Raw genomic sequence first — 143,834 nt, 5'->3', positions numbered from 1 at the left:
CAGATGGTTCTGCAGATTTACATCTAATGTCAACATTAAGTGCCAGTGTGAGAGATTTAATATGCCAGCATTATGCATCAGAAAAAAATAAGGATGTGGAAGTTGTGGAGGTGAACCTGTCATATAGCACTCCTGACCTTCATGCCAGAGGGGGGTGGGTTGCGCAGCCATATGAAGATACTGAAGAAATTAATTAAAATTTGTTTGTACTCAATATTCAGATATGCTGTCATTTAATAAAACCAAGGGTTCACAGAATCAACCAATATCTAACCACAACAAGATTTAGTAGACACAGTAGAATGCATTAACACTGCACTTACACTAAACAGCCAAAAGAAATGGTATGGGGCTTGGCCCCCTACTTCCAGTGAAGGGAAATCTTAATGTTTCAGTATACCAAAACATCTCGGACAATGGTATGCCTCCAACTTTGTGGCAACAGTTCGGTCCTTTTCTGCTCCAACATGACTGATGGGCCCCAGTGCACAAAGCAAAGTCCATAAAGACATAGCTGGATGAGTTTGGCGTGGAAGAAGCCCTGACTTCAACCCCATCAAACACCTCTGGGATTAACTGGAACAGAGACTGCTAGCCAGGCCTTTTGGTCCAACATTAGTGCGTGACCTCACTGTTGCTCTATTGCATGAATGGGCAAAAATAAACACTCCAAAATCTTGTGGAAAGCCTTCACAGAAGAGTGGAAGCTGTTATAGCTGCAATGCTGCATGTATTTAGAATGCAATGTCATTAAAGTCCCTGATGGTGTGATGGTCAGATGCTCCAATCCTTTTGTCTAAATAGTGTATTTACAAAATAAAAATCACCTTTATTTTGCTAGGGAAAAAAGAGGCCTTGTGAACAGGACTACAATCTCAGTTTGGCGTTGGGCGGTGTGATTCTCAGGAATGCTTGGCTGTGGTGTTAGTTACATCATAAAACAAGGAATCCACTGTGAGGGATTTAACACTCTGATGGCCTAATACTCATCCTGAGGAACATGCAGCAAGAGGTACAGATGAATCAATCAACACAACATCTGCACTCTAATCTGCAGAGTCCCCCCTGCACTGGGAAAAGCTCCCATTAGCACACATACCGCTGGATACAAGAAGACACGTGTAAACACACTCATACACACACGCTAATGCACACACACATAGGCTTCATTCACTTGCATTGAAGTAATATGATCATTGGCTGCTTTTGGCAGTAACCTTGATCTGCGAACCACCATCTCAATGAAAGACCCGAGCCACTCTATCAGGTTGAGGGACAGAGGAAAACCCTGATAGCAAAGTAGATTTCTGATGGAGAAACCTGATTATTCGGAAATGCCTGAGCTTAACTAGGATTCCTTAAGCACCTTCTTGTATTGAAGCCAAAATAATTCAACCCAAACTGTGACTCTAACTGAGAATAACTGCACTGAGCATTGTCAGCAGCTGACAAATAGACATGCAACGGCTTCATACAGTCGTGAAGACATACAACTAATTTACAACTTAAATATGCTAGTACTTGTTCAGCATAGGTTATAGAGAGGATAATGTACAGTTTTACCAAGTAATCATAAACTGGATCTGTATGGCAATCGGACAATTGTAGAGGATGGAAAAATACATTATGTGATGTCTTTCTTAGGTCTGTCTCACAGTAATTTAGTTTATTAATTACACATCAGCATTGTGACAAATTCCTTCTCTATAATCTGATGTTACCTTGGATGTCAATTTCTTTGATCGGATGGCTGAATTGCAACATTTTTTTGCAGTTATTTACTTTGAATACATTCATAAGACGGTTACCGGTAAATAAAACAGTATGCCAAACTGACCGTGATTACACGATCTACCAGTTCCTTAATGTGTTTCAGCTCACTGAGTATAAAGGTCACCTTTTCTTTTTCATGCTAGCGTGCTCATGCGAATCATGTGATATTATTTCTCCCTCCAGATTTCCAGGCAGAAGTTCTGAATCTTCCAAGAACCGCCAACCTGCTGAAACCACTGAGGCAATTAGAGCGTCATTTCTGGAAATAAATACACCCTGAACCTTCTTTCAGAGTGAGAAGTCGGTACTTTGTGGCTTCAGCCTCAGTCCTAAGATTATGTAACTGACTCAGGATGTTGCTCCACGTCAACTTAACACTGCAGCTAATGTGGGCACATGAGAGCTGCTTTGTCAGTATTGATTATGGCATTGTCCAGGGAAAGGGAAGCACAAACTTAAGGGGGACTGCATCCATCTTCACCAGTGCCTGATGAGACCTGAGGGAGGTAGAGCTGAACCATGAAGACAAATGGAGGGATGGACCAGGGGCTACAATAGCTCCAGACAGCCCCTCTGGATATTGTGTATATGGGTCAGAAATATATCTGCACAGCCATGTGCCAGATTTAGCAGATTCCTCTTATTGTTTTCATCAAGACAGAAGGATGAGACACCGTCATATGAGGCTTGCTAGAAAGCAAGGCCCTCTGTTAGGCTCCAGCAAAGTCCTTTGAAAGTCAGAGAAGAGCCTCTCTATAGGAGGAAATGATGTTACACTCTATTGTTCAAGGACGCGGGGGGTTTACTGCTCCTCTATAACTGGTTGGACATATTTCTGTAAGCTTTCTGTAGGGACCACATTAACACAAGATGACTACCATGTCTAATTATTGTCTCAGTAGCCCATTGTGAGCAAGCTAATGAGCCTGTATGAACACAAAGCTCAATTATACAGTACACACAATAATACAGGGGGATGGGTTTTGGGGGTAGAGTTTGGGTCAGGGTAACAGTTGGCAAGGAAAGACAACCTCCAGGCATAATGAGTTTGCTCAAACCAGTAATGATAACATTTCAGTAGAAATGAGGACCTAAATTATCAATTGTAATGGGGCCCTAAAAGCAACACTTTTCTACAGATAATTGGAAAGGTCATAGAACCAGTCTGGAAAAACATTACAGAGAATCTGCTCCTCTTTTTGTGCAATAATGAGGCACTTCTTCCCTGGCAGTGACTTTGGCTGAGGTTTTGTCTCCTGGCAGTATTTGTCATTTATGTGTAATATTACATAATCACAACAGTTCATATGATAAAAAATGCAAAAGCCTATTAGAAAAGAAAAAGATTTGGAGTTAAAATCTGGTACATGTTCAAAAACAACGGAGGCAACCAGAATAGGACCGGCTTCACGTCTCCTTTCCTTCCTGCCTTATGAAACAATCTGTTTTCAAGAATTTCATAACATCATCAGGATCTTTGACTACTGTCATCGCAAGAATCCACGGCATTTCAAAAGACCTTGATTATGTACCCACAGGAGGTGGATTAGACACCAGTAAACTTTAAGAGAATGATACATTTTCCAACCTGTTGCGTTCCCTTGTTATTGAATAGAGCTCTGAATCGACCTCCTCTTTTATCTTCCCTCTAACATGACAACGTTGTCACCACTCCCTTGTCTTTTAATAAAACATGACTCCCCAGTGGAGACCTTGGCAGTCCAGTCCACCATTGTCCAGCTCACATCTGGGTTATAAAAATACACTTTTTACGTCAAGGTTTTCTTGTATGGACCATTAGCTCTAAGCAGGATTCTTTGCAGGCAAAACTGACTCACTAGTAATAAGAAAAGTAAGATTTACCTAAAATCGAGCAATGTTACCCTGTGATCTCTGTAGTTCCAGCTAAAAATGAGTCTAATTTCATATGTGGTTTGAATCATCTTATTTTCTTTGCACTATAATTCCAAATGTTTTGATCCACACCCCTCAGAAGCACAAATGAAGTTCATATATGCCCTTTCAAAGGGAAGTGCAGTGGAACCAGTCAAGATTGACAATCCCATGGCAACATACCCATTTTCACAAACAAATCCCACATGATGCAGACTTATGCAGGCATGATACTGGTTGTTTGGGTTATAAAATATCAGAAATAAAACAGAAAAGCTGGAACTAGAGAATGTTTGAATGTTTGTTTTTGTGCTTTAATAGACATCTTTGGTCTGTGTGCTTGTAGCCAAAACTGGCACATAAATTCTCATAAAACATTCAGATTTTGTGCAGATTAAACAAATGAGTTACAGTGTGTTTATTGGTGAGCTTTAGAGGTGCTGGCAGGTGTTTGTTACCCACCAGCTGGCTATTTCCTCCTGTTTCCAGTCTTTGTGCTAAGCTAACTGGCTGCTGGCTATAGCTTCACATTTAGATAGATAGATAAATAGATACTTTATTGATCCCGAGGGAAATTCAAGAAACATGCAGACATGAGAGTTCTCTCATCTAACTCTCTGCAAGAAAGAAAATAAGCGTATCTCCAAAAATGTCAAACTAAAATCAATCTGCTGTTTGATTGTTAATTGTTTGAGCTCTTATGAGCGACCACTGAACAACCTTAAGTTCAATCATAACAGACCTCTGGTTCTGGATACTGTACTGTTCTCTTGTATATACATCAGAGCTAAACCCAAGATGTATGCCACACCTTGTATAAACTATGCTCTGGAATATATAGATTTATTGAGCTTCAGGATGTAATATGTAAAATCCCTAACACCTCACTGAGGTGCATCTTGGTATTCAAAGTTAAACTCCTCTAAGTACTTTTCCAAGACCTTGCTGACCATAGCACTTTCTTCAGTAATCAAATGTGTTTTTGTCCAGACGTGTGAGAGGTCTGTACAATATCGTGGTGGCTTCATCTCACTGCTGTGATGTTTTTGAGGTGGCATCATAGGGATGATCTTGTCCTCTTTGCTCACAGTCTGCATCTGTTCACCACTCACTCTTTTCTCCCCAGCAGACTAGTTCTACGAAACGAGCTTAGCATCCAGACAGAAGATAGAGACAAGCTAACTATATCACAAGGGCTAAATTTAAATGCATCTCTGAGTGGAGGGGTGATGCTCTCTGGCTGCATCCTGCACAGAGTGCCCCAGTGACTCAGATCTCATGTGGCTACTGCGTGATGTGGCAATGAAAGAAAAGCTCATTAATTTCCTCCAGCAGACGCAATTGCCAAACAAAGCCTCACTTGTGTCAGGTGGAGTGAAATATACTGAAATATTTACTCAGTTGCCTGTTTCTTAGGCATACTTAGCTGAAACTATAAGTTTAACACCACAGATGCTAAATAAATGCTTAATAATTTTGATTGAGCTGTATGGTCATTTTGGAGGCTGCATTTTGTGGTGTGGAGTTGATCTGCATTGCATTACACTGACAGGTGTTTCTATTCTTTCTATTTCTAATATATTTTTTAAAAGATATAAAACACATCTTGGATATGATTTAAAGCAACCCTTTCTCAGAAACCACTGCTGATTTGCCAGTGACTTTAAAGTTCAACTCACTGTCATAAATCACTGTATGTCTGAAATGGTTCTCTGAAATCTGATATGGACATTTTTAGGTGAGAGCTTCCAAGAAAATGACATCTGATACCTTAATTAATCTCAGACGTGCATAATGTAGCACGAAATCTTGCTGAGATACTAAAGTGTGAATTTACATGTTGCAATGCATAGAAAATTTTGAAAATTAATGATTAACTGAGCAAAAAACAATGAAATAAAAAAAAAAATGATGGAGACTTTCCCACGTTTTTTATGTACGCAGCTGTAGCCTCAGAGGATATTCTGCCGCACTGACCAACATGACTGCTGATTTACAACTAACTCTCCTGTGAATATCAGTACTCATGAAGCACTCCTAAAAAAAACAGTGAAACACATTCTGAGAAACTGTGACTGATAACTGCAGTTTTGAATAAACTAAATCAGCCATAAGGTTACTGTTTGTTACTGTCGCTGAGCTGATTACACTAACGAGCTCCCTCTCCCTGCTTATGTCTCTGTCCCAGTCCCAAAATCTGATATGACTTCCATGACTCGGTTACTGAAGATAATCCACACATCTTGTTGTGAGAAGTTTCATGTAGGTTCTATGTTCTTCCTTACAAGCCGCATCACAGCACAGAAGGAAACGTGGATCTACTCATAGACAAGAGGCTTGTGTTCCTGACAGGGTGGGACACAAACCTTAATGGCCTCCTCCTTCCCTTAAGCCAGTGCTTCTCAAATAGTGGGGCGCGCCCCCCTGGGGGGGCGCGGTGCGATGCCAGGGGGGGCGCGTGTGACCCTGGGGAACATGCTTTTTTTGCCGTACTAGAATAAAGTGTAATTGCACATCCACTACAGTAGTTGGCAGTGGCGCTCTCATTGTCAGAGTGTGCGCAGGGAGTATTAGCTCTATGGTGTAGCGGCTTTTTTGCACCGAGCAGGCGATATGAAGTGCAGTAAACGAACACTTAAGAGACAACATGAAGACATTTTTAACAGGGATGAGAAGAAAGGCGGAGAGAGACGAAGATAATGAGACAAAAGTAACTCGAGGAAATATGATGAAGCATATGTAGCGCTTGGCTTCACTGTGACAGCAGTGGGAGACGACAGACCGGAGTGTTTACTGTCTAAAAATGCTGGCAGCGGACAGCATGAAGCCAAATAAATGAAGGCGTCACTTGAAGACATTACATCCCAATCATGCTGATAAGCCGCTGGAGTTTTTTCAGCCAAAACGTGCCGAATATTGCCAACAATCATCCCGCTTTGTGAATACTACTTCAGTAAACCAGCGAGCACTGTTAGCATCCTATTATTACATATTATTAAATATTATTACATATTATTATTACTATTATTTATAGTCGCGGCGGAGAGTGGGGGGGGGGGGGGGCGCGAATTGTTTTCTACTTGCTGGGGGGGGGGGCGCAACAGAAAATAATTGAGAAGCACTGCCTTAAGCCAACAACTGTAGATGACCCTGCCTAACTGTGTCATGATTTCTGGGGTGAACTGTCCCTTTAAGATTGTGTGATTGAAACATGTGGCTCCAACCAGACTTCTCCTCAGCTTCAAATATTTCAAAGCGACTTTAGGTCAAGCAAGGGTAAGGTGTGTTATCTAATCATCCAGTGTAATAAAGCTGATTCTTCTTAATGCAAATATCCTCTTCATCCACACACACATGTAGACCCAGAATACTGTGATACTGTCCAATTTTAGTGGAAAACATGATGTGTGTGCATCAACATGCAGTCACCGTAGTTTATCTTATTTTAATCTTATTTTCAGTTTTGCAATAGATTCACAGGCTTAATACCTGCTGTGAGACCATCTGGCCAAAGATTAACATAATTTCCTCCCATTCACACTGGAATGCTTGGAACAAAAACCTGTTTTTGCCTGTTGCACAACTTTTAAACTCAAAAGAATCAAAGTTTGCTAGTTGGTCTTCCAGAGAGAAGGGGGACTGAGACACAATGGTATTTCAATTGTTGCCTCTCTCATCAGATACCACAGAGGGTCTTTAACAAAGAACCAATCATCTTGTTGCTTCCAAATCAATTCAATCTTTACTTAATCTGATGATGTTCTGAGTTCTGACTTAGCTGACAGTTACGCTGGATTAAAGCACCTTCCAAAGTTTTACAGAAAGTAAGTAAAACAAAAAATAATTAATAACAATTTTTTTTAAAAAAAAGAATTTTTTGTCGATTTTCTGGACCAAAGGCACTTTGTTGGTTCTCACTGATCATCACAGACAAATTTTGCTATGATTAATAGTGAAATCAATTCACATGAACACATTAGAAACAAATATTGGTGTTGATGAAGAGGTGCTTGAGTTCATCAGACTTGGCTGAGGGGCTGCTGATATTCTTCATTTTAGTCCAGTTATCCAGGCTAAGTAAAGCGTGCAGAGTAAGTTTCTCCAGTTGCTCTCTGGTTCTTGAACAGCTTCCTCCTTTGAAGCAACACTGGTGTTACATAAAGCATGGAGTTTTTGATGACTTATTTTATCTTTGTAATATTAAATCTTTACAAATGAAATTCCATTTTTGCTATTTGAAGGGAGTAAAGTACCAAAGATGGTCCCGTTGGGTACTGGTACTGGTACCAATATCGATTCAAAAGTGATCTCAACCCTCAGTTTATTAGAGGCTTGCACTAGAGGAATGCAGTTTTACCTCACATCTCCCAAATGTTAATATGAATCAGCATTATGATTCACCAAAAACATGATTCTCTGTCAAAGCCTCCCTTGAGGAATTTTAAAAATGTCTTATCTTTCACAGTAAAACATAACATCTTGCTCATTCGCATCAATAAGAATAACTGAATCCAAAAAGGGCAAAGTGAGACATCCTGACTCATTAAGTACATTTTTTTTGGGCTGACCTGTCATGTGATAGGTCAGATGTCACAGTGTTTATCTTTAACTATAATGTGGTCACAGAAAAAAAAAAAAAGCAGTTACCTGCCCTGAAGCTTTTTATTAATATGACACACGTAGGCCCTGCGATTGACTGGCGACCAGTCCAGGGTGTACCCTGCCTCTCGCCCGTAGTCAGCTGGGATAGGCTCCCCCGCAACCCTGACGGATAAGCGGTATAGAAAATGGATGGATGGATGACACACGTAATGGTGTCTGCAGTCAAAGGCCACAGAGAAGAGAAAGTCCACTTTTCATCAGTTTGAAAGACTGCGTGGATCGTTTCAGGGGCTCATTATCTCAACTCGTGCTGCTGGATGTGCGGCGGTAAAGCTGGGGGTGTAAATGGAAAAATCTAGAAAAATGGAGCAGCCACAAGCAAGTTGCCAAACTATTAATTGTGTGTCTTCGACTGGCTAATGTGCATCATTTACTATGCAGAAGAGTCGCCCTGCCCCTGCTGACCCTGTGCACTGCAATCAGTGAACAGCTAGTTGATCATTTGTCTTATTTTCACTTTTGTATATTTACTGTTGCTCTTTAATAAAGTAAAAGTGTTTCTTACCAATTTACACCATTAATCTTTGGAATAACTGGTAGAATACTTGATTAGTAAAACAACGGATAGCTGCAGCCGTAGAAGACTGAATTCAGCAGTTTTGACTTTGTTTTCTCTTTTGGGATGTATTACATATTTGTTTGTTTTTATTCAAATTAAGTTCTGTCAGTGCCACTAATACATGCTGGAGGAAAGCATGAGGCAGACTAATACAGTGTGCCCCCAGTGTAAATGTTACATCATCAGAAGGATCTGTTTTACCATGAACTGTGCTAATAAATGGAAGTTCGGCCCACATCTGAAGTCAGTTCCGAGAAGTTGGATACTGTGAAATTTCATATGTGAGTGTGCCATGTTGTGAGGGTATGTTGACTGTGTTGAAGCGTGTGCTGCGGGCCAATAGACTGGCTCCCACATGATGTCACCTTTTCCACTGAGAGGACTTTATCACTGAGGTCAGTACAGAATATTATGCATGTTATTTTCCATGCCAGCTGTCTTTTTCTCACAGATGTTGCAAAATCTTGTCACCGGCAAGACAAATATTCATAAAAACGCAAAAAGATATTCACTCAAGTGCTCTCGAAGGTAACTGCCTCAAGATGCATGATGGACTGTGGTGATACTTTTCATTGTGAAAATCACTCAACTGTGTGACTTTTTAACAGTGCTGAGACAAGTGGCAGCAGTAAGTGACAGGTGCAGCAGAGAAATCAGTGGTGCAAAAACCTTATGTTGCTAATAAACACAACAGTACTGTGTATCATACTGATTTCCACTTTAATCTTCATAATTAGTCTAATTACTCAGTCAAGAGATATTTTCATCAAAAACCAATATGTTTTGTTGTTTGTTTTGATGTTTTGATACTGATACCAATAATTGCTTATCGGACAGACCGATAACTGATATTTAAAACCAATATACATTTGCATAATAGCTTATTTCTACAAAATACGTATCAACTGTTATGAACAAATATGATGTATTATTATAGATTAAGCTACTCAGCAGTATCCTTCCATCTGAAAATGGGATTCTCTTCTTCCTCATATGTGGCAGGGCAGCCTTCAGTGGGACTACCCAGAATTCAGAGGGACGGCTTTGGCTCAGGAGGTAGGCATGATTATCATTTTTGATCCCTGGCTCATCCGGTCTGCAAGTGTCCTCGAGCAAGACATGGAAGCCCAAATTGCTCCCAATGCTGCGCCATTGGTTTATAAATGGGTCGGAATGGTTATATCCTGGCTCCTGATGGATGGCAGCCTCTGCCAACAATGTGCAAATGGGTGAATGCGGCAGTAGTCTAAAAGTGCTTTGACTGGTCATTACGACTAGAAGAGCTCTATGTAACTACAGTCTATTTAATTCACTTTTACTTGTGAAGTGTAACTGATCAGATAGTGTTGTGGGAAGGACATTTTTGAGCCAATACTGGTAACACCCTGGTCCTGGAACGGAGCTCCTCAAAGGTGGGGAATTAACACAGATAAGATAAGAGCATTTATCTTACCAATAAACGATGAGACCAACAAAATAAAATGTGGGTTTTTCATTAAGGTTGAATGGATCCTCGACAATTAAACCATCCAGATGTTTGGATGGTTGATTCATTGCGGAGGGCTTTTGTTAAAGAGCTGCATTTGACCTCTGCACACATAACACAAAAGCCTTAGAAATAAAAATGTTAAAAATGCCATTTCTTCAAGATTTTTGTTTTTGAGTACAACTACACCCTGCAAATTCAAAGACACATCAAAAATACTAACTAAAAAGTTCTAACTCACATGAACTCACATTTGAATTTTGCCTTCTTGACACCTCTAAAAGAAGAGAACTTCACTCAACTTCTCTTCCACCTCAGCAGTTATCTGCATCTTATGGCAGAACGCCAAATAGCACTTTTATCATTTAGGAGCTAAATTTCCTTGAGGCTAACATGCACATGACTTACTGGTGTGTGAAATCATCTTCGCTCAAAATAACCTCGCAGGCTTCTTGGTGGGCTAAATTGAAACTGCTAGATCCTCCTGTATCAGGGCTTCAATCCACTTGAGTTATTTCCACCTTAATAAGGTTCATCCTGCGGTTGCAGCTCTCTTCGGAGGGCGGACAGGTAGCCTGGCTCTGACTGATAGAACTTCTTAATGACTGCAGGGTGAGTTCACTTTCATGTTATTATCCCCTCTCAAGTGGGCAAGAGATTTTAGAAGTCACAAGATTTTCAAGAAGTCATAAGGTGATGGGTGCTCTTAATATGGAGATGTTACATCAAACAGCTTTGTGTGCATGTGACCATACAATACAAGAAGTCTTGGGAAAAGTTATAAAGTTATATTTTTAAGGCTCAGTTGTCAAAATTTGTATAAACAGACTGAGGTAGACAGAAAAAAAATAAAGCCAGAAAATCACAGACCCTGAATTTGAATTTGATGTTCGAAACTGAAAGCTCATTTTGATTGATTTTTTGATTCAGAATCAAAATGCTGGCATCCAGTTAAAAGTTCGTGGTCGACAACTTGCTACGATTAAGCAGGAGAGAGCATCTGGATTACGTCTTTTCCATAAATCCTTTTTTTTTGTTTTGCTTTAGACTGTATAGATCATACAGGTAAATGTAGGGAAAAACATCTTAACTGCAGATTATTCTTGACTATTTTCCTGACCCTGGCCTCGTGCTCACAGAGCAGATGCACCAAGCAGATGATGCTGATGTCTAAGCTGCTTCCAACCTATTTTCCTCTCAGCTGTCTCATTTACTCCCTCCATGTCATTATCACCATTAGTAGACTACCTGTCATGTGAAAATGCCATCATCTGCATCGAACCAGATCACTCTATGGCAACATGCAGCGTCTAAAGGTCAGCTAATGCCGTTTCCTGCGCTGATGGAATGCGATGTCACCACGTAATGTACGAGAGAGATGTCAGGGTAAAGATTTGATGTCCTACATCTGGCACTTTATCAGATGAATGAATCGATTAAGTGTGCTAAAATAAAAACATCACATGAACGTGAAACAGACGGAATACGCGACTGAACTGTGGGAAAACTATTCATAGCTTGTAACAGTGGGTAATTAGAAGATGATGAAGAGCAGCGTTGGCATGGCCCCATTCTGCCTTGTGTTCATTAGTGTGTACATATATGGCAACAGTGATTAAGAGGATGAATATATTTTACAGTGCAACACAGTCTAGCTGCTTCACAGTCCACTATGTGTACAATGTAAACAACCAGCTCTCTGTGTAGTTATACATCCATCCATGTGTGTGTGTGTGTGTGAGCATGCGCAACCAGCTGTGACTGTTCGTGCTATTTCATAACTATGGACGGTCTCAAAGTCCTTGAACAAGAACAAGTTCTAAACCTGCCAAAGGCTAAACAATGAGAGGATGGATGTCTCAGAGTGGGGGAAACTAGCTCTGGCCTCTTTAGCGAAGGCTGTTTTGTTTTTTCTTCTAATGTGCAGGGTGACCTTGTCTGAAATTCTGCAGAAGCTGATCACTACCACCACCATCCAGATCTCACCGTCCGGTCAATGTGAGCCTGTTGAGAGCACCTGTATTGATCCAGAGTGGAAGCCTCATTCAGTCCTTCCTCAAAGTTGAATGGAGGCCAATGGAGCAATTTGTCATAGAAATGGATAAAAGTAGACTCTTATTTTAAAGGCATGAGAGACTGCAATGTAAAAGGAACAAATGAATTAGTCCTGCTTCAAATCATGACTTCAAGTGATTTCATGGTTTTATTAACACATAATTGTAGTAAAGTGGTATGTATTGATAGAAGCTGATAATTCTTTTTCACGTGAGCACTATTTGCCTCCTTATATTTCCACGCTTCCTTTAAAAGCAGTTGTCACAGACTTCTGGCGTTTGCAGCAGCCAGTAGCATTAATGCTGAATGTGTCCAACTAGCTGACTCTGATTATGTTAAAAGTATTTGGTGAACACGACCAGAGCGGAACTGACGACAGGAATACGCAGTGATGCCAAGTGGTTTTCTTATCGGGTTTGGCTTCTGGCAAAGGCATCCAAAGAACTAAGGAAATAAAGAGGAAATAAAGAAAGAACAGACTGATGAGGCACAGATAAAAAAATATTATTATAAAATGAATTAAATGCCCGCGACCCTGATGGCTAAGCGGTATAGAAAATGGATGGATGGATAGACTAATTGTTTCAGCCTGAGTGGTGAAGAGACATTATTATAGGTCAGTGGAATGGAGCTTATGCCCATTTGCATTTCAAATATATGGTACTGCCACAGTGACCTTTATAACCTTAAGGAGAATTATCACTCCCTGGAATCAAAGGGTCACACTGCATGGCTCCAGGAGATGAGCAGGAGGAAATAATCATCACTGGAAGAGCCCTGTTCGGAAATAATTTCAGAAGATTTCAATCTCAGTCAGTATTTCAGTCAGCCAGCTCATGTGGGGAAAAAAGAGTCTGTAAAGACTTCATATTTGGCTTCAAGATATCAGAGCTCATCATTTCCTGCTATATTTGGACATTAAGAACATAAAATAACCCTCACAGAACTGCATCAGATAAAGAGCCTGACACCAGCTGTTAGACAGAATCAGCTGCTCCAGCAGCTGCCCCAAGAATATACTGCCAGTTTGTATGTATTTCGATATTAAAAATATTAAAGTGAACTGCGACATAAAAGTATTGGTTTTCGATTCAAATGTTTCTCAAATGCTTAGCTGTGAGAAAATGTGATTGATGACATATGTAGTCAACAAGTGCATGTGGAGTGCCAATGAGAACTGAGACCAAAACGTAAAGCTCATGAATAGCACTGCAGTGTGTGTTTAGTACAGCCTTACAGTAGCGACAGCACAGAAGCGAACCTGAGGACGACTGTATAAACCGTATCACTGTGAAAGCTGTGTTAGCAGTCGTGGCCTGTGCCGCATCACAAATTTAACTCTCAGCAGTCATCCATTTTCCATACCACTTGTCCATGCAGGGTTGCACAGAGGCTGGAGTCTATCCCAGCTGACAACTGACAACAAGCTGACTGCACTCCGGACTGGTCTCCAGCCCAGACCCGGACTCGAGCAAGGGGACTCACTCATCATGTCCCATCACTGGTACAATACTAACTCGCCCTCTCCCCCGGAGCCCTTGTGCTCCATCTTTTCTCAGCACTTCTGGAGCATGCTGCTGGATCCAGAATCTCCTACCCTGCCCTCCTGAGCCCTGGTACCACTGCTGGATCCTGAGCCCTCTATGGCCCTGCCTATTGCACTGATAGTGCTACTGGATCCAGAACCCTCTCCATGGCCCTGCCCGGATCCTGCTGCTCCTGCTCTGCACTGTTCTCTCTATCCTCCCTGTCTCTCTTCTCTCCCCCCTGCTCCCTCCCAGGCAGTCACAGCAGAAAGCCGTCTACACTGAGTCTGGTTCTGCTTGAGGTTTCTGCCTGTTAAAAGGAGGTTTTTCCTCGCCACGGTCGCCAAATACTTGCTCAGTGTGGGGTTTTGCCCTGGGACCCGTTTCTCTCTGATTCCCTTCTTTTTGTTAACTGTGTTGTTTACACACCTGTAAAGTGTCTTGAGATAACTGTGTTATGAATTGGCACTTTAAATAAATTGAACTTATTGAACTGAATTAAACCCCCAAACCCTCTCGTTGTGAGGTGTAAGTGCTAACCACTGTGCCGCCCGCTCAAGTGCTTTGGAACATACTTCTCAAAAGTATTTCATAATTGTAAATCTTATTTTAACTTATTAGTTTCAGACAATGCAGATTTATCAGTAGAAGAAATTTTGTTCAGAGGTCATAATTTTGGTTAAACAAATGCTGGAAAATAAGTGTAAAGTAAAATAGGACCTCACTGTATAGTCACTTTATTTCTTTTTATTGTTTGATATTGATTTGCTACTCGATTCATTGTTGTATTGATCTGAAATGTACCTTCACCCGTCATCCTCTTCCCATTTTAACGCCCACTACGTGCTAATTTGTTGACGTATTGAACGTGAGAATGAAAACCAATAAAGTCGTGAAGGTCAAAGAGCTTTTTATGCATGAAATTATCCTATTTTTCGAACAACAGACAGAGAGCACTGAGGATATTGGTGTGAACTGTTGTCCTACTCACGTGTGATTTTCGTTCTGTGAATGAGGAAGATATGTAGGCCACAGGAGGGAGGGGAGGAGGATGTGAATGATGGATGAATAGATGGGATGAGGCCTTGAAAGTGGCACTCCGTATACAGAAATACACTTCTATCAGCTTCTATTGTTGATGTAGTGAGCAACATACACACACAGATGTTCAAATTAGAAAAAATAATGGCTTTTCTCTTGTTCCTCTTTTCTGTTTAGTTTGATATTTTGGTGTGTTTATCTGTGTCCTACAAACCCACCAGAAGGGATTACAGAGTAAATTAAAATCGTGAAGATGTTCCTACTTTTGGTAATGATAAACAAGTGCTACCCACTCAACACATCCCAGCCACGTCCTTGTACACTTTGGCTGACGCACAAAGCCTTCCTGCCACAAATCCTATCGAACACGTGCTTAACATAAAACAGTGCTTTGGTTAAGTTTAGGCACAAAAACACAAACCAATTCAAAAGAGTGCTTTGTGTGCTTGTTTTCCTTTGGAAGTACATTAAAGCCTGGTGGACATCCAGCGACATGAATGAGACTGGTTCAGCCAACACAAAGGCACAGGCATCACCTGTTCAAATGGTCAAATGTAAAAAAAATAATTTCTGTCTTGGCTAGTTTGTTTGCCAGTTTCTTCCCATCATTCCTCACATGAATTTCTCTTTAGATTTATAATATAAAAATAAATTCAATAATGTAGTCAAAAGTCCTGTCTGTGTTGTAGCTAAACGTGTTTCTTTGAAGAATTGGGGCAATACACCATACATTAGATTTCTGGGAAGATACTACAGAAAGTAAAGTGTTAACATGCATCACTTGCCCACACTGACCTACATCTGCCGTGACTCATGACATTCATCAACCTGATGGAAAAATGATTGCTGAAACGTCTGGGCAAAAAAATATGTGTCACCGTTGTTACTTATCTTACTAAATCACATGATGTCTGTGATGGCAGGTGTCAACTTGATAACCTTAGAAAGTTAATTCCTCATCTTTGCCGATCCCCAACAGGAAATAAGAAGATTTTTACATATATAGATGACACACATAGATTTTACATACATAGATCTTTCTACATAGATACAGGATTACTGTTAGAAAAGCTAATATGTTATGGTATAAAAAGTTGTGTGATTCTTGTTGCATTTTGTGATTATTTCCCAGCATCTTCAGTTCAGTGATTATGTTGAGGCAGGGATGCCGACCTGATGGAAACCCTCACTGATTCAATTGGTCCTTTTTGTGCCATAAATTCAATAACACTTAACCTCCGGGGGGGTGACATTCATTCTCCTCAACACCCACGCCAAGGCCAAGCAATAGTGAGAAAAAACCACTGTGCTGCTAATTGGGGTAACCTGACTTTAATTCAGCAGATGTGGTGGCTGACCCTGACCCAAGGGTGACCTGTGTGCTGACGTCTGTCTTCTGTCTCAGATGTTTGACCACAGTCACACAGTCAAAAATACTGTATGACACACAAGCCTCATACATAAGCACAAAAATCATTGAAGAATGTGTCCCAAGCAGGCTGCGAGTATTTCAAAACAGTTTCTATTGTGAGTGTATTGATTTTCCGTTTTGAATTCACATGCATGTTGTAACATTTTGACTTTAAAACAGACATAGCGAATAAAGAAAGTCTCAGTCTAAGCCTAACTAAGCATTAAAACTCCTCCAAAACACCCGAACAGAAAAATTAGAAAACTTATAGAAAAGTAGTCGCCTGCCATTTTATTTTAAATTCCCACAAACTTTGTATGCACCGAAAAAGCCTAACTAGGAAAAGTCAACTACCAGACTTTAAAAACACATATTAATACTGTATTCTGAAGGATTCACTCTATTGGATGTTCACTCTTTAGGATTTAAAAAATAAAAAAAAGATTTTATGAGTCATCCTCCGTGTACGGAAATTCCAGCATGTACTGCTGACCCTCTCTGCAGATGTTTCCTCTCTCTGTTGTTGTTGTTCTCCCTCAGCACCCTGAGGTCTCTCCCACTCAGCCTGTGGGCAGCTAACACATTAGTTATCGCTCTTTAAAAGGAACACAGGTGGTTCTAACTAAGATTGTGTTTCCCAAATCTGTATTCCACAACATGGTATATCAGCCATTCTCTCCAAACTGGTACAGGAAGTTACTGTCCCAACACCGGCTGTGTGGTTTCCTGAAATATAAGTGGCACTTTTACTGTTTTACCATGCAGGAAGTTATATTTTAAAAACAGAAAGGAGGCAGGCTGCTCACCTGCCAAAGCAGACAAACCCATCAGCTTTTGGTTGCCTACAGTGCTGCCCTGTGTCTGCTGGTTGCAAGCAGTAGAAAGTAGAATGTAATAGAGGTGCAAATCAGTATTTTCCCAAACAAATAAAAAAGCGTTGGTTGTTTTCTGACTTGTGTCCGAAGGTCAAAGCCATCAGTGTTCACAAGCCTCTTTTGCTTTTGTTGGTCCTATTTCAATGTGATTCATCACAGCAGTGTTAAAAATCTTTTCAGCGCTGTTAATTAATTGTAAATTATGTTTCACATTATTGTGAGAAGTTACTTCGGCAAACAGGAAAACCCTTCATCTCCTCGTCTTCCTCCCGCAGAGGACAGATCTGGAGGCACCTATCATGTGATGTGTGTGCCTGTGTGCACATGTACAATATAAGAACGTGTGCATGTGTGTGTGTGTGTGTGTTCCCATGGAGAGGACATGTTGCCCTTTTCTTGCTCACCTTTCTCTTATTCTTAAATATCACGTGCATGGAGCACGCAGAGGGAACGCGGTCTCGTGACAAACTGGGCTGTGGCATTAAGGAGCTGAATTTAAACCACCAACCCACACCTGTCTCTGTGGAGGTAAATATACGGCAGCTCGGGTATTTATAGGACTTATGAATGATTTTCTCATGTATGTCTAAAGCTAGCGTACCCTGATTGTGTATGACTAACGAGGTGCTCTGATTTCTGTCCAGAACAGAAACGGGGACGCACAAAGTGATTCCACCACCGCATGAAAGTCTGCAGTTTATAAATGTAGATGAGGGGATTTTCTCCAATCACATGCTCTTGGTTATTGAAAAAGCTGTTCTGTTTCAGACCAAATACAACCATTTGAAAACTGGCATTTAATCTGCTCAGATATTCTTCATAAATGCAAGTGTTTTTACAGCATAACCTAAATGCTCTGACATCAAATGACTGCATTGTGGGTTCAAATGTTTGCTGTTTAACCAACACATTTTGCACTTTTCACTCTCAACCCAAAAAGAAGACGTAAAAAAGGTAATATTAGAGTCTTCAGTGAGAGCAGTTCAAACACGCGTCTGACTTTCTGTCAACTTGAAACTCTCTCATTATTGCTGTATGCAACACTTAATCACAAAATAACTCCTGGAACTGAATATCACAGACTGATACTGTATAAAATACTGCGGATGACTTTTATACTTTGAGTTTATCTCTTCAATCCAGATCAAAAAATCTTTATCTTGACAGAAAATTACTTTACAGGGTTAGGTGTTTTTGGTGTGTGTGTGTGTGTGTGTGTGCTTTGTTTCTTACTGCCTTCTGAGAGGTGCCGGGCACAGCAGGATGTTCTTGGACACGTTTTTGGACACAGCAGGAAGTGAACGGATCAATAAAGAGATTTCTGGGCTGTCGGACACGTGCACGAACCTCTTAGAATTTCAAAATTCCTGGAAAAGCTCTAGAAGAAGCTTAATCTCGAAGGCAACTAAACGCACTTGTTTAGGACTGAGGAAAGATCTTAAAATAAAAATATCAATGCTGGCTGCTTCTATGAGATGAGACACAGAAGATTCTGTTCATTTCTGCTTGCGATTCTGTTTTCTATTGAAAAGCTGTCAGTCTGTGCGGATGTGTGATGTGTGCTTCTGTACAGAATAACAGCTTCAGCTTGAGGCGGCGGGAACCAAAAGCGGTGAAAACTTTATGGATAATGTCCCCGTTTCTTTAATAGTTTCCGTAGCGTGCCTTAGCAGATCCAACCCAGATGCTCCAACGGGCTTCTTTTTCTTTTAAACAGATTTTCTGATTTGAGCCAGTCAAAAATGTGTTTCTCTTCTTGCTTCTACGGTTGACTGTTTGACCCTCACAGTGTTGAATGATGTATGCGCACAGTTTGACACTATAAGGCTGTTTTGCATTTATTCTAAAAGAGTGAGTTTTCTCTGTGCCTACTGAAAAGAGTCTTGTTTTCAAGAGGAATAGTTCCAAATGAGTCCAATATTCAACAGACACAAGTGTGATATGTACACTTGAGCCGCCTTCCAAACTGCAGACTTTTTCATTTTACCAATAGCACATACGACACTTGCTCTTGCAAAATGCACATCACTTGGGACACACTGCTTTGTCATGATGTTGTGTCTTGAACTTTCATCCTCTTTCTCATACATTCTTCACAGTCTGTATTCATGAACTAATTAAACACACCAGTCCCAAAAATATTTCAATTGTCACTGTCATCTGTCATAGGCAGCTTCTGTCATGTGTCACTGAGCTGTCATCTGTGTGTGTGTGTGTGTGTGTGTGTGCTCAGACGATGTGAAGTTATCTTCCTCTGTGCAGGACTGTGGCTCAGAACAGCCAGAAAATGTGACTGGATGCAGTAGGCCATCCTGGTATTTTTGCCATGCTGTATTTGGCATTGTACATTGTATAAATACTTTACTGGGACACAGACATTACTGCTAAATAGTGCACTAAATACTGTTGAGGTCTCCAGCGTACATACACTCAGAATTGACTTTACAATTAATTCAGAGAGATCTTGTGTCCAGCAGGAGAACTTGTTTAATGAACAATAATTGTATATTCATATATTCTGGAATTTTTAAGTACGTGACTTAATGAGAATTTTAATGTTGTAATTAGATGTTTCTGCAAAAATTGTGTTTGGCAGAATGAATTTTTTTGTGTTTCTGAAGGGGATCTTTAATGATACTGAAGTGAAAGGGATGAAAACTACACTGAAATGTATTTGGTAACATTTTTGGAGGATTATGGTGTGTTTCATGTAAAATGTACTTTAGAGAATCTATAGCCAAGGTGAGACATCTGTTAAACACACCCTCAAACATTTAAGTCCTATTATGTCGTCAGTGAAAGAATACATCACCAATACAGCAACAGTCAAGAGGTCAAGTCAAAGAAATATTGACTTGTTTCAAGAGACAAGAGAGAAGTTAGGCATAAATGTCAATTCGGTATTCTTTTTTTGACTGAAATAAAACTTTTATTGTGGAAATCTTAAAGTTTGGACATTTTAAACATTTTAGACATTTTGGACAACGCTATACCTCCAAACCCGCAGCTCCACACCAAAGTCCATGCACTTAACCGTAACTTCAGAAACAGATTAATGGGGTCACATGTACACGGCGCTCTTGTCAGTTTGGCATTAATAAAAGCCATAAAGATAAACTGTAAATAATAAATAAACTTTTTGAAATTTGTCACCTCAACTCATCTCAAGTCTCCATTGGTTTGCTGCTCTTCTTTCATGAGAGACGACTGTGAGAAAGGTGTGTGTGTGTGTGTGTGTGTGTGTGGCTGTGTGCATGTGTATTATGTAACCATGGTATTAAACAGGACATGGCTTCAGGCTACATTGTTGCAACCCCTGATGAAGGCACACTGAGACTAACCAGCACATTGTGCTCCTCTCCATGCTCTTCCAGTGGACAGTTGTGACAGTTTGCATTAGGCAGAGGCATGTTCATGCAGACACAGTGTCACCTGCACCCCCAGGGGCGGAAGTCACTGAAAGTTTAGAGATGTGCCTTGTTTACAGTTTAAGTTCTTCAGCCAACTGTGAAAAACTTTCTTCACAGCTGTTATTATATATGTGTATTCTGACCTGCAAAGGTGCAAAGAGACCATATCAGTTAATAAGTTAATCTAATAGGCCTTTTTTATGGACAACATTTTAACATGCCACATTTGGGAAGGCAAAGGTGTAAATAATAACATTAATGACTGCCGATTTAGCAGAGCTGTTCATCTTTAAATTTTATCTAACTACTTTACTATATTAATTCACTGTTATTAAAAAAAAAAATAAAAAGATTAAGACTTTGCAATACTGTGTGTGTACATTGTACGACCACTCCTCTGGCCTCCATTTTGAATAAATATGAACATGATGAAAAAGAAACGTGACTACCTGTCTGTGTTGGTCCTGCTCCCATATGCTCTCTATGTGTGTGTGTGTGTGTGTGTGTGCACATTCAGCAGAGTGATTGCATCCTGCCAAATCGAGTGTCGCCTTCAGTTTTTGACATTAAAAATTGCATTGACTGTAAAGAGGACATCCTGATAAGTCAATCTGCTGGTGGCAGCAGCTTGACGTTTGCAACCATTAAAAAAAATCCACCGAAAGTGTGACATTTTCCGTATTCGCCACACAGATGTTTCTAGGCTTTAAGAATGACCAAGTGGACGAATTATCTTGATTTATGTTGCAGTTTTTACTGCACAGACGTCTGTGACTTCCTACAGAGCCTTGGCTATTTCCTCTCTGTGTTTACATTGTTTATCTCTTGGTTTCAGTTTCATGCAGCAGTGAGTTTGGATTTAAGGTCACCAAACTGTTGAACCCAATGCAGAGAGTCGACCACACTCAAAATGAAAAAACACTGAGTTTAGTCAAAGTGGTGAACAAATGAGATATGGATTGTGACATTTCTTATTGTCCTACTGACAATCAAAATAGAGCTTTGCTGTATCCTCGTGAACTGTAGCCGTTTCATCTCTGTGTTACCAAGGACTCACATCAAAAGCCCAGATAATTTTGAAGCCACAAAACACGAATGAAGAGAAGATTAGATGTTTTTGTTTTTTTTTTCTCCTCTCCGTGTCCGTGTGAAATTGTCTGGTGGTTTTGCTCAGACGATAACTTGCAAAGATCAGATCAAGGCTCCGATCAGTCTGGTGGCAGTTTGGTAGAGTTAATTTGATCACAAAATATTCCCCGTCAGTGCAGGTCCTCCAATTGTAGGCAAACTTATGTAATTTGAGCCAAGGAAAACTGATTAGATTTGGATTTTCAGTGATTAATTGTCACCTTATATTTGCTGTGGTTTTGTTCATTTCTTTTGCTGGTTTAAAATCTTGAATTGAATCTCGGCTGCACGAATCAGAAATGTGTCCTTCTGTCTTACAGCCTTGTATGTATTTGGCATGCGTTTATTTCTTCGCAGTAAATTTACATGCAGAAAACTACAAGCACTGCAGACAGCCATCTGAATTGTTCAGGAGTGTCGGTGAGGCATTTTGAAACTTTTATGTCTCACAGCAAAGCAGAGCCATTTAATTCTTTATCTGATGCTACGCATAAATATTTCATTGATACTGTACCCACTTCCTCCAAAATGCAGCTGTTCCACCATTTGGTTCCTGACCCGCTGAGGCTCCTCAGGTGAAATGTGAAGCAAACTGATTTCAACAGATTGCATCAGACACAACCAGTGTGCGTGAGAGTGGATTTGTATGTGCAGGTACAGTACCGGTGGGTCTTCCAGGGATGTTTCACATTTAAAGACTGGAAGATCGTATTTTATATACCATTTTATTCCGCTGGAACAACCATGTGATATGTTTATGTCTTGTCTTTGGCAACATGGAGCTGCTCAAACAAAAATGAGATCTGTTTCTTCATCTCTTTAACATGATAACCCTGACAATCTACTGTTTTATTTTTAGCCACAAAACTGACATGTAGGCCTACCCTATAAAGGCTGTCAAGCAAATTTATTTCTTTTCATATAAACGGGCATGTATCTGTTTCTCTGTTTGTGTATGTTGTGAAGTGCCTGTCAACACATACAGTGCACCAAAGAGGTTAAATCTTTTTACTAAACAAGGCCTCCAACTTTTGGATCTAATCCTGGAGTGACTCCCTCCCTGGGGCAACATAACAGCTGCTCACTGCTCATCATGCCAGGGAAAAAACAGGTTGAGTTCTGGCTGTAAATGGGCCCCTGCTTGTCAGACACGAAGAGATATGGGCGATAAAACCTCCCTGGATGGGGGATTAAGAAAGCCTCGTTACTGTAGCTGCCTGTTTCGCACCGTGCTTACCTGGAATATGAGCTTTTGCCCTGAACGGCTCAGAGGACAGAGCAGCAGAGCATTCATTAGTGTGAGTAGCCTTTATAATATGACCCCTCTCTCACAGCGTGGAAGACTCAGGGTCACATTATACTCCAAACAAAATCAAACATAATGTGTATTCAGGCTGTTGCACTCCTATCACTGTGGCTCCTTATTTGAGCAAACACTCACTCCCCTGCAGACTTGAAGGAGGCATCTTGCTTCCTTTCCAAGGATAGCAGCTATAGTCAGCTTGGTTTCAGTTACAACAGGACGGTGACCCAAATTAGTGGAGAAAACAGATCAAAATATTTTCTCAGTGTCTCAATCTTATCGTTCAAGTTAGTTGAACACAATGACTTTTTTGTGACTCAGTGGTAGCCTCTGCTATTCACTACGCCAGTGCTTCTCAATTATTTTCTGTTGCGCCCCCCCCAGCAAGTAGAAAACAATTCGCGCCCCCGTAATAAAAATATGTAATAATATTTAATAATATGTAATAATAGGATGCTAACAATTCTCGCTGGTTTACTGAAGTAGCATTCACAAAGCGGGATGATTGTTGGCAATATTCGGCACGTTTTGGCTGAAAAATCTCCAGCGGCTTATCAGCATGATTGGGATGTAATGTCTTCAAGTGGCGCCTTAATTTATTTGGCTTCATGCTGTCCGCTGCCAACATTTTTAGACAGTAAACACACCGGTCTTTCGTCTCCCACTGTAGTCACAGTGAAGCCAAGCGCTACATATGCTTCGTCATATTTCCTCGTCTTAGCTTTCGGGTGAGTTACTTTTGTCTCATTATCTTCGTCTCTCTCCGCCTTTCTTCTCATCCCTGTTAAAAATTTCTTCATGTTAAGGGTTCGCTTACTGCACTTCATATCGCCTGCTCGGTGCAAAAAAGCCGCTACACCATAGAGCTAATACTCCCTGCGCACACTCTGACAATGAGAGCGCCACTGCCAACTACTGTAGTGGATGTGCAATTACACTTTATTCTAGTACGGCAAAAAAAGCATGTTCCCCAGGGTCACACGCGCCCCCCCTGGCATCGCACCCACCCCATCGCCCCACTATTTGAGAAGCACTGCACTACGCTGTGGTCTGTTGGGGACCGGCAGCACGGACTGGGACAGGAAGAGACTGAATAAGCTCGTCAGGAGCCAGTTCTGTCCTGGGCTGCCCACTGGACTCCGTGGAGGAGCTGGAGAGGAGGACGTTTTGCTTTTTGCACTCTTCTTCTGTTCTTGTGAGCTGCCATGACAAATGAATTTCCCCACTGCAGGATCAATAAAGTTCATCTTATTCTTATTCTTATTCTTACAATGCCTTAATTTGGATTTATTTCTGAACCTTTTTGATTATTAGCCTCAATGCAAAGTCTTACAGTAATACTGAACTTGATTTAGATCAGTCCAATGTGAACATGTCAAGTTAATACGCCAGAGGAGTAAAAGATGTAATCACAGCCGCTGGTGTTTTACATCTGTTTTAATCATTTTAACTGGATATTTTATTTAATTTCCCTCGGAATCAATAAAGTATTAATCTATCTATCTATCTATCTAAATCATAGGGAACAATCAAGGAGTTGTTGGTTTAAAGGCTTCGTCTTTGTGCTCATTGCAAAAACACGCACAAGACAAATCAGTCACTGAAAGGTTTTGACGTCCTCACAGAGATGACACCAGCTCCCGTTGCGCAATTCTCATATGGCTCATCTTCACCTCTAAGTGACAACAGCTCATTACAAGGCCTGAGGACAAATAACAGCGAAGCACCATTAAATCTCTCCTCAAACAAATTACTGCCCGTCTATAAAAGCCCAATGATGGAGAAAATCTGTGTTGTTTTCACCTGCTGTTACATAATCACAGTTGTAGCGCTGAACGGACACTGGCACGGAGGCCACTTAATGCCTTGCTTTGAAGATTTCTGTGTCCAGTTTAGACAACAAAAGATTTTATTTCCAAGAAACTAAAAAGCAATAAAACTAAAGATGCCATGAAGACATTGTTAGAAAAAACTAAACGGGTACTTCAATTTGACTACAAATAAATTTGTATGTTGAATTTTCCTCTACAGCAAGCACGTTGAGTAAAACATTTGCTGATTTAACTGAACTACTGTCACCCAAATAAGGTCAGCTTCAGTCCCCAAAATACCAGTTTACATCCTACAATATTTTGGTCCTTCCTCATTTCTTCAAGGGCCTGTTTGAGGGTCGGTAGATGTTGGTTTAGAGCAGGTTTGGGGAAAACCCTATATACGCTGTGTTTGTGTGTTTGCAGCTGTGTACCATAAGGAACTGAGAGGGCTAATACAAAAAAGTTACTAAATTACCAGAATGAGTAATACCAAAAGATACCAAATAAATTAATAACTGATCAACAGTAAGGCTATAGTTCACTTGCAAAGCGTCACATGAATTCACTAGAACTCATATGAAGAGCTACAGCGTCGAAGAGGATACCATAGATGTGTACTGTGACCCTTATAGACACAGACAGAGTTTGAGATGGAGGGAAGGTCTTAAAGGCTCAGGATGATGATCCCGCAGAGTTCAGTTCAGGTGTTTGAGGCACCGGTTCACAGCCTTCATGTGCAGTTTGTGGTTCATTCAGTTGTTAATAGTAGTGGAGTGTTTGAACAATAAGCAGTGCAACAGCAACGTTTCTGTCCCCTGTCATCTCCAAGATACTTATCTGAGTGTGTGTTGGACTGTTAAAAACCTTTTTATTACCCAACAGATTTCTGTGAAATTGCCCTCATCTGGGATCAGGAGGACGATCGCGACATTTTTGTTCTGTTTTGTTCCACCGGCTCTTACTCATTTGGCAGATACAAGAACTGCATGCGTCCCTTCTTTAATTGGTTTCCCAAAAGTGGTCCCTGAATCATGGCATTTGTGGTACAGCAGAATCATAACCGCTTGACAAAAAAAAAGAAAACTTCATTATCGCTGCAAATCGTTTAATAACTTTTCTTCTCCCCTGTGAAAATACTTACTTAATATGCTGTCTCTTCTTTCGGAAATATTTTAGATGAGAACATTTGTTGTACATGTTGTCAGCGGCATTCAAAACTGAACCAGGTCATTGTTAGGCCACTAAATCAAAAATGAGGTGCAAATGTCTAATTAAAATCCAAACAGAATTAATGTTTTGAAATATATATTTTCAAGTATAAATGTTTATTTAACGGTTTAATGAAAAAGCAGTTATGATCAAATGTGACTTGCCAAATATATGACATGAAGTTGAGTAAATCAGTTATGTGTTTAACGGATCTGTGACTCAGGGAATTACGTCACATCTAATTTTGGTCACCAATGCCCAATGACACATAAGAAGAGAAGAAGAATTACAGTAAAAGACATGCACTGGTCCTGAAAATAGGCCCAAACTCCTCCCTCACTTCTTGAAAACCTACAGCATACAGAAACAAACAAAGAGACTGTGTCAGCAGCCGAACACAACGGAAGTCAAACAAAGGTCACAGTCAGGGCAGAGGATGAGCTGCTGATGCGAGGTTACAAGAACAAGGGATAAGTTGATCAAAGGTTACAGAGAACAAAGATCTGAAGACAGCACACTCCACAGACAAACAGTAAATGAATGTACAGAGTCACAGAGCAGCACTCTGTCTTTGATTTGAGTGTGATTGTCACAATAATCTTTGGAAAAAAATACCAAAAAAACAACAAAATAACAGATGTGGTATTTTGAAATTCTGTTCCTGTATTTGCCAACTGCTGTCGTGTGATACCTAGTTTACTCTTCATCCTAGAATTAACATGTACTGACAGGAAGCCCAGCAGACATTACACATCGTTTTCACTCGAAAATCATTACGTGCCTTCCAGTGAGAAAGCGAGCTGGAATTCACAGGAGGGACCTAACTTACAACCACAAGTCAGTGACTCTGGGTGAGCGAAATATTTCACATTCAGTCTTAGCAATTGCCACACACTCACCTGTGTTGTGTATCGGCCTCTACGTGACCCATTTTACAGAAACCGTGCTGTCAAAGACTAATAAGCAAACACGCAGCACCCTGCAAGTCAGCTGGCACAGGATCAAGGTGGTCACACTGATTACCTGCACCAAAGGCTTCCTTACGCTCAGCAGAACGTCCTGGTAGCCAGCAGGAGGCGAACACTGAAAACTAACAAGTGAAAACCTGCTTATAACTTTTACAGCAACTGCAGAGTATAAGTATTATGCACCAGTCTGACTGCAATGTGATTATGAATTTAGTAACACAGATCTCAGACTTGTCATATTCTGTATTTTTCTTATCATCAACAAACCCAAAGAAAAGATCACAACTGGCAGCACTAACAAGATACTCTGTTGCCCAAGCATGAAGTATCGTTTTCCTCTGTGCCATAGAGCCTTACTGTTGTACATAAAGAGGTACAGTCTTATCAGTGAGCCACACTGGTGCTTTGGGCAACATGTCGCATCATTATGAACATGAGCGCTGTAGTTTATTTTGCTTTAATCAAACGTGACCTGGCCTGCTGTTGTAAACACAGTCCACATCCTGCTTGAGTCCGGGGTTCAACAGGGACTCATTGTATCCTCCCAAAGAAGGTTAATCCAGCCAGAACAACAAGCTGTATCAGTGATGGTAATGCTGTCGGTGTCAGCCATCTGTATTCACATTCAGTACAGTATGTGCACAGCAGCAGGCATGCGTGAGTACAAGCTTTAACAATACCATCATTGTGGTGTGTATATACTGCATGTTGTGTTCTGTATTGATTGTGTCTCTTGCTGTAGTGTTAACTGCACTTCCTTTAGACTCTGGCACACCTTTGAAGGCCTAGAATAAAGAAAAAAGTTTTGAAAACTGCTGTCAAGTCAACCATTACCTAATCCAGTGTTATCCAAGGTACATTTTACTGTAAGCCTTTATATCCACCTGTCTTACATCCTTATGGCTGAATATAATGGTGACCTAGCGAGACAAAATGTCTGGAAAAGGCCACCGAACCCCAATCTGCTAGCTGACTCGTGGATATACTGATAGCAGTATCAGTTCTTAAAATATGCTTTTAAATAGGGAAGTGGAAGAGAGATTATCTCTTTCCCAGACAGCATTTTTTAGTCTAACATGTCATGTTTCAAAGCATCAGAAAACATCCAGACCATTTCCGAGAGCACTTGGGTTCTAACATTTCTGAAGGTTTATTCCTGGAGTTGTGGTTTAGACTAGGTCAGTACCACTGTGATTATCCTTCAATCTTAGTCCTCTACTTAAACCTGGCTGCCGGTAAAAATACCTTTTGTAAACTCTGCACACGCTACATAGAGACACACCCCTCACTTACCGTAGGCACGCATTTCCAAAGAGTAGGTCCTCGGTAAAACAAGTCAGTTTCTGTGAAGGCCAGCACTAATGGCAGCAGCAGAAAGATGCCAGAATGACACAGGCATGATATAATCTGGCAGTGGCAAAGACAGATCAGAGTGACTGGAAGGCTGCCAGCTGAGTCGTTCAGAGAGAATATGGCTGGAGACGGGACAACACCTGCTGTGGTCTCCTTGTGACTTTATGTGACTGTGAGTGTGTGAATTGCGGAGGAGAGCAGATTTACAAAAGACAGTAAGTCAAGGTGAGCACGCAATCGAGTCAAATGTTAAAATGCCGTTAACAAGTAAAATAGACCTCATTTCACAGCTTCAAACTTTCCATAATAGGGTCAACGAAAAAGATACTGAGTCAGCTGGATAGCATCACAATGCGCAGTATCCTGAAACATCAATGGCCCTTTGTGTTGAATTTGATCAAAAAGAGCGATATTTTATCTCCCCACTTTAAACAAAGCTCTGGGGTTCACGACCAGGTTGTTGTCTTCAGTGGCCGCTCTGATTTAAACACCTCTGGAGGACTTTTTTCCGGAGTCACCGAGGACACGAGCCAGGCGTACATAAGAGTTAGGGTCTGCTTTCTTTCTTCTCACACTGTGCTGCATCCTGAGGCCAGGCAGTGGCTGGAAATAGCACAGACATGCAGGCCAAGTTGGAGCAGAGTGCTGCTCATGTCGTCTCCTGTAAGACTTCCTCCAGTCGTGCCGCTAATCAGCAGAGACAGAGGAGGATGCCGGACAGGAGCCAGACACAGATCAGGCTCTGCTGGGTGGGGCAGGTGACAGGAGCGTGTGCATGTGTGCAAGTATGTGGGTGTGTATCTGGGTGTGGATGCATGACTACCTGTATGCAAATGTGCACAGGTAGCTTTGAACGTGTGCGTACTTGTAGACAGGCGACAAGGGCGCAGCAAACTGGATTCTTTCATCTTTCACATATCTTTAGCCAGAGGTGAAAAGTAAACAAGTGCATTTACTCAATTGCTGTTCTTAAGTACAATTTGTTGGTGTTTGTACTTTTGCTGAGTATTTCCATTTTCTTTTACTTCATGCTTTTACTCCATGACAATTCAAAGGCAAATATTGGACTTTTTACTCTACTACACTTACATTTATTTGAAAATTTATATTTTTATCTACCTTGAGCATTTAAGAATTCAAAATGCAGTCAACAAATTATGATGCAATACTCCATTAAATACTCACATTTTCTTCATGTTCCTTTAATCATTTCAGTGTATTTCTTAATACGTGTGCGGAGGGATATTTAAGATAAAACCTACAGAGCTGATTAACTATATAAATTTACCATCTTCAACATTAAACTGATGGACACATCAAGGTTTCAATAATTATAATCCAATAATATAATGTACATTATTCTCACATATATGTCATTCTGCATGATGGGAAGACCATGTGAAGGCTCTCAGTTAAGTCATGGTTATCCATGTAGAACTGAGTCAGGGCAAACTGACTTGGTCATAGATGACATTTCACCTTTCCGCCAAGTGACTTCTTCAACATATGCTAATCTTATAAAATGACATGTATTACTAAAGATTTAACCAAACCTTTTGCCTCTTGACTGCTTACCCCTAACGTGTGTATGAGTTATTATTATGAGTTATGTGTACAGTTAATGATGTGATTCCCCACTAAACTTCTCAGATTTTCTTTTTTCCTGCGCCATTATACCTTTTGAATCACTCGAGTGGGCTGCATTAGTATTATCATGCTAATAATATAATATATGATAATGTATACATCACAGGGGATAACTTTCTTGATATTTGCCAGTACAACTAGCTGATAATACTTATATATGAAGTGATATGAAGTGATCGTGTCGTAGCAACCCACAAACATAAGCAGCACCTACACTTTGCACTTTGCCTCTGGTGCTCATTGATTGAAATGCGCGTTCAAATAAGACATGACAGCATTAGCAAAGCAATCAAACTGATCAGCAAGAGAGAAAGTTCACTTTAGTTTCACTTCCCTTTTTAACAGCTGCAGCCACTCGCTACAATAATCCACATAGTTTTCACATAAACACAAACCATCCATCCACAGCCAATTACGGTGCAGAGCGAAGACAACCGAATCTTTCTCTGAACTCCTTTCTCCTCCAAACAAAGAAGTGTGAAGGCGCTCATCTTATACCCTCTGTATTGGTCTTCATTTCATTTCACCAGATGATTGAACTGTGTGCTCTGCATTCTTTCTTGAAGTTTTGCCCAAGGAGAAATACTTGCTGCAGGATCATATTCTCGTTCTGTGGCAGTTCAACACTTACTGGAGACATCAGATTCTGTTGTCCGTGTGTTTACTCTGCGGCACATGATATCAGAAATATTTTAATCAGATTGCCCAAGACTCTTGAGATCGAAGAAGGACCACAACAAGAGAGTCATTGAAGCTAAGATTCTGTTAGCATTAAATACTTTTTTTTTTGACTGATGAACTAAATGAGCTAAATGATAAATTGGATCCCAACAGGCTGGCAGATTTGTAGCACAAAGGCGTACATGTGTGTGTATGTGGGTGTCACAATACACATTCCTATCGCTATGTCACTGATCTACAGCTGGAGGTAATGCACAGCAATGTGCCAGCAAAGGCAGAGAAGATGAAGCAACTGTAGAACACACTGGTGAAAACAAAGCAGAATTTACTTACTACAAACGTGCATAACTGGGCGATAAAATCTGTCTCTCTCGTTTGACACGAGGCCTGTAAGACTTCCTTACTTAATTTGTGCTGCTTCATTTCCTGCCTCAGCCAACACTCAGATTTGTACTAAACTTGATAGATTCTGCCATTTCAGCACTGTGTTTTTTCAGTATTACTGCTTAGCCCAGGCTAGCATGGAGGGCTCAGGGCATCGTTTGTCCATTTGTTTGCCTGCATGTCAAACATGATAACAGAACTGGAGCGTATTCCACTGCAGCACTCTTTGTGTATCACTGTGGATAAGACTGTCAGCTAAGTGATTAAAAGTGAAAAGGGGAGGTCAGTGTTTGGAGTTTCTTTGTGCTTCCCCTATTGGCTGCCGTCCAGGATTCTTAACTCTATTTTTTTCGTTTGTGTAAATATTTTCAGAGGTGTTCCTTGTAATCATCCTGAAAATCAGTTCATTATCTTGCCAGAGCCATTGTCTTGTCTTGTTGACTCTACCAAGTCTGCGTAGCACAATGTGCAAGTGGAAGTTCACTTTTTAAATTTCCGAAGAGTATGGCGCCACCTCTAGCTGACACTGCACTCCTGAGTGTGTGCGAGGTCAGCTGATCCCATCAAAGAGGGAGAGAGGTCAACGCATACATATACACACACACACACACACACACACACACCAACACAAATGCAAGTGTGATGAATGAACCAGGGCAAAGAGTGATGCAGAAAGATAGAGATGGCAGATGACAGGGTGCAGGAAGTTAAAAACACACATACAGACCAACACTCGCTGAACACACACATAGTGGAACCCTCCGTCTTGTTTCCTGTTTACAGACTTGTGATGCTATTTTGGTCCTCTGGATGTATGAAGCGAGGCCTTCAACTTTAACAATAGAGCACGGGTGTAAAGTTGAGAGAGCTCCTGTTTGGGCTGACAACACACGTAAGAGACAAACATAACAGTCAGTTCTTATTCATTTCCTGTTTGTTAGTTAAAGTGAATCATTGTCATTAAATTTGTCCCCATTGTTGGCTCAACATTTTTGGGAAATACACTTATTTGTTTTCTTGCACATAGGCTCAATGAGTAGGCTGATACCACTTTCTTGTCTGTAAAGTAAATATGAAGCTACAGCCAGCAGCCTGTTAGCTTAGCTTAGAACAAAGACTGGAAGAAAGGGGGAAACTGCTTGCCAGGCTCTGTGCAGAGGTTTCTGTTTTGTCTCTGTTGACAGGACTCCAGGATGTTACTTTGCCTTGTCACGAAACAGACTAGATGTTTCCTCCTGTTTCCAATCTTTATGCTAAGCTAGGCTAAGCTAAAAACCTGCCATTCGTTTCTATTTGCCCCCAACTGCCGCAAACTGAGACATTTTTGAAGAATACAAAATCTACTGAATCCTCATGTCAGGCCTGACTGGGTTTAATTGTTTTTTATCTCTTTTGTTGTGACAGATGTTGAAAAAAGAAGGAAAGGAAAATGTCCTCGCTTTATATTTGGAGGCAGGGTTAAAGGTGACGTGGGAGGTTGAAGAGCGCAGGTCATTGAATCAAGGAAAATATCTCACTGTCTCACAACGGTCTGTTCTGGCCCCATTGCTTTCCGCCATGACGCCTGCTCATCTATCCCACTTCCTGTGTGTGTAAGCTGGACGCCGTGTGTGTGAGTGTGTTGTTTGAGGGGGGGTATGTTTGACCATTTTTATCTAAATCTTTATGTGTTTGTGAACACTTCTCTCTATCTCTGCCCCTTTGTCCTGCATCTGTTTTTAATGTCTCTGTTTGTCTCACACACACACACACACACACACACACACACACACACACAGCACACACATACATCCATTCCAGCTGATAAATCACAGCTTTGTGAATGTGTCAGCTCAGACCCGGGAGGATGCAGTGTGCGAACATTTCTACTGCATAAACAGAAGAACTGAGAGGACAAACATCCAGGGCTAAGAGACACACGCACACCCATCCACTCTCTCTCTCCCTCTCACACACACACACACACACACACACACACACACACAAACTAACCTGCTATCAGCTACTGAAGGTGTAGAATACAAAACTATGACATAATTCCATATGTAAGAAGATGGCAGAGTAATTTAACAGTTTACATAATTCTATGCACTGAAATCCTCTTTTAAATTTCATTTCACATGACAAAACATTAGATTGTTGTGTTTCCTACAACCTACAAACTGGCTCGGAGCCATTATCACATGTGTGTCTCTTACCTTATACAACCTTGTTGTGAGATTGCTACAACCTTATGCTGATGCTCTCTCAACCATGAACCCTGATCTTCTCTCATGTGAAAGTATGCAGGTTGTTGCTTTAACAAAGTAACGTTACCAAATAAAGAAGTAAGACACTGAGCGAGACACCAAACCCCAAATTCTTCTCAGTGGGTGGTAGCTCATTTATTATGCTTTGGCTGTGTGGTAGTGAAAGACCAGGATCTGTAGTGTGTGCAGCAATGAACAGGGATTATGGGAGAGTCAGTGCATGTTGGTTTCCCATGTGTAACATGTTTATTTGGGGAGGTAAACATGAAGAAGAAGCAGGCAGATAAAACACAGAGGGGATCACCCCTCACGCCCCCACAGTCTTTACTAAGCTCTTCACACCACAACCCCCACCGCCTCTCTCTTTTCCCACACAGCAGCCAAAAAGGCAGAAGCTCAGCGACAGGCTGCTTCAGATATCCTGTGTGGGTTATCTATTTTTAACCACATACTTGTGTATTGGGTAGAGTGTCTTCCAGTATGTTTCGGAGCCCTGAGCTCTGGCTCTTGCAACACACATGTTGTAAACCCATGTTTCTCATCCAGCTGCAGAGATAAGAGAGCTTCTGTCACTCAGGCAGACAGGCAGCTTCTGCAGAACAACAATGAGCCCTGCTGAAGACTCATGTGACACATGCAAAGCAAACATGCACATTCTCACACACATTACCCCCCCTACCACACTCCTGTAAGCATGTGTGTGTTCATGTGTACATATTCTTGTGTCTCCACAGAAGTACACACAGTTATCAAGGTACATGTAAGACTACTGTTAGTATATTTAGATGGAAGCGATGGAAGCTGCTGATATTTAGTTCAATCTGATCAGTCCAAATAATAAGAAAAAAGATCTTGATGATGAATGTTACTTTTGGTGGAAAATCATTTAAATTTAACTCAGTTCCTTTTTGTTCAACAACACAAGCTAACAGTTAAGAAATGCTTCATGTGAGTGTAATCAAAGTACAGACTGGCACACAGGTGCTAATAATACAGACAAACACATGCCTGTCTACACAGGGAAATGCAAACGAAGCAGACACACACTGTATCTTTGTCACTTCATCCTTCAGAAGCAAAAGTGTTTATTAAATGTGCAATAAGCGACACCAAAGCGGCGACAGCAGCGACAGCTTTCATTCTCAGGGGAGGACAACCTCGTAGCTGAGCTGATTCTCATCCCACCAAGTTATTGCGATTGCTGCGGCTGTTTTTAATTGTGTTAATGCATATGCAGCACTTGACAGAGGTAGACTTTTCTGACCTACTGTCACCTTCTTCATCTCATTCATCTCTGACCGTCCTTCATCTGCTCCTCTCTCTCAGTCTTTCAGGTTGCACGGAGGGAGAAAGGTGGAGGCAACAAAATATTTGCCAAGCAAGTAAAATTATGAGCAGAGTTTCAGGACATTCCTTAAAAACCTAATCAAAGTCATGCTGTTTGTGTTAGTAGGATGTGCTTCAGCAGGCAGATTTGCCGTGAGCGCTTGTGATCTTACATGCCAAACCACTGCAGATGTTCTCATTTGAAAAAGCCACAACAGTAAAGTACCACTATGGTGGAGTTTCCAAGGGTAATAATCTACAGTACAATCTGTTTCTCCTGTCTGATGAACCACAACCCTTTTCATCTAAATGCCAGTGTTGCTAACATAGTTTTTCATGCAAAATGTCGTCAAATGTCACTTTCAAAGTTGCGTTTTTTTTTTTCCAATTTACTTGTTAATTATATTTATCAGCCATGCCATTGGAACTGACTCGAGAAGAAACGGAAATAATGATTTCGTGAAATCCTCTGAGCTCTGTAATGTACAGATTATATAGGCAGAGGATTATACAAACCCATTTCATCCATTAGATTTGAAAGCCATTTATCCAGTGTGCCCATAACAAAGGAAACCACCGATTACCACAACGACACGTTGGACAGACTCACGTGTCTCTTTAACTGAAGAGATTTCACTTTCCTCCCATTTTTCTCCACAGAACAATCACAGGGCACATCACATGTGCAGCAGCAGCAGCAGCATCATCGGTGCTGGTCAGGATCCTCTAAACCAGGATTTGTCAGATTGTTGGTTACTGGCCAAGACTGATGATCACTTCAGAATACCGTACGTCAAATTTGTAATATGTACTCAGACAGCAGCAGGTAAATGCCATGACGGCAGAATGAAAACAAAGCAAAACATGGTGTTTGAACTAAATATAACTTGGAAGCTAAGCTCAAAATACGTGGATCACAACATTTGACACTGATGACCAACTGCAGACACTAGTAGATATGTGTAACAGTGATTAGTCCATTGCTTGTTGCTTCCAGGGTTGGTTAATGACAACTTTATGCAGAATTCAAACAGACACCTAGACAACCTTGTCCTAATCTTTTCTGTCCACCTTCTGTGACAGGAGGTGGCAGCTTAAATAAATGTATTGCACATCTTTGACCTCCACATATAGTTATACACTGTAAACACCAGCGATATGAATGCATGTGTAATAGCTACATTTAATTAGATTTTCTGCATGATTTTGTGGCTTCTTGTTTTCACTGTCTCTGCTCATACTTATGATCCGTCATCATTATTTTTATGAATGTGTGTGAATAAATGATGTCACTCAGCGACAGGGCAAAGGTACTCACTCACTGATTTCTGTAATACATGTTGATGAATGGAAAGTTATGAGCATTTACCGAACAACAGAATCAGATCTAAAGCCCCTCCAGGCTCCACCACACTCTTTCTCCCCACTTCTTTCATTCATTTTTTTTTTCTTCTTTCATCTCTCTTTCTCTCAGGCAACTGGACAAATTCCAAAGTCTTCAGAGAGGTCAGATATGAGCAGCGCTGCATTCCTGGCTGCTCTGCTGTATCGACATGGACAGTCTGGAAAGGCTGGCGGAGGCACGTGACTCTTCTGGTGACAGATGGGAACAAGACCGAAAGGAATCCACCTCTGCCCCCATTTCCTCCACCCCCAGCCTCACCTCGCCTTACTGGGGGATTTCAGTTTCTCATGCTCTCAGTTTCTTATGCCCCCCTTAATACCTGGTCCAGGCACAGTTTAACCATGTTGTTATGTCCTAAGCTGTGAATAGAAACAGTTGCACTGCAGGACATTTTAAGCCTTATACACGTTAAAGAGATGCTACAGAGTAAAATAAATCCCTACCTGGGTTCAAACCTGGGATGTTCTGTGTCAAGGTCTCCATATTGACCACCAAGTCTGTGCGTTGTTGATATTTTTAAATATTACAGAGAAAAATGGCACAAGACATTTTCTGTATTTTAAAAAAATATTTAACCAAATCCAAAATATTTCCCTTTAAAAAATGATTTTAGATAGGTAGTTTTTTGGCAATTTGAACTTTTGAATTTGTAGAGAGAAAAAAAAATACGACCCAACAGTCAAGTTTTTGTGGTTTTACGAGTTAATGTGAGTTGTTTATCAGTTTAGTTTGTGCTAGATTGTTTTGACAAAGCAAACTCATAGACACAAACACACACACCCATCCACCCTCTCTCTCTCTCTCACACACACACACACACACAAAGTCCTTTCACCTTTGGGTTGTGAACTATGCACGCACACAAAGTACAATCCCATTTAATCACAAGAATCCTGACTGGGAGCATTCCTGTCGCACAGAGTTAGTACCATTTGCTTATTAGAGCAAACAATGGTATCTGTCAATTTCATTTTCATAAGCTGAAAGATTACAGAGAGCTGTGCTTATCCTCTGTATCCAGTCCAGCGCACTGCAATTCCTCCGCTTTCCCACGACTGTGAGTTTAGCAGCGTGTATGTGAGTTTAGCAAACTGATCGTCAGATGGATTCAAACCCTGCTGATCTTTCCCATCAAGCAGAGCTGGACATGTTTTACTGACTGCTACATAAACTGTTTCTCTACACATTCAGCGGAAGTGGTTCTCTGTAGGGATGCACCAGTACTGAGTGTCGATCTGATACTGTGCTCGTGTGAGCGTACTTGTACTCATAATACTACTCAGATACAACCACACCCAACATCGTTTATAGCAGCACAATGGTGACCTTGAGCTGAGCTGGAGCTCTTTCGGCACTCTTTTGGCACAAACATTTTCAGAAAAGCAATGATGACAAAAGTCGAGCAGACAGCAAACTATACTCAGCCAAGTCGTCAAGACTCCAGCATTATAAAATTATATAAAGATGGAAAACATGAGAACTCCCCAAAAGTTAAGTCAAAACATCTTGTTCAGCCCCTGAGGGCTGGCTCCAGTACAGGTCATAAACCCAACTGCCCCGCCTCTCACCCCATGGTATCAGAGGGGACACAGACCGAACTAAAAAATCAGAGTACATGTCAAATAAATGTTTTGTTTCTGTAATTTTAGGCAGTTCTTATCAAGCTGATGTACGTAAGCGTAAGTGTCATTTTTCTAACTTTGTTTTTAATTAGTTATTTGATGTTATGAAAAGATGTTCTCCCTGTGCCTGCGTGGGTTTTCTCCGGGTTCTCCGGCTTCCTCCCACAATACCAAAAACATGCACATTAGGTTAATTGGCTACTCTAAATTGCCCCTAGGTGTGACTGTGAGGGTGTGTGGTTGTTTGTCTTTGTGTGTCAGCCCTGCGATTGACTGGCGACCAGTCCAGGGTGTACCCCGCCTCTCGCTCGTAGTCAGCTGGGATAGGCTCCAGCTCCCCCGCGACCCTGACGGATAAGCGGTATAGAAAATGGATGGATGGATGTTATGAAAAGGTCTTATGATTGACAGCTGTGCACTGCTTGTGATTGGCTCATTTGGGTGTATCAGTCTGGCTCCATGGCTGACCGTTCCTTGGAGCTGACAGCAGGAGTTGACTGATAATTTAGTGTTTTACTAATTGCTATGGGCAAGTACCCAAATAAATGTACTTATACATGCATCCTTAATTCTACACACATTAACATAAAGCCACAGAGTAGGATTTTTGTGGTTGCTTCAAGTTGCTTTCCTGATGCACTTTTCTCTCTTAGCTGGCTACTGCTACTAGTGATATAAGCAGCCTCACTTGCACTAAGTATTGCATACAAACATGTACACACAAATGTTAAAAATATCCTAAAGTGCACACAAACTCACAAAATATTCTATGCACACGCATCAGCCATCAGTGTTTGAAATATCTGTTTGTAGTATAAAGTACTGTGTATGAGTGGATGGATTACTGCTGTTGGTTTGTTTTGGTAAAAATCCTGTACATGCACACAGCAGAAAGGTATTTCTGCTGTGTGTGGTGTTCCAATGTATGTGCATGAAAAGGATGTTCTCAACTTGTTGATGCGATGTGTCAGATTCTTTGTTTGTGTTTGTGTGTGTGTGTGTGTGTGTGTGTGTGTGTGTGTGTGTTTCCAGGTGGAGGAAAGAGGGGGGAGTTTGCAGCAAGGAACCGGAGAACGGAGTGAAGGAAACGGGAAGGAAATGACGAAGGCTTGCTCTCTCAAAACTGCCACTCTCCCTTTGTTGTCCTGTACGGAAACTTAGACACACACACACACACACACACACACACACACACACACCGAGTCTGTTGTTGTTGTGACTGTGATGAAAACTCTGGTACACAGGATCTGAGACACAGAATGGAAACCAGTGAACGTGGAGAGTAGAGTGAGAGAAAGACAGGGAATAAATAAGTCATAGAGAAATAAATAATGACACAAGAAGAACAATGTGGACAGACAACGAAGGGAGAAAGACAAACCTGACTTAATTGCACAGGAAAAGTGAAATGCCAACAGTTTGACACTTACACAACACAATCTTATTTTAAGCAGAAACCCCAAGCTGATAACAGCTGACTCCCTCCCATTTTTCAAACGGCTTTCTTTGCTCTTTTGAGTGGGAGCAGGTAAATCATGCTCAAATAAAATGATTATTGCACATTTGTCAGCTGAGCAGTTGCCAAATAAGGACAGCAGGAGTGGAGCGCGGTCACGAAAAGCACTGCTGCCGCCACACCACGACAGGCCCTCGGAGACGTTTCCTATTGTTTGTTTTAACCAGCACGGTATGCCAGATCGGCAGCGTTAGAGGCTGACATCTAAATTACAGAAAAGCTACACTGAGTCAAAAATATTTCTCTTTGACCTCAATGTTCAGGCATTCAGGGACAAAGATGATTCATCCACAGAGACCAACCCAAAAACAAGAAAGGACTGTCAAAGGAAGGTCAGAGGTCACAGCAAGAATGTCACTGGCATGTTTGTTATCACATATTTTCACACAAATACACGGTGTGTATGTGTGTGTGAGCGCACTCTCTCTCTCTCACACACACACACACACTTTTGATGTTTTGAGAAAATTTGTGTTTTTTGTTTCTTCTGCTCAACAATGTTTTTTTTTTATTTGGTTTTTCTCAGCCTTCAGAATAAGTTTTCTTTGTTCCTATTACATAAAGAAAAACAGTTCCCTTAATGTAACTACCAGGGTTTTGATTGAGCTCATAAATAGAAATTGGCACACCGTGAGAGAGAGATTCCCAATGATAAGTGCTGAGTTTGCTTTATATTCTGTCCAAACCTGTTAGTCTAAGCACACAGTGTAAGGTAGTCTTTTATGTTCTTGGCAGCAGCAACGTGGGAAGAAAAATGTTGTAGTTGGCATGATACACAATAACCATCTACACTAAAATCAAGATTTAGTTTTTTTTGGAGAAAAATTAAAGAAAAAACATAAAATGTAAGTTAATCAGCGATTACAATAATCAAAGACCATAGCATATGCTGCCACTTTAAGGTTCATCTCCAGGTAAGCCTGGCGACAGAGTGGGCATGGCAACAGCCAAGGTCGCTGTGCATTTCCTAGACAGTGTGTGGCTCATGAGACCTGATGACATGCTAATTCCATGGCAACAGCGTCGTGGGGGGGAGGTGAGATTACAGTCTGGCAGTGGAAGTCCAGCAAGGTTGCTCTGTAGTTTCCTTGAGCTCATGGCTTGTGTTTTAAGAGGCTTTAAGGGGCTTGGAAGAGATGACCTGCCATCTGGCTAAATCCCGAAGAGCCAGTCACAAATGGTAGGGAAAATGTTGACAGCCATGATGTGGTGTGATGCAGAGGAGGGCTGCTGGTGACTGAAAACCCAGTTTCGGTCACCTAAGTATAAGATTGTGAAGGGATGATGTAAGAAGATTTAAAGATATTTGCTTATCTAAAAACGTTTTAATCTGAAATATGTCTGATATGTTCCTTTCCATTTGACTCACTGTAAATGCTGTTTTAAAATGAAAAAACTATGATCATAATTCAAGTGATTTAATCTGAAATTCAAAAGCATTATCCAGTATGAAAGTTCACAATTTGGTATACAGTTAACATTACTCATTGTTAAAAGTGTTGGATGATATTTAAAAAATGTCCATTATCAAGCTTGTTTTCGATTATAATCAAACTATTTTGCAACGGAAATTCCGTTTTTGTCAGGATAACAAGTAAATGCTGTAAATTAACGCAGCTTAGTTTGTATGTTTCCTAACAACAGATTTGTTTTCCTACAATATTTCACTGTTGCAATACAAAACTTGCGTGTAGAAACTACACCTCTATCAAACTGTAAAAGATTGTTGTCTAAGTTTAACAGGTATTAAGACTTGAGTCACTTGAAACATGAGATAGAGATTACAAACAAAATACGGCATATAAATGTTATTTCCAAAGACAGTGTTCTTCAGCAAAACAGTACTATACTGTTACATTTTGTTTTTGTTTTTCTAGATATATATATATATCACTTGTTGAGTATAAATACATATTAAGCAGGAACAGTCCACTGGAGATGTTACAATGTTGCATCATCTGTTTTCTGTGATCTAGTCTTGGTTGTGGGTGTTTACAGTTTCACACACCCTGTCTGTCAAGAACAGTACAATCCTGCAGGGAAGGAACATGCTGGCACACAGCCGTCACCCTACCAGTCTGCTCAGGTCTATCAAAGACCTACACGGTTCACAAACAGTTTTACTTTGACTTCCTGAAGCTGTTCAAGCTCTTTTGTGTTTAAAATACAAATAAAATTCAATATAAATACATGCTGTCAGTCAGTCATTCAGACAAGTCGACTGAGTGAGCTCCTTCAGTGACTCGAAGAGATTGATGACTGGATATTTTTTAAGTGAGAGTAGGGATGTGACACTCTGACATCAGCATGTAACACCAACTTTAGAGACTATACTACAGTAAAGTACAGTGTAAACACAATCAGCTGAGATTTTCTATGTGCTCTTTGTAGTGTGATTCCAAGGAGTGGCAAAACGACTGAAAAACATTGTTGGGATATCTGAGAACAAAAAACTTTCTTGCCTGCTTGGAACAGGGATGCTCAGCACTGAATGCTTCTTTGCTCTATTCACAAGGTTCATTTTCACGTTCAGTTTTGAAACTAATGTCAGACAATCAGGAATTTGGAAAGTGCCCCTGAGCAAAGCACGCAGCCCACAGTGGCGACGCACCGTGGCCAGCAAAAGATGACTGCCGATAAGTGACAAAAAAGACTCCAGAGTGCTGCTGAAAAGAGTTTTTTTCCCATTCCCTCATTGATATAAATGAGCTGAACAAAATATTAGAAACATTGTTCAGTATAAAGCAATACTGTTTATTTCAGACTACGGCCTCCAAAATGACCATAAAAACAGTTTCAACAAAAACATTACAACCTCCATGATTTATGGCAAGGCTGTTATTTTTAGCTTGGTGTACCTGATAAACATAGATAATATGTAACTGACAACTTGCCTACCTGACACACTGAACAGTCATGAAGTGCTAAAATTCTTATTTGTTATTGCATGTAGACACAAAAAAGTGTACAAATCATTCAAAAATTTTGTTGAGCGCCCTTCAGTGCGGGATATATTTTTGTTAAACACGGTTTCATCCCACCCTGTCTTATACTGCTGCTTTGTCACTCCCTCCTCAGCGTCTCATCCAGATGCAGGAAGACCACCAAAGTTGAAACACATTGTAATCCAGAGTGGCTGACAGTCCGAGCTTTTGTGCATCCTTTGTGTCATTTGTGCACCTGTTAAATCCTCTTCACTTTTCCCTCCTACTTCTGGCCCATTATGGATCATTGCTGAGCTGTATTTGGGTCAGCCTTTCTTAATGTTTTGTTGTCGAGAGACTGCATGATCTGGTGCTGCTAAAATGCACCTAACATGGACCACCATACTGAAACTGTATGCTATGTAGTATATGAAGGTCCTTGTGTAGCAGCACTCAGACACCATCATGTCATTTCCTTTATGACACTGTTATCTTGTAATCCAGGCCTCTCTAAAAGTTTCACAAGGCCAAACCACTAACATGTGCAAATGGGTGGAAAAACTGCATTCTCAGTTCTCAGTTCAAAGGTGACTGTACGCGGCCGACCTTGCCTGTTGATTAACTTTCAGCCTGACTGTCAATTGGACATCTGTTTATGGATGTCAACTGACATGCTGGCAAAATGCTAATGAGTGATTCACCCACCTGGCAACAGCAGAAACCCTGCGGCATCATGCTTGTACACAATGCCCTGCACAGAATTGATCTAAATAACAGTGGTGAGGACATGTCTATCGGTGACAAGGCCTGACTGTTACAGGTCGTGTGGCCAATGGAAAATTGAAGTTTGATTTGTCGAATCAATGCCTCTGAGCTGTAGGTGTCCGTGTCTCTGACTATATATGTCACTCTGTGCAAAACTAGAGGGCCTTCTCTGATGGCATTTAAGAACAATCTATGCTAATCTCAAAACGCAAATACCCTCAGCACAAAGTGCAGCTCAGAGCTTTGGCTATAAAATACCATGTGTTGAGATTACAGCCATTCATAACATCTCAGTGTAAAGCAGATAAACCCAACAATGGAATTTTTATAGTAGATTTACCCTTCACACTTTCTGTTTTTTCTCAGATCTGGAGATCCACTAGCACTAGTTCCCCCAAGTTTTTATTGTCAGCAGATAAAAGCACCCATACAAATACTCATTCATACACACATGCACACACAGAAACATGTGCATCCTATGGGACAAGCCTAAGACCTGAGGTGATGGGCATTGCATCTGTTTCCTGTCTGTATCTGAAACAGGAAAATTGCGCATGTGGATTTCACCATAGTTTCCTCATATTTGAACAAAAAAGTAGGCCACAGAATCTAGTGCTAACAAAGGTGCTCAAAACCTGCTCTCACTTTGCTCTTGCCTGCCTGGACAGTAAAAGCAAAGTAAAGGTTCAGGTAAAGGTTCAGGTGTATTGCGAGTCTCCCCCTGCACAACAACCTGGTGACAGGTGTCTCATTAAAAACACTGACACTGACTAAAAGGCCTCACAAATCCCATTCTGGACTTTGCATTCTACTCAGACAGCAGGTCTGTCCGAGGGTCACCCTGTGATTTTCTCCCTCTCCTCTGTTATTATTCCATTTCCTCCCCATGAACGGAAAGACCGAAATAACCTTGCTGAAATCTATGGCCCTCCAGGGGCAGAGCTTTTGTGTTGGAACAAGTGGAAAACAAGAGCAGCGGTGGCTGAATGGGACACTGTGAGTTCTAGAGTTTCACGGCCTCATGGGGCTCGGCCCATAGACACAGACACAGCTCATTACACGCTGCAGACTGTATAGAGACAGCAACTGAAAAGTGTCGTGTGAGACACTCAGCATGTATGATTCACAGGGGGAAATTGTAGGCTGGACTCTTGTCTGAAGCTGAATGATGGCTGAGTGCACAATGATGAAATATTCTGTGAGTATCTGCAACTGTATGTGAGGTGAAGTGAGGAAGGACAGGTTATGGTCTCTATGCTGAGGGACACTAACCCTGAATCCCATTCATCCTTTTCTGTCACTGTCATCATTTTTTTGCTCCTTCTCCGTCTATGAGGCTATCGAGACGATGCTCTCACTTGGCCCACCATTTTTGTGCAGTACACTGACAGTACCTGAAGGATGAATCTTGACTTGACTTTGGCAAACCCCTGATAGTTTTCAGTGAAATGTCTCAACTATTGGTTGGATTGCTGTGAAATTTGATCTGGACATCCATGTCCTCTTTCGCATAAATTATAAAAACTTTTTCTGATCTCGAAAGTTTTATTTGTCCAACATGTTAAACATTCTCTTGTTTTCTCTGGGAGTTTATTTTTTCATTCTGGTTATTTCCTTTAGATTACATAACCCACCTTGTCAGCAACTAGTGCATAAAATCCTTGACCTCTGTCTGAATGTTTTGCAGACACAGCTGCTTTTAATGGATGTACTTTCTCAATAATTAATGAAAGCGTGTCTGTCTCTGCCTGTTGCTGTTTCTGTTCTCCACAGAAGCCGGAGCAGCACCTTGGAGGACTCAGCACATGTTGTGAAGTTTCATAGGACAGCTGAGCATGAAAATGTACTTGCAAGCATGGACACACACGCTCACATCGATGCACAACTCCTGGAGGACAGCTGTCAGATTCAAACTAATGAGAGTGGAGTCTGACGCTGTCTCTGTCTCTGTCTCTGTCTCTCTCATTCACAGCATCGTGTTAAAGTCAGAGGTGGACTGACATTCTCTCATAATAGAACAGAAGTCAAGCATCCTTTTCAGCATTATAATGTCTAAGAAAAAGTTTTTATATTAGTGCATATTGGATAAAATGCATCCCTATCTGTGACAGGCCAGTAAAATTTAATAATATCAACCAGCTGGGGTGCACCTTTAATTCTATGTTGTGAGTCAAATGGCCTTCAGCAGTGGTTGCTGTAGTTGAAGAGCATGGTAATTACACACCCTCATGCTATAAATAGTAGTGTTGCATCAGTCTGCTCCTCACCTGCCCTAAGATCTCAGGTACTGGCTACCTAAAGCATCTAATGATGCTTATGATCTGAGGGCATGCTGGGACATGTTGCTCTCTGCTACTATTCCTGGAGATTCGTTCAAATGTTTCCACAGCCGAGGGAAGGTCACCAGCCCTCTGTGCTCTGATTCAACCCTCTGACATCTTAGTGGTCCTGCTGGTGTAATCAGATCCATGCACAGTATCTAACAACTCTGGTGCTTTCCCGGCTGCCCTCGTGCATTATAGACAAACAGATTATCTAGCGTGGTTCAAAGTGAAGCTGCGCGTCTGTCTGGCGCTGCTGATGATCTGGTACAGTGATGGCCCACAGCGACGTTTCGCTAGCAGTTAATTAGGAAGCTCTCCTGATTCTGTGTCGGACCAGGCGGCGACTGCCAGATTAATTTACTGGTTTGGGGTGGCTGAGCGAACTTGTGAGTGTACCATTCATTCATTTTGATGATATCTCTGGGCATCACTGCAGAGAGCAATAAGTGGCAAGTACCAAGAGTACTTTGTTTATTGAATCCCGCAGTGCACTTCTATAGAGCGCTTCTGGATTACATGTTTAGTAACAGCATAAAAGAGGGATAAGCATTAAAAACCGACAGCAACACGCTTTTCTTTTGTGCCTTACAGACAACCTCCTTGTTGAATGTGTAGCCCTTTTCACCGTGACTCACACATCCCTGACAGTAGGTAAAGCAAAAGCCTGTTCGTTCGATGGAAAAGCGAACATGATGTGAATATCATAATAAAATCCTCTCTTTTTTAAAATCTTTCTTATCAGCCAAGAACTCTGCGCTCTCCCTTGGCAACTTGAAACGTGTCCTGCAACCACTTGCTGTCAGCAAACACTTTCAAACCTTTTATTGTGCGAGTGGACCTGCTGCATGTGTGGCTGATACCCGGGTATCCTTAGAAGACTGTTGCTTTTAAAAAGGTGGGACACAAGAGAGATATTTCTCCCTGACCTGTGAGAATGTAGGTCAGGGAGAAATATCCTAATATAGATGCAGCTGTAGGAAGCGGGAGCAGCAGATAAATGGCATGTTGCTCTGTCTTTACATTTATGTGATAGGAGCACTGCCCGTCCACTAATTACATCAGGCTGCGCACGTGCTGATGATGTCATGCTGTCTTTGCAGCGTGAGGTTGGTTTCTGCGAGCAACAGACAGCGCATCACACCACATGAGGGAAGAGGAACTGATGTGGGTTTCAGTGCTGTGTTGCTATTTCAACTCACATGCATGATTACCACTTGACGAGCCAGAAACACAACAACGACGGTCTCGATTTAGTGTGTGCGCGTGTGCCTCCTGAAAGCACATCAATTCATAATGAGTCACAAACCGCTGGCTGAAATACATTAAGCCTCTGTCTTTGGATCTCATTCTAAATCCCTGGTGGGGGTGTTTTTGTTTTCAGAGAACACCTCAGCATGACCAAAGGGATTGTGCCAGCTGGTGAAACTTCATATGTTCAGATAACAATCCACATATCCACCTCCTCTGAGTAGCATCAGGTCTGTTTTCTCCCTCCTGTATGTCTCATCCAGCCCTGTTAGTGTGCAGCACCAGAGCTGGCGGTGTTAGTGAGAACATGCCTGACTCTGGAGCAGCATCCCTGCATGCTGTGTGGACTTTAGGGCGAGGCCCTGGCAGACAGAGACATAACACTAATGGCTTACATACGTCAATACATCAATATCTGTGTGCGCCAGATGATACTGTTATATCTGTCTGTGTGAAATGACTGCAGAGTACAGAGTGGCATGTGCGTAGGCCTGTCAGTCTGTGTGAGAAAAGCGACAGTGACAGGCCTTCCCGTTTTAGAGCAGCGGGAGGAGTGGTGTCACTGCTGCTAAGTTACATCCATCTCTGACGGCGAGTCACATGTGATCTTGTTGCCACTGTAGGTATCAGATATTAAACCTGATGCGCGCTGGCTTTTAAGGGAAGGAAGTAATCTAATCTTTTATCGGTGTCATTTCCTTTTTTTTTTTTTATTTTAGCAAAGTCAGACTGCCACATGACATGCTAATGCAGTCACACTGATTAGAGTAAGTAGGGCAAATGCAGTACCTGCCGACTCCAATGTACATAACATAGAACTTTACAGGGTACAGATCTACAGTACTTGTTTCAACACTTAACAGCTTCTCTAAGGTTTCTCGCCACAGGAGGACAGATATCAAATAAAAAACTGTCACAGTGCTGAAAGACCTGGGGCGCTCTGCTTGCCCTGTCATTATAGGAACCACGTGATGTTTTAGCTGCTTGCGTTGGCTTGTGGTGACGTCCTCCTGTGTGGCCTGGCTTCCCCGAGGCCGGCAAAAAATGAATGGGGCTTCAGTACCTTAACTCAATCACTTCTGCAGACTGTTCCCTGAAACCAGTCTAATATATGAAGAAGGGTTAAGGTCCAGCCAGGACTACATGAAACTACATAAGTGAGAAATGTTGTGTCTTTCTGTTTCTTGTCTCTGTGTGACTTTTCGTCAGCAGTGCAAATCTGAGCTCAATTTGAACTCTCAAAGTAAATCCCCACTCATATAAAAGACCATGATAAGAAAACTTGGCCTATTTGTTTTATACGCATTTACACATAAACTTTGACGGCTTTATGTCGTTTTCATTTTTTTTATTGATAAGTCTATGAGGTTCACATAACAAACCACATTTTTTTATTCTTTAAAAAATAACATATTTATACTTTAAACATTTTACTTTACATCTTAGTACATAACAGTGTTTTTCTTTTGCACAGCAAAGATATGACATTTATGTTTCAGACAACATACCACCAAACATTGTGTACATGTAGACAATGTAATACTTGAATGAATTGTACAACAGTGCAAAATAAAATAAATGAACAGGCTGTTACAAAAGCGCCCTGGCAGGGAAATTAAGGATGCCTGTTTAGACTCACTGAATCACTTAGGAAACCAAACAAAACCTGCTTTAGAAAAAATATCATGTTCTTTTTTTGGATCTTGAGAAATTTCAAGAATTTTCAACAGAGAATTAAAAAAAACCGTTAAAGTAAACAAGCTTGAGGCTGCAACAGAATCCTCTTAAATAAAAGTGATGGAATTAGTGCCGTGCGTCTTAAGGATTTTGTCGGTTCAACCAGTCATCTCTCCAATGGGCATGCACTTGTTTTTTCATTTGTTTTCCTGTTTACACAATCTTAAAGTATCGTTCAGTAGCCTAATTGTGTGTCCATGTGCGTTAACTGCCCCAAAACCTTAGAGGATCTTTTCTGGATCATAGTCGTGGAGGCACAGATTAGACAAACGAATCTCCAACAACAAGGAACAACCGACAGAGGAAATGTTTCTTGTGGAGACAACAAAACAATGCGTCAGAGGCGACCAGAAATGCCTGAAATTACTCAGGCAATTTCCTGCACCTTTACCTCCTCAAACCCATTAGTGAGCTGAGGGGGCTCCTGGTTGCTCTCTATGGAGGATTCACTCCCCGTGCTCTCGCCAGAGAGAAGTCTGGTGACTCTGAGATCGGATTTCAGTGTCTGCACGTCGTTCCCAATGCTCATCTCCCCCAAGTCATTAATAATCTGAGTCAACTCCTGTTTGCCGTTGGCAACACAATCATCGTCCGTGTCCAGAATGTCCTCACACTCAAAGTGCATCGCCTTCTCCTCCTCCTCCTCCCCGACCAAGTCCTCTGTGATAGAGCCAAGCTTGGGCGCGCTCCGGCTGCGCTCCACTGGGGGTTTGTAGTAACACTGTCCGTTCAGCAGCTTCCTGAGGGGGACCAGCGGTATGGTTTGTTCCCCTATGAGCTGCTGCTGCTGGTGCCTGGCATCGTCCCTCCGCTTCAGTCTTTTGAACTCAGCCAATGCCGTGGCCGAGGTTTGGTACAGCAGCAGCGCCATGGCTTTTGCCTTCTCCGGCTTGGACACCAGCACCGCGTGACAGCGCAGCATCACGGCCTTGTGCTTCATTTCGTGCCTGTAAATCCAGGCGAAAACCTTGGGTAGCCTCGGGTCCGCGACGCAGTAGGTTATCCGGTGCAGCAAGTATAAGTGTCCCGGCCTCCTGGCCTTGTCGTCCACATGCACCATCCGGATGCCCTGTGAGCTGATGGTCAGCCTCATCTTGGTGCCGTTCTTGCCCATTTCGCTTTTGCCCCAAATCTTGCTCACCGCCACGTCCGTGCAGCCGTCCCCTTTAGACTGGATGGTGGTGGCATTCCCCAGGTACAGCACCGTATACGTGGGGTCCTCGCTGGTGATCTTCACCTTTTTCCTCTTTGACTTGAACATGCTGCCCACCCTGTTGAGTGCGCTCTCGGGGCAGGACTTGGCGAAGGAGGTGAGCGCAGAATAGTTGAGACTCACCGCATAGCCCTTCTGCTTCGACTGCTTGTCTTCCTCAATCAGGTCGAACTTATTCTTCTTCCAAGGCAGCATTTTATTGCTGTTTCCAGTCAACAGCAACAAAGTCTACTGAGAGAGAAAAGGAAAAAAAAACTTTGTATTACTACTAACGTTAAGTTCTAGAACTGTTTGCTGCCCTGTCAGGTCATTTATGTGCTGCTCTATGAGAACTAAACTCAAAGGGACCGTACTTCATCTGTTCATCCTCCAAAGTCCACTTAGCCATTGTGGTGTCCCGACTCCTTCTTAGTGTAGGGGTGAGTAAAGTCTGCTCTGCTGAGTGTCGCGCTTCAAGGACTATATACAGGAACAGACCATTTGAAAGTGACTGTAGGGGGAGGACTGAACCAAGTGAGGACAGACCTGGAATGGTGTTTTTTGCCAGTCTTCACTGATACTAAACTACGACATTTGCCTACTGTTTCCAAATGGTTTAGACACAATTTTGTATAGTTATTTTGAATGATTTTAAAATCGATTCAAACGATTATAGACATAAATAACAATATTAATAATAATATCGACTATTTGATTGGATGCAAAAATCACTAAATAACATTTAGTAGCATAATCTTGTAACACATATATCTAATATGTATAAATATATTTATATACTTTTTTATTGCTTATTTTTGAACAATTACTGTAATGTCTAGGTTACAGTCCCACCCAAGCCAAAATAAAGGTTTGCTTGTAAATATGTTGACTTTTTTCAAGCTAGAACAACAACAATATAACATAAGCAATTTTCTTTTTAATATATTTACTAAAAACTTGGAAAGCATTAGTGACCTAAGTATAATTTTTATTATAAAAATATAAAGTAGCCATATTAACTGCAATGTTAAGAAATGTAGAAAAAAATAAAGTACACAGATATTTACAATGTCAGTCATGCATCAGGACTATACTGAATGTAAGGTCTTTCTGATTTACTCTTGTTTTATGCTGCCATCTTTTGGTTCAGATAGCAGTCGCATTTGTTGCGGTCGTGTGATGATGGAGGAGGAGTTATGTTTTACTTAGTTCGATGCAAACTTTTAATTTGTACACTTTAATCCACTTAAAAATATTTTCATACGCATTTATAAGATATTTATACTCATATTATTCATATTCATGTTGTACTTGGTTGAGGATGGCATTAGGAACTAATATTGGTATAATCCAATTTTCTTCAGAGCCCTTTTGATTGCTGGACAGAAAAGTGGACTGTACCACTTTTACATCATTATGCTTACAATAAAGCAAATATTAATTCGAGTTTTTTTTTAATAGCATGAGCTAATAAAAATTCGTAACTATTTAAAATGCATATATCTATCGTGGATGTTGAAGTATCAATTCCTAGATAGATGAAGTGGATTCGTCCGGATCTGAGAGTCAATTGGTTTGTTCAACTTCCGGTTCTTACGACAACAACGCAGTGCACATGGGTTACCGAAGTTAGTGACAGATACCGTCTTTGCAGTCCCTTAATTTATATGACAGTGGTTTGTGTGAAGTGACAACATCAGACGTTAGTATGGGAAAGAAGAAGGCAGGCGGAGGAGGCGGACTGGGCCGAGCTCTGATAAAGGAGAGACTGCAGGCAGGCCGAGGGAACAAGAGGGGCGACTCATGGGTATGACAAGGCAACAAGCAGCTTGTATTCAACATGCTTCTAGAGTTTAGTGTTGGACCTGTTTGAAATGCCACAGCTACTTCTTTCAATTTTGAAGAGTATGTTTGTTCGCCAAACTTCCTTAACAAAGTGTAATTTTATCGCTGCTTTGCATATCGAGACCATGAAGTAGATGTATTAATACCTGCTCGTAAGAAATGTGTTACTGTGTTAAATTCGGTATGGAGTTAAATTATATAGCCGTACAATTTCAAGATTATTAGAGCCAGCTCATAGGCCGTGTCACTATTATTAACCACGGTGATATGTTCATATTAGACAGTTATGGGAAAACAAACTACCATGGGCGTTATCTTGGCAGAACACATCCGAGTAAAAGTATGTCCTCAAGTGAGCCCGTTTGGATTGTAGATGCTTTTTATTTATTGATTTATTGCTATAATACGTCCTTAACCGTGGACTAATGTGCGGTTTGCCATTAATGTAGGCCTTAATTGACCCTTTTTCACATTTGCAGCGTCATACCAGTGAGCTCAATGATGGCTATGATTGGGGACGGCTGAACCTGCAGTCAGTGACTGAACAGAGTTCCATGGATGACTTTCTGGCCACTGCCGAATTGGCGGGAACAGAGTTTGTTGCAGGTAATTAATACCTCACTAAAGTCATGCATAATGTTTTAGTTTCATTTTTAACATATGTTATGTTCAAATATATTGTCAGTTTTTTCCCCCCTACCAACAGGGCATGGCATACTCCTATTCAGGCTATTCCCTGAACACTGCTGCTGTATGTAACTGAATGAAAATTTTGGGATGTTGTCTGCAGCTGCACTGAATCCACTGTGTTTCTTACGGGTAAAATGAACTGGTTGCATCACAGTGTGCCTCACCCCTCACTGCTCTGAGGGACAGAGAGTGTGTTGTGTCCTGTCTTGTGAACTTTATTGGCATTTGTGTATGGATGTAGGGCGGCACAGTGGTGCAGTGGTTAACACTGTCGCCTCATAGCAAGAGAGTTCCAAGTTCGAATCCCGGTCTTTGGAGTTTGCATGTTCTCTCTGTCTCCGGGTCCTCCAGCTTCCTCCCACAATGCCAAAAACATGCACATTAGGTTAATTGGTTACTCTGCATTGACCCTAGGTGAGAGTGTGAGAGTGTGTGGTTGTCTGTCTTTGTGTGTTGGCCCTGCGATTGACTGGCGACCAGTCCAGGGTGAACCCCGCCTCTCGCCCGTAGTCAGCTGGGATAGGCTCCAGCTCCCCCGCGACCCTGACTGATATAGAAAATGGATGGATGTTATGGATGTGTCCGCTCTCTGTCCTTTGGTTAGACTGCTGTGTCTGATTGTTTCTCGCTTTGTTTTCTTAGAGAAACTCAATGTCAAGTTTGTGCCAGCGGAAGCTAGAACAGGTCTAATAACAGATGAGGAGAGAACCAGGCTGGCAAAGCTGCATGAAGACAACAAGCATTTCCTCAGAATTCCTCGACGGTAAATAGAACAGATTTAGTCAATTTAATGAAGTCACTGTACTGTATGTTTTGCTTATTTTTTTATTTTTATGATATTTCTCTCCCAATTTTAAGCCCCCACTGGAATGAAACCACCAGTCCAGAAGCTCTTCAACAAGCAGAGAAAGACAGCTTCTTAGAGTGGAGACGGCAGCTTGCACAGTGTGTAACATTCACTAAACTCAATCACTTTTGTGCTGCTCTTGTTTATCGGCTGAAAAAGCGTGTACAAAATGTAGAGCATCGTTTGGGGTTAAATCAGTGTAGGAGGGTCAATGTCCGCAATCTAACCGCAAATGTTACTTCTAAAGGCTAGAAGAGGAGCAAAAGTTAATTCTCACCCCATTTGAGAGGAACCTGGAGTTCTGGAGACAGCTGTGGAGAGTGATTGAGAGGAGGTAAAAATTAAAGCTGCGCACAGATTTCTGCTTATATCTGTCTCTAATGAAGTTGTTTAGTACTTAAGAAAAAAAAATGCTCTTGTGTTTTCTTGTAGTGACATCGTCATTCAAATTGTTGATGCCAGAAATCCTATGTTGTTCAGATGTCCTGACCTGGTAAGTACTTTGGACAGAGTTGCTTTGGTGGGAAAGAGAAGTAAGAATGACTACGCTTTCTGGTTTTAATGACAGTAACCTGTGCATTAGGAAACACATATATACACAGGTTTTTGTGGTTGGCTGTCTTACATTTTGATTCCTCTTTTTATCAGGAGCTTTTAATGTAGAATAAGTAAAACAGTAAAATTAGGCAAAAGAACCAAATAACCTACAACCACCAAAAATATTGTATCAGCCATTTTGCTTTTCTTTTATTTCTGTATGATTTCTCTGTTGTGTGTTGCCAGGAGTCATACGTAAAGGAAGTGTCAGAGCATAAGGTGAACATGCTGTTGGTGAACAAGGCAGACCTGCTGACCAGGGAGCAGAGGCGGGTCTGGGCCAGACACTTCCAGAAAGAGGGGCTGAGGGCAGTTTTCTGGTCTGCCCTGGCTGAGGGCAACAGACTGGATGCAGAAGATAAGGTGAGGAGGTGCAGGTTCGAGATGCTGTTCTCTGAGCATCACCTGTGAATTTTAATGTAAGGTGGACATATGTTTATTTACGTTCTCGGGAGCAGATTCAGTCCTTCATCACAAGGAAGTGGATGCTATTAGGTTGTGATTTCAGATTGTTTTGGGTAAATCTCTGTGAGTTGTCTTGTTCGTGCTGCTCCCATGAAACCTGGTATCAGAGTGCAAAATGTCTCTTCTCACAGGGCATGGAAGTGGATGATGCAGAGTGTGGAGAGAGCGACCCAGAAAATGAAGGACAGCCAGACACTGAAGACTTGACCCAAAAAGGGACAGAGGGAGATGAGAAGGTGAACGTAGAAGAGGATGAGCAGGAGGATGAAGAGAGTGGTACAGAGGAAGAGCAGCAGAAAAATGTAGAGGAGGAGGACTGGTACACCTGCTCAGAAGATGAGGGTGAAGAAGAGGAAGGGACTGCTGGTTCATCCAGTGACTCTTCCTTCCACAACTCCAGTCGTCTGCTGCGTAAGGACGAGCTGCTGGACATGTTTAAGGCTGCTCACAATGGGCCCAGGTGTAAAGATGGACAACTGACAGTGGGCCTTGTGAGTAAAAATCAAATGTGTCATGTTATCAAATCTCCCACAAAACAGCGTCTCCTGATTTACTTGCTCAGGTGCACTCAGCATGTGTTGCATGCTTGGCCAGCAATGTTTTTATGTGTGTGTGTTCTCGCATGGAAAACTGACTCTGGTTCCAATTTTCACATGAGTTCAATGGGTTACTCCACACTGTTCTCAGTTACTATCAACTCTTTTGATAGAACTGATTGTAAAGCAAGTGCAACATTTTATTAACAGGTGGGATATCCTAACGTGGGAAAGAGTTCCACCATCAACACTATTCTGAGAAATAAGAAGGTGTCTGTTTCAGCCACTCCTGGACACACTAAGCACTTCCAGGTACAGGACTTGCACTTTAAACTTCTCAACGTGAATTCAAGTCATTCATTTCATCAGCAGAAATCCTAAAGCGTCATTGTTTCTTGTTGCCTTTTCCTCACGTGCATCACAGACTCTGTATGTGGAGCCAGGCTTGTGTCTCTGTGACTGCCCGGGTCTGGTCATGCCCTCTTTTGTCTCCACCAAAGCTGAGATGATCTGCTCTGGGATCCTGCCCATTGACCAGATGAGAGATCATGTACCTGCAGTTTCACTTATATCCTTTGTATGCTTTTTTGCACACCACCTGCAGCAACCACGAGAAGATATTCCCTTGGAAATAATTGTTGATGACCATTAAAAACACCATTTAAAAAAGATGCGATGATACCAACTCATTATAACATATTTCTTGAGAAACTGAGGGCGAATTTCTCCCAGTGAGACAAAGGAATTGAGTTAAAGGCCTGTGAGGAAAAACATAAGCATTATCTTGTTCAACAGGAGATGGGGAAACAGAAATCATTATCATTATGGGAAATGTAGTCCTAATTATTAAAGGATCTTTGGCAGGTGATTTATTGGCAGAAATGGAATATATATCCATAATTATATTTTCATCAGTTTATAATCACCTGACATCTTCTAAAATGTTATCTAGAATACTGAGTTTGAACATCATGAAGAAGAATTTTTGGCTGCTGATCTCGGTTCAGTCCTTAACAGATTTGTCACATATGTCAGACGATCCCTCGGCATGTGTTAGAAGGCACCTATGGCATCAACATCATTCGGCCACGGGAAGATGAGGACCCTGACAGGCACCCCTCCGCCGAGGAGCTGCTGATGGCTTATGGATGTGAGGCATTTACAGTGTTTCCACACAGAGTAAACAATCAATCAAGAAAAATGTACTCTCGCAAGTCTATACAGAGATGAGCTCTTTTCCCACCTACATCGTCTATAAAAATGAATTTTATAGAGTTGGCTTTGTGTAGTATTTTCCCACTTCATGTTCCCACCTCCTCTGTTTGTATATCATTTGTATAAGGTTTATTATTGTGTTTCCCTCTGCTGCAGACATGAGAGGCTTCATGACGTCTCATGGCCAGCCTGATCAGTCAAGATCAGCTCGGTACATCCTCAAGGATTATGTCAGTGTAAGTGCAAACTAAATAACCTTTAACCTAGCAGCTGTCACAAATTTGTTAAGTTCACCGGCGGCATTAATTAAAATAACTGTGAATCTATTGTGCCTCTGCTTTATATTGAGGATCTTATACAGTAGTTGCACATTATAGTTTGCTATGTCATCCATACATTTACTTAATTTATGTGCTCTAAACGTATTGTATTGGCTCCATACAGGGCAAGCTCCTCTACTGTCATCCTCCTCCACATATTAATGATAAAGACTTCCAGCCGCAGCACAACAAGTTCCTGAACAGAAACTCTGACTGCTGTGACGTCTCTTCTACCACAAACAAACAGAAAATCAAGAGAATAGAGAATGTGGTTGACAAAAACTTCTTCCATCAGGTATGATATATCGACTGTGAATGTATTAATTTTAAAATATCTTTACAGCAGTTATTAGTTAAATTAAAAATATGATAAATATAGGAGCTTTTTTATATACATGTGCTGGTTTGGCATGACCCAGCCGCAGCTCTGCATCTGAAATCCCATTGTGACTATTTATGTTTGTACTCCTACTGCAGTATTAATGAAGAAGCTGCTACGAAAGTTCCACTAATTGGGTGTTAAACTCTTTTCCTATAAGTACGTCGCAGTTGTTGATGTCCCCTGTGGTTATTTAAAGGCATTTAATGTGATGCTGCAAAATCAGTAAAATGTTGGGTTTTCATCAGCCATAACTTAACACGACATCTACAACTGAAAGCGAACATGATGAAACAGTTAAATAGGGCTGATATCTGAAAGTACGAACTTGGACGCAGGAGAGAAACTGAAGTTAAAACCACAGAGATTCAGTTAGAAGCTACAAAAGAACTGAGAGCTTTTAAAACGTCTCTCTGTCTGTTCTCCTGCACATAAGTTGAGTTTTGCAGCACACTTCCTTGAGGGAGAGAAGGGTTTTCTCTAGGAGTTGGCTGTGGTTGCAAAGACGTCACCGCAAACCACTTTGAGGCAGGCTGGGTACACTATAGCCCCTCTTTGGGATGGTCCACCTCGAGTGCGGCGCGACACAATGTGGCATCATTGAACTAGTAATGATGACACAGATCAGAATGACTTAGCTTGACTCTGTGCCAAAGGAAAAGCCCCATAAGGTTGCTTATTGCGAGATTAAATGAATACTGACTGGATCTTTACCTTCAGGAGAATGTACGGGCGCTCTCCAAGGGGGTTCAGTCCGTCATGGGCTACAAACCCGGCAGTGGACCCGTCGGCCCAGGAAAAGCTGGATCAGAGGCGGTGGTGGGAAAACCCTGGAAAAAACACGGCAACAAGAACAAGAAGGAGAAAGTACGTCGTCTTAACAAGCATCTGGACGCCTGAGGACGATCTGAAATCAAAGCACATTTAATTACAGATCATTTCACTCGGGAATGGAAAATCCTAAAATACAGTTAATATGTGATTCCAGTGGATTTACTGGGCAGTATCTGTAGGTACATTCAGGCCCCTTAATCCCATGAGTATGGAAAGGTCAGGCTGTCCTGTTATTATCAAAAGAGGTGCATAATCTCCCATGTACTGCCCTGGTTAGATGATCAAACTGGTGCAATGCATTCCATCAACTGGACGACCAGTTGTACACCCGATCTCCCCCACAGTGTTTGCAGATGGACTCGACATCCACAGGGTGTGAATTTTTTAAGAAATTTAAAAGAACATTTTTAATTCTGTATTTTGAAGCAAAAGACACATTACAAAGTTTTCATCAACCAGATAAACAACTGTGCTTTTCCCCATATACAGTTGTGATTAATGTAATGTAAGATGGATTATAAAATAAACTGAATGTTTTCATTGTTGGTGTTTCATGTCTTTACTCCATCTCCACAAGATTATCATTGGTTTAATGCTACACAGTGTAATGGTGGATTTGTATGCACGTGTAATCACAAATGGAAGACTCAAATCGCACCTTTAAGCTTTGTATAAAGCTCTATTGCTTGCAGTTAAGGAGTGTTAAGATGGCTAATACTTCCTTTTTTTTATTTTATTTTATTTGTATAGCCCATTTTTACAAGCAGTTTGTCTCAAAGGGTCTCACATCGACTAAGGAAAAACCTTTAACAGGAAAAAATAGGAGAAATCACAGGGTGAGCAACAGAGGAGGGATCCCTCACCCAGGACCGGCAGGAAAGCAGTTAACAACATTACTAAAAAGACAAATAAAACAAAATCTCAACTCATTAAAATTTAACATTTTCATGTCATTCATCAATTCACTTTCGCTTTCCATACCACCTCAATATGATTTTAACATTTCACAAGACTGAAATTCTAATAATGAAATTATAACGAAATGCTGTATCATTCATGTATTTTTCATGTTCTGTTGAAAACCACTATCCAATCAATTCAATTCAGTTCAGTTCAATTTATTTTTATGGCACCCTATACAATCAAGATCGCCTCCAGATGCTCCACAGAGACCCAGAGCCCTTTAATTACAACATGTAATGTAACAATGTCAGATTGGCCATCCATGGTGTTTTCATCTAAAATACAGATTATAGATTGTCTAAATATTTAGGGGAAAAAAGAGGTTTTACAGCGCCAAAACATCTAGACATCACCTGGATGTTGCTCTTTTGTTGATTTTTTTTTAGAGCTTAGCCCCCATACCAGAGTATTGATTTATTATGAGAGATATAAACAATTCCTTTATCGCCCTGCTCCCACCCCTGGAGGATGGCTTCTGCCAAAAGAAAGAACCATATTCACTTCATAGCGTTAAGGATAACAAGGCCACAGTAATTAAGGAGTTGACCATAAAACTCCAGAGTCTCATCAGAGCACATAGCCTCACATAAGTAAGCACTGAGCGCATGCTTGGGAGGATTCAGTCGTTAAGTGGATGCAAATGTTGATTTCTGGGGGACTACTTTCAAATTAGCCCTGAAGAAAAAAATCGATGGCTTATTTCCCACAACGTACGGCATTACGTGAGGTGTACCAACAGGTGAGCTCCTCCCTAAAATACGCGCGTCCTTCTCCATTAAGCTGCTGTGCGTCGGCTGCATGGCTTCGTTTGTCCTAGAGACTTGAAATGTAAAACAGATTTACAAGTAATATGGGGGCAGGCTCACCGACAAGAGGAAACCCCAACACTTTTCTCTTCAGTCTGGTTCAGTTTTGCGCGGAGACGGGTTCTACCTGTTTCTCCCATGACGCAGACAAACTTTGCGTCCCCATCGGTCTCACCTTTCTGTCTGCGATCATTTTACTGCTGTCGTGCTTTCTGTGAGTGGCTTCCGATTCCAACGTTTGTTCCAGTAATCTCCTAAAGGTAAAGGTCCTGGCCCTAAAACCGTGTACACTGTTTCAGGCTCGTATATCAGAGGTGCACATCTCGAGGAGAAAGTCGTGGAGAAGCCACCACATTGGTGTACAGCCTCCTCGGTAACCTGTGCGGCGTTGTTGGAGCCGTTCAGTCCAGACAGCTGTATATTCAGGTAACTGATTTTAATCACGGTGCTTTTCATCTCTTTGCCTGCAGTAAGAGCTTATTTCTGCTCCCCTCCTCATCTGAAGGTTTTAATGGGTGCTGTTGCTGCTGCCACAGATGCTGTGCGTTTCGTTTCTTGCTGCCTCCCTGTGCTTCTGTGCTGGAACTCAAAGGAAGGTAAGTTACCTCAGTAATGCAAACATTATTATTCTCAGACAAGGTAACAGCTGTATCATGTGGAGGAAAGTAGCACAGGTGATGTTAATATTAGCATCCAGCTGGCCAAAACCTTTTGAGGCAAAACGGTGCTTATCGAAGATGCCCTACAGATATCCAAACAAATGAAAAGTGGATGCGTTACAGCTGTTTCCAACTGCTAGAACCTTGTGTGTGTGTGTGTGTGTTTTCTTCCTCCTCAGTAAGGAGGCGGAGGACGATGAGGCGGCGGAGGAGGCAGCACCTCCTTGCAGTGTGTGTACTGATGGTGGTTGCCGGAGGTTTCCTGCAGTCCAGGGTCACCGACCTCCCAGCAAACAGGCCTCTCAGCGGGAGGAGGCTGCAGCACATCACCCTCCAAGTAAGCACACTCTACCACTGTGGCTGGCTGTCGTCCTTTAATGGGATGTCTAATGGTAGTTTGACAGACAAATACATTTGCATATTGTGGGTACTGATAGGTGGAATGTGCTCAAATAATCTGGTAGTGTATTAAATTTGAATATATGCATCTACGCTTAACTCACACTGAACAGTATTGCACTGACATTTGCCTTCTTATGTGGTGCTGTGTAGTTTAAAACACTCACATTTTATGTATTTAAATTAATGTCTTTAGTGTGGATGGATGTTCATGTTCTTCAGTCCTGTCTGTTCAGACTAAATGCCCCTGCTTTGTCTGACAGTATACGACCTAAGAACTGTCTTTTTAACAGGACAACTCTGAAATCCTGGGTTACGTACTCGGTCTGCTGTCCTGTGTTATCGTCTGTACCTCCAGGTTCCCTACACTCTGCAGAGCTGTAAGTGACAAGCAGCACATGGATGTTTTGGTGTCAGAACCGCTTCTGAATGCGTTTGCGAAGTTGTTCACAGTGTTTAAAGGCTTTCAAAGGAATGACGTTTACTTTTTGCCTTTAGTACAGAGGGCAGATGTTGACCCGGGCCTTTGTGTTCTCTGCACTGCTGTGCTCACTGGCTGGTTCCCTCTATGCTGCTGCCATACTCCTCCACAACACTCACTTCGGGTTTCTTTTAAGAGTCATGCCGTGGCTGCTGTCAGCAATATGCTGTGTCATCTTGGACCTTCTTGTATCCTTCTGTAGCGCTGTGTGACTGCATCTTACTCACTCTGCCGACTTTGGCTCGCTAACACCAGAATAACACTCTGTGGCCTAAGCCCTTCACTGGGAGATCATCCCTGGTAGCATGTATAACACAATATTGATTCAGCCAGTGAAACTTTTCCATGATCTAACCCCTCCTCCCCCCTGCAATTTTTTATTTTTCCTGAGAAACATTCTCTGGAGTTTGTTTTTAGTTTTATTGAAGCAGCAGACACTGTGAATGGACAGAAAAAAAGCAGAGCACCACAAATAGAAACCCAAATGTCATCAGGACAAAGTATAAGAGAAGATAATAATGCACACAGTGTTTGATTAAAGGGAGATAACATACAGTTGAAGCAGACTTAAATTCTTCTTGAATGTCTGTGAATTAAACAGAATTTCAGCCAGGTGTTGATCTGTTGACCTTTAATCCAACATGGTCAGGTTCCAGTCGTTCATTGGTGCAAGAGAGGAACCAGACAACAGCGTACCAGTTTTTCTCCAGACACTGAGAGCCTTTTAGGTGGATCACACATCCCCATTGAGAGTAAAGCGGTCTTGAAGATGCAGAAAAAACAGCAAGTTCATCCATCAGCACAAACAAAAGTAAGTTTTCATAAATGTTTTGGGTCCTATTTGTGTTCCTAAAACCCAGGGAGCCAAGATTACTGCTTGCATGTAAAAAGAGATCTTGATCTTAATGAGACTCCCTGGCTAAATAAAGTACCGCCTACACCTACCCTGCATGAATACAGAATTCACACATACCTCTGCCAGATTTGAGTTGTTGCTTTTTCATTGATGCTGTACTACTCAACCTTTTCTTCAAAGATAAAAAATGTCCAGAAGATGACTGAGATGGGTCGCTATATGGATGTCAGTGTTCAACCTGCAAGAAAAGTGGGTGAAGAATATGTTCGACCATTGATTAAGTCAGTGTGTTCGACAGCAATGCACTCGTGATATGAAATCTCACCACAGATTTTCTTCACCCCAGTTAGTTTTCATTCTTGCAGTGGAATATGTATGTTTTTTTTAGCCCCAGATATGCCTTCAGGAGGTGATGTCCGAGCAGGAGGAGGCTGAGGTGGAGAACCATCTTCTCAACAGGGAGGTGCGAGTGATCAGGGTCAACAGTTTCTGCTCCTCGGATACATCCTATGACTCTTCACTAGTCAGCTCTGATCTGGAGGTGGGTTGGACTAATTAAGCAGAATCATTTAAGTAACTGGGGTGTCACAGGAACAGCTTGATATACCTATAAAATGAACAAGAGCAAGCTGACCAATCAGATTAAAATCCAAAACACACTGATACTGTAGTTACCAGCTGCACAAGAAATTGTCGCCATTTTTCTCATGAACAATCCAATTAACTCCTCTGATTTAATAACATGTAAATTATATTTTACCTTTACTTGATTTCAGTCAGTCGTGTGGAAACACACTCTGAACTCAGAACTCTGAACGCCTCAAATATTTATTACAGTTTTCTGTTTGCTGTTTTATTCTGCAGTCAATGCAATATTGTCAGGAATAGCTTAGCCTTTTTGCTGTTGTGGACACAAAAAGAGCTTGAACATTGATCTCAAACCCAATCTGACATCAAAGAAGAAAGCTATGATGTGTACTTCCCATAGTGTGCCACTAGGTGGTGACAGCATTTTGACATAATGGGTGGTGTAAAACGTGAAATGTGAAACTGTGTATGTATGTAGCGGTGTTGTACTGCTTTTAACCTTGTGTGAACTTCTATGATGACTTGAATCCGTTCAGCTATTTTCCCTGTTTAAGGTGGGATGTGAAAGTTGATACAGATGGTGTCTGATGAACGTTTGACTGACTGAAGGGATTTGTTTCTTTAACTATGTAACTGCATTTTCCCTGAGTGTAGGGTGTCCTTTGGAGCCTCGTAGTCTCGCAGATCTAGATGGGATTCTGTACCTGAATGACAAAACACACATCTGTAGAATGTTTAGCTGAACTAGCCGGTCATGGCTATGTCTGCAGGGTTTAGTTTCAAATATTATGCAATTCCTTGGATAAATCACCGCATCTAGGAGTTCAAACAGCATTATTTGCCCTTCTGTCCAACTTTGACCCAAAGCTACCACAAGTATCTGTAGGTCTGTATCTGTGTGTATGACTGTCCCTGTGAGATATAAGTGGTTAAATGTGCTCAGAGGAATTCATAAGGAGAAGGAACACTCCATTTACTGCTGCAAACCCAGCTTTTTGCGTTTGACATGTGATTTTTGTGGGAAGTAAGTCAGACAGCTGACAGGGCTTCTCATAAGAAGAAAGCAGTCAGCATATTCTGGTAAGATTGATGAGTCAAACTCGGTAGAGAGACCCGAGAGTGTGTGGAGCTGTGAGAAGCACAGTCTGATTTTTAGCTAGCTGTCTTCGTTCTGCAGCGTACAATTGGGTCTAGAATTAAACATTGGCTACATAGCAATAGTAGTCTTGTTTTAGAGTTTATGTTTTTAATAGCATAGTTTGAGTTTGCAGAGAGAATGAAATTACAAGCTTCTTCCTTCCCGGGCCCTGACGCTTGCTGCCACAAGAGAAACTCCCTTACTGTGCTCTTAGGGAAAGCCAAGCTGTGGAGGATGTCATTTAGTCAGAAACAAAGGCAAATGGTGTGCGCACAAACAATTGCGGCTTGATACTATTCACCAAACAGGAAAAAGCAAATGACGCAAATTCCCTGAGCACAGTTAGTGTGTCAGGGGGGTATCAAAGTATTGAAAATGTACTGTGTGCACATGCTGTATGTGGTGGAAGCGTATGGCTCGATTTAGCTGTGTGAAAAGTCCTCCTCCCCATTCTAATCGAATCAAATCTCATTGGCCGGTGGAGCCCTGAACACTTCAGGAGCTCCAAATACTCAGTGTTTTGGGGGCACCTAAGATTAGTCTGCAAGTCTGAAAGACCAAATCTGTAAACTCCTGATAATAACAGCTAATCCTTGCTGCACAGAACTCAGCAAATCTCCAGTCTGCAGTCTTTTTAAACAAAAGCAACAACAGGTAGATTCACAGATAGATTCCTCCCTCACTGAAACATTTTCAACTTGCTTGTTAAAATGAACAGAAAACACAAGCTGTTTTATCAATGATTTAATGGAAAGGTAGTTCCCATACAAGCTGCCACAGTATCTCTTGTTTAATCGGTACACAGAACTCCAGATGAGTGACTGTGCTTTTTGAAGATATACAGTATATGAACCAATGAAAATTTACTACATTGTTAAATTACGTGAGACCCGTAACAGCAGAAATTGCATGCTGTGAGTTTAAAACTGTCACTTTGCATTTGGTTACTTTGGTTGCTTTCTACTACATTAAATCCAGTGGCCACCCACTTTTAAGGAGACTATTTTACACATATTTTGCTTTACAAGATATCACCATAATCACTGATCGTGACAAACCAGTGTGTTGCAAGGATAAACTGAACAGTTTACAGACTGAAGGCAGCAGCTTGAATTGTCTATTGTGTTGTGTTGCTCGCACATTTCTGCTGAGTGCCGGTTCTTTGCTGGGGTGAGACTGAGGTGGAGGTGAGGGGTACAGTGAGGGGTGGAATTGTTTGAGATTTGCCTTGTGGCCCAATTGTTCTGCTGTAAAGGATCTTTGATTAAAGACCAACACTGGGTTGGGTCTGTCTGCCTAGGAAGTACTACAAAATGGGTGCCTGGTCTATAGGGGGCCAGTGTTACCCTCTGCTATTTTGGGACATGTTTATGGTCTCTTGTGTGATGCCTGCTGGACAGGACTTACCTCTGTGCTCTCTCTTTTTGTGTGTGTGTGTGTGTGTGTGTGTGTGTGTGTGTGTGAACAAGTCTAAAGCATCTCCTTGTTGCCATCTAGCTGATTCAGTTACATAATATGAGTCATAAAAAGTACAATTTACTTTCGTTTCAGGATCTTTAACATCACAAATAACTGGTGTTGAGTGAGATAAGGATCAGGGTCTCAGAAAAAAAGCCACTCTGAGACAGTTAGTTGTTTAGGTATTCCTTATAGAACAGTTATTTTAAGAATACTAGAATATGACATATTGTAATCCTTCAGTTGTAATTCTCCATCATAATATGTTGACCTGCACTTATTTTCCAGTGGGATTTTGAAGAGGCAAATGCCCACTGGAATGAATCAACAGCCAAACAACAGCTTCCACCAGAGAGGTGGCCAGCAAACTCCAAAACCTTTAACATCTGTACGTGTACCATGTCTGGCCTCTCACAGAAAACCTTGTCTGGTACAGAGGACCATGACTGTCTCTCTTCTGCAAGCTTAGCAAAATGACAAAGAAATGCTGCTCTGTTAGTAATGTGACACATATTTGGTGTATTCATTTGAGGGGTAATTAAAGAAAAAATATTAACACTGAACTTGAATCTGTGTTGTTTTACTACACTGTTTTACAGTTTTGTTAATTTGTGTTTAATATATTGCATCTTTCTCATCACTGCAGCTGGCCTGTGTTGGTAAAATGATGGTGTAAATTGCAGCTCCTCTGATTTATAATGTTGGATGGTGCGTTTCAGTTGCATTGTGCAGATGTGTTTCCAACGTGCAGCTGCATGTCAGTGCACAGAAGCAACTGCAGCTACTGTCAGAACTTTGTCCTGACTGCATTCATTAAGAGAAGGTTTACAGAAAAGACCTCCTCTAATAAAACAATATTGCACCCGTGCTGCCTTGCAAGGTCATTGGGTCACATCCTGTATTTTGCTAGTCGATCCAGGTTATCAGGGCTGGACTGGGGAAAAGGCCCAGCGGAGCAGATAAGCACCAGACTAGACGGCCAGAGCTCCTCCGTCCTCTCCATCATCCCTCTGACCTCTGTCCATTTGCCTGCTCCGTGGTTTGACGACGATGCTAGAGCAACAGACCAGAGCATTTTTAACTGAAGGGACTTCCTAGAACCTGATAACGGAACAATACACAGATAAGAGAAAAGTTATGAAGCACATTTTCCTCCTCCCTGTTACATTTCCTCGAGTGACATGTCTGTCTGAGACAAATGGCTGGGAAACATTATTAAAGTAGAACAGCAATTACTGGTATCAGGAATAGAAATTAATGTAATTTAACACCTTGTTTGTTATGTACACATGACACAATAGGTTGAACTGGGAGATAATTCAATAATATTGTTTATTGAATATCAGCAACATCATATTTTGTCCCATGAAGAGATAGGTCTCATGTACTGGATAAACACTGGAATGAAACTAAATACTGTCAAACATCTGTTTCATTTTAATTATTGCGTACATTTGTCTTGTCATAAAATACATTTTATTTCTTATCAAGACCGATTGGTAGTGAAAATATTTTTTGACAGCTTTAATTCACACAGTGCTTTATATGTCTGTATTCCTTCCCTGTTTTGTTTTTAATATATTTGAGATGGGACTGATGAACACACAATGAAAAGCCATTCAGTCCCTCCTGCTGCTTATGACCATCTAATGTTGCTGAGATAGGAATATATCCCATGTGTATAGCTTGATAAAAAGGCCTGAAAGCTGAGATGCTAAATAAGATCAACCATAATACACATAAAGGCAGCTTAACTGAAGCTCATACTGCAAAATATGAATTCAACTTTACTGGGGGCATTGTTTTTGGGATAGGTTTATCGGCTTGCTTGTTGTAAACCTGCTGAGCACTTAAACTGTCAGCCATCTTGGGAAAAGACATCTTCACAAGTTGTCGATTTTCATCTGTGTTTCCGAACAGATTTAATTTACAAAAAAAAAAAGGAAAAATGTTGTATTTGTACTCCATTAATGCTCTCTGATGTTATGGTGAATGCTGAGCTAGCATTGCTTCATCTCCGGGCCTCATCTCTGTCCCTTCTGAGTGTGGGACAAAGGAAAACAAACTGTGTGTCCCATATAAAAAGGTGGAATTCTGTTTGCAGAGGTGATGAAGAGCACGGATTAGCACATCTGAAGCAGCAGTGGGGAACGGGCCTATGTGTTTTTCTTGGCCTGTACGTCAGTGATCGCTCCACTGCAGAAGACACGGAAGATGCTGGATAATTTGAGCCTGCGGGACATTTTGTTCACCTCACTGGCTTTAAGGGGAGGAGGGGTAGGAGAAATTGTTCAAGAGTAACACAAAATCCCGAATAGCTGCAATGGATGAGTGAGAAATAATCAGAAAAATCAGAAACTGAAAACTACAGCCAATATTACCCCCCAGAAAATCATGAACAATGAACAATCTCGGACTTAACAAAATGTCCACCGTTAACTCTGTTTCTTGTAAGGCCCTGTAGTATTAGTATTCAATCATAGGTTCAATACTAAATTGTCGAATAATTTGATGAACCAATGCATGTTCCTAGAAGTTTGTGAAATTACTTAATGACCCTGATCTGAAAATGTACTACTTTGGCTCTGATGTAGCATTGTCTCTCTGTCTGTAGTCACCAGTCTGTAGTTTGTAGTTTCACTCAATATCCCACCACCAACACCATATAATTGGTTGGCTACCACAGTGTAATTGGTTACACTTCATCAGTAAATATTGGTCATCAGTCTCCTTGATAACTAAGAATCAGTATATGTATTGGACCCTTGGAAAACCATATTGGTTGATCCCTACTTGTGTACATGTGTAAATTAGTTTCTGGTCATTTGAGTAAGTACAAGTTTATGTGATAATATAGACCATGTGAGCACAAATTTAACTAAGATAATGGATGTCTCAAATTGTATCTTGACATATGGCTCCTCCACAAAACAGGGCACATGATCACTTAACATTGCAGGACCAGCCTAATATATGGTGTTAATTTATTCCTCATGTTTGATTTATGGCCACTTTTCAGACCGGAACACCAAAATTGGAAAGAAGGAACGAACACAATAGGAGGCAATAAAACAATCAGTACCTCCTTATAATGTACTTTTCTTGAACATGTATCATACCAAGATATAACAATACTCTATCATTACATCATTTGCCATTTTGTGGTCATTTACAGCGTGACGGACGTTCACCTTGCGTAGTCCTCCTCCCGTGATATCACGGTATGTCATTTCCTGCCGAAAGGCAGCCAGTTCAGGCCAGTTCACTATAGCTGTAGTACTCAGTCTGTCCCACTGAGCTGTCAACACACAGCAACCATCCACTCTGCTTGTCTGTTTCGACAACATTTTTCTATTAAATTTAGTCCCTTTTTCTTCAACGACGTTTTCCTTCAGATAACAGCTACTCTCGTCTCATTATGACTCGAAGGTGATCTTCAGAGTGACCAGGTGGTTCTGGGTGAGTGTGTAATTATTAGAATGTTTGCGGTTTGCCTACATGGCTGTCATCATCACCCATGTGTCAGTTGCTACCTAGCGGCGCTAAGGCTAACGTTAGCTAGCTGATGCGTGTACGAAAAACTGGTGAGGGTTTGCTGTTGAAGCGGCGTTTTGTTTCATCACTTTCTGAAACCCAAAGCAAGATAACCAGTGGTAGACTTAAGGACATTGTTATTAAGCTAGTCGCCAATTAGCTGGCTATCAGTGAAGCTTTGTTAACGTTAGCCAGCTAGCCGACATCCAGCGGCGCTTCACGTTGAAGCACTTCCCTGGCTGCTTGAGGCTTGTAGCCATGATTCATGGTCAGCAAGTGGGCATTTATGGCTAGCGAATGTCACAAGAGATTTTTTCTTTTAAACATGAAAATGAAAAGATACATGTACTCCAAAGCAACGGAAGCCTGCTTGTTAAGAATGTAGACATGTGACAGTTAGTCTTGATATTTATGGGATTTTAATGTTTCCGTAATCCTTAATTGGCTTAAGATATAGCGGTAGTTTTATTTCGTTGAGGTGATTGCTACGAATTATTGGAGTTAAAGTTACTTTTCGTTTAATATATTTGGAAGCTGATCACCTTGACCACCACACGTCCTTTATGTTCGCTTTGCTTCATTCCTCTTTAAACACCTGCCACTCTGGTCGGGTCTCCGGTAACACTCACGGACTGACGTTAATGTACACAACTCAAGCTTGACTATTTAATGAACCCAGCCAGATAACGTCTCCATGTCATCACACACTACACTTTATAAAGTTAAACAACTGTCAGCAAACGAGAACGTAATTGAAAAACCTTCCGGCCTATCAATAGCTTCTTCTTCATGTTCTTGTTTGGTTGTTGTAAGACGTTGGATGATATTAGTTATTTTGGCTGCTCATTTAATTTATGAGCACAAATCGATAAAACCAATCTAGTATCCCATGATATATATTTTTACAAATTGATTCTGATTTTAGTGCACGTTTAAAACACAAACTGATTGTGTGATTCAGTATTTAGTAAAACCACCCTTGACTTATGTACAGATATTTTCCTTTTCATCCTCAACCTGAACAGTTTTAATGTCAGCTTATGTTGCACCCTGAGTAAACAGTACATTTCCAGTCCTGCCACAAATTTGATTAAGGTCTGGACTCTGAATGTCCCATTACACTTTATTTCAGAATCTCTCACAAGCTTTTTGGCTAACAGTAGCCAAGATGTCATGTGAGTTATTTTATCTTTGACAATCTACCCCATAGCTACGACTGGTGAAGCACTGGGATATGTGCTGTTGTATGCACTGGTCCTTCACAATAGCTCTTTCCTGTCGCTGCTTCAGAAATGCCCTTAGTCCTAGTCCTTCGCTCGGTGTCTTTTTAACACTGATATTGAATTTTTGAGGGTCTTTGTGCCATATTGCCTTTCCGTTTTGTTATCGTTGGCGAAGTTGTACTTAAGTGCACGTTCAGCACTGTTTCATGCATTCTTCAGTTAATTATTACTTTTACCTCGTTGCAGATTTGAAATGAAAATCACCTGTCACCCTCGAAGAAATATTTTACCACTTGAAAAGTGGAGAGAAGTTAATATTATTCATTTGCAACACTACCGAAATTGTAACTATGCAAAGCTGGTTGAAAATCTATAAAGTTTCTCTTTAATTATACACAGATTATGTTCATGTGAGGCTTAAATAAACAAAGGACCTGTAAGAGATTGGGTGTATATAGCCAACAGATCAGTTACAAAATATCCTTATCAATTTAAAGTTTATCTGTCTAGCATGAGAAGCTCAGGACAAATGTATTCATTGTCTATTCAAGTTTGTTTCTGTTTATACATTAACAGAGACGCTGGATTAACTGGCACATGTCTTTTTTCTGCCAGGTGATAATTAATTTGTGTGGCTTTAATGAGAGTGAGAATCCATAAACACAAACTGTTTTGCTGCATACGACGATTAGTTTCGCACTCTCACTTAAACCTGTGTAGACTTTGATCACAAAGTGTTGCATTCAGAAGCACGCAGGCTTTTCTATATTAATTTAACCCTTGTGTTGCAAAAGATCGAGATATGCTGGAAGCTTTTCCTGAACAATGTGTCTCTGTTTTCTTATGTAGATTACAATGCTCCCTTTTTATCTGGCTTTGGTGGTAATGTTCTTACTGTGCTGGTCCACCACTCCTAAATTAATATAGAGGAAACACTGCAGAAGCTGGAACCAGAGAATATTGGAATTTTCTGCTCAAACAATTTTCAAATAGATAGCTTATTGTTTTTTCCATCTGTCGCCTAATTGATTAATCAAGTGATTATTGTAGCGCTACCACTTAGATTGTGTGGCTCCTTCTTCTGTTGGAATTAAGTCCACTAATAAAGAATTAAGTCTGCTAATAAGAGATTAACCGGGCTGCTTTAAGGTCTGTGTCGATGTGCTTTTTGTCATGGTTACCTGGTCCATGGAAAAGGTGCCATTTGTGTTTTGGTTTTGTCAGAAATTTTGATGTGGGTGAGCTAATGGATGAACTTCTGTTAAAGGCATGATGTACAGGAATTGTGGGTTGCTGTTTGGAAACACCCTTAGGTTACTATAGAGAGAGCTACACTGCTACACACCTCTAGTTAAGCAAGTTCCTATGTACTTTAAAGGAAGCTTGTTACTGTGTCTGGGGTCATGTATCTTCGAGGGCCAAGTTTAACTTGCTTAACCCGTGTTGCACATATGCAATCATTTGGATTCCTAGACATGAAATCATCTTGTCCTTTTCACCTTTGAACTTTATTCCTCTCCGTGAGAGTGCTTGAAATCTTGTCCAAACTGGATTTGGAAGCAATTTAGTCTTGGTTTAAGAGGCAAGGTGCCAGTATTCTACAGGACTTTGAGCCAGTGCCTGAAAACTTTTCACATGTAAGCTTTAAGACAGCAGCCTGTGATGGAAGGCCTGCCAGTGTTGATTCAGAGTGGAGATGAGAAATATCCTGACATGTCAAAAGTCCTCTCAGCAGCCCAGCACTGTTTGGTGTGGGAGTCCCAAAGCAGTGTGATAGAGAGGCTGATCTTTCTAGTGCCAGTATCGCGGTTTACCTCCAACAAGACCAGGACAAACGAGCGCCTTGCATCAGTGGGTGTGAAATGAAACACTTCACGTGAAAATAGAAACAACTGAGATATTTGACACAGTAACGCAAACCTGAGGACCAAGTTCGGTGCTGATCAAAATTCCCTCACTGATTCAAGTCGTATTGTAAATCAGATCAGAGCATTTCTTTTCTGATGAGTGTATTTTAAGATTTTACTGAGGACTGTTTAAAGTTTTGCATAGCCTGGACCCTAAAAAAGTTAAATTTGAAATAACTCACACGTTATGCATGCAATCTGCAGTCCTTGAATGTCTTGACTGCATCTGGAAGGACACTTTCAGAGGAAGTCTGCGACAGAAAGCTGAGGACAGAGCTTTGTATAGGTCCTTATCTTAAAATGTAATGATTCATCCTTTTAACGCACCTGGCACCTGGTAAAACTGCAAAACAGATGGCAATGCCAGAGCTGTTGCTGACACCACTAATCCATCTGGCATTAGAGCAGTGAAGCAGCCGCACACTTTTGCAGCCACGGACTTTTGCTGTCTTACAGTGACTTGTTTTGTGGTTGCAAAAGTGTATCACATGCTGATAATCTGACTTTTACACAATGTGGACATTTGCTCATTTAGCTTATAGCATGATATCACAGTCCCCGAGTATTCGCCAGCAGTCCAAAAATCAACTGTCTGACTGCATCTCAAGTCTGTGCGGAGTAACAAGAGAACACAAATTTGTTTGATTGAGCTCTGGCAATGAAGACGCTGTTTGAATTACATTTATTTCCTATCTCATATGTGTGTGTTAAATTTCAGCTGGTTTAAATCTTTCATCTTGGTTTGCCCAAACACATGGATGACATTTACACACCTTATTTATGCTCATGAAATAAGGAGACATTAAATAATTCAATAATCTATTATTTCTTAGGACTGCAAACTGTTAGGGTTCACTTGCCCACAGCGGATTGTCTGTCTCTGTCTCGCTGGCAAGCCGGGTCCTGCTAAACCTGGCATGAAAATCTGATTTGTATTATTCCTATGTTTTGATTTGGCAAAGGCTTTTTTACGCCCTTCCTCATGCAACCCTCCACATTTATCCGAGCTGAGGACCACCAATTAGGAATACACTGTTTTGTGCATCCCCGGTGCAAGCTGGAGTTGAGTGTCTTGCTGCCCAAGGACAATTTGACATGTGAGTAGGAAGGAAGTAGGAACTGATCTGTAACCCCTGTGATCATTAGGGTCTGTACTCTGAGCCACAGTCGCTCAAATAATATTTTACATCCATACAGAAATATTCACCCAGGGTCATTATGCACCAATAAGCCGCTGAGCGAAGTAAAAACGTGTTTTGATCTCCTGCACAGTGGCAGTTTTTCATAGACTGTCAAGCAATGCTACTGTTAATCCAGGAGCATGTGGTCTGACTTAAAATTTAGCACACTTTTGATCTGTAGGATTATTGTTTTTTTTCCCCCCCAGCCCTTTCCCTCCATTTTTTCTCATAGATTTTTCACAGGATTGGAGATCCCATATAGGCTTGTACATCTTTTTTCTTGTCCTCCACTTTCTGATCTCATCCATGTTGACTTTCCATTCTTTCTGCATCTATCATAGCCTGTAATGTCAGCAATTCTTCTCACATGGTTGTGACCCAAAGTGTGTCTATGCCATCTCAAAACATATAGAACCTGTTTCTATAATATATTTTATGACCAATTTTTTGGATTACAGACGTGGATGTCTGCTGCGTTCATAGGTGAGTTTAACTAGTTGATTCATATTTCAGTGAAGTAAATCGACTTAACTTTAAGGTGTGGGAAACTGTTTACAGTTGGTTGTATACTGACCCTGTTAGCCCCACCCCCATTAATTATTCACCTGGAGGTGGGTTAATGTTTTCGTTGCCTTGCTACATTCATTCCATTTACATAAATTATTTCAAACACAATTAGATGATTAGTCAGTTTAAAGAAAATTAGTTGACAGCTATTTTTCTAATTGATTAATTGTCTCAGTCATTTTTAAAGAAAAAATGGCAAGCTGGTTGGTTCCAGTTCCTCTCCTTTGGCAAGTTGTTAAGATGAAATTGTTTGGTTAATTATGTTATCAGTGGTGGTAGGCTCTGAAAACTGGCTGAGGAAGAGGTTTTAGTTGTTTGGACAGCAGAGGAAGGGCAGGTGGTCATAGATTTTTAGTAAGGCCAGTGGCCACAGTGATAACAGCTTAATTGGGCCATGATGGGGGGCAAGGCTTGGCTATAATACCCCATGAGTAGGAAGGGAAGTGATAAAGAAAGCACATTCACTGCAGAGCACGATGGCAACAAAACACTTTTTCCTCCAAATGCTTCCATGAATTATGAACTTCTGTCATTAGGTCATGGCTCATTGTTCACTTTTTCCTTTTTGTCTGTGTGTTAAAGAACAGGTCAGAAAGGGAAAGGAGAATTATGTCTAGTCTTAGCTATATTAGAGCTACTACCCTTTTTAGGGGTGAGGTGACTCGTCAACATAATTTATCGTCATCGATTACAGAAATTCATCAGTTTGCTTAACATGCGTTGGTGTGTCGCAACGAAGCATGGCTGTGCGGGGTCTAAGCATGGATAACCTCGGAGAGCAAGCTGAGAAAAAGCTTCACCCACAATCTTCTGAAGTGTGGAAGTATTTTAAACAGAGACCCAACAATATGGTTCTCTGTCAGCTCTGCAAATTATCACAGCGAAGAGCAACCACCTGAAGCAAAAGATCCCGGATTGCTTTGCCAGGGTGGGCATGACAGTAAGCCAGCAGTGTCCTGTTTAATTTTGTTTACACTGAGGTATGATATGTTAGGATCACCAACATGTGGAACATGTTTCTGTTTGTAGCTGCCACTAAAAATTGATTGTCTAAATGTTTTTTCATCAACTTCATATTAAAATGTCTGCACTGCTGCTGTTAATAGCAGCTTAACATTTTGTCATGAATTGTCTAATGGCCAAGTTTTGAGTTAAGTACTATTAACTTGTTTTTAGAATATCAATAAGACCTTTTTTGTACATTTAATTTTGATAAATTGTTATATTGCTCTAGTAATAAAAGTAATCATAATAATTGATGGATAGATAGATTAGTCATTATTTTAATTGTTTTATTGAAAAATAATAATTAGAATAACTGATTTAGCTGCTGGGTGCAGTCCTATTATTTTTATATTTCTGCTTTGCTCATGTTTAGTGAGCTGCTGCAGAAGACTAAGTGAGCTCAACTTTGTCTATAGCTAATGTTGATATTGAGACACTTTGTTCATCCTCATGCTATGCATTTCCAATACTTGAAGTATGACAGGTGCAAGCTTATATGACTCATGTGTGATGTGCGACATTTAGCTTTTTATTACTTTGTTAACTAACACTAAAGATGTAATGTGACACCTTGAATTAAGTCCCATATAAAAGTTGGTTTTGGACTGTTGGTTGGACAACAAAAGTCTCTGCAGAGGAGACCTTGGGTTTTTTGGGGTTTTTTTTAGATATTGTGATTAGCTTCATTAGCCAACCTTTCATAGACTAAATGATGTGTGAACTGAGAAATAATAAGCATTAGGTTTAACAGTGAAGAAGATAATGTTGGTTGTTCCCCTGTTTCCACACAATACAAACATTGCTTTGTGTAATGAATACTTTGCTGATAGTAGGTTGAACGCAGTTAGACCTCACAGTGTAATAAAATAAATTAATAATTGATTGTGTATTGTGTGTGGTAATCACCTCATGATGCATCAGCCAGTGTGCTGCGTAAAAGGTGTGCTTCTTCTTAGAACCAGATTCTATCTTTCTTGTGATTTGATACACGTATACTCAGTATTTTCTTCTTCTGAAATCTTACAATTTCCAGGAACCCTAATGATTGTCATGTTTAAACTTGAAGTTTGAAAAAAAGATCAACAGGCTTTTTTCCGAAGCTAGTGTTTCTCATTATTACAATAGCAGACTAATCAAATGAGAGACAACAATGTGGCTTTAGGCTGGGCTGGAGGAATCTATAAATATCTTTCAAATCATGCTGACTCTTAGGGGCCCTCCCAGGGTCCTCTGTCCTCCAGTAAAAAACTGTTTTTCTTCTGTGTATATAGCCTAGCTATCACAAAATGTCACGGAGTGTCCGAAGGTTATTTTTATAAAGCCCAATAATTTTGATAAACAAGGTGGGGGGAAAAAAAGACAGGTTGGTGCAGTGTAGGATGAAGGACAGGCGAGAAATGCTTCACAAATCTGACAGTATGCTTGTGCGTGTCTTTCCTTTGCTTGGACATGTCTTTTGGTGTGTGAGTGTGGCTGGCCTGGATGTCTCACAGATTTCAGTCTCTGACCACAGATTTCAGCCATGTTAACTGAACAACAGCAGCTGCAGAATGGCAATTAATTAGTTTCTGTAGCCTAATATGCTTAAAGTGCTTGCACTTGTAGATTTGCACATCATAGAAGAATCCACTGGTCTTGGCAGAGATCTGCACTCTGGTTGTGCTCCTCTTTTTAGCTGGAAAAGGGTGTGGGAAAATTATTGTATTATGTCACTGGCATTGAGACGGGAACAGAAAGGCAAGACTCCATTAGTGGGTGGGAGTCATCTGACCGTTCTTTCATATATTGCAGCCGTTTTAGCACAAGGTCATGATTATTTGCTGAAGTCATCGCTCAAGGCATCATGTTGACACCTACAGCACTCAGGTTCTTCAGTCACTGTGGGAAATAATTACTGCCATTGAAGTGAAAAATGAACAGGGTAATAACAGGAAAATGTAAACTTTGTATGATGGCGAAACACTCCATTCACTCTCTTGTGTGGGCCAGACCAAAGTCTGCATTAGTATGGACAGTACTGGTATACTGATATGGGTTATAATGCTCACAGTTTATTGTTGAACTTGCTTACTTCAAACGGAAGTTCAGACAGTTCACCCATTTGTGTTTAATTTCTCAACTGATTAAGTAATTCAAAAGTTGTTGTCAGAAAAGGCAACCAGACCAAATTAAATGACCGTCACTCGTCCAACTTTGGTTGTGTGTGGCCAACAAAATTAAATTAATCTTATCTAATCCATTAGTAGTCATTGATCTTGTAGGATGTCTCAAGCACCTTGTGTTGTTGAATCCATGCTTTAAAGAGGGTCCATTCTGCTACTTGTTGAGTGAATATGTGAAGAGCATGTGCTCTTTTAAAAATTTACACAGTGGCATTTGCCTGGTAGGTTTGAAAAATTCTTCTGCTGCAGTTCAGTACACATTAACCACTATTGTTTATCTCTTCAGATGATATGTTTCTGTTTTGTGAAAGTCTCTTAACAGTTAACCTCCAGGTTATCACACTCAAGTGGAAAGACCTGAAGTTTTGGAAAGCTGTGTTCAGAGTGTGTGTGTTTTTTTATGATTTTTGTTCTTTCGTTTTTTTTTTCAACTCAGGGTTCCAGGTTGGTGTGGTGAGAGAGCAAGCTAATTGCAGGGAGGAGGACCGCCTGGGGCATCGTGTTCCTGGCTCTCAAGGTATGAGCACACCAATCGACTAGAAACTGAGTTTGAGTTAATTATAGTGGGGTTTTGTGTTTTTTTTTTTGCCACAGAGGTGCTCAGGGACATTGCAGCGATTTGCCACTTTTTGTAGTTTTTGTGATCTGTGTAGTCATATCACTATCTTCAGCCACATCATCCCCGAGCTTTTGGGAATGTGAAATAACTTCAGTAGAACCAAATGGTTGATTTGTGTATAGTATGAGTGATTACTCTTGATTATTTTGTGATGATTCTAACTCTGATATAAACTATGTTCACATTGTCTCTTTGTATTCCTGTATATGAATAATACACTCTGACTTATGACGGTTCTCCATCCCTGCTCTTGCACAAGTTCAGCTGAATGAAAGTATAACTTAACTTGTCTCCAGTCTGAATTAACAAGTAATATATTAACCCTGTAGACAGGGTTAACATGTCCGGCTTTTCAACCACCAGATTTAGAGCCTGTAATTATGTAACCCTGTAGGTTTTCTGAGGTTAAAACCCTCTCTCTGTCATCTTAGCAGATGGTTTCAACATAGCAGACTATGTAACAATCTTTGGTCATAGTAAGCGCATAAGCTTGACACTTTTAGATCTTTGTTTGGATACCCTTCTCATTGCACTGTGAGTCACCATGCCAGGACACCAGTCTTATCAGAGTGTATATCCATGATGTACTGGTGTCAGCATTTCCAGCCATAGCACAGATTTGGGAGGGAATGTTCTTGTTGCACTGCACTTATTGCCTAGCGCCGGCCAGGGGGCTGCTATTGTAAAATACTAGGAAGGGCTTGGTCCTAAGCAAAATATCCCGCTGGATGCCAGAGAAGGAGTCCACCCGGGTGCAGTTGGTAGATAAAATCAGCATGTGAAGGGGCAGTGATACAGGATCAGGGAGCATTGGAGGGTGGCCCTATAGGCACTGTGCCCCAACACACTGTGCCAGAGCCCCTCAGTTACAGCTGTGGTCAAAGTGTTCTAACTCGCCCTGTCCTTAGGTCATTACATGTGGTTTTTGTTTTCTCTTCTGTTTGTGTGCATGTCAGTACTCTCTGTTTTGTGCCCCTGTACATTTAATGGAAAAACATGCTGATGTCTGTTATCAAGTTTCCCCAAAGGCCCCAGTGAAATCCTGAGTGTGTCTGATCCACTACCAACTCCTGACCTTGAAGCCAGTAGCCGAATAAACCTCTCTGTCATATTATCTCATCTCATAATCCCACAGGTGGACTCCACACACATTCAGTGACAATGTTTCACTGTAATACAATGCATGAGCCACAAAATGGCAACATAACCTGCTGGTTGTGCTTTCAGTCACATAGTCAGATTGTCTGCAGCTTAACTGGTGCTTCAAAAAGGTCTGCTCATCATTTGACCTAGATGCCCCTCCCTGTCAATATCGATGTACGATTCACATACACCTTTGCACAAAGTGACAGTACGCTTTCCTTAGCAGCTGGCTAGTTCTCGGTGACAACAGAGCGGAGGAAACGGGAATGAGCTTGATATTGACTAACACACGCATCTGATCACTCTGTTGATCTGTCTGACACTCATAAGAGATAATCTCAGGTGTTGTGAGGCCGAGTAGCTGTCTGGAATTTGCTGTGCATTCTTGCAGTTGGAACATGTCCATGTGCTCCAATGAACTGCTGACTTCTGCAGGTTTGTATCCACTGACAGTAATATCTTCCTTCGTTGTAGGTTTTTTTTTTTTTGTTTTTTTTTGTTTTTTTTTTAATATGTTTTATAAGAATTCAAAGAAACATTTTGATCCTTCCTCACCCTGTGTCTTATTGAAATCTGTGTGCCCAGCATGTTCTTGTCTCCTTAAAGATTTTCTGTATAGTATATATTGTAGTTGTTCTTTACATAAATTTGGTGAAACTGAAAAAGTTTGGTGTCTCATTCCTAAGTCCTTGTGAGTGATTGGCTGAATTGCGTTGCATTGCAGTGGCATTCACCTTCAGTTTCTGCTAATAATTACACACCCACTATTATTGACCGCTCAAAGACCGTTGTAAGGTAGAGTTTCAAACATTGAACCAATGCTCTTATCAAGTGAGCCAACAATTAGAGGGTTCATGTCTTTACAGGACATTTGACTTGGAAATGATCTCTTATCGCCAGACACAATTCAGTTAAGCAATGCAGTATGGAAGTTGAGATGGCTTTGACACCACATCTGGTTATCATTATTTACTATAGAACTCTGTCTATGATTTGTATACAATGCATTAAAGAAAAGGAACAGAAAAAGACCTGATGGAAAAGTGAAGAGTAGAATAAGGGTGGGGAAGAGCTTTTTTATGTTACCAGTGAATAGATACACACAGGTGGATCAAAACAGCAGCAACAAGCATTGTAGTCCACCACAATCTCTTTTGTTTTGGTGTCGCTGAAGTCCAGGGGATTGTTGTCATACCATGTGAAAAAGCTCTCCATCAGTCATTACAGATATTTAGTTCAAACAATTCATTGATGGTCCCTATGTGAAACCCCCATGGTTAAGAGTGAGGGCTCAGGAGTGAGCTAACATCCTCTTACTGTAAACACTGGGTAGAACTGAATAAGAAGATGCTGGATCAGGATCTGGATTGATTGTTGGCTGAATACTCAAACTTAAAACTAACTTCACTGCATTGAATTTATGACTTATAAATTGATCTGTGAAGTAATGGCACGCAAAAAGAAGGCTACTGAGATTCAATGCCCAGTCCTATTTACTTCTGCCATTTACTTAGCGCACACATTTAGTTTGTCTCATACAGTTCTTAATAAAATGCTGGAAAACTGGATGGAATGGAAAACAGTAAATGATGAATGTTCTCTTTCCCTTGCTTTGAGTCATTATATAATGAAAGAGGCCTACACAAATGTGAAACGTGCATATGACAAATACACAACATTTTCCATGCAATGCTCTTTTGTTTCATATCCCTATAAAGCACATTGTGACCCTGCCTGGGGTGTCGGAACCTCTGGTGTTGAGCCACTGTTTTGACTTAAGGCTGTTGTGAAGCTGAAATGTTTTTCCTCACTATTTGCAGTGACTAAGGGAGGGGCTTGGCTAACTGTTCTGCAGCATGGAGAAGGAAGACCTGAAAGTCCTCAACAAAGGGGAAGAGGAGGAAATGGTATGTCCCTTTTTAATTGTACATCAGTGCTGATGTCAGAATTTGTGCTTTCCAGTTGATCAGACTCCACCTCCTTTGTCCTTTGACACCATTTAGGAGCTGCAGGGCTACCGTCTGTGTCGTTGGCGGCTGGCCCTGGTTGGCCTTGGGGTGCTGTGTACAGGGGGCTTCCTCCTTCTGCTGCTCTACTGGATGCCAGAGTGGTGCGTCAAATCCACCTGCACTCGTACCACAGCCCGTGATGCCGAAGTGGTATTGCTGCGCTCCACGGTAGGTTGCAAGGTGGGGGTGGGGCGGGGGTGTTGTTGAACCTAGATCTGACCAACTGAAACAACCCATATCATAACACTGCCCCTACAGGCTTGTATGGAGTAAATCTGCACTCATCAGACCCCATGAGCAAATTGAAGCATTTTTTATGGGGCAGCCGTGGCCTAGAGGTTGGAGAAGTGATTAATGCGAAAAATGCTCCCCCCCCCTCTGTTAGCTGGCTGATGTGCCCTTGAGCAAGGCACTTAACCCCCAGTTTGCTTAACCCTGTTTTAGTAGATTCGGCAGTCTCCTTAGTTGTTTCCTGTACTTGATACAGGCCAATAATTTAACCCTTCTGAAATAGAGTAACATCTTTTCCACGACTGAAGGATGTCTTCCGACGTGGTTGTTCAAGGAATGAGAACCTACTTAATGCATTATGCGTTATGGTTAATTAATTATGTTACTTTTGCATTTAAATAACAAAGTTACAAGATGCAATTGCAATAACACAGATACTGTGTTGTGCCTCAGTGGAAACACTCCCAGGTAAAAAAAAAAATAAAAGTTAACCATAGGAGAGGTCAAGTAAAAATGCTGCCAGGCTTAGTTTATGGGTCTAAGAAGAAGATAAGATAAGATGAACTTTATTGATCCTGCAGTGGGGAAATTCATTTGCTCACAAGAACAGAAAAAGTGTGCAAAAACAGTACAGTAAACACAGTACAATATACAGCTATATAGAAGTCCTCATAAGGGAGGAAAAGAGATACAAACCTCAGCCTCATGTGCTTTTACAGCTGTGAATGAATACAACTGATGTATTGTAGTTGTAGCACAGTAAATACATTGAGTCTGCCTGATTCCTACAGACAGTCACAACAGCAGGAATGTACAGATAATTCAACGTGTGTCTTACTGTGCATTACGTAAATGTATGTGTGTATGTAATCATGATCATGCATGACTTTTAATGTAACTTTTTAAATGTTAATGTTTTAAATGCCTTCATGAGAGTTAAAGCATCAGACACAACCTTCACAGGTTTTAGGATTTTTCTACTGCTCATTTCTTAAAAACAGTTCTAGAAATAGCAGTTTGGTTTAGGGTTAAGGTTATGGCGTGATTCCGCTGGGCGCAGCTGCATGGAGCTGAGGCTGCCAAAGCTGATCGTGGCCATTCAACACAATGCTTGTGATTCCACAACGTAGATCATTTCAGAAGCATCCCCCTGCTCTGCTCTGCTTAAAATATGCAGCTTGCCTATTTTTGTTAGAAGCCATGTCAAGCAGAACACATCAGGTCAGGCGAATTTTGTCAATTTTCAGAATAAAACAACCCACGCAGATTGTATTGCGTCAAAATCATTTAAGTACTAGTTTAATTGCCCATGGAAGCACAAAAGTCAAAATATGCATATATCACACATAGGCAGATTGACAACATGTGTACACATGGCCTATCGGCATGTACGCAGTAATGTCAGTACAGCAAATATCACATTACATTTAAGCAACACCACCAGCTGTTCTTCTGGCATAATAAACTGTAAAGAAAATTAAACACTTAACCTCTGAAATAAAGATTCAAGAATTTTAGACAGCTCTGATGGAGCTATCTATCAGGTCAATTTATGAGAAGGACCGCTGATTTACTCCAAGCAGTTTCACTGTATGAATCTATTCTGTGTGTGATCTTTTGGGTATGTACAAGAACACGCAATATTAATTAACATTGGATCCCATAAGTGCCACTGTTTAAAGAACAATGCACGGGGCCTTTAAAGGGAATGGGAGATGACGGCCTGAATGCTTTAATACATGTAAAAAGAGAGTTGGACACACCCTAAAGCCACTTGTGCCTTACACATTAGACACTTTATGTGCTTTATATATATTTTACGCAGGACCCTTAGAGATAGGTTTATGTGCAGTAAGGCAGAATTGGATAATTATACCTGATAACCTCCAAATGTATCTCAATATTTTCAGGTGGATGCCTAAGGCCCTATGCTATATATGTATATTTGTATATATATATATATATATATGTATATATTTGTGGCCATTTAATTTTACAGGCTGCCTTCAGAGACATGTATTGAAGGCAGCAGTTTAAGTGTAAAGGGCAGTCAGTATTGGAGAGTAGAGAGTATTGGATTGTGGTGTTTTATGGCTGAAGTCTCTTACAAGACCAGCACTACAAATTTCCTGTGTATTTATTTGACCAGGATGAGTTCCGGCGCTGGTTCCTGGCCAGGGTACGAGTTATGCTGGCCCCGGGGAGCAACCCCTTCCACAGCCTGGAGACCCAGACCACCTCCCCCTCCTCCCCTTCATCTCCCACCTGCCACTTCTCCTCCCCTGCTCAGGCCAACGGACACACCCTTCACCCCTCCGATGGCAGCCCTGCTCAGGAGCTCATCAGAAGATATGCCGACTACCAGCCCACACAGGTTAGTACTTCACAATGTACTGTATTTACACGCACACTCAACAGACCAGTGATGCCAGACTGGGAGTCACCTGTCAGTGTATGGTTTCCAGAGCTGGTAGTGTTTCTGTGTTGTATTCACGTCTGATTTCTAACATTTCTATACACTGCCTAGGCCTTTCGTCTTCTATGTCCCACATGCAGACCCACATGCACTCATTTGCCTTGAACTCCTCGCAAGCGCTTTTCCATTGACCATATTCATTACACCATGCCTTACTCTAACAAAGCACTTGAGAAAACAATGTAATTTCCGCCACTGATCTTGATTTTCAAATTGTCGCTATTGAAAAGGGAATTTCATATGTTGCATTTTGTCATACTGCTCCTATTATTAGTTTTCTTTTTCCTTTTGAATTTACTTCGTTTCCTGTCTGTAAGTGTGTGAACAAAAATACAGTGATGCTGACATGTGCCAAACAACTTTGCTTCTGCCCCCTCCCTCTTTCCAATTCTATTTCCCACAGATTCGGTATTTTACCTTCCATAGCACAAAGTATTATTGGAACGACCAGCTGCAGAACTTTGAAGTTTTAACGTAAGCATTCTTTGAGTATATATAAAAATTTTAGGGGCCGTGTTTTTATACTGATTGGCATGTTTCCCGTACAGCAAGAAATTGTTTAAGCAATCTTTACATCCATATTTGTTAATGCATAACAAGGTGTGAATTAAATTTAGCAAAATAAAGCTTTGTTTTTATAGCTTTAGTAAAACATTTTTCTTGCATTGCTCGTGCTTTATTTGTAATTAAGAGTGTCAGTGACCCCTTCTTGAACTTATTTTTTTCCTTTCCACAGAGGTGTGGAGGATCTGCAGGTCAGCTGCTCCACCCTCCACTCGGAGCACAGTGCGGGCCTGACCAGGAACCAGCAGGAGTACAGGTAACACCTTATCTGTCTGAATGGTGGCTAGCATAATTTAAGACAGCCAGACAAGAGGACAGTACTCTGGAAGGTTGACCAGATTATTCCTTCATGCAAATTACAGTAGCTACAGTTTAGAATTTGCCCTCACAAGATTTATTTCCATCATCTTTGTTTTAGTCAGGCCAGGAGTCAGGCTACTCTGAAGTAGCCTGTCATTGTCTTTTTGGACATTTTACAGTCATAATTTGTGTTCTTCAGAGCCTACGTAATTTCAGTGATGAAAAGCCTTTTAACGAGATAGGAGGAACTAATCACTGAATTCTTCTGATATTTTTTGTTTAGAACGAAAAACTGCTTAGTTTTAATCTTTTATTATTCACAACACCTGTCTCGTGAATGTGTCTTTCACCTCTTATCAGGAGACTCTTCTTTGGAGTGAATGAAATTGCAGTGAAAGTGCCTTCTGTTTTCAAGCTGCTTATCAAAGAGGTAGGGCCCAGTTCCATTTTCCTTGAGGCATATTTTCGCACACAACAGTTTCTCATGTTACATATTAACGTTTACATTGTATGTATACATATTGAATAAATAAATAAATTAAAAAAATTCAGATACATTGTTTCAGTGTGAGTTGCAGAGTTTTGGAGATCATGACTGTGGAAGTGTCTGTCTTTGCTAGAACATAATGAAACTAGATGGCACTTAGCTTGTGTGAGGAGACACCAGAGAAGGGGCATGTATCAAGTCCTGCTTTATTAGCCCTTTTTATTTAACCCTTAATTGCATGCACTATCTTCCTTTAAATGTTAAACACTGTCAAAAGTAGTACCTGTATGTGGAGAATTTCACAGAGCTCGATTATGTGTTTTAAAGCCATCGTAGTTTGTGTTTTTTCCTGCTCTCACCTCTGCATCTGCCACGCTAATTTCTCTCTGTGTCTCTTCCTGCAGGTCCTCAACCCTTTTTACATCTTCCAGCTCTTCAGTGTGATCCTGTGGAGTGCCGATGAGTATTACTACTATGCTGTGGCCATTGTTATCATGTCAGTCATATCCATAGCTACCTCTCTATACACCATCAAAAAGGTGAGTTCCACAAAATGTGAGACTCTGTATCAGTCTAGAGATCACCACTTAGCTCCGTGTATTTCAGAATTTGTGACTGTTTTGTTAAATGTAACTGTAATTTAGATTTTCTGAAACATATTTTTGTACATCATCTTTGTGTTAAGACACATTTATGACAAATGTTAAATCTTAAATGTTCGAGGGTCTGTTTTGGAATGAAATTATACCAGGGTCACCTCTTTGGATTAAACTACTTCAGGCTTACACAGAGTCTCCATCTAGCATAAGTAGTATTATCTCACCAGAAACCTTGCATCTTATGTGGCAAATATGTCTTATATCATGTACACATTATATGAGTTATTGTAATTTCTTTAAATTATCTCAGATTGGTTTTAACAAAACTGTGATTCTGCTATATGGAACTGTACAACAAATGATCATGGTCAGCTGCCCCTGACTTTTGCAAATTCAGACAAAAACACCCAGGTGTGTCACTCAGGTGGTCATGGGAAATAAGAAACTGTCTTAGGTTTTTCGTCTGTTTTCTTTGTCCCTTCTTTCCAGCAATACGTCATGCTTCACGATATGGTGGCGGCTCACAGTATTGTCCGTGTGTCTGTATGCCGAGCCAACAATGGTTTGTCAGTTTAATTTGAATCTTTTTAGTGTTTCATTCTTTTTGTTCTGTTTATTTATTTATTTATTGCTGATGTCCTCCGTATAGTAATACACTCCCTGTATTATTCTGTTCACTTTCCTGCCTTTCAGGTTAGTGCTTTCCAAACTGAACCTGACAGTAGACATTTTTCTGCTTCTGTGCTTGGCCAGACTCAGTTTCACAGTCACCCTGCTTTGGCTATCCTCCAGATGGCTGCTAGGGTGGGACACTGCAAACTTAAAGAGACAGGGAGAGGGAGAGACTTTGTTAGACAGCGGGTGTAGCATATCACAATTAAAGGCACTCTTTAATGATTCTGTTCATGATTTTTCAGGTCTGCACACTTTGTAAAATTATTAATTATTGTGTCTGCAGATGTGATTCATGAGCATTTGATGGTCTTATCAGCCAGTTAAAATGAATTGAATGTGTTAGCCTAAGTACAAATTTAAACCCCTCTTCAGAATCAGTTAGGTACATTGTTGTGGAAGACTGCACACAGTTGTTTGTATGTCAATGCCTTCATCTACTGCACTGGCCCCTGCTTGTGATACCTCAGCTTATTTCCTGCTGCCTAGAGAGGCGTGACAAATGAGAGATGTGCTGTGGTACTGACATACATAGTATCTCCTTTCTCCTGCCCCACCCCCAACCCCAATCCACCATCTGCTACTGCTGGTTCATTTACACGTTTCACCTTTCTCCACACTTATCATTTCCTTTTCCACTTGTCTGTATTTCTTCCACACATTTAATGTCTCCTCTTCTCCATTGTGCCCTTGTTCCTGGCAGAAATCGAAGAGATTTTGTCTACTGATCTGGTGCCTGGTGATCTGATGGTCATCCCCAGCAATGGGACCATCATGCCATGTGACGCCGTGCTGGTCAGCGGCACCTGCATCGTCAATGAAAGCATGCTCACAGGTGAGATTAAAATTCACAAAATTTAAGGGCAGTTTTCACAGAATAGTTGATTAGATTAAGCCGGGCCTTAATGTGTATTAGATAAACTTGGACATTTAAGCTAAGTTAATTCCGGTGCGAATAATAGACATCTTTAGTTAAACTTAACAACCAACCACATGATCAGCAAAATTCTATCCCTGTAAATCTCGTAATATCAGTCTACTGACCTCCCTCATTAGGTGAGAGCGTTCCTGTTACAAAGACCAACCTCCCAAACCCATTGCCAGGGGAGAGGGGGAATGAGGCTGATGGTGCGTACACCATAGAGGGACATAAGAGACACACTCTCTTCTGTGGCACTCACGTCATCCAAACCCGCTTCTATACAGGCGAACTGGTCAAGGCTGTGGTGGTCCGCACAGGTAGGTGTGTGTCCGGGGCTGTTTGTTTAGAGGTACTGGTGTTTTTGGATGGTCTGTAAATAGGTGTTATTTCCTTTGAAGCGTTGTGTAGAAATGTTCGTTCTAAAACAGTGAGATATTTAAATGTGATTTTATATATTTAAGTTTGAAGGTCAGAAATATCCCTTTCCTTCAGGAAGCCAGCATTTTGCACGCTCTACTACAGATGTGTTAAATCCACATTTGAGCTATTTTCAGAGGATGTGTGTTACAGTTCAGAGACCTGAGCCCCTCTCTGAAAAGAATGCAAGATCAACTACTGAAAATCTTTTCATCTAAAACTTTTCCCAATAACTTCTTCATCCAGGTTTCAGCACAGCCAAAGGCCAGCTGGTGCGTTCTATCCTTTACCCAAAGCCCACCGACTTCAAACTGTACCGTGATGCCTACCTCTTCCTGCTGTGTCTAGTGGCTGTTGCTGGAATTGGCTTTGTCTACTCCATCGTCCTCAGCATCTTGAACAAGGTAATCTGACAAGCAGATAAAACAGATAAGGTTTCAAAGTGCGGGTGACGTGGGATCAGAGTTTCAGAAGTAAAGAGTGGTGAATATGAAAATGCGAATGTGCTGGTATGTATCACTGTGTAAAAGCACTTAATGCAAACATTTTTTTAAAAACTTGAAAGATTTTCCTCAGTACAGTATCTTTTCAGTGACATCTTCGTGCACACAGACACACCTGTGAGCTGCCCAGCACAACCTCAGTCATATCTGTTCACCAGCTCACTGGCTGAATCTCAATACTGTACTGCAGAAATCTAAGCAGACTCTGGGTAACAGATGCTGAATCAGCTTATCCAGGTCTTTTTGATGACATGTTAGCAAAGAATTGCACAGCAGTCCACTTGAGTCCACTTTCTTGTGATCTGACACGTCTCATACTCACCATCTGGTATTTTAGCCCCTCCTTTCCTTGTCATTGTGGGCTGCAGAACATGAATTTCTTGAGACATCGGCTTTCCCTTTTCCGTAGCACTTGTATAATTATAGACTTGTAGGATTAGCATCAGACTTAGACGACCCATTTTGGGTCTTTGCTTTGGATTTGCTGTTAACATGAACAATCAGTGAAAAAACCACAGTGCTTTGCCGTACCACTGAAATGCCACGTATTTTAACCTCAGGCCAGGATTTCAGCAACCGCTTCGACAAATAAGCCTGGGTGAACGCTGAATCCCTACCACGAAGTGCTGATTTATAGTTTGACAGGTGGTAATAAAAAAGCAACAAGTGATTATCAACAATGCCAATATTTCCCAAATTTATCCTTTCTGCCCGCCTCAGGTGCCAGCTAAAACCATCATCATCGAGTCCCTGGACATCATCACCATCACTGTGCCACCGGCTCTGCCAGCTGCCATGACAGCTGGCATTGTGTACGCCCAGCGACGCCTCAAACGCATTGGAATTTTCTGCATCAGCCCACAGAGGATCAATATCTGCGGACAAATAAATCTGGTCTGCTTTGACAAGGTGAGCATTAGTGGTTGTATGACTGCTAGTTTTCCTCTTTAAGTGGACAGCACTAACCTCACATATCAGATGTTAACCAAAATGGATTGCACCTGCCACTAGCTGTGTGACAATAAAGATACATTTTACTAAATTCTGCTTTCTGTCTATGTACAGACTGGAACACTAACAGAAGATGGATTAGACTTATGGGGAGTCCAGAGGGTTGAGAATGGCAGGTAAACTGATCTGTACTTTTCAAATTACCAACCACTGAACCACCACTTTTTTTTTTAATGCATCCCAAAGTTGCTTTTCAAATCCCAAGTCGTTGTCTTAGTTTAGCCGTTGCTGCACTAGTATTGGTTTTCTTATTACATGGTGGAAAAGATGTGTAATATACGGGAATATATTTTTCTGAAGGCCGAATTATCTTAATTTCAAATTGCTGTAAATTCTGAAAGAGTAATTATTTCATACCAGAGGGTATCATCAGAACCAGCATCCACTTATTTCTAATTCTTATGGTTGTTTATCAGATATTGTAATGTGCAGGATTATTGAATGATATTCTTATCACAAATTCCTAATTATGTATTCTGTGGTTCAGTAAAATGATTTCATACACTTTTCTACACTTTTTTTTTTTTTTTTTACATGTCATTTTAGGCCTTTGCTTGTGGAAGCATTTTCATTCACAGGATCATTCTGTTTTTCTGACTTGTGCTGTTGTGATTCTTCCCTTTTACATGTCTATATTTTAACCCCCCCTTCTCCTGCCTCTCCAGTTTTCACCTGTCAGAGGAAAATGCCTACAAGGAAAATCTTGTCAAGTCACAGTTTGTGGCCTGTATGGCCACCTGCCACTCTCTTACTAAAATAGATGGCCAGCTGTCTGGAGACCCGCTGGACCTTAAAATGTTTGACGCTACAGGCTGGGTGAGTTGTTCTCTAACTATCCAAAAGCATCATGTTGTTCAGAGCAGCTTAGTGGGAATGTGATTCTTCAGACCATCCTTCAAATACTATGTGGTGGGGACAAATAGCCGGGTGGAATCCATTTTATGTGTAGGCCATCACTGTGACCAAATAAGAATCTTATAATGTCAAATATGTGTACACATTCAGATATCTCATACTCTTGTTGCACAGACTGAGCCTTATTTTTTCTAAATCTTTGTCTGCACAGATCCTGGAGGAAGCCACTGAAGAGGAAACATCTCTCCACAACCGTATCATGCCCACTGTGGTTCGACCCCCAAAACAGCTGTTGCCTCCTGAGCCTGCCACATCACCGGAGCAGGACATGGTATGAACAGCAACCCCGTGCTTCTGCAGAATATAGCCTATCAATACAAACTGTATATAACTGTGTAAAAGTACATGTACACATCTGTTCATCTATGAAATATTAGATGTTAGAGCTGGAATGTCGTCTTGGATGTGAAATCTGTTTTCATCATTATAGTCAGCCAAATATAAATTGAGTAAATTTCAGAATATTGGCTGTAATTAAAACCGGCATATTCTTGTGCCTCACTATCGCATCAATAGACAGTACCATCATAGCATAACAACAGTAACATTGTTATGTGTTTATCTCCTCTTCCTCTTCTAGGAATTGTATGAACTCCCGGTAAGTAGTTCTCCTCTGTCTCGGGCTCTTTGATCGTATTTGAAAAGGTGTCAAACTTGTGTTTATCGAATTGTAAATTTATTTGTTCATTGTTTAGTGTAAAAAAATAAAAAAAATCTTTATAGATGTCATGAATTTGTCTATCATGCATTTAAGTTAGTAGCAATGTAATTAGTCTTCTGTTAGCATTATCCTCTAAAAGCTTTTGATTTATAGTTTTCTATGCTTGACATGGTAAAAGTGGTAAAAACTGTTTGTGTGATTTTGTGTGTGGTTGTGATGCAGTCAGCGTATGAAATAGGCATCGTGCGCCAGTTTCCGTTTTCGTCAGCACTCCAGAGAATGAGTGTGGTGGCTCGTCTGCTGGGGGAGAAACGTATGGATGCCTACACGAAGGGAGCGCCGGAGGTTGTGGCAAGTCTCTGCAAGAAAGAGACAGGTGAGATTTCTAAGAGCCCTGACGCATGCTGTGGCCCTAGTTTTCACCAAGTTTGTTTCACACGTCCATACGGAGCTTGTTATCTTAATAGCAAATTGCCATTAATAAAATAAAGGCTGTAAACAGTCGAGACAAATTAGTAGCGCATTTAGAAATTTGTTTAACTCTTGTAAACCAACCAGCCCCTGCTTCACTTGTTTTCAAGTGCTTGACAAATTATAGTTGGCAGCCTCTGACCCCCCTGACCTGAACAGTAAATCCAGAGACATCTGATGTGTCTTCATTACTCGTGGTCTGTCTTTCTTTAACTGTGATTGCTTCTTTTTTCTGTCCCTCCAGTGCCAGAAGACTTTGCCGAGGTTTTGGAGGGCTACACCAAGCAGGGTTTCAGAGTCATAGCTCTGGCTCATCGCCGACTTGAATCCAAACTCACCTGGCACAAAGTACAGAATGTGAACAGGTACTTGTTTGTTTTTGATTTTACTTTCATTTATCAGCTACATCCCTCTAGTCTGTGATGTATAAATAAGAAAGGTAGGTGAAGGGACTCTTTTGTCAAACTCTCACTTGCTAGGAGCAAGTATATGCCGGCCCACTTTGTGTTTTAGGTGATCTGGTCTTGGCACAGAGATGCAAATGTGTACATCCTTTTTTTTCAAAACAGGGATCACATAGAGACAAACATGGAGTTTCTGGGTCTGATCATCATGCAGAACAAGCTGAAGGCAGAAACCCCAGGGGTTCTGCAGGACCTCCACAGAGCACACATCCGCACTGTTATGGTTACAGGTGAGACCATGCACGTATGTGTGCTCTTGTATACATTTTCTCAAATGCATAGATATATAAATGAAAGCATACAGTATACATAACACACTGTCATCATGTTTCTCTGCGTTTGTGGTGGGTCACAGGTTGCATAATAAATTTGCTAGTCTTGATATTGACAGTCACAAGATTTTGTTCCTCTGTTAATTTACTCAGCTGTACCTGTAAGCTCAACGAATGACTAAACTGATAACTGGTACAAAGGGCAATATCAGGGGACTTGGGGGTTTGTGCCTGTGTGGCTTTGACGTTGTTATCTGTCCGCTGATGGTTGCTACAAAGACCTTAAAAGGAAAGTCGGCCCATTTATAGGGCAAAATGTTAAAGAAAAATGGATTTTACATTTGTGAAAGAGGGAAGAATAGAGTGACACCAAACAATAAGTTTGTAGAGTAAAAAAATGATTTTGCGTCAAAACTAGATATAAAGTTTGTGTAAGGACAATCAATGACCAACCATACTTCTGTCTTCACTTGGCAGCTATAATCTAGATCACAGGAGAGAGACACCTGAGCCTTACCATCTCAAGTGGAGCTGATCATTGTAAAAGAAGTAATAAGTTTTTAGTGCAACATGTGCAAAATAAGATGTGTGCTGTGTTTATATTCCAGGTGACAACATGCTGACAGCCATCTCTGTGGCCAGGGACTGTGGAATGATCCCACCTCAAGACAAAGTCATCATTGCTGATGCCCTTCCTCCCCATAATGGACAAGCCGCCAAGATCACCTGGAGATACGCTGACAAGCCGAGCAAGACACCTCGCCTGGAGGTGACATGATGGGGCAAATGCCGACACAAATACTTGTCCAAACACAAAACACCCATAGAGAAAGACCAATTGAGGAAAAAGCTTCTGAAACAGTTTCAGAAATAACAAAAGGAACATCTGCACAGTTGTTTCACAATTCAAATTATTTCTCAGTATATATAAAAGAAACAAGTTTCAACAACTGCATGCTAAATGTTTTGGTTCTAATCCATACTTTCATTGCTTTTTCAGGAAGTGAATATCAGTCTGGAGGATGTGTGTGATGTAGACGAGCAAAAAACACAAGAGCTGTTCCACTTTGCAATGAATGGCAAATCATTCGCTGTCATCGAGGAGCATTTCCCTGACATGCTTCAAAAGGTATGAGGTCTCTAAGATGAGAGAGGACATATCTCCAATAATTTCTGTAACTGAAGTAGAAATCTTACATTTTTTCCTAATGTTCTTTAGGTAAGATGAAACGGTAACTGATAAGATTGTTCTGACTTGTAGCTCGTTCTCCATGGAACGGTGTTTGCCAGAATGGCCCCTGACCAGAAAACGCAGCTCATTGAGGCACTGCAGGGCGTAGAGTGAGTATTTAAGTCTAAAGCACTGTGTAGCTATGAAAAATTGATTTTGAAGTTGTTCAATGCTTATTGTTAGTTTTATAGTTCAGACAGAACTGTAAAAAAATATATATTTTATTAATTTTGTAGTATTTGTTGAGAAAAAAATGTAACATTGATTCAATCCTTTATGATTTTCTCTCAGCTACTTTGTGGGGATGTGTGGAGATGGAGCAAACGACTGTGGGGTATGTCTATATCTTATTGTCACAGTAGCGGGTTAAATTATGGACTGTTTAATAAATAGTCGATGGCACCACCGCAACATTGTAGCTTTCTGAAGAGCCGTGTGAGCAGCTCAGTGTCAGCTGCTCTGGCCGTTGCCATCTTGGTTTTTCTGCTTAACTTTGAGCTAATCCAGAAGTAAGATGAGGTAAACCTTTATTAGTCCCACGGTTGGGAAATTCCTCACTAGGCAAGCAGGTGGGGCATGTGTAGAGCTGAGGAGAGCCAGTTAGTGAAACTCGCCAACTTGTGAAGAGAAAAGTTAGCCACAGAGACCAGAACTTTTGTAAATGTGTTTATTTCTGTTGTGGTTCCGTTTTAACATGGGGTCCAATGGAGATGACTTGACTGGTGACAGCCTCAAGTGACCATTTTAGGAACTGCAGTTTTTAGTACTTCCCGTCTGGCTTCACTTTTCGGCCTAGGAGGACTCTTGGTTTAAAGGGACATTAAATGATTGCAATCTGAACATACCTTAAATATTTTTTACTTTCCTCACCAGGCTCTGAAGAGGGCCCATGGCGGCATCTCTCTGTCAGAGCTCGAGGCCTCAGTAGCCTCACCCTTCACCTCCAGGACTCCCAACATCTCTTGCGTCCCCAGCCTCATAAGGTTTGTCTTTCCCTCTGACAGGGAAAATATGAATGGTGATGGTGGTAAATAAAACTGACAAAGAGCATCTCCTCTCACTATCATGAATACAATATTGTTGTCATTATACTGGTTTGAAAATGGCATGGAATGTTGTTATTACATACCGAACTGATTTAGTGATTTTTAAGTTGCTACTGATTTAGCAGTTTGTTTCCTCTTTCCTTTGGTGCAGGTTATTGAGTATTTGAAATAGAGTAAATTCTCACACTTGAACACAACCAAACCACCCCAAGCTTTTAAAATTGACCTTAAAATGCTTTTTATGGCAAGTTCTCTTTGTATCACTTCTTCAGGACGTGGTGATAACACAGAGTTTGCTTGCTTTTGCAGGGAGGGGCGTGCTGCTCTCATCACCTCCTTCTGTGTGTTCAAGTTCATGGCCCTCTACAGCATCATCCAGTACATCAGTGTCACTCTCCTCTACTCTGTATGTAATGCTCATCCCACAACCTGTAGTGTAGCTCAAGAACTGATGAGTCTCCCATTAAGTCTGAACTTGGCTGTCTGTTGTTTTTGTTTCTTAGATCCTCAGTAACCTTGGAGACTTCCAGTTCCTCTTCATCGACATTGCTATCATCCTCCTTATTGTCTTTACTAGTGAGTATAAGAAAAGTAACAAGGATGGAGGATGGTTATGTCTTTCACTTTTCTTAACCTTTATATCTTCCTTCCTTTCCTTCTTAACCTGTTTTCTGCACATCGTCATCATTTTTCCCTTTCTCTCCTCTTCAGTGAGTCTGAACCCAGCGTGGAAAGAGCTCGTGTCACGTCGTCCCCCATCAGGTCTGATCTCAGGGCCTCTGCTGTTCTCTGTGCTGACCCAGATCCTCATCTGCTTGGGCTTCCAAACCATTACATTCCTCTGGGTCCGACAGCAGCCCTGGTACACAGTCTGGACACCATTTACAGAGTGAGCACCTGCGATCATTGCAGATACACCTAAACCAACCAAAAATATGTGATTGAGAATCATCTCTCAATATGTTTGAAAAATCTGCCGTGGGCACACATTATTTGTTTATTCTTGAATTGATCTCCTCTCACCCAGTGTCTGCAACCAGTCTTCACACATCAATGTGTCTGACCACAACGACACAGAGCTGGATGACCACAACATCCAAAACTTTGAGAACACCAGCCTCTTCTATGTCTCCTGCTTCCAGTACCTTATTGTTGCCATCGTTTTCTCAAAAGGCAAACCTTTCAGGCAGCCTAGCTACAAGAATTGTAAGAAGCTCTAAGGAATGCTAAAATCTGTTCGAGTTACAAAGTTACTTTTTTTTTTTTTTAACATTTTAAATTTGTTTGTATGTGTTTCTGTTGATGTGTCCTCTCCCCAGGGCCTTTTGTGCTGTCTGCCGTGAGTTTGTATGTTTTCCTGCTGTTCATTATGTTCCACCCTGTTGAAAGCATTGACATGTTTTTGGAGGTAAGAGGACATCTCATACACAAGAAACGTTCACATTCAACTGTCATTTACTCACCTCTGAAGACTTGACTTTACCAGTCTCAGTACTCTTAATGTTATGTCATAAAGATGCAATAATTTTGTTAAGTTAAGCCTTGAAATAATTCTGTCTTGCTAATAATAGCTGTTGATCAGCATATCTGTTTCTGTCTCTCTCTCTCTGTGCAGATTGTTTGCGTCCCTTATGAGTGGAGGGTAAAACTCTTCCTCATTATCTTAATCAATGCTGCTGTGTCTGTTGTGGTGGAGGTAAGACACACACTTGAACGCATTTTTCAACAGTAGTTGTTTTTCTCATTTTCAGTTTTTGGTTTTCATGCAGTGTGCTCATCTTTGTCTCATTTAGATGGACAGCAGTGTTGTGTTGTGAGAAGAAATTACCTTCAGTAGTGAAAATTGTAAAATGACGGTGTCTGTGCTACAACACTCAACATGTTTTTTGTGCACCATTTTTTAGTGAAATGTATGCATTTTGACATTACTTATAGCAGCATATGTTTGTCTTTTTGGATAGACAGATGGTCTTTAAGGAATTAATTTACTTTAGTCCAACTGACAATGGATAATTCGTGCTGGCCTGCCACCCTCAGTGGAGCAGTATCACTATGGCTGCTATGCTTTTTAGATAGCTTGCAGACATGCCCTGCTTAGGAGACACTTTAGATGATGCTCTTTCCCAAACTATCAGTCCAAATCCTCTTCACCTTTTTAAGTGAATTAAAAAAAAAATCAATCAAGTTGACTTTGCACTCAGAGTTTCCAGTATTTTGAGATGATAGTATCCATGCACTCTCTTCTTACTAATTGGTTTAGTTTAATTTTAACCTCGCACGCATTAACACACAGCTTAATGGAACAAAGCTTTGATAAGTTGTGGCTCTGCAAAAACAATTGAAGACCTCTGTGGAAAAAACAATAGCAGACGCTATGTGAAATCAAATTAGCCTCTCTGTAATTCTTTCCCCTGCCCACTGCGCTATTCCATAGACCTTCATCCATGACATCATCTTATGGAAGCTTGTGTTCAGCCGAGACAAACAAGGCAGCTTTGGCGTCACTCCTGCTGCCCCGACACCACAGGTTGGGAATGTCTGACACCTTCTTTTAAGCCTTTTCCTTTTGTGTCGTGATCCCTCTCTCTGTCCCCACTTCTCCCTCTAACGCTACAGACCGCACCTTTCTTTTCTAACCTCTAACGAAGACATGCATGTGTGAGACGTCAGTCTCAAATCTGATCTGTCCTCTCCTTTTCGTGTTCACCCAGTGGGCATTTTGTTTAGGGGTTCGTAACAGTTGTAGTGTTACTCCGAACCTAAACTGCTCTTAAGGTCAAGCATCTTACTTAATAACCTAGGGCCGTAGGTGCAAAGCACACATTTCTATATATTGTAGATGGTCATCTTTAAGGGAGTAAATCACTTTTAATAGAGTGACATGTACCATGCACAGTATTGTGAACATTAATTACAATTGTTGATGCACTTATTTATGTAATATATACATTATTGTTGTTGTTTTATTGGTGTTATCATTAACAGTATTAGTATTATTGTTATTGTTGTTGAAATAATAGAAGTGATAATTGCTACTTCCTGTCTCTCTGTCTGCCCTGCTAAGCTCTACATGCTACACCTCTTAAGCCCTTTTTACACAGATACCGGGCATTACTGCCACAAAGAAGATGGTTCATCCCACCAGCTTTGTGTTTTGTTTTTTGTTCCCCTTAACGCTGAACAAAACAATTATGGTATAATGCTGCCCCACTATGTGGTATTTAAAAGAGGCATGATGTGTAACGCAACAGTGTCTGTGTCTAGTCTTACTTAAAATATACACTTCGGGCAGTGCTTTCTAAATAATAATAGCATGACATTTTTGACCGCTGTTCTTCTTCTTTGACAGCTGCAATCTTCTGCTTTTTAAATCCCTTGGTGTGGGTTGTACACACAATACGTTACCAACATGTGACCCCCCTGTCCCATCCTTGCCTGTACCTTTTATACAGAACGGCAAGGTGGAATGATGGCACAATATTCCTGCTTTGAGTGGGCTGTGTAAAAGGGGCTTCAGTTTCCCAATTACGCCCTGGATGACTGTCAGTCAGTGTATTTAAAATGAAAGCTGACTGACTAGCTTTAAATTTCTTTTCCAATATAAGGTTAATGAGAAATTTTGACTGATTTATGTTTCCAATCGGTCAACGTCCTGCTGTGGAATTCCTTTGTCTGTTTTATCGTTGATTCCATGAGCTTGTTTTTAATGAGTGGGCTCACTCTTAAAGCCGTCTCCTGCCAACTCCTGTCGAATCATCATGTGGAATTTTGTTTTGAATGACTTGCATGCATGCACACAACAGTGTAAAGAAATGTGTCTGTCGATCATGCAAAATGGCTCCTCTTCAGTTAACTTTACTTTGCACGCAAAAGTTATATTAGCATGCTACCGTGCTGATTTGCATTTTTTCAGTAGAAGCGTATTTAAAAACCTGAAAATACGAAGTTATTTTTATTTTATTTATTTATTTATTTTGGGGGGCTGTGGTTTTTCCAGGGTGGCATTGACCGCGGGGCGTTCAAGTGTCTGTCCTGGCTGGGCTGCCCACGCAAGATGACACCCAAGGCTCGCTATATGCATCTGGCCCAGGAGCTTAGTGTGGACCCGGACTGGCCTCCCAAGCCAACCACCACTACTGAAGCCAAGCCCCGCCCAGAAAACGGCTCCACCTATCAGATCATGATCAACTCCTAGCACCCCCCACCCTTGGCCCCAGAGTTTAGTCTACCCATTTCATGTTGGGCACGTGCGTATTACCTGTGTTCAGTGAACACACATTCAGCCTGTTCAAACAGAACGACTGCTTGCCATCAGCTTTGAGAGACTTTTGTCTAATATTGTAGTTCCATAAGCGTTACTGCACAAGCATTATACATAGCACCAAATAAAATTCCAGTTCTCTCAGTACCCCTGCTCTCCCAAGCCCGCCCACTGTCACGTCACTAGGACTTTTATTGCTTGTCTTTAAATATCTTTTAAACATCGGGAGCGTAAAATGTAATTCTCTTTTACAAAGTCTGTCCACCAAAGCTGAGCAGCAGTCAACCAGGCTGGGAGGAGAATTGATAAACCAGGATGAATTTGTGTGTTGACCTCTTCAGATTGACCGATAAATGCCACTTTCACTTTGTCTGTGTGAAAAGGGTCTTAAAAAAATGTAAAAAATTAAATTAAAAATATATATATATAAAAAAAACAAAAAAAAAACAGCCAAAGCACCACAGCGCTGTCTTCAGACATACGTGCACTGTCAGACATGCCATGGACGGTGTTGAATGCTAGAAAGTAATTACTTTTATTCTACTCTTAAAATAACAAGACTTCATTAGCAACCACAGTACTAGATGTCAGTTTTAAATGGAGAGTAAAATAGCCTTTCATAATGATCACAGGAAAAGTACAGTGTAGGATGAAGCAGATGCTGTACTTTGTTCTTTGATACTCTGACTGAAATGTCCGGTGAGAGAAGTGCATGGCAATGAATGGAGGGAATAGATTTCACTTTAATATGGAGATATTCTGCAGGTTTGAAGGTGCGGGGAGTAATGGATACGGACGCCTGGCCGTACTGACCAACTCTGTGAGATCTGATCATACAGTTTTTAAAATCAACCGCAAGCTCATATTTCTGAGCAACCACCACCTTGCTTTTAGGATGTTCACACAGTAACTTGTTTAGTCTGACCTGTTGTGGGTGGTACAGGCATTTTATACATTTTAATAAGCTACCTTCACTACTTGGCATGCACTCATCAGAGCACATAAAATCATAACCAAAAAGAAATGCTTTAAGCCTGTCAAGCTCAGAGTTGTGGAAGATTGGGAATCTTGGAAGGGCTGCTGTCACCTTGTTCAATGGCACACCCCCGGGCAGAAAACAGTACATTATACATCGTAGATTGATGATAGAAACTACAATACTAATCTCTGTTGTTTGTCAGCTTGTCATTTCATCTTAAAAAAAGTATATTTTTTTTTTAACCATACTGAAATATATCAACCTGTGATGTACGCTAATGAAATTTGGTCCAACCATGGTCCTGTTTTTTTTACATGATTTTTACATGACACCAAGCGGTAAACAACAGTTCATAATACAGAATACCTCTAAAAGTAATGACCGAAGTCTCTGCAGCCTCAGCTTACTGTCATATTAATTCTAACGCACTAAATGTTACATGCAAATAAATCTTGACAGGTAGCAAAGTGGCCTGTTCTTCTGGTGTTCCCCACAGGCCCCACTAACAACAGCAAACTTGCCTCTACCTTCCATTCATCGAAAAATGTTCTTTCCTAGTGTGTAATGAGCTTTACACCTTCATAGGCTGCTAGTTTGGCTCTGAGTCTTTAATCTTACATGTTTGCATCTGTGAACCACATCCTGTCACCATCTAGTGGCATCAGACAGGAGACTGATCGTATACCAAAACATGCATGAAGCCAGCTCCTTATTGTGATGTTTGAAAAACTTGATGGTTGCAATACCTGAAACATTACTACAAATACAGCATTACAATATGATAAGGATACATTTCCATTAACATTTCTGTATTTTTTTTTTTTTTAAAAAATCTGTGCAGGAAACAGCATGAATCTGGCTGTTTTATAATGGACAGTTAATCACTTGCATGCGACCGTATAAATCAAAGTATCTTAACATTTACAAACTCATGTTCTGTTGACTCGAGAAAGCCGGTTTTACGTACAGGCATACTAGCAGTACTTACATTTTTATTTTAAAAACAAAATTTCTTCCTATGGAAGACTGATTAAAAGTGTAATTGTAAATTAAACCAAGGCATTGTGCACCTCATCTGCTCCTGTTCTTGGAACAACATCCATGCAACAACACACTGTATAAGGTGGATGCTGGTTACCGTATACACTTGTATTTTTTCATGTATTACACATAGGCGACAAGCATAGAGAGTAAAGGGCTATATTTTATGTTCACTGCTTTCTTTCACATTCAAAGTGATGCTCTTCAAAATCTATTTAAGTGTCAAACCCTCCCTCCATGTAAACTTTGAAGGTCGCTGTAAAACTTAGTAGCTTCTTTTTTGTTAATAAAACCCTGACTGAAATTAAGTCTCTTAAAGTATATTCAAATAATGTCATACTGAGCTAACTTCAGGAGTGTAAATTGGAAATTGGTAACATTAGAAATCATTTAAACTGATTTAATTCAAGCAAAACAGCCACTGAGAGGAGAAAACAGAAGTTTTACAGCTGCCTTTAAAGTAACCGTAGTGTTTGATCCTCAAAACGCTGAGTTAGGCCGGAGTGTCACCTGAAAGACACTAACACACAATGTCAGTATAACTGAATACTCCGCATAGCAGCCTGCCTTTTGTAAATTGAATTATTATTTCAAAAAGTGTCTCCCAAAGTATCTTCAGAGCTGTAATCGGTGCTCACGAGACACCACGTTAAAGAATGTCAAATGAAATGTTATTCTACTCTTCCTCCCTGGCAAAATGAAGCAAATTGTATCTCAATGTGCTACATCTTCTGACACTTAATCATGTGTGACACATGGCATTGCATTTAGCTTTTCCATTGAATATTTTATTCATATAGAAGTAAAATTAGAACAGATTTTCCTTATATCTGTAATAACCAGAGTCTGAAGTTGCTCAGTTCCTAAAAGCCATTGAGAGATATGTGATATTATTGCAAATGCACATCAAACTTGGACTCCATCATGTCTTATGACAAGCTCGAACGTGGTATGCGACCATGGTTTTTATGGATGAAAATAGCTGATGAGCAAAGTTATAGTATTTTGTGGTCAAGTTGTCAGTGTAAAAGAAGAATATAACGGATGGAAGTGACGATAGATGTATAACATGGGTTAAATTGACACTCGTGCGATATTACAGAAAGATTATGATATGTTGTCTGGGGAAAAAAAAAAAAAAAACACTCATAAATTACTTACTTCTGTTGTGTTTCAACAATGTTGCCCAAATGTGGGCCACGTGAGTTTGTATGCCACTGAATATTCAGTGGTAAATATATATAGATATATATTTTCTTTTTTTAAAATGTTTCCTTTCAGGGTTTAATTTCTTTCTCTTGATACCTTCTGAAGCTAAAATTGAATGTTGTGCAGAGGACAAAATTTAATGCAAGGCAATACTATGGTTACTGGTTCTATTTCCAAAGACTTTTCATCACATCTGTAATGATTTAAAAAAAAAAATAATAAAATAAAATAAAAAAGGAGGAAAAAAGTAGGAAAGTTTTATTGTAACCTGTGTTCAGCTCTGTCAGATTGACTCAGCAGAAGTGGATGATAATATTAGAGGTGGGATTCAGTCTGTATATATGAGATGTACATTTCTACTGTGTGCATAAAAGTCGAACGATTTAGATATAAAAAATGTGGTTTTTGGATTATCAAAGGGCTGGTTTGTCTTTTTCTACTACTTTGGTACTGTGTTACAATCGGTTGTCTGTCTACTTTTGATTTGTACTGTCTATTGGATTTATATGTACTTTGGCTTTTGTTATGGAGTTTCATTAGCTTGGATCTTCCTTATTAGGGCATGAATCTTGGGCATTTATTTCACAATTTGAATCAGGTATTGTGAAATATGATCGGGGCACTTGGATCAATATTTGCTCTGTCTTGGGTAAACGTAATGCAGCGCATGTCTGCTGTAGAGTTTAAAGAAAGTTGAACTTAAACCATTCGGAGCCTAAAGATTTGTCTCATTGCTTTGTGTGAAACCAATAATCTTACACAAGAAGGGAATTGAACACATGTAGTCTATTTGGCGCCTCCTCTTCAGAATTTGAGCAACATATGACAATCTTGTTACTCTTCTGTCCGATTGTTAAGTGAACATATTTTGCTTTCTTTGTCTAGGACGTTTTGAAAAATATTTTGCATCCATGTAAAATTAAACTGCAATTGGCAAAAAAGAATGTGCATTGCTTCTCGATATCAGCAGTCTATTGTAGAAGTGATTATATTGCTGCTAGGGGCAAAATGATTCATTCTCAGCTGTGTCTTGACTGCACCTTGATACTGAAAACTCATCATTGACATGAAAATGTAAATACTACAATTGCTTTTCTTCTCCGCTACAGTTTTGCCTTTTATCCTGACACAGCTATGTCAAAGCAATGGATTTTATGCTGAAACCTCTATGCTCTTATACAGGTACAACATATATATCGACTGTTGACAGTTAGCATCGGCCTCTTATTCACATCATGTATTTAAACAAACCATCGAATGGCATTTAGATTGAGTCAGCCACTGAGTATGTGAAGCCTCACGTGGATGTGGTTTCCTCAGGGAAATGTGTCTATTTGTAATGAATAGAGAAAATAATAAAAGAAACCCAAACTAAATGAAAATATACTGTTGGTAAACCTTTTTATTACAGTCCATCTGTATGTGTGCTCTTTCATGAGTGCTTTTTATTTTCAGCTCCCACACCTCAGCAAGAGGCTCATCTGGGGTCTATGAATTGTTGTTATTGGCAGAGATGTACATTTTTTTGAAATTTTTTTGTACTTCATAATTTATTTTTTATTTATTTTCATTTCTTTTCCCCTGAGGATTGTATTTCAGATTTATCTTGATTTCTTTCTTTTCAATAAATGTTCTGAAAACAGTTTGCTGTACGTCTGATTTGTATCCAACAGGCACAAATGGGATACCATAATGCCGCATGAAGCTTCAAGAAAGTATGCAGTTTTATGTGAAGCAGACCTCAAATTGCCAATATATTGCAAAGATGGTTGAAGTGTAGTGTTTAGAGAGTTTACCCTTTTGCAGAATAGTTGACATCTAAGTGCACACAATTGACTGTACGATAGTGAGGGCTACAACACTCTGTCCTTAACTAGTCTAAGCTGCACCTGGTTATTCAAATGACCTCTTTCGGTATTGCCCATTTAAATGTTCCAACTGTCATGTAACAGTCAGGATGGTGGCTGCTATTGATCCCATATGTGCACTTTTCCTTTAGTCTGTGAGGATGCAGACTGATGAGTGGAACAAAAGTTAATGTTTAAAATAAATAAATAAATAAAGCTGTTAGATGAAAAGAACAATATTTACATCGGATGTGGTGAAGTCGCTGTAAAGACAGAAAGGGAGATATTCAACTGAAGCACAAGTACTGCAAATTTGTATTGAATTAAATGTACTTACTTCCACCTCTGCTTATGTTAGAAGTTTAGATTAGCACTGATTGAGTCATTTTACATTCACATTATAGAAAGCAGCCTTTTTTGTCTAATACATTAATATGATTATTTATCATCTGTCCAGACAGATCATATTGTGCTATACCATATATATATAGAGAGAGAGAATTTAGAGACTGCAGAGTTTGGGTTCAGTTAGACTGTGGACCTTTGGGCTTGGATGTTACTAAGCTGGGAATTTCTAAACTTTTTCTGTCAAGAAACCCCCAAACTGACACAAATTAACCCCCATTTGATAAGATTCTTCCCGTGTTCCCCATTTGAGAAGATTCTTTTCTTTTAGATTTTTTATTACAGAAAGTGTATGAAACCCATGACAAAAATAGTAATATATTCTGTCGTTGTGTTATTTATGGATTGGATTTTAGTGAATATTTTATCTCCCTTTTTTGCTGGGGACCTGGAACCTCCACAATGGGGTTCACGGACCCCATTTAAACGGGCATGTGTGTTAGGGATGCCTAGGAAATAAAGTCACCGGCGCGTTTTCTGTCAGTGCTGATTTGAAGGTGGTACGTTTCACCGGAAGTTAACAGTCATTCTGGTTGTGTCCTTGTTAGCTAACGAGCTAGTTAGCTGCCATAACAGGCAAGCAAATGTGTCCCATTTGGAAAGATGAATTGAACCGTACCTAAAGAGTGAATTTGGAAGAAATCTGTGTTTACCTGCTGTTGACAACAGCACCATGTTACGAGTCGGAAGTAAAGCTGCCTGGTGAGTTCCCATTTAATTCGAGGTAACAGAAGCCAGTTGTGTATGAGGAAAGCACAGATAGCTGGTCATTTCCACGATTTTGACAGCTGGGGACAGCAAGGCTAGGTACCCGCTTCATATAAATATCAGTCGTCCTGGTAGGTAAAAAAGAGACTAATTTAAAAGCATATATTACAGGTACTATGATACATAACCTCTGAACACACATTGTCACTAACATTAAGTACAAGATGCAAAGCGGCTTGTTGTGGATCTTGGCGTTGCTTTAGCCGGCTAAGTTGGCTAGCTAACGTTACCCCGGTGAATGGTTCTTCCTACAGAATCTGGACATGATCGTCAATGTTATTAGAAAACACTGAATTACGGCCTGTTGTTGTTGTTGTGAGTTTACGTGTAGCTAAGTATACGATAGCTGGTCGTAACTTGATTGATTTGGTGAAATGTTGTATTACATCTTGTGTATTTGAACGTCTATTGCTGACTGGTAACGCTGTAAGTAACGTCGCCTTAAAATACACTTTATACCATACCGTCTTTTTGTTTTCCGCACGTTGCAGCTCCTTGTGTTTCTGTGTTTCTTTCTAAAGCGACAACTGACTAAATCTATAAGTTGTCACAGTGTCAGACCGACGCAGTAACTTACCTGTGAACACCGTTACATTGACACCCCCGCTCCTCTCTGTATCCCATAGGCTGTTTCAGTTCACTACTCAAGGCCACCTCCTGATGGTGGAGTCGCAGACTGGAAATATACCTTATATTACGTTAAACTTGCTAAAGCTATAGCTCCATGAACAACCATGAATACCCCTAGTACAAGGTTTAGATATCCTGCTTCCAAAGTGAAATTTGATTTTATGTTACTCTCTGGCCAGTACCTGCATCATCGAGGATATCATTGCAAGATGACTAAATTTCCATTGAGATTATAAGTTCAGGGCCTTTGGTGCTTATAGGGCACAGGAGGAAGCTAAGCTTGGGTAATTTATTGTACGATTTCTTCGTCATTTCAGCATGGCCTGCAGAAGCCTGGTCTCCACCAACATGGGGGTGAGATTTCGGGTACCACTGCAGAAGCTGCACCCCCTGTCCCGTGCCATCCATCACCGCTACTCGGGGAACACCAACCCTCAGCGGGTCCCTCATCGCACGGCAGCACGCTATTTTACCTCCATGTCACGGTTGCCCATGCGACCTCCCAAGCCTCCTCCAGGGTCAGGGGGCCGTAGCTACCAACAGCAACGCAATTTCTGGGTGGCCCGCCTCGCTGCCCGGCTCCTAAAGCTCCGTTACATTCTGCTGGGCTCTGCAGTGGGAGGAGGCTACACAGCTAAAAAGGTAAGTGTTTTGGGCCTCCAGCTCAGGACTTCTCGGCCATTCTCTATCTTTTCTGGCTCTTGAACTAGTTTAGTCCTCATTTATCTAATCACTACAGAGCTGTAGAGTTGTGAATCAAAGGTGAGCAATTTACAGAAAATTTACAGAATATTACAACATCTGTCCCTCAGCATTTTAAGGAGCTGCACTAGCTGTGATGGTATATTATTAAAGAGTAAAGGAAAAAACTTTAATTCATATAAAGATAACCTAAGCATGTTATTTTATCTCCAGACATATGATGAATGGAAGGACATGCTGCCTGATTTTAGTGAATACAACTGGGTCATTCCTGATTTTGTCTGGGAACTGAGTGAACAAATTGATCTTGGTAAGTGCTGTCATTTTGACATCATGATTCAAATGAATTTGCTCATACCTGACCTTGTGTTCTTCATGAGTGATCTCTGATTTTAGTAAAGCGGGAGCAAATATTCTTGCGGTCTTACTTGAAACATGGCTACACAATTATGCATCATGAGATAAGATTCCTGACCTTTTCTTTTTCTCCACTTGACATGCTATTTCTTGTATCCACAGACAAACTGGCCAAAGCTCTACCAGAGATGGAGGAAATAGCCAAACTACTACCTGACCTAGACAAGATAGGAGAGAACTTCACTTTTCTCAAAAGTCTCCTGTCTTCTGGTGAGTCAACAAAACTTGAACTGTGTTCATTAAGTTACTGCATCTTGGGGGGAAAAAAAACAAAAACCATTGTTGTCATCATCAGACATCAGAGTGTCTAGATCAGTGTCCAAGTTTCAAATGAAGATAACAGTAGTTAGCACTCCACATTTGCACTGGCCAGTGTTCTTTTATATCTTATATAATATATCTAACAATCCATCTGGCTGCCCTGTACCATGCTTAAGGTATGCCATTTGTGGTCTCACTGACTTCGAAGTGACCTTAGCACAATGAGATAACATAGAAACAGGATTATAAAATAAGATGAGGAAGTAGCCTGCTTTCTGCCCTAAATTGCAGTTTTTTGTGCCACAACCTCCTTGTTTACGGTTGCTAAAGGAGCACTCTTGACATCAAATTACCGATAACCAATGTATTTTGGATCAGCAGTTTTGTAGGCAGTGTTTAAAGACATGTCTTGGACCACGGTGTTGCAAACAGCCATTTACTGAGATGGAGCCAGGTGCACTTTGCTGAGCAGGTCTTGATAAACTGTTCATTTCGGTGGTCATTTCTCAATATTTGAAGTGCTACATAAAAACACACACAAACTGCTTTGTATCACTTTTAATAAGCCATTTTGTCACGAACAAGTCCACTCTCCCTAGCTGAAAACTACCCCATGTGGTATCTTGAAATTTGTTTGGTCACACTTTGTTGATGTGTAATAGGATAAATCTGTTTTTGGACTAATATAAGGGTTTAGCTATGGTTAGGATGAACCTCAGACTTTCTTATAATGGAATGCAATTGCTTTAACACCATCAGTGCTTTTGATTTCATGCTCATAGCTCATATCACGGCTATAACGAAGAGTGCTTGACAAAAGGTGCATGCTACTTGCCATCACTTCAGCTGAAAATTTTCGGCAAATTTGCAGCTGGTTTCTATCTCCAGCTGAACAGTCTCCTTGTTAAGAGTTCTAAAAAAAGACATCCAATAACATAATAATAATAATAATAATTTCCTCTAATAATCTCTTTTAGTCCTGATTCAATCCTTTCGAGTCTCAAAAGATGTGACATGATTCCATCAAGTCATGAGTAAAATAAAGATTTTGTGTCATGATGCAACACAAATCTATAGCCAGTGGTTTTTAAATAGGGCCACCTCTAAATTGGCTTGTACTGATTAAATATACACAACTCCAGTCTGACGTGTGCTCATCTCTTTTAACAGTCTCTCATTAAGTGGTTACTTCATTTGAAGTGCAGACACTTCAACAGCTTAGTTTTAATACACATCATTTAGCTGTGTCCCTGCTTTGACCACCATCCCTCTGCTTCTGTCTTTTATGATTTATATCTTGTGTTGTTCTTCCTTTCTCCTCTTCCCCTACCCTGTTTTCCCCCTCAACATTTTTCACAGGTGTGAGTTTGGGTAGTGAAGTCAAAGGAGCTTCTGGTCTGCATCTGTTGTTAGGTGTGTAAACCCCTGCACACAGTAGCGCTGCCCACTCCCCTCTTTGATCTCAGCCGCTGTCTGACCACCATCTTGCCAAGATATTGGTATGATCGTGGGTTCCTGCCTGCCATGGTTCACTCTAAAGGCGTTAGCAGAGCGTCTTCCCAGGATGTTGGCTTCTAGGTTGTGCACCAGTGCTGCTGATGGCAATGGCAGTGTTCATGGTTAACTCAGGTTCCTCTGTGAAATGTATCACCTGTCACTACGATGATGAAAAGGTCTGATCTTGAACTTGGCTTATTTTGGTAAACATCTGATTTTGCCCTGTGGCTCTCCACAAGAATCAGTGAAAGCCTCACTCTTAAACTTTCTCTCCCTCTTTTTGACTTTTTTTTAAGATCCTTGGAGAACTTAAATGGCTTCTATTCCCTAGTAGTTCGTATCAAAACACAGTAAATGAAAAGTGTGCAATAGCCTGCCATGATTTGAAATATTTTCTTCATGGTCTGAAAAACTTCTTTAAATGCAGACCCAGGTTGCCTTTAGTACGTCCCTTCTTCTTGTATGACTCTCTTTAACCTGACTGTCCTTGGCTGTACTTTATCCTCCCTGTGTGGTTTTTGCCTCCTTTGACTTCCTCCACCCTCTCTCTCCCCTGGCTTGTGTGGGCTGCTTTCTTTAATCACACTAACATTCACTAACATCTTTGGGGCGATTTCATTCCACCTTTTTAGTTGTTTTCCCTCAAATGTTTGGAAAATGCATTCAAAATACATTCCACATAAGTCAAGTTGTTGAAATTTGTAAATTTATACTAAATGTAATAAATGAATAATTGTAATAATAATAATAATGCTGTAGCCCTAAATGCATCAAGGTCATATACAGTGGTATGTGGAAAGGAACCACAGGTCTGCTGTGAGTCACAAAATAAACAAAGGAGTGTTCTTGACTTTTAAGTCTTCAGCTTCATTCTATTTAATGACTTAAGGAAAATACTTTGTCCATGAGAGTTTCAAGTTATTTTTATACACATGTTTCATTTATTCAGTGCTACTACATTTATTATGCTATGTTGTGACACATTTCACCTTTGTCAGAAAGCTTGCAGCTTTCGATAATATTTAAGACAATTGTTCATCCCTATTTTGCTGTGTACATGACATTACAGTGTGGTGCCTTCCTCATTTATATGACAAAGCAGACTTTGCTTTGTGCAAGGCAATGAAAGCATGTCAGCATTAGTTAGCATTTTATTTATCATCAGAAAATCATAAACTTGGCATTTAAGACAAGGTGCATCACTGGATTTTTGGTATAGCATTGTTAAAAAAAAGTCTTGATTATTTTCAGCTTTGAATGTTTTCTGTTTTTTAGTTTTTTTGTGCTTCATGACACGTCATTTTCAGGGTGTTTGATTTCATCCTGCAGTAGCTACTTTTATAACCACAAAAGTCCCTCAATCAAAATTTCACTTTAGAGTGTCCAACCATGTACCTAAATGGAACCATCTCAAGCCAATTTATTTCATTGCTGTTTTAAAGTTAGCTGCAAAACTTTGTGCTCATACGAACATGGAACTAATTATATAATAACTAGCAATGTATTCTTTTTAAGCTGTCTTAATTGTTTGCTATGGCCTAAGCACATTAAAATCTCTCAATTTCAGTCAAAAATGCAGTAATCACAAAATTCAAGAGCTTTGATTGGACTGCTTTATTATAATTATTAAATGACTGAAAATTATTTAAATTAAAGAATTAAAAAAACTATCTAGTACATATGATACATGCATATGTCAGTGTAAGATTTTCCAAACATTTGAAATTTAATCACCACGATCTTTATTTTTCCTCATAGGCATGTTTGAAACGATGGCTATCTGGCTTCTTTTCGCTATGGGCATTTTGTCTCCCCAAGCTTGTCTATAGAAGCACTCAATAATGAAAGGTTGATTTTCATAAGCAAACTCATTCTGTGTTGTTGTGTTTCCTCTGGTAGAAACCTCAGGCGATCCTTCACTAAAAGCCACAGATTCTTCTGCTGCAGCCGCGCAAGATGGCAGTGATAAACAATACAAAAAGGCAAGTTTCCAAAAAGTTCTCAGCTTCGTCCTCTTTGCTCTGCAATTGCTTGGTCTCACTCAGCTCCTGTTTGAAGTTTGGCTACTTTTCACTTCAGTGGCAAGAACTGCATTGGGTTAACTTGAAATCTACTCAGAGAAACTTACTGTATATATGAGTTAGTGTTTTTTCAAGACAATTACATGAATGTATGCACTCACAGAGCAGTTTGGATAAAAGTGATCCCTAATTGCCTTATCTTTTGTAATACTGACAAATTCAACATCTTGGGGATCTTTTTGAATCAGTTACTTCCACAGAATTTTAATTGTGTGTTTCACCCTGGCTGCAGTCAGCCTAAGGTTTTGAGGCCATGTGATAATGTTATGGTAAAGAGTTGCTCTTTCCATTTTACGACTATCGTGCAGTAACAATGATGAAACATATGGGTTTACATAGCATTTGTATGGTTTTAGTATGAACATACAGGATTACCTGAGACTTTATGCACACTGATCATTTGTCTACTAGTAGTCCTGCTTCCCGACTGATTTTTTTTCCCTGAAGTTTAATTCATTCAGACCATTCGTTTTTCTAGCTTTATACTACACAGCAGTCTCTGGCAGAACACTTTGTATGCACGTGTTTCATTTCTGTTGTCTTCTCTGTTTTTTGTACATTTTGTATTTTGTTCTTTTTCCTCAAAGTGACCGCATTCAGTGTCCCTCTGTTCTTTTTGTGTTTTTACGTCTGTTTTTAACACTGTACAGAGCTTTACAATGAAAACATGATGTGAAGGTTTCACAGTTACCGTAATATTAAGAAGAGCATTTATTAAAGCAAAAAAGAAAAAGGAAAGAAGAAGGAAAAACAGATGGTGGCTTTCCTCTCCTGCCCTTCTTTTGGTCTGCAATCACGGTCTCCAACATGAGCTCTTGTAACACAACACAGCTCTTAGAAGCTGTACAAATTAAATTTAACAGGTTTTGTGTGCGCATTTCTCAGAGCAGAAAGAGACAAAAAAATTCACAAAGTTAAATGGTCATCTCATGTTTGGGACCTCTGAACTAAAACAAATTCCCCTGCTACAAAATGTGCTTTGTGCTTCCCTCCTGGTAGAGCAATATCCCATTGCTTGCTTCGCTTATTTAATCATCGTCATCTTCAGCTTCATCCACCCTATTATTTGCAGTTGCAGCACATTAAATCAATGTGTCTTCTAAACTTGGCTATTATTTTGCATTCACATTAAAACCTGAATTCCCCCTCTTTTGCTGTATCTTACACTGTTAAGTTTAAGCACAAAAATCAGTTATAGTGTTGTCTGAATCATGGTGAACGAACAGTTATTAATCCACAATGGTGGTGAGAGAAGACAACAGTCATTGTTGTTGCCACTTGCTGAGAGGTGCTGGTTGTGGTATTAGTCACCTCTTCTGCCTTCAGTCTGGCAAAGTTTGGCATCTCCCCTTTGTGTTTGAGAGAGACTGACTTTGTTGGTTTGCACTGATGATAGTGGCAAGATAACCAAAGTCAGAGACCTCGATTCTGTTAAACTTGAGCTTTGACTGTATCATGATTCTCTAGCCCGAACAGCACCGATGCCAGCGACCGAGACACAGGCCAGGTTTCCTCTCTTGTCATCCTGTGTTGTTGGTGCAGCATTTGCCTGTATGGCCGACCAGCGCGGTGGCTGGTTGTTGTTTTTGTTGCTCCTTCTTATCTCTCACTATGACATACCCCAGCAGGGTCTGCTTGGCGAGCTCATTCTAATTCAGCAGCAGATCCAGCGGCACGAGGAGGAGGTCCGGCGGGCCGCAGCAGCCAATAATGCGCGTCCCCCACCGCCAGAGCCTGCTCCCAGTCCGCCTCCGAACCCCAGCCCCCCTCAACAGAAACGCAAGGTGAAGGTCCCAAACCCACTGAGATCCGCCCTCTTCCACCAAAGCCTCCAGCCAGATAACAGCTGCAGAGACGAAGCAATGCATACTCTAGGACGCTTTCATCTCTACCAGCTGCTTTGACAAAATAAGAGAAATTTAACACCAGACTGAAAAGCAGTATTTCACTCAGCAATCAGCAATCAGTCAGCATCACTGATGGGTGTGATTTGATGTACTCTGTCAGACACCACACCCAACAGCTCCTTCACGGTGTCATACCTTGGAGTACACTACACTAAAACAGTAAATTATAGTTTGTATATGTATATATATATATATATATATCCCTCTTCTTGAAGTCCTGTTTTCTAAATTAAACTAAATGGTACAGACAAATGAGCTTATCCAAAATTTAGTCTGTCCTCTACAATACTCAGCTGTAGCCTCGATGTATCACCACATAGTCTCTCAGGCGGGGCAAAGATTCGCTTTTCCAGGCATGCATGGACCTTCATAACCAGGTTTCACAAGCACAGTGACGTAGCCCTCATTCTGTCATGCAAATGGATGGATGATCACTTCATTCACGTGCGGAAACCCTGCATGGAGTGGAGTGGCAAGGCAACCCGCTGCATGGTGTGAACTGTGTATTAACTACAGTGAATGGACCCAGCCATATAAAGAAATGAGAGTTGACTGTTGTCAGCAGCGAGGTGGAAGCCTTAAGCTTGTGAACAGTTTTTTGATGCTTAAATAAATCTAGAAGAAATTGAAATATCGTGTTGTTACATATTACTAAAAGGTCATTTACAGCTTGTTTCTTGTCCCTGTTGTGTAGTGTAGAAATAGTTTTTGATTGAGTAGTTGGGTGTGTCTTTCTGTTTATTTAATTCCTTTCCTTTCCTTTTAATTTCCTCTGCTGCCGGTCCCATTTGTTCATGTGTGCTGTGTCTCCCGCTTTCTGTCCTGTCTCTCATCCTGACAAACATGTTGCAAGTGTACAAGAGATGTAATCAAGTGAGTTCTGCCCAGTCTTGGAAAAAAAAAAAAAATCACGTTATAATGACTAAATGATTTTGTGATTATATTCAGCTGTATTTTCCAGGGCTCACTCTGTGATTTGTGCCCCTTTGTGAATCAATAGCTTGTCGATCGAAGCTGAGTATTACCAGAATGAGTAGTGTGTGCCTGAAATCAGATTTTTCTTTTCCTCTCTTTTTATGCATTTCCATGTCTTTCAGCACTGGTTCGCTTTGTAACACAGTGTGCATATAATGAACCTTTGTGGTGCTGGTGGGATTTCATGCTTGTGAGAGTTATGACAAAGCCATTATTGTCAAACCAGAAAGGAAGTATTAACTCAACTTGTTGCTGTTTTTCTTTTTCTTTTCTTTTTGTTTTTAATTGTTCTACTTGAACCTCTAGTCATCAGACAAAGAAAAGATAGACCAGCTTCAGGAAGACCTGCTCCGTACACAGGTACTGTGCGCTACTTTTTATCGACTCTGAAGAAAGGAGTGTAAGGTCATGCGAATCATCCAAATTGTTATTTTGTTGTCCAGTATTTTACAATACTGTACATCTTGCTTCACAGTGAAATTATATTGCCCTTATGTGATCAAAATGGCCTCAAAGTCCAATAGGAAACATGATCTTTGTCGGACCTACTTGGATTATTAGTTGTACAACGCTACAAAAGCGTTCTTTTAGATGTGACAGAAATGTTGCTGATGCTGATTTTTGATTGTGTTCCGCTGTTGATCCCATAGCTAAAATATCAGCGCATGCTGGAGAGGCTGGAGAAGGAGAACAAAGAGTTAAGGAAAGTGGTGCTGCAAAAAGATGATAAGGGAATTCACCAAAGGAAAGTGAAGGTGGGCTTCACATGAGAACACATACACACGATAAACACACACTAACATGCAGCGTTTAAGGTTTCCGGCTTAGCTTTTGCCCAACTCGGGATTGCTTTATCAAACATGACCATTTTTATAGATAGAAGACTATTCTCTTAAATTGCTTGTGTCCAGTCCCTGTAATGCTGCTGTAAGTCATTTATATTATTAATATTTATGACTGTTGTGTCCCCCCATGTAGAAATCCCTTATTGACATGTATTCTGAAGTCCTGGACATCTTGTCTGACTATGATGCCAACTATAACACCCAGGACCACTTGCCCAGGGTAAGGAGTTTTCAAATGTAGTTAACTGCTGTTTATGGATTTCTATCAAAGAGGAGCTTTGTTTGTCTGTTGGTTCTCCATTAACAGTATGTTAGAAGAATTTCTTTTATGACCAGCTCTTTCTGTTTCATACAGAGGGGGTCCATAAATACATTCATATGCAAAATGATGTTTTATGGGGTACTTTTTATGGAAGAAATGCACCCTAATCACTCTTAATATCTCCTGTTTCCTTTTCCACTTTATCCTTAAGTCATTGGCTGTTGTTTTTCTTTGCTCTTCTGTCCATTTAACTGTATTTTGACCAACCCTCACCCTTTTCCTCCCCTTCTATTTAAGGTGGTTGTCGTTGGGGACCAGAGTGCTGGAAAGACCAGTGTGCTGGAGATGATAGCCCAGGCCAGGATCTTCCCCAGGGGCTCAGGAGAGATGATGACCCGCTCTCCTGTCAAGGTATGCGGCTGATGTTGTGTTAAATAATCTTTAATTAAAAAGCACAGAAAAAAAGATCTATACTTTTATTTGCACTACACACATTGTCAGAATTTTCTAGTGTGACTGAGATAAAATGTTAGCAGTTCCAGCCAGAATCGACAGCTAGGGATTCAAGGTTTTTGGAGAGTGAAAAATAAATAGGTAACCAGTTTGGATGGATTTCTCTTATTTATATTAACTCATTCTTCTTCTCTCTGCAGGTAACACTAAGCGAAGGTCCCCACCACGTGGCCATGTTTAAGGACAGTGGCCGAGAATTTGACCTCACCAAGGAGGAGGATGTAAGTCACAAAGCCATTCGCTCCATTAGAGATGTCCTGATGCTAATTTTAATAGCAGACTTTGCCATTGTTAGCACTAACTTCTTTACCCGTTGCCACTGTTATGTCTGGCGACTCTTCCTCTGTCCTGCAGTTGGCTGCACTGAGGCATGAGATTGAGCTGAGAATGCGAAAGAGTGTGAAGGAGGGACAGACAGTCAGCTCTGAGGTTGGACATGATTCTTCTGTTCAGATTTCTGATTTCTTCTGTACTGTTTCATCGAAAAATAATCTTTATTTCTTGTATTTTAGACAATATCCTTGAGTGTCAAAGGCCCTGGCATCCAGAGGATGGTGCTCGTTGACTTACCAGGTGTCATCAGTGTGAGTGTGCATTCTCAAATTAATAGGGGTGAAAATGTTAACAGATGTTTCCCCATTAAAAAAAATCAAAGCCAATAGACCATAGATTTGTCTTGACAAATGCAGCATTACAAAGGTACTATTTCAAAAGGTTTTTTATTGTGTTTCTCTCCAAGACGGTGACTACAGGCATGGCATCAGATACTAAGGAAACCATCTTCAGCATCAGCAAAGCCTACATGCAGAACCCCAATGCAATCATCCTCTGTATTCAGGGTGAGCCATCAGAATACTTGTCACAGCTGTAACACTCACATATAGAAACAGCATTTGTCAAAGTGAGCAGGGAGGTGGTTCGTCTTTTCCATACTCCTTGCCATCGTTATTGTTACCTCTATGTTGTGTTGTGATGTTGTGATGTTTCTTGCGTACCACCAGATGGCAGTGTGGATGCTGAGCGGAGCATTGTAACAGACTTGGTTAGCCAGATGGACCCCCAGGGGAAGAGGACCATCTTTGTCCTGACGAAGGTGGATTTGGCTGAAAAGAACTTGGCCAGTCCGAGCAGAGTAAGAATGCAAAAATGCTGCTTTATATGTAAAGGACTGTCTGTTAATGCCTTGGCACTTACTCGCACATTTCGTAACAGTTATTGTGATGATTGCACAGATTTGTCTACATACTTTTCATTTAAGATAATCAAAAGGGTTTGTCTGTCACTTTGATTAAGAAAACAGCTGCATTAGCAGATTCCTTCAAACCAGCAGATGAAGTGTCAGCTTCACAGAGTGATGCTATGTGCAACTGCTCCACAAGAGGGAGCTCAGAGCTTTAATTTTTACTTGATCTCTCTGAGACAGTATGAGGAAGCTTGTACTTCAGAGTGGACTGGCATGAGCATCAAAGCCCTTCTGTTTTACATTTTCTCTTCTAGATCCAACAAATAGTGGAAGGCAAGCTTTTTCCTATGAAGGCCCTGGGTTACTTTGCTGTTGTCACAGGAAAAGGTAACATGTAATGTAATGAGTAATCAGTCATGCAGTATTTAATTTCACATTATTTAATGAGGACTTGGGGCTTGTGATCATGTCCTAATTGACTAACATGGTTTCATAAGACCTCTTGTGGTAACAAGGGAGCTAGTTGGAGATTGTTCTTGTTTTTGTTTTGTTTTGTTTTTTTCAAATTAATATAATTAATCCAACAGCAACTGAACTGTTATTTACACCTTGTGCTGCTGTCTTCTTGCATGCAGGGAGCAGCGGTGAAAGCATAGACTCTATTAAAGACTATGAGGAGGACTTCTTCCAGAACTCCAGATTACTGAGGCAAGTTGCCCCTGATTCATTAAACTTAAACATGTCTTTAAATTGATTAACGTAAAGTTGACAATAAATTCATGTATGTATGGAACAAGGGACGGCATGCTGAAGGCCCACCAGGTGACTACAAAGAACTTGAGTCTGGCCGTCTCTGACTGCTTCTGGAAGATGGTTAGGGAGTCTGTTGAGCAGCAGGCCGATGTCTTCAAAGGTATGACTGCACAATGTTTATATCAAACCTTTTAACAGTCCCGCACATTTAATAATGTGATTGGACATGAAAGGATTTTGACCATTAGTTGTATAAGGAACAAATGCTACTTGGCTTTTCTCAGCCCACTCTGCCATACCTTTCCACAGTGCTGCCTTCCAAATGCAATTAGTTAAGACAATCACAAACCCACTGCTAACAGCACAGGTGATTTATGGTTGTGAGCCTGCAGTTCCCGCAGGCCTATTGTGTGGTGTATCGATCCATATCCCATCAAATCACACACAGCCGGCCTCCGTCCTCCGTGCTTGGCGCCACCGTGGCCCCTCAAACCAGCAATTAGCCTAATCTCTGCTGTGGATAGGGACAGCAGGCTTGGTGTGTGTGTGTGTGTGTGTGTCACAGTGTCTGCCCCCATTGTGCGTATGTGAGAGGTAAAACTCTGACTTTTGATAAAGAGTGTGTGATTGGCCCCATCCTCTCTCGTCCTAAGAGACCAGTTAAGACAGTGAGTGTGTCCTCACCCACTTTGATTAAAGGATGGGCACCATTAGCAGTCTGAAAGCTGCCTTTATGTCATAGCAGGTTAAAACAAAGCCGGCCCTGTTCCTGTATGGTCATTGCCTGTTGATTATAGTGAACTACTGATTGATGGAACATAACATCAGAGGTGTAAAAGCAATAAAAGCAGGTGTTGAGTTTCGTCCAAGCACAAGAATGAACATTTGCCAAATGACACATCAAGGTAGATTTATTTAGAAATTCTATAGGAGTAGGTTCAAATTTATGGTGTAACCCTGGACACTGAATTATAATTTGACATATGAAAAATTACAATTTGAAGTTCGTGATTGTTCATTTTGATGTACATGTTAAAAATCAAATATGAATTTTAACTGTTTCATCTTACCTCAGCATCTCGGTTCAACCTGGAGACAGAATGGAAGAACAACTACCCTCGTCTGAGAGAGCTGGACAGGGTGAGAAACACAAACTTTTACGTCACACTTTATCAAGTATTCCAGAAAATAAAGCAGTAGGTCAGTAGTGACTCAGTAGTGTAACAGATGTTGTTTATGGGAAAACATGATTTGATGATGGCAAAATAAAAGCAAGCATTTATAAAACAGTTGTGTATAATGTTGACAATGTTCATGCATGAATTCTCTGTATTGTATATAATAACAATATGAGGTTACAGATGGGTTGGTTTTTTTTGTTTGTTTGTTTGTTTTGCAGAATGAACTCTTCGAAAAGGCCAAAAATGAAATCTTGGATGAAGTCATTAGTTTGAGTCAAGTGACCCCACAACACTGGTAAGCTGATGATGATGATAGTGATGAGCTACTTGATCCCTGAATGGTCAGAAAAATTTCAGAATTGTGGATCCAATCTGATTTTTGTTTTTATTATTATCATTAAAAAAAATATTAATTTAAATAACATTAGCAGAATAAACAGTCCAAACTGTAAATTGCCCGTTTATTGTTGTTGCACAGTGATGACTGATTGCATTGTTGTTGCACAGTGATTCCTCCTACGGTTGGGTCAGATGTCAGTTCACTGCAATAAGATCGTCGTTTTACTGTTGTTAGTATTTACAATATTGGTCTTAATGAGGTGCCACCTTCTGAGAACTGAACTGTGTAAAATTGTCTTTTTACCTAATGCCAATTAGATCATGTGTTTGTGCTGCTCCAGCAGTCAAACCAGACATGAGTAGAAAGCTATTTTTAGAGCCAACTGCAGCTCTATCTCAGTGTGTATTTATCTTTGCATGAATGTATAGTTATACCTCACCAACAATGAGGAAAACCTTGCTAAATGAGATGAATGCATGGTGTTGTGGCTGTCCCCGGTGTGCATGCCATCAGTTCTCTCAGATCAATGCTCTGATGAATGGCCCATGGATGGGAACAGGGGTGGCCCTGTTAGCCAGCCAGCAGCCCGCCAGCACTATTGGAGATAGCACTTATTGACAGTGAGGAGTGTTAAGCTGAACAAAAGGGGAGCCTAATGAAATATGAGAGTACGTTTATGATAAATGAGAGAGGCCCAGCACTGGTCTGGTCTAACGGGACTTGGAGGCGGTTTTGTTCCGTTGCCACACAGCCGTGGAGAGAAGGAGTGAGAGTGCAGAGGCTGGTAGCTACTAACAGGGGTCATACTGGAGCTCTGTTGGAATCTATCATCAAGTGCAATTGCAGCAGCACTGACTACACAAATGAAAGCAGCTCAGCCAAGAATCATCCCTATTCACTCATTCTCTCACCTATTCTTACCCCACGGGGTCTCGAAACCGAGCGCCGCTGGGCACCTTGAGGCATCTGTGTAACAAACTAACTTGCGCTTGTTCGATCCATCTTCAATCTGAATCTGTGAATAATGATCACAACCTAAAAAAATAAGCTAGATATCTTGTTCCCTCCAGTTATTTGAAGTTGGCGTGACTTATTTTTTTACTTTCTCAGGGAGTCCATCTTGCAGAAGAAGCTGTGGGAACGTGTTTCCACCCATGTGATTGAGAACATATACCTACCTGCTGCCCAAACAATGGACTCCGGTACCTTTAACACCACCGTAGACATCAAACTGAAGCAGTGGACTGACAAGCAGCTTCCACACAAAGCATTGGAGGTAACACAGACACAGCTGCTAATAATGTAATTCGGTTCTTGTCACGAATTCAAATCAACCTTGCGTCTAAGCTGACCCTTAGGAAGGAGGATATGAGGACATTTCTAAATATAAATCTGTTCTTGAGTTTGTTCCTGTTCTGTTTCTCTCAGAGATAAATTATGAGGTTGCAAAACTGAATTATTATTTAATGATACAGCATTTAATTGACATTCAAATTCTCTAATTTAGCATTTTAATATATTTCTTATATTTATTTCACCCACTGTGCCCTAGACTGCAGAAATGATTGAAATAATCATTGGCTTTATGATAATATAAGCTTTCTTTCTCTTTCTCTTTCTTTTTCCCCCAACATACTTGGCCTCCCTTTAGGTTGCCTGGGAGACACTGCAGGAAGAGTTTGCCCGCTTCATGGCTGAATACAAAGGCAAAGACCAGGACGACATTTTTGACAAGCTGAAAGAGGCTGTGAAGGACGAGAGCATCAAGAGGCACAAGTGGAATGAGAGGGCCATGGACAGCCTGGTAAACACACAGTAAATCCACTCACCCTGGAGGCATGCAGAGAGCACACACTAGCTGATTTAATACTTCTGCAAGCAGACACAACTTCATGTTCATGTGTGATGAATATAAAGAAACTTGATCTTGCTTACCTTGATGCAGGTACCCACTGATGCTTCGGCGGGTATAGAATTTTTATATGCGTTACGATTATAAAAATGTGATCCTATTCTCACCCTCTTTGTGTGGTCAGAGGGTGATCCAGCACAATGCCCTGGAAGACCGTTCCATCACAGACAAACCCCAGTGGGATGCAGCCATCCAGTTCATGGAGGAAACCCTGCAGTCACGTCTCAAAGACAGTAAGTTATCCTTGGTGGCCTAATGCAGTGTCTCTTAGCTTGTGCTAGACTCACTGGAAGTGGCTACTGCTGTAAGGATACTAACTAACACGTGGCGAATATTTACTTCCTTTTGTGTCTTCGCTCTTCTTGTAGCTGAGTCAGTAATCAGAGATATGGTGGGTCCAGACTGGAAGCAGAGGTGGCTGCACTGGAAGAATCGTACACCAGAACAGGTCAGAGTTTGAGAGGTCTTCCTAATCCTTGAGTATAACTGTGCTGTTTTTTATGAGAACACCTGTTTGCCACCATGAAGACCCCACTCACTTCATTTTCTTTGACCTTTCAGCACATTCGTAATGAGACGAAAAATGAGCTGGAGCGCTTGCTGAAGCTGCACGATGACCACACGGCCTACTTGGCCAATGATGAGGTCACCACGGTCAGAAAGAATCTGGAGGGACGAGGGGTTGAAGTTGACCCTGTGCTGGTGAGATCAAAACACCTGCGTTTGTCCAATGTTCTCTTTTTTGTCTTCACTAATTTAAAACAGAATTTATATATATATATGTATGTGTATGTATATATATGTGTGTATATATATATATGTATATATATATATATATACACAGTGTATATGCCTTCTTTCGTTATGTCTAACATCCATTAAGTGCCCCACTTTCTAACCTGGTCAGATCAAGGACACGTGGCACCAGCTGTATCGTAGGCACTTCTTGCAAAACGCGCTGTCCCACTGTAACCTCTGCAAGAGAGGTTTCTACTACTATCAGAGACACTTTGTTGACTCTGAGGTAAGGAGTAAAGATGAGTAATCCTGAGTTGTCTTTCTTTTCTTTTCCATGTTATTCTCAGTTATATTTAAGGTCAGTGTGTGAAAACTAAGCTGTGTCACTGCATGTTTTTTTTGTTTTGTTTTTTTTTTTTTTTTTAGTTGGAGTGCAATGATGTGGTACTGTTCTGGAGGATCCAGAGGATGCTGGTCATCACAGCCAACACTCTCCGACAGCAGCTCACTAACACTGAGGGTAAGGGACCAGGGACTTGGTTTAAATGGTAGCCTGATTTCCAAAGGTAACGACCATTTAAATTAAAAAAAAGACTGATAGGGACAATTTTGGAAAGCACAGTTTATTATATGGTGAACTCTCTCATTTTTTATGTACCTGTGCGCTCGTACTAGTCATTTATCCTTTGACTAAATGTCATTTAGTTGGGTTTCATTGTTTCATGTTGGTACTTATCATGTGAGTTGTTCTGTAATGCTGACAGGCCATCACTGACGTTTTTTACATCATATTTATGATTTAGCCTGGACATGAGTACATCATTGCAACAGTAGCATTTCCAGTCATGCAGAAGAAACATTCAACATTGGGTTCCATGGACACAGCTTTTATTTTTCTTTTTTTTTGTTTGTTTGTTTGTTTTTCAAAAAGTGACGAGTAACAAAATAAAACCATTTATCTTAAAGTGTTTTAGATGTGGTTGACTGAGGCACGCCATTACGGCTGGCCTGAGAATTGTGACATAATCTACCCAAGATCCATAACCAGTTATTCAGGTCATTGATTACCATTCAATAATGAAATTGGTTGTCCTACCACTATACTGACGCCTATTGTGAGAATAGACATTTAATCTCCCAACCATTTTAATGGTAATCAAAAAAAATATGTTGATCGTATCATTCAAGGGGAGCATTGAGAGAAAAAAAGCAATGCGTCGTTACTGGACGGAATATTGATTTTTATACATGTGTTTGTGTTTGTCTTCTAAGTGCGCCGGTTGGAGAAAAATGTGAAGGAGGTGCTGGATGACTTCGGGGAAGACTTGGAGAAGAAGAAACAGCTCATCACTGGGCGCCGAGTTCAGCTGGCTGAGGACCTCAGTAAGTAACACAAGAAGTTACAACTGAAAAATGTTGTAAGCATACTAACTAACACACGTGACGTTAAAAACACAAACATACACTTAAAAGGCCCAAGTGAAAGTCCCAGGTTGTGTTATTTTGTATTTAGTAAATGGCTCTCTAGGAAATGTTGAAGTTGTCAGTAGGTGGCAGTAGTGTAAAAGGAAATGGTATTGGCTTGTCTCATATAGCGGTATTCATTCACTTCAGCCACCACACTGACAAAATAACACTATTTATAAGCCTGAAGGTGTGAATGTTTGACAAAAAGGCACCACTGGCCACCTTTGTTGCATGTGTTTAAAGTTATGTGGAAGATACAGTATATTAGTGCGAGAGGTTTAGGCATTAAATGGTTGAATTATTTGTTTGTTTGTTGTTGTTTTTTTCAGCCTTTGTAGGATAATATTTCACTGTAATTTGAAGTGAATCATGACTTGGAAAATCCTTGTTTTCAAAGGTCATGAACCAGACCCAAGCACACAATATCACAAATGGCTGGTGTGCTCATTTGTTGTGTGCATGGCTGACGTGAGGCTTCTGTGAGTCAGACCATCAGTCTGGCTCTGGTCTGAGTTCGATCCTGACATTAATGGCAACCAGATACAAATAGATAAGATTTCTATGTTTTTTGCACAAAGGCACCACAATCTACCCCTCTAGTTGTTGAATATTATTCATGTCTCGTGCTGTGCCACAGTACCAGACCTGCGGATATTGTCTGCTGTTTATAAAACTATCTAAATCTTGATTTATCTACAGGCGGTTGAGGAACATGGACTGCTGGTTAGCACCGCTTGACAGCAGTTGCTGGAAGTGTTATGTCAGATATACGCAGATTGTCTCATTTACACTAGTTAGAAAGTATTGCATGTACCATATGTAGGGCTTGTACACTGTGCACCTGTGCTTTGAGTTTTGGAAGATTACTTGTGTGGATCATCCCTACACATCCACTTATTTTTTTACCTGTCTGCTTGTTGAATGCTCCCATTTACAGCTAGCACAATGGAGGCTGAGTCGACTCCAGATTTAGTCTTATTCAGCAAAACCCCGCTTGTTAAGCAAAGTCTGTTCACAAAGCAGCACGCGATGCTTGCTGCCGTTTCAGGACTCTGTGTGACACAAACACACATAATCATAGCTCCTGTCACCACAAAGGCTTACACACACGTGCCTCAAAGTATAAGTTGCACACACACACACTGTTATTAACTCACTTACACCAACAAATCATTAAAACCCCTCAAATGCATGCATGGTCTAAGTTAAAGATCATTACGTTAAATATCATTAAAATTTCCACAGTACACAAACTTCTTTCAAGACTCAGTTTTTCAGTCTTCTGGTTACAGCAAGTGTCTTCAGCAATGCATATTTATGGAGCAATATTTAAAAAAAAACCTTGTATGTTGAGATTTCGAGAATCTGGTCTGTCTGTATTGGAATCATCTACATTAATCTGTCTGTCCCAGTGACAGTTTGTTATGATTTTTGTAATAATGCTACGATGGAAGACATTCGCAACTGAATGTTTCCCTTAACTTAAAAGTTTGTGTTTCCAGGGCCTTTCATTGAATTTCATTAAATCCAATTCCACATGGAATTATAAGAGCTTAAACTGACAGATGCTCTGACCTTATGATGCGTACATTAGCCATATTTCTGACTTTCTGTGCAGCGACAGGATTCAGTTGGCGGTGCTTTGCCCTCTGGCCCTGAGAAGTCTCATCCTGCTGTCTACTTCCTGCAGCTGCCAGATTTTCTTGGCTTTTATATACAGAATCTAATTGATGGGTGTTGCTGGGGCCTCAGACATTCAAATTTTAACCCTGCAAGAGTGTTTTACATTTTTTTGAAACACTTACAAGCACACACAATCCCTTCACTGCCTGACTACTGATAGGGGACTCGTGGTGTAAAGACTGACAGATGAATGACGCAGACTTTCTTTGTTCTGTCTGTGTATGTGTCTTTGGTTTGATTGACCAAGACTTAGTGCACACACTCACACTCCTTCAATGACTTTTTCCATCCAGTACTACCAGTGTATACATAAACGCACACACACACACAATCAGGTCACAGGTAAACTGAAGCTGTATTGTACATTTAAGTAGATGCACATTCAGAGTCCACATACAAATTCAAGCATACCATTACAGGCACAATCAAACTACATGGAGAGACAAAGAAACAAGAGCTACAAGTGCACACACTGTCTGTTTTGCAGGGGACTGTTTTCTATTTCTTTGCAGTAGAGTCAGGTTTTCTGTGACGCCAGCCTAGGAGAGAGAAGACACACACACACACACACACACACACACACACACACACAAACACACACAGTCCTCTCTCCGTTCCACATGCTGTCAGGAATGCCCAGACCTGCCTGGCCTTGCAAATCCCATAAGGCAAGTCGATCCCAAACTTTCCCACCATGACATTCCCACTTCCCACCGCCAAAGACTCTGCTCACTGCTGGGTGTGGGAATGTGGTTGGAATCTGTCGTAGGATCTATAGGGCAGAAACAATGAAAATATAGCTGGTTCAGTGCCAGAGCAGCTTGTAAAGTGGTCGCTAGAGCTGAGATGGTTTTTTTTATTTATTTTTGTTTGTTTTTGGTTTTTTTTTATTTTTTACAGCATCTGCATCAGTACAAGTAGCCAAGAGTTAGAGGGTAGAAGGTCCTGAGCCACAGCACTCACACAGAAAAGTATTTCTGCTATTGTACTAGTGTGCTGAAACAAAGCAAACATTTAGATAAATATCAGTGATAAACCTAATGCCATTAACTGTAATGTTCCTGGTATGTATCTCGATGGACTTGGTCACAGGTTATTCTTCATGAATCTCTTTACTAATCTCCTGCCTGTCTTTGCTGTGAACTTAAGAGTAGATACATGAAATGGCTCAAAAATATGTAAAAGAAAAAAAAAAAATATATATATATATATCTAACACCGCTGCAGTATTGTTGAAGTGTACCTCACAGCATGTCTTAGCCCTAATTTTATGGTGATGTCAGATTTTTTTTCCTTCTTCCCAGAAACTGTATGTTTCAGACTTTTAGCTTTGCCAATCTGTCAGTCTGAGTTAGTGGGCGAGTGGAGGATCTGGGTCATTAGCTTTCTGACACTTTGCACAGGCCTTTCTGTGTAATGCAGCCTCGACCCTCGTGTGTGGGCGTGGGTATGTGGGTCCATCAGTCTAGACTGAACCGCATGGCTGATGGGCTGACTCGGTGACACGCCTCAAAGCACAAAGTGAGCGAGCTTTTGATGGTTCAAAAGTCTTTTGAACCACAAAGTTCATTCCAAAAAGTTGCCTGAAGAAACACTTGTGGCGTTGTTTAAAATTCTTTTAAAAGTCCCGTTTGCAGGTTTAATCCTCAATTAGTTATGCATTGACATGTCCAGTTACTGCACTGTGATCTTGCAGTTTCCAGTTGTAATGACCCTGATTAATGGTTCCTAGGGGGAAAATATGCGCAATTTCTATTTGCATTCTGTACTGTCAGAAATTTGGGATTGATCAAAATACATCTTATTTATGAAGCATAGAAGACCAAACTACTTCAAAACCCTGTACTTCCTTGTGTCCTCAGCAGTACACCTGCCAAGTTTGAAGTTGATCGGGTGAGATATTTAGAGGACAAACACACAGAGATTCCTGGCATTATAATTATGTCACCCAAGGAAGAGGCGTGTGAAGCAATTTGTCTAATTAGCATAACTTCACTTCTACATCTCTCCATTGGTTTATTCATGTAGCTCAGATCTGCCAGTCACTGAGGTCATGTGAAGTCTGGTAAGAGAACTTTAAATACCGCAGTCTCTACAGCTTTCCTGAAAGATTGATCGCCATTTAAAATGGTAAGATCGCACATCCCTTTGTTTGTCTGTGAAGCAAAACTCCTTGATGCACTATGAAATCATCATTCCTCAGAGCTGTTGTCCCACCCACATTCCTCATTCTTTAAAAGACAACAGCTCAGATCGCCTCAGGACCAAACTTTGGCCTGACCCCACTGGTCACCCAGCTAATTCCACAGGCTACTTGATCCGGCTAGCTTTCTTTTCCACCTCCCTCTGTATCCCTCTTTCACTGTTTCGCTCCCTCTTTCAAACTCTCCAACTGACACTGTCTGTCTCTCCCTTTACTCTCTATTGAAAGACGGGATGAGAGAGAGAGAAGGAAAGAGCAACAGAGTGGCAGCCTTACCTTCACCTGACAACCTGTACTGTAAGATAGGGATGGGAAGTGATAGGATTTATTGATATCAGTCTCATTATCAATATCAGTTTGATTCATGGTTAGTTTTCTGTGTAGCCTACACAGGTTACCAGGGTCCATGTAACTTTTAGTATATCTGAGTTTGAACACAATGCAGAAACAGGGTAGAAAAATTCATAGTGATGCATGTGAATTAGGTGCGCAAAAGCTCCACTGCTTAACTAGCTGCAGCAACAGTTTGACTGTCGTCGAAAAGTGAGAGAATAATTGGACAGAATTAGTTTTCATTTAAGCTTTCTTAGTCCAACGAAAGAAAAAATCTGCTAAGCCTGTCTGTGCAGCACTTATTTTAGTCCAACGTAAGATGTTTACCCTTGATAATGGACTTGCCTCTTTGGTTGGGAAACAGTGAAACTTGTGCTTAGAGTTTCTAAACCTGCAATTTAAGCCTGTGTTGCATAGGTGTTTTAAACATTGATGCCGTTTCCACACTTACTCTGAAATGATCATTTTACAGATATCGCAGCTCACAATGTTGTCGTCTTTCTTTGTGAAATGAAGCCTTTGCCATTGCCACATTTCTTCCTCTCTGCCACGACTCCTTGCAAGTTTCCAGCAGCCTACAATCACGAGTTTTAACATTGTTCTTTAACCCTAACCCTAACCCTAGTGTCAGAAAGTAGTGCCGGCATGAGAATCAGAATTGATCATCCCAGAGGCATAGGTTTCCGATGGATCAGACAATTTAGAATCAGTTATCACCTGGAAGTGGTTCTCAATTCCCATTGCCACTATAGGAAAAGTAGGGAAGAGAAGAAGGGAACATAAAAGAAGAGATAGGAGGTGAGAGAAAGAATAAACACACCTAACAAAGGCACAAATGTGCTCCCAGGGACAATCTGTTCTTAAGCTCCATTTGCCTCTATTCGCAGGCAGGCTCAGAACTGCTCGGGTTGCAAGCACGGGTCAGGTGTGTGCGTCAGTGAGTGAGAGCGTGAAAGCACTGTTAATGAATGGTACAATGTACATCGCAAAGAGGTGTGACTGCTTGTCAGCGTGTGCCAGACCAGCTGTATGGCACAATGCCATCTCTGGAGCGAAGCCCAGGCTTAATGTTCAAGCTCAGGCCTCTGAGGAGACCACTGGGATGTCGCTTGGCTGCTTCATTGCCCCATGTAGAAATTGTGTGTATGTGAGTGCATTGTTGTACTGGAAAAAAGTACAGTGTTGCTTCATTGGAGAAAGCGCACTGTACCAGAGTGTTTGCAGAATTATTACTCTATTATGAAGTGCTGGATGTCATATTTAATATTGTGAGTGGCCAGAAACTTTTACACTCGTGCACATAAATCATGACCGCGCTCTTTTGCTAAAAGGTTTGTGTCAGCAAATTATGTCATATGGGATTTTGTCATTCATAACCTACAGAACCCCTTTACAAGGGAGTTCATGGTGGGATTTCAATATTAACCTTATGGCTTATGGTGTTTTTTAAGCCATTTTTGGAAGTTTTGAGTTCACTGTTCACCTTGACTGTGTGTGCATATTCTTTTTCTCTGTCTAAATGACCCCACAGCCTTTGACTTTTCTCACAGCCTTTTGGCAAATTGCTGCACTGTAGGTTGTAATGGTTCTTCACTGTTATTAGGTGGAGCACCTCTTCGTCAGTCACATGAATTGGCTGTCAGTGCAGGGGGAAGAAGCGGTTCCCTGCTGTCACTCACCTCTCGGTGGTTTGGTGTCAGACTGATCAAGAGCTTGTGTACAGTGCACTGGCACTGGTACCTGCATGCGTATTCACACACACACAAACACACACACTATGGGTCTTATTGACACATTGTTACATCAGTTCTTTCAACTCGTCGAGCTTAAAACCTTAGTCATGGGAAAGAGGTTATGTGAGTGTAATCTATGTGAGTACATACATTATATAGATAGGTGTGTGTGTGTCCCTTTCTGAATGTGCACGTCCTTTTTGTTGTACTTTTATTGATATAAGGACTTTTTATGATTGTGCATGTGAAGGCATTTTTGCAAAGCGATCAATGTGGCATCACTTGAACACCTGGCTACCACACAACCTTTTACAATAAGCTCATCATCTTCACTGTAGGCTTGTCACCACAGATGAATGCAAAGCTGCGCAGAAAATTATGGATTTCAGCCTTTGTGTCGAGGCTGTTTGAGGGTTAAGGAATTAAAAGTGTCAACAGAAGGTGCTCTCAAGAGCAGTGGTAATGTGTGAAGTGTTTGCATGTTTGCACACGCAGTCACTTTCTCTTTCCTTCCCTTTCTCTTGTGGAAGCAGAATACAATAAAGCTCTGGTTGTCTGGGCTTGCTCACCGGAATGCCCTCTCAGCCTCATGCTCACTTCGTTTCCTTTCATCTCCTCCCCCTCCTCCTCCTTTGAGAAGCTTCCTCCAGAGAGATTAGTGAGGGCTCAGTGAGAAGTGCTCCTCTGTAAGGGATGACGTATCGTCTTAAGGTGTTGTGCGCACATGTGCCTGGTTTCATGGGGGAGGCGGGGGAAACAGACTGTCAGGACTCTGCTGTTGCTCTTGCACAGACCTTACAGCTGGTTCGTGTTTTCTGCTAGACTTTAAAAGGGCAAGTTTTGTTTCCAGGTATTAATGCTTCTCTTGTTTTAATTGCCATGCCTCTGAAGATTATGTTGATGGTATTGACAGCTGTTTAACTGTAAGACGTCTCAACACCCGTAGCAAGAAACTGCTGCACCCACACATTTTGAACCCATTCGTTCCAAGCATCTCAGTTTTTTTTGTAATCACTTACAGGTGTTTTTTTTTTTAATCAGGCCATGCCCACACGCAATTTGTGAGAAAAAAAAATAATTAAAAAAATATTTTAAAAAAGTCACAATGTTATTGTGTCGCACAGGATTTTTGAATTAATACAGTATAAAAGAAGCAACTTTATCATTTTATTATTAACCGAGTTAGAAACACCCATTTCTGTGCTGCTCCATTGAGAGCCCAGATTAGACAGCGAATTGACTACATTAACATGCAAACTAAGTGAATAAGAAGAAAGTTTGACACAAGTTTTCACCATCCACTACAACACAATCCAGCGTCTTCATCATCAGCTTTCACTGTGGATCATGTCTTTCAAAGACCCTTTTTCATGGACTGAAAATGCCACCTTATTATGGACGAAAAGTTGAAACAAAGGAAACAGAAATTCAAATGTATCCGCATCACTAGAACATGGCCTCGGTTGGCTGGTGAGCATTTTGCAACATGGTTGTGGTTTTATGGAGTGAGATAGTGTGCCGATTTTCTGCTCTTTGGCACATTTGTTGCTATTGTCCTTACTTGCACTCTTTCAATTTCAGTATGACCAGTATTACCTTTATGAATTAGAATCACATACAAAACAACAGAGTAAGTCTCTGATGTTCTGTCTCTGCAGTGACACCTCTCTCTGTGGTTGGCCTTGTTCACATCATTCCCTCTAACACTTTGTCTTGCTTCTTTGTCTCTCCTTCCTTGGCTTCTGTCTCTTTCTTTTGTTCCCTCTTCTTTTAGCTTTCCACCTTTCTTGCTCTTCTTTTAACGCTGAGTTGCGCTCTTCCTTCCAAAATCTTTTTTGTGTCTGAATAAAGTAGACAGTAGTTAGTCAGCATTGTTGCTTTGTGAACTAAGGAGGCTTTGGTAGTGATGTTTTCGTTTTCTTCCCGCAGTGGAAGAAACCTAAGGCTGCAGAGTTGCTGCCAGATGATTCATTTTCTCCCTGGGAGCATCAAGTACACAAACAGTAGATCCACAGTTGTCATAACACTGGCAAAGATGAAGCTGCTCCTCCTGCATTTTATCTAATCTGTTCCTGTTGTGATCCTGTTGATTCAAAAGTGCTACTTTTCTATTGCAAGGCACCTTAAAACATCTTTTTTCCCACATCTCATCATGTTTTTGTTTTATTTTTTTTGTGAAGTGAAGGTTCATGAAAACATTGGCCTTATTACCTGCTCCCATTGTTTGGACTCTGCCCATACACTGTTTCAGTAATCTGAATTTCCACCAGTTGTCTTTGTGTTGCTCCATCTGTCTGTACAGTCATACTTGATCCTCTCTCCGCTGTCTCATGGTGCCTCACTAAATCTGGTCTCTAAAATCCCCCCCATCACAAGACAGATCATCAGAAGCAACACTGATGTTAAGCCTGTGGCATCTCTTTCTTTCAGTGTTAAATTCATCCGCATTGACTTCCTCTTTATGTCTGTCTTCTGTCTGTTATACTCTGCCATACACTGTCAGTATCTTTTTTTAAAAAAAAAAACTGATGTAAAACACAGGAGTCTCTTTCACCTCTGCTTGTCTTCCTCTTCCTCCTCCACCTCACTCCATCAACTCTTACACCAGCCACCTGCCCCCATTTCCCAAAGTCTTGACCTGCGTCTCTTTCCACTTTCCCATCATCTCCCCCACCTCCACATCTCTCTCTTTCTCGCTTCCCCCACTCGCTCGAGTACATCCATCTTTTGGACGTTTTCGACATTTGGCACAGACCTATTGCGTGCAGCTATTCAGCCTTTGATTGACATACTCTTGATATTACAGGGCTGTTAGTCACTGGTCAGTTCAATTGACAGGCTTTGATAAGACACTACATTGTCTTTGTTTAGTAGCTGATAGTAGTTACATAGTACAGTGCAAAACCTGTTGCTCTGACATGTACTCAGTGTTTGTACTCCACCTTGTTCACGTCCAACAAATGGCTCACTTTAAAGATGTTGATAACTTTTAGACAGCATTACCAGATGTTACGATGTTTACGGCATTTACACACATGGTTTATTTGGCTGATAAATCGTGCAGGTGATGTGGCAGCCTCTGAGTATCTTCTCTACATACCAACTCAGAGATAAATCCAGCAGGAAACAAGGAGAAAGAGCTGTGTGTTTTTTAGATGACAACCAATCAAGAGGCGATAATGGAAGTGTTGATAACGAAATAAAAAGGAAGGAGAATGTGAAACCATTTTTCATTCACCTCAGGGACTAAGAGGGAGCAAGTGTGGGAAAATAAGAAAGAGGGACGTGTGTGATGGGAGGGGAACTTCAGCGAGGCTTCTGTTCACATGTTTCCAGCAGAGCGAGGCCACCAGGGACCCGTTCCCACCGATCCTGCTGTCACTCACACACATACAAAGACCTGACATCAGATGCTGGTTAGGATGAAGTAATAGGAAAACCATAGACTCCGTCTGTTGTAGGTGAAAAAATAAAGGCAAGGTTGGAATTTTCTCATGTCATGACCGTACAGCCCTAGAAGGTCAGTCCAACCCTCTTCTTGATTTATTGTTGTCTAGTTAATAGACAAAAAGTTTGGCTCTCATTGAACAGTTGTGTGGCTGAGAATATGTTATTTAGGTAAATGTGTTTCCTGTATTCCTGTGTTCCTGTGTTTCCTTTTTGAATGCTGTTGGCAAAAAAAATGAATTGCTTGAAATCTTTGTAATAATGTTACCTTCATCAGGTACTTTTGTACTTTTTTGGGGTACCTGTATTACTTTGTCTACCTTTGCACCTGAACAGGCCTTTGCTAGAGGACCTCAGACCTCCAGGTGCATTTACTGGCACTTTAGTCTTATATGGATGTAAGTGTGCAGCTGGAAACATGTATTTACCTGAGGGCAGCACAGGGAACAAGAGAGCTTTCTTATCTCTCTCTGCCGACTTGTTTGATCGGCTGTTTTGGGGTCAGCACCATGTCAAGAAGGGACTGGGAGAAGGTGATTAAAAACTGATCCTTTCCATTTAGGTCCAGGTATCAATAGGGCTGCCTCAATGCGTGCATTTCAAGTGTTTGTTTTGTGTGCTCACTCCGGAGTTAAGCATTAGGCAACCTGGTCCACACACCTGTGGCTGATTCAGCACAAGGGAGTTTCTCTTAGGGATTATGACAGGATCTCCGTTTAAACCAGACTTGTCAGCCTCACATCCCCAGGCCCATGGTGCTACTCGAGATTGATTGCCACTTAGCCTCAGCACAGGGCTCCATTCGCCTGCAAACGGTGAGTCTTGGAAAACTTTAGACCCCTTCAGACTTTCTGGGATTTACACCATGTCAATTGTAAAGACCCAGGGTCCACACATGCTCCCAAAACGACGTGTAGACCGACAGCTGTGGACACCGCGGGTGCATAGTTCTGTTTATACTGCTCTCTGGATTACGTATTCGCACACATGCGTCGACGTATTCCATAGCTTGTCGCAGTGTACAAGTGACATCCACACAAAGCTTCACTCAGCCCGTCAAGCACTCACAGTCACAAAAAACTATAATTTCAGCTTTTCCGAATCAGGCTATTCATTTTTTACAATGGGTTTGGAAAGTGACAGTGAAGGCTTTCTGCTAGTGTGTATTCTCCTCTGTTGCATCAGCATCATTTACGATTAGTCTGTTAAATCCATCGAGCCAAGAGCTAAATCCACATCTAGTCCTCATCTTTATGACCCCCAGCACTAAAATCTTCTAAAATGTCTGGCCCTTCAAAGGCACACAGCTCAACAAGAGTCATCACCTGGCTCTTTCAGAGGATTTTCCTTTGCATTTTGCTGTTTTTGTTTAGTCTGCCCTCTGGCTGACCCCAAGCTTTGACCTGTTCAGACCCTACGTATGTCTTTCCCCAGGTTGAACTGCTCTCTCTTCCAGGCATCTGTTTTGTAGATAAGAGCTATGAGTGCGAGGGCTGATTCATTGCTCTGTCACCGACATGGCGTTTGGGCCGTCGACATCCCTGCTCTCCCTCAGCCCATGTCTCCCACGGCCCAGTTTTTATAGCATGACAATCCAGATTTAGTGACAAATCAAGCAGCCAGCACGCTGAGGAAAAAGACTTTTCTGTTTGTTACATTAAGAGATCGGCTTTCAGAGGAGGAAACAGCAGAGCATTTCAACATTTAGTGTCCCCACCTACACTGTGACCCTGGCAGTCATGAGATATAAAAAGTTTCCTCGTGAATGATGACAGGTTGGGACAGGAACCAAACCCTCCACCCCACGAGTGACCATGCTGTTTGGTTGTCAGTAGAAAATGTTAAAAACTGCGTGGTAAAGTAACTTCAACCTTGGCGACTCATCCTCTGAAATCATTCTTTTGCCACTTTTTCATAACAGCCACCCTTTCTTTACAGGAGAGTGGCCATCGCCCACAGTAAGAGGATTAGTTTTTTTTCTGTCTCACAGTAAGTTGCGGGCCTCCCTGTCCTCTCTGTCCTCTCCCTCTCATCTTTTTTCTCTCCTCTGTTCTCACTGTCCTCTGTGTTGGCTACTTGTCCAGCAGGGCCATGCAGTTTCACAGTCTAATTACAGGTCAATTAAAGGCTTTGTGGCTCAGCCCTCCTTCTGCCAGCGCTTCGGCCATAGCAGGCTTTTGGGACTCTACAGAGTGAGAGTGAATAAGATATCATTTCATGTGGAGATCAGCCGAGAGAAGGCCTTGAAAGAGGGGATGGGGGTGGGGGGTTCCCTCTGTCTCAATGGTCCCTCCACCCTCACCAACCCACACAACACCCAGCATCTTAAAGAAGGGGCCTCTGGGATAGAGGCCAGAGGATTATGGGAATATTCATGACCAGATAAAGGGGTGAGCGGTTGAATGACTGTGTTTTGGGGCTCATCTCTTAGGTAAATAGGGGCCTAAATGGAGTTTTAGTTCGCTACTCCCACTGCTGCTCAGTGAGGACGCAATGGTGACTCTGTCCACTGTGTTTTTTTGTTGCATTTCCCCAGGATGGTGAAAAGAAAGCCTTGTTGTGGCCTTTTCTTCATCTTGCTGCTGTCTTTTGGTGACAAACAGATGGTGGTGGGGTGAAATAAATATCTGTTTCTCACAGTTTTTATCCGCAGAATATTGGCTTTTCTGAAAGACGTCATTCACTGGTGGCCTCATGGGCTCCTAAAAGCTGCTGAGGGGTCATTTTAAAGTCATTAAGCGTCCCCCTGTATGGGAATGGTTGATGGGCTTTGCTGTCTCCAGAGTGTCATGGTGGAACTCAAATGGTGCGGGTAGTCAAGCACAGATAAAATACAAATGTGTATCAAAAGAGCTGGCAGGTTGGTTGAATCAGCCCTTGTTGAAAAAAAAAAGATGTGTTGCGTTGTTGGCAGTTTGTCTCTTCAAGGCAGCATTGAGATGATGAGATATGATCCAAGAAGTCCAGTTTCAGTAATAGATTCAAACACACGCGAAGGCTTGAAGGCTTATGAGACACAAAAATAATATTCAGAGGTTTCCAGTACAATGAAGAAGGATTTTTCAACTCTGGAAAGTTAACACAGCAGCGAGGATTGTATTTTTCATTGTGACGTTTGTGAAGTTAACAGTGGAAATACGGCATTCAGGTTCCAAAGTAACGTGCCAGGAATGGATGGACATCGCATTGTGTTGCAGAGGCGTGCAACCTTTTTTCCTATTTTTTCCATGCAGTGCTAAAGTTGCTCTGAATGGGGCCCAAAGTTAAAGGGTCTCATGGTGTGCAGGGCGTAAAGCCTTCTGAGGCAAATGTGTGACTCGTGATTTTGAGCTGTATAAAAAAAAATGGCTTGACTTTACAAGTGCTGCCCAGTACAACCGCAGTTCTACGCTGAGGCTCAGGTGACTCCGCCGTCTGTAAGCCTGTGGAATCAAATCTGTGTCTGTTCTTATCACAAGTCCCCCTAATCTAATGCTCGGCCACTGCTGCCCCCAGTGATTTAGCGGAGCTTGTTGTCTGAGCCCGACAGTTGGCAGGATGCTTAATGTTTGACCCTTTTTAATCGGTCTCCATCTGAAACACCGAGGCTCCACAGAGCACCTTATCATCAGCCACATCTAAACCCAGTTATAAGCTTTGAAGCTTGAACCAGGGGATTTCCCGTGTTTTAACGATCAGACAGTCCATACCCTCCTCTCCTAACACCAACCAAAACCCCACCCCCTTGTACCACACATCTCTTTTTCCACAGGTCTGACAGATGTTGGTAATCCTGCTCTGATTGGCTTGGATTGAGTAATGTTGACCTGTGGTCAGGGCACACAGCCCACACGCCTCAACTCTCAGCTGCCTCTGAGCCGTGCCCTGCGGTGGGCTGTGTGCTGGAACGGCATACCGCAGGGTTACGTTTCATTCAGCCCCACACCTGCTGCAGTGACTTGTCAGCATGCCCCTCGACAGGCCTCCTTAATGCCTCCATTAGGTGTTGTAATCGCCACCTAACGCCCTGCTATTTTGCTTGAGTGTGTTAACAGAGTATCAAAGGCCGGGGATTTTCTTTTCTTTTTTAATTTTTTTATCTTTGTTTTTCTGCCACCTGCCAGCGGTGAGTGTGTAGGAAGGTGAACAGAGGTGGAGGTGGCATGACTGTACAGCTCTTGCTGGTTTCCAAGACATTCAGGTGGCTAGATTAGTGTGTCTTTCAGACCAATGCTTTTCTGGCTGTCAGTTATTTTTTCTCTCTTATGCCTGTGTGTGTGTGTGTGTGTGTTTTTCAGCTCCTCTCGTGTTATCCAGCACTCCTCAGCTCTGCTAGTGTTTCAAGACGTGTGTGGGGGTGTGTCTGCTGCATCTTTCACGACCGTGTGCTTTTCATCCGTCAGGGAAAAGGATACCTCAGCAGCCGTGCTCCCTTCAAAAGGGGGCTGCAGACAAGCCCCCGAGAACGATATTTGGTTTCACTCTAAAGCACGCACAGTTATCACCTTTGTCCCGACCTGAAATGGACACTTAGGACGCTGTTGGTCTGAGGTCCTAAACCACAGTGATTCATCTCCCTGAAAATGAGCAAGTGTTTTCACTGTGTTTTCATTGGGCCTCCTCGTAGGAAAACAATCGACAATAGGTCGAATTGGGATCTCGTGTGGCTGATTGATCAAGATAGAGCAACGCTAGTTTGTTCTTCGAAGTCGGTGTTTGAGTTTGTGCTTGGAGGAGATCCAGACAGATTAGCGAGGGTGACAGGGAAGCTGGAGAGCCAGCCCGGCCTGGAGGTGCAGCTGGCACTGGGAGCCACAGCTTCCTTTTCTCTGCTGTGGCCACACAGACTTCCTTCAGCCACTGTTTAATCAGCGATTAAGACTGCTTTAGATGGCTTGCTCATCTCGTGTGACAGTACATGTTGGATGGAAGGATTGCTCGTCTTATGCAGTCTCTGGACAATAGGAGTATAATCATGAAAAGAGGTGACTGACTGTTTTCCAGTAGTTCCCCCCCCCCCCCTCTTTCATGTGAAATGTTGTTGTTACCGTATCTCCTTCTGTCCATTAGCAAGGTGCCCGTGAGGTGCATAGCATGAAAAAGGGAGCTTGAGAGCTTTGATGTGGTCTGTGCTAACTGGGAAAGGGTACACAAGCCTTCCCCATCAGATGTGTGAAGGAGGTCTGCCTTGAGGTTTGGCTGTCACTGTCAGAGGAGACCATCTGGTGTTTTGGAGAAAAATGTGGGGAAATTTCCACCTGCACAAATATACGGTAGGGACGGGAATTAGGGATAGACCCATGAACGACCTGGAAAGTTATTGAATCCAATATTATGTATTATCGCTCTCTTTTTTTTCTTTAATTATTATTTTATTTGATTTTTGAATATTAATCTGAAACTGTATCAACCAATAACTAAAGTTATCAAATAAATGTAGTGGAGTAAAAAGTGTAGTATTTGCTACAGTGGAGGAAAGTCTAAAGCAGCAGAAAATGGAAATACTCAAGTAAAGCACCTCAACATTCAACATATATACTACAAGTATAGAACTTGATGAAATGTGTTACTCTGTGGTCCATCATGGGTTGTTCTAAAGTTATACACAGCAATTTTTAATTTCACTACAAATGTATATCAGCTCCAGGTATCGGTTATAAGTCTCTTTGATTGCTAATAATTAATAATGTTATTGACATTTGTTGTTTTCTCTGTTTGAAGAGAACATTTATGACCTGCTGCTCATCCACTTTATTTAGTACTTATTATTTTTAAGTTAATTGCTCAACCCAGAAATGTGAAAAAACACAGCAGGACACAACAGGAATTAATTAGGACTGCATCTGACAGTTTGTTTCCATTAGCAGTGAACCTGCCTATTATTTTCCAGATGTTCAGAGACTTACTCTGTTGTTGAAGTAGTTTTTAATTTTAATGTAATCAACTCAGAGTTTTGACGTTGTTTTAAGTGTTTCTTGTGTTAGTTTGATATTTTGTGTCCTGAGTTTGACTAACCAGCCGACTTTGTGTGCTTCCTACAGAGAAAGTTCGTGAGATCCAGGAGAAGCTTGAAGCCTTCATAGAAGCTCTTCACAAGGAAAAATAATAAAAAAACAGGTATTTTTGTCTCTGTGTAGTAAAGCTTAACTGTGCCAAACTCCACCTGAATTACTATTGGATTATCAACTGAACAGTTATACATATAGCTGATGTGTTGTTCCTTTTTCCCTTTTCTCCACAGAACTATTGAGAGTAAATTTGTGGATCACAGCAGAGAAACGCACTGAATAAAGACAACTTAATCTGTAAATGACCGTCATCACCTCCTGGCCCTGCTCCATCACTCATCTGATTTTAATACCCACCACTTGGCTTCCTCTCCCCCCTTGATGCTGGATGAGATGGAGGGACAGTTTTCAAGCTCTTTCTTCCATTTTCCTTTTTTTGTTTTGCTTTTGTCTTGCGAACTGTCCTGGGTTAACAGGGGGACTTCTGCACAGGAGCCCAAACACAGTCGGAACAGGAGGAAAATGAGAAGCTTGCGCTGTGTTGTCAGACCTCTGACCTCTCATTTTCAATAAATGAGAATTGTGTACATGTTTTTCTGCCCAGTTTTTTGTTTTCACTTTCTGCTGATGCCGTCTGCGTATGTGTGATTACAGGAGTGTGTATTCACTGGTGTGCGTAGAAAGAAACACCGTTGGCAGTGTTCCTGTTCCTAATGGGTGAAACGGCCTAGAAATTCATACTTTTATCTCACCTGGTGCTCCTAAAGTTTGCCTCTGTTTAACACTTACCAGTCGTAGCTCTTTCTAGCCGCACTGAGGATCCATAGCACTTAAGTTATCTCTCCAAGCTGCAGCTGTACCCCTAAATGACATGTTCTCACATATAATCCACTTCCTGGTTCAACACGCAGCTTCCCTCCCATCGCTCTTCATTGTAACACAGGATACGATCAGCTCTGAAAGTGCTGGAAACAATATTATGTATAGATTCATTTCTTATTAATTTCATCTTTTGGGGGTTTATTTGACAATTTATTTGCCAAATGCACATAGCTTACCTTTTTGTTCCTGTCTTTGTTTCTGTGTGTGATGTTTGTACTTTCTTCATTGTACAGCAACATTTCATCTATACTCTGTATTCCTGTGTTGTGACTGATAATTATACAGCATCCGAAAAAAGAGATTGAAAATGGAACTGAACATAAATTCGAGATGTTTCCAGATCATTTAGATAAATTATTAAACCAAGTGCTGCAGTTTTTTAACTGGTTATGTGATGTCTAATATATCATTACTTAATAACTATATTACATCATCAGTTAAAAACATTTGTCATAATATCGGCTTAAAAATACATTATCAACCAGTTTAGAGGAGCATTTCAGTGGATTTTGAAAAGCTATGGCTCTGTCTGTCAGTTGTTAAGCTCCACTTTGGATCAGGGTCCAGAGTCTTCCCTGGTCTACTATCCTGTCCATCTTTGCCAGTTACTCCAGTGGGTAGGTGGATTTTCTTGTTGCGTTTCCTTTCTGCACCAGGTTTGATGTTCTTTGATGTTTATTGGGCAGGTCAGTTGTGACTGTACACGCATATGCAGCCGAGATCCGCTTTTCCTCTCCTGTTTGCAATCCAGTGGTCCATTGAGATCTTATGTCTCTTGCCGTTTCGGTGATGAGATAAAAAAATAAATAAAATAAAATAAAATAAAACAAACATAAATGAACAGGAATTGACCTCAAAATTAAGAAACAAAATCTAAATATTGGTAGCGGATTTTAACCTGAAAATCAAAGCGTTTGTTAACTCACTGATTCTTCTACAAGTCACTGTCCTGGACAGGATGTTTCCCCACTGCTCCCAATGTTGCGCTTCTTCCTCATCCTCATCTTCCAAACACCTATTTCATCTCCACTCTCTTTGCACCTTCGTCATTTGGACATGTAGACGTCCACTCACTCTTTCTTGCTTGAAAAACCATCTGATGTTTGACTGAGAGCGGGGAGAGAGACCGTGTTAATCCTGTCCTCCTATTCATGTGTATACGAGTATAGATCTATAACATGCAGTGCGTTCTGCACAGGCAAAGTAAATGAAAAGTCATGGAGATACGATCGTGTACAGCACACTGTATGCAGTGAGCCACTTGTATAACAGAAAACCAGTGAGTTGAGTTAATGAAAAATGTTTTATGTTGTAGAAAATAATGTTTGCATGGTGTACCCCATCAGGTCTGCTTTATTTATTAAATTTGTGTTTAAAAAGAAAATAAAAATGACAAAAATAAAATTGACCTTTTTCATCATGTGTGCAGCTTGGCCAGCCACAGTAAATGTTGAACCTCTTTGCACTTTTGAAGTCACCTGCTGTTGAGGCTGTTGAGCTCAGTGTTGTTGTTTTTTGATTGTTGCCTTGAAAAATGTCCATTTACCTGAACCTTTAGCAAGCGAAAACCTTGAATAAAATGAAGAAAGCTTACAAAACAGTCACTGGCCCGTTGTAATCTTACAGAGCTTACAACGGGCCAATGAGAGCTTACAACCCCCATATTTTTGTGTAGACCCTGAACTTTCATCATTGGCTCATTTCAAAACTTTCAGTAGCCTAGTAATCTAATACATTACTCTGCTACTGCGTCAAAATTTGCCTGAGAATCGAGAACAAACACTGACACTCATAATAAAACAAGACAGCCGTGCTAAGCTGCTCTGTGAGGTGAGCTGTGCTGTAACAGCGCTTCGAGCTAAAAATGCCAACATATCCACAATGACAGTATTATGATCTGCCAACATGCTGATGCTTGCCATGTTCGCCTCGTGTTATGCTAACTAACTCGGTGATTAGCACTACATAAGTACACCCGAGGCTGATCAATTGACAATGAATAAATGTGCAAAATTTCATGCCGTTCTGTTTAATAGCTGCTGAGAGGTTTCAGTTCAATAAAAAAAAAAAAAAAAAAGCTGGAAAGCTTTGATGCATTGTTTCACTCTCCTCCTCGGAGAGTTGTGCTGCATGTCCATGTGTTTCCATTACATGGTCTGCTGTTATCCTACAGCTGGTTGCTTCTGGATGCAGTGACCTGTGTGCTGATGTGATGAGGCCTCTGCCCCAGGTCTGGGCAAACCCTCAGAGTATTTAACTCCGCAGGCGGTTATCTCAACTCAGAGCAGGCTGGAGACATGTTGCAGCCTGAGGCAGCAGCTAGGGAGAGGCAGACAGGCAGCTGAGGGCCTGACTGATTAATAAGTCCAAGTCCAGAGGTCCTCCACTCCTGGGCATCCTCTCCTCTTTCACAAGAGCCTGGTTGTTACTTCATCTCCACGTGGCTCAAAGGGCAGCACAGTGGGGATGGATGTAAGGCTAGGCCGGGTGGGGCTCACCCTCACTACCAGTACCTTAGGTTTTACACATGGAGATAACTAGCTCATGTCAGTTTTCTTCCCTGTTTTCTTACAAACAAGGTAAAAGGAGTGAAAAACCCTAATGACTTTGTAGCAGCTATGAAAAGAAAGGGGAAAAAGTCAACCTCCAGCTGAAGGCCTTTGTGCTATCAGATAGCCACGTTCTGGGAGGAGGGAGGCCGGCAGGGACACATTATACGCCATTAGCATCTGCAAAGGCCGTCACGTTGACTAATAGCCAGAGCCACAACGGCACAGTGGTTCAGTTTGTGTTTTCCCTCAATCCCCTTTATGCTGGTGACACAAAAGCAGCCGAGCCAGACCTTTCAAATATGCCACAGCAGCAGACGTGCACAAAGCTTCATTTCTAGTCTTTCTTAAGGAAAAGAAAAGGCCGATCTTGTTTCTTCTTTTCTCTTTTTTTTTTATAAATCCCCCACCTCATCACACAGACACTTTCTGCGTTTTTTGGCAGGGGGTGTGGCAGGTCGGTATATGATGAAAATGTTGAATAAGTATTAGAAAAGGGCAATAAATTGTGGGGATGGGCGTTTTTTGGCAGTAGCAGCAGTGTTAACATTTGTTTGCCTTCTTGTTGGCGATGCTGTCTTTGTTCTCGTCTCTCTGTTCCTTCTGTTATCGAGCTGTCGGTTGAGGTTGTGGGAGAGGTGGAGATTCCGGCAACCAGATTAACGTACATGGCTGTCAGCTGATGTAAAGCATCCTCAGGTGGACATTTACCCAAACTACAGGGATTTAAGAAGTCCACGAAGTTCAAAATGTTTCGCTAATTTCACATGAAAGATTCTCTGTAATTTGTATGTAATTTTTTTTCCCCTCAACTTTAATTTTGATCGCTTTATATTTACTAATGAATATTTATTCTTATAGAGAAAAAATATTGAGCCTCTGAGATAAATGTTTCAGCTTTAATAACAAAAATAACCTGATATGTTCATTACTGGGACTGTTCTATGGCTTCACTTGCTTTTGCAAAAAGGAAAGAACCTGATTTGAGCGACACTTGTTCTCCTGCTTTCCTCTCTAATTATTACTGTTTATGCACAATGAATCTATTACCTGCGTTGTTATTTTTTATTTTTCGTGCATAATGACCATTGACTGTAACAAATATGGACAGTTCATGAGAGATTTGGGCTCTCCATACACAAGAGACACTGTATAATATTAGAGTAGACACTATAACACATGAAAGACACTGATTTGGCCTCTGAGAGTCACTTATCAGCACTTCAGTCAACAAGTGCAGATAAATACAGTGGATGTAAATCTACCACTTTGGGCCCTGGGATACAAACTGCCACCGTTGAGTCACCGCTGATGAATCTTATCAGAGGCTTGTTGAAGCAACAGGCTTCCTTCTCCATTACAGCCAACAAAACCTTCTACTGTCCCCAGGGCCCGCTGCTTTCTGCCCCGAAGAGAATAGCGTCACAATTGGCCTTTGTGTTCATTATGTTGGAGGCATCTTCCCATTGCACTGTGGGGTCCATTCCAATGCTGAATTAGGCCCATGGGGATTTTAGCCAAGTCACAAAGGTCAGCGACCCTTCTTGTCATACCCCCAACAGACACACACACACATACAGAGAGCCCTGTTCTTATTTTGTGTGAGCAATAAATTATGGCACTCAGTGCTTAAATGTTAGGAATTGAAGCAGGCTCGACCGTGTGAATCCTGTGGTGGTCCTGTATCTATATATGTGCGTGTGTGTGTTTTCACAAGGGTGGCGGGCCAAAACGCCGCAGCCTGTTCTCACCATTCAAGTCTGACGTCCGCTCTAAAAGAATACATGAAATGACCTCATGGTTTCACGGCACGGGACGTCATAAATGAACCAGCCCATTGTGGAGGGAAACAGGCTCCATTGATAAATCCCTGATGGCGGATCTATATTTGCCTGCTAATCCCTTCAAGTTTCAGGGTGTCTGCTCACATATGGGGTCGCACAACAGAAAAAAGCAAGCTGGACTGTCAACGCACCACAGCTTAAAATTTACCCTCACATGTGAATGTTCGTGTGGTAATTAATGTGAGGGAGGAGGGTGGCTAAATTGGATCCCAATGTGCAGCGCATATCCTAGAAATCTGACTTGTGTTTTTGTTTTAATGCATGAAGAAAATATGCCCCACACCATCTGAAATAACAGACCATATTTCAATCTGATGAGCATCTTCCTTAAGTCAAAGTATTGTCTCTGTGTCAAATGTTTTTCTTCTGAGCTTCAGATACATAAAGTGTGCACATTCCTCTTTATGTAATTTGTCCTTCAGCTGTCATTTTTGACCCATCAAACCACCTGACAACAAATGGAAATAAATCCAAACAGCTGATTGTAATTTAGTTAAACATCTCGATGTTGTCAATACTGCAAAGAAAAACAAGGTGCCAAACATGTGTCACTCTGGACATGCCTGCTAAAAAGCAGGTTACATCCCATCCCAGAATCATCAGATATCAACAAGAAGTGAGTCCGCAGTATGAACATTATCATAAAAACATAATGTTAGAGGAATTTGGATTAAAGCCTCCCCTGGATGACAGGTAAAGTTTGACTGAAACAGTGGGAGAAGAAATGAAAGGACTGTGTGTAACAAGGAGGGAACCTTCCTCTACAGAGAGGAGTTATGCAAAGTTGCCATGGAAAAGCTAATCGTCGCACAAACTGTTTCTTAATCGACTGGAGGTCTCAGTGAGAGGGAGGGACTCAGACCTTTTAGCACAAGAAGCGGCTCTGGGTTTGCATGGACTTAGTGGGATTATGTGAGCATTCATGGTAACCAGTGAGGCCAGCAGGTGAGGTCTGGTCTCAGCTGCCTTAGCCTTTAGGTAAACACAGAAAAGGGTTGCCAGATCCTGGCTGTGTTGCCAGGCTGAAATTGTGTCTGTCCACACTACTTACGTCAGTCAGGCTGATCTGCCTCCTCCTGCAGGGTGGTGCTGTCAGGGGGATGCACTTGTTACCAGATTGGGGGACGCTGAGGACCGTCTTTCATCGTCTAAGTGCCACAGTGAGACTGGACCAAAAACGGTCTGGTGACATTACTTGACTGGCCATCAATAGTATCTTAGCAGGCGCTAAAACCAAAAGCAAACACGCAGCGAGCCTGAGCGTGAATTCTCGAGGCAATGCTGTGTCGCGTTAGCAGCATAGTGTGTTAAAGCGGAGCCGAAATGCCAACAGGCCTGGTAAAGTGATCAAGTTAGTGAGCTTTTGTCTCTTTTCAGGAAATCCTGATCTGATTTTCACTCTGCTTCTACATTTAATTAGATTTGCATTTTCTAACAAGCCTGTTTTACATGTGTTCTTGGAGTTCGACAGCACAACAGGCTTATCTAAAAGAATAGTCCAGTGTTCTCCCACAATACTTTGATTTCAACCCTCCTGACATCGCAGCCGATTAAGACAAGGGAATTGCCACGTTACACACTCGCCGTTGTCAGGAATTCTTGCAAATTTGCTTCTCACACACAAAAAGGTGTTGTTTTTTTCCTCATCATGACCTTTGCTCAGATAAGAATTGAAAATAAGATTTAAGGAGACGGTGAACTGAATGAAAAACAGCTCTAAGAGGGTAAGGTTTGGGAATATGAAGGCAGTACATGTTGTCCAGAGAACATTTTGATTGATTTACCGATGATGTTACATATGTAACACACACGGAGGAGTGAAAGTGAATAAACGGTGAAATGAAA

General features: G+C 41.1%; 5 protein-coding genes across 17 annotated transcripts; 4 read left to right on the top strand and 1 right to left on the bottom strand.

Moving 5' to 3' along the window:
* Nucleotides 1–47,890: 47,890 nt before the first annotated feature.
* fam43a (family with sequence similarity 43 member A) lies at nucleotides 47,891–49,957 on the bottom strand. 2 transcript variants are annotated; one of them, XM_046392558.1, is made up of 2 exons: nucleotides 49,861–49,957; nucleotides 47,891–49,735 (listed from the first exon to the last, which is right to left on the bottom strand). In XM_046392558.1, exon 2 carries the CDS (start codon nucleotides 49,700–49,702, stop codon nucleotides 48,662–48,664), a length of 1,041 nt encoding a protein of 346 aa, XP_046248514.1. In that variant the 5' UTR covers nucleotides 49,703–49,735; nucleotides 49,861–49,957; the 3' UTR covers nucleotides 47,891–48,661. The 2 variants fall into 2 exon arrangements, with proteins under 2 accessions (XP_046248514.1, XP_046248513.1); XM_046392557.1 differs by having other exon boundaries at nucleotides 47,891–49,738; nucleotides 49,861–49,955.
* Nucleotides 49,958–51,053: 1,096 nt separating this feature from the next.
* Nucleotides 51,054–57,757, top strand: lsg1 (large 60S subunit nuclear export GTPase 1). Its single transcript, XM_046392530.1, has 14 exons — nucleotides 51,054–51,293; nucleotides 51,811–51,937; nucleotides 52,664–52,784; nucleotides 52,880–52,966; nucleotides 53,116–53,202; nucleotides 53,301–53,361; nucleotides 53,652–53,828; nucleotides 54,062–54,421; nucleotides 54,677–54,778; nucleotides 54,891–55,034; nucleotides 55,493–55,616; nucleotides 55,838–55,917; nucleotides 56,126–56,296; nucleotides 57,101–57,757. The coding sequence occupies exons 1-14, from the start codon at nucleotides 51,195–51,197 to the stop codon at nucleotides 57,278–57,280; spliced, it is 1,920 nt and encodes a 639-aa protein (XP_046248486.1). The 5' UTR covers nucleotides 51,054–51,194; the 3' UTR covers nucleotides 57,281–57,757.
* A 1,132-nt stretch (nucleotides 57,758–58,889) lies between these two features.
* On the top strand, nucleotides 58,890–65,125 carry tmem44 (transmembrane protein 44). Of its 2 annotated transcripts, XM_046392633.1 has the most exons (10): nucleotides 58,892–59,197; nucleotides 59,283–59,409; nucleotides 59,489–59,579; nucleotides 59,822–59,979; nucleotides 60,335–60,421; nucleotides 60,540–60,710; nucleotides 61,172–61,333; nucleotides 61,559–61,627; nucleotides 61,767–61,919; nucleotides 64,851–65,125. In XM_046392633.1, exons 1-10 carry the CDS (start codon nucleotides 59,028–59,030, stop codon nucleotides 65,037–65,039), a joined length of 1,377 nt encoding a protein of 458 aa, XP_046248589.1. In that variant the 5' UTR covers nucleotides 58,892–59,027; the 3' UTR covers nucleotides 65,040–65,125. The 2 variants fall into 2 exon arrangements, with proteins under 2 accessions (XP_046248590.1, XP_046248589.1); XM_046392634.1 differs by lacking the exon at nucleotides 60,540–60,710 and having other exon boundaries at nucleotides 58,890–59,197.
* Nucleotides 65,126–67,797: 2,672 nt separating this feature from the next.
* atp13a3 (ATPase 13A3) lies at nucleotides 67,798–97,832 on the top strand. 4 transcript variants are annotated; one of them, XR_006843536.1, is made up of 34 exons: nucleotides 67,798–68,021; nucleotides 76,578–76,658; nucleotides 79,724–79,810; nucleotides 79,907–80,080; nucleotides 82,293–82,517; nucleotides 83,023–83,093; nucleotides 83,356–83,439; nucleotides 83,844–83,913; nucleotides 84,375–84,509; nucleotides 85,059–85,131; nucleotides 85,945–86,076; nucleotides 86,298–86,480; nucleotides 86,827–86,984; nucleotides 87,804–87,992; nucleotides 88,149–88,210; nucleotides 88,760–88,910; nucleotides 89,161–89,280; nucleotides 89,590–89,607; nucleotides 89,893–90,046; nucleotides 90,386–90,506; nucleotides 90,711–90,835; nucleotides 91,486–91,646; nucleotides 91,878–92,006; nucleotides 92,139–92,218; nucleotides 92,400–92,442; nucleotides 92,982–93,091; nucleotides 93,464–93,560; nucleotides 93,658–93,730; nucleotides 93,866–94,043; nucleotides 94,182–94,360; nucleotides 94,474–94,562; nucleotides 94,770–94,850; nucleotides 94,948–95,681; nucleotides 97,152–97,207. XR_006843536.1 is itself a non-coding variant. In XM_046390891.1 (34 exons), the coding sequence occupies exons 3-34, from the start codon at nucleotides 79,760–79,762 to the stop codon at nucleotides 97,347–97,349; spliced, it is 3,807 nt and encodes a 1,268-aa protein (XP_046246847.1). In that variant the 5' UTR covers nucleotides 67,798–68,021; nucleotides 76,578–76,658; nucleotides 79,724–79,759; the 3' UTR covers nucleotides 97,350–97,832. The 4 variants fall into 4 exon arrangements, 3 of the variants coding, with proteins under 3 accessions (XP_046246847.1, XP_046246848.1, XP_046246849.1); XM_046390891.1 differs by having other exon boundaries at nucleotides 95,589–95,681; nucleotides 97,152–97,832; XM_046390892.1 differs by lacking the exon at nucleotides 94,948–95,681 and having other exon boundaries at nucleotides 97,152–97,832.
* A 5,539-nt stretch (nucleotides 97,833–103,371) lies between these two features.
* Nucleotides 103,372–137,962, top strand: opa1 (OPA1 mitochondrial dynamin like GTPase). Of its 8 annotated transcripts, none has more exons than XM_046391543.1 (31): nucleotides 103,372–103,598; nucleotides 104,612–104,936; nucleotides 105,210–105,306; nucleotides 105,516–105,623; nucleotides 107,034–107,087; nucleotides 109,071–109,153; nucleotides 110,881–111,036; nucleotides 112,441–112,494; nucleotides 112,785–112,889; nucleotides 113,113–113,199; nucleotides 113,539–113,652; nucleotides 113,895–113,975; nucleotides 114,109–114,183; nucleotides 114,267–114,338; nucleotides 114,494–114,593; nucleotides 114,756–114,886; nucleotides 115,252–115,324; nucleotides 115,573–115,645; nucleotides 115,735–115,850; nucleotides 116,766–116,830; nucleotides 117,090–117,166; nucleotides 118,322–118,487; nucleotides 118,863–119,015; nucleotides 119,248–119,356; nucleotides 119,492–119,571; nucleotides 119,685–119,825; nucleotides 120,031–120,147; nucleotides 120,288–120,381; nucleotides 121,134–121,244; nucleotides 136,748–136,818; nucleotides 136,944–137,962. In XM_046391543.1, the coding sequence occupies exons 1-30, from the start codon at nucleotides 103,570–103,572 to the stop codon at nucleotides 136,810–136,812; spliced, it is 3,111 nt and encodes a 1,036-aa protein (XP_046247499.1). In that variant the 5' UTR covers nucleotides 103,372–103,569; the 3' UTR covers nucleotides 136,813–136,818; nucleotides 136,944–137,962. The 8 variants fall into 8 exon arrangements, with proteins under 8 accessions (XP_046247499.1, XP_046247496.1, XP_046247498.1 ...); XM_046391540.1 differs by having other exon boundaries at nucleotides 110,878–111,036; XM_046391542.1 differs by having other exon boundaries at nucleotides 110,878–111,036; nucleotides 136,748–136,823; nucleotides 136,948–137,962.
* The last annotated feature ends 5,872 nt before the right edge of the window (nucleotides 137,963–143,834 follow it).

This window comes from Scatophagus argus, chromosome 6 (genome assembly GCF_020382885.2).
Source record: "Scatophagus argus isolate fScaArg1 chromosome 6, fScaArg1.pri, whole genome shotgun sequence".
NCBI lineage: Eukaryota > Metazoa > Chordata > Actinopteri > Scatophagidae > Scatophagus > Scatophagus argus.
The sequence above is the reverse complement of the archived record's forward strand: the minus strand, read 5'-3'. Positions and strand labels throughout refer to the sequence as shown.

Excerpts from the sequence above, each read along its gene's own strand:
- tmem44 (XM_046392633.1), top strand. The coding sequence starts at position 59,028 with ATGGGGGCAGGCTCACCGACAAGAGGAAACCCCAACACTTTTCTCTTC. Across the intron at positions 60,422-60,539 it reads TCCCTACACTCTGCAGAGCT|TACAGAGGGCAGATGTTGAC; the intron begins GTAAGTGACAAG and ends TTTTGCCTTTAG. Across the intron at positions 61,920-64,850 it reads TAGTCAGCTCTGATCTGGAG|TGGGATTTTGAAGAGGCAAA; the intron begins GTGGGTTGGACT and ends CTTATTTTCCAG.
- atp13a3 (XM_046390891.1), top strand. The coding sequence starts at position 79,760 with ATGGAGAAGGAAGACCTGAAAGTCCTCAACAAAGGGGAAGAGGAGGAA. Across the intron at positions 79,811-79,906 it reads AAGGGGAAGAGGAGGAAATG|GAGCTGCAGGGCTACCGTCT; the intron begins GTATGTCCCTTT and ends GACACCATTTAG. Across the intron at positions 83,440-83,843 it reads AGGAACCAGCAGGAGTACAG|GAGACTCTTCTTTGGAGTGA; the intron begins GTAACACCTTAT and ends ACCTCTTATCAG.
- opa1 (XM_046391540.1), top strand. The coding sequence starts at position 103,570 with ATGTTACGAGTCGGAAGTAAAGCTGCCTG. Across the intron at positions 105,624-107,033 it reads CAAAAGTCTCCTGTCTTCTG|GTGTGAGTTTGGGTAGTGAA; the intron begins GTGAGTCAACAA and ends CATTTTTCACAG. Across the intron at positions 111,037-112,440 it reads CCCCTCAACAGAAACGCAAG|TCATCAGACAAAGAAAAGAT; the intron begins GTGAAGGTCCCA and ends TTGAACCTCTAG.
- fam43a (XM_046392558.1), bottom strand. The coding sequence starts at position 49,702 with ATGCTGCCTTGGAAGAAGAATAAGTTCGACCTGATTGAGGAAGACAAG.
- lsg1 (XM_046392530.1), top strand. The coding sequence starts at position 51,195 with ATGGGAAAGAAGAAGGCAGGCGGAGGAGGCGGACTGGGCCGAGCTCTG. Across the intron at positions 53,203-53,300 it reads TGGAGAGTGATTGAGAGGAG|TGACATCGTCATTCAAATTG; the intron begins GTAAAAATTAAA and ends GTTTTCTTGTAG. Across the intron at positions 55,617-55,837 it reads GCTGCTGATGGCTTATGGAT|ACATGAGAGGCTTCATGACG; the intron begins GTGAGGCATTTA and ends CCTCTGCTGCAG.